This window comes from Maylandia zebra, linkage group LG9, assembly GCF_041146795.1.
Source record: "Maylandia zebra isolate NMK-2024a linkage group LG9, Mzebra_GT3a, whole genome shotgun sequence".
Taxonomy (NCBI): domain Eukaryota; kingdom Metazoa; phylum Chordata; class Actinopteri; order Cichliformes; family Cichlidae; genus Maylandia; species Maylandia zebra.
The window spans coordinates 32,819,795-32,926,517 of NC_135175.1; the positions used below are offsets into that span (position 1 = coordinate 32,819,795).

General features: G+C 41.7%; 3 protein-coding genes across 10 annotated transcripts; all 3 read left to right on the top strand.

Moving 5' to 3' along the window:
- Positions 1 to 723: 723 nt before the first annotated feature.
- Positions 724 to 18,074, top strand: LOC143420376 (uncharacterized). Of its 3 annotated transcripts, XM_076888424.1 has the most exons (5): positions 724 to 1,280; positions 2,731 to 2,836; positions 9,338 to 9,934; positions 15,869 to 16,465; positions 16,700 to 18,074. In XM_076888424.1, the coding sequence occupies exons 2-5, from the start codon at positions 2,819 to 2,821 to the stop codon at positions 17,276 to 17,278; spliced, it is 1,791 nt and encodes a 596-aa protein (XP_076744539.1). In that variant the 5' UTR covers positions 724 to 1,280; positions 2,731 to 2,818; the 3' UTR covers positions 17,279 to 18,074. The 3 variants fall into 3 exon arrangements, 2 of the variants coding, with proteins under 2 accessions (XP_076744539.1, XP_076744541.1); XM_076888426.1 differs by lacking the exon at positions 724 to 1,280 and having other exon boundaries at positions 2,664 to 2,836; positions 16,703 to 18,074; XR_013100180.1 differs by lacking the exons at positions 724 to 1,280; positions 9,338 to 9,934 and having other exon boundaries at positions 2,664 to 2,836.
- Positions 18,075 to 26,535: 8,461 nt separating this feature from the next.
- Positions 26,536 to 55,355, top strand: LOC143420377 (uncharacterized). Of its 4 annotated transcripts, XM_076888428.1 has the most exons (5): positions 26,536 to 26,791; positions 28,455 to 28,560; positions 34,049 to 34,645; positions 36,249 to 36,845; positions 37,513 to 44,885. In XM_076888428.1, the coding sequence occupies exons 2-5, from the start codon at positions 28,543 to 28,545 to the stop codon at positions 38,197 to 38,199; spliced, it is 1,899 nt and encodes a 632-aa protein (XP_076744543.1). In that variant the 5' UTR covers positions 26,536 to 26,791; positions 28,455 to 28,542; the 3' UTR covers positions 38,200 to 44,885. The 4 variants fall into 4 exon arrangements, with proteins under 4 accessions (XP_076744543.1, XP_076744545.1, XP_076744542.1 ...); XM_076888430.1 differs by lacking the exons at positions 26,536 to 26,791; positions 37,513 to 44,885 and adding an exon at positions 53,028 to 55,355 and having other exon boundaries at positions 27,972 to 28,560; XM_076888427.1 differs by lacking the exon at positions 26,536 to 26,791 and having other exon boundaries at positions 27,972 to 28,560.
- A 7,337-nt stretch (positions 55,356 to 62,692) lies between these two features.
- LOC143420378 (uncharacterized) lies at positions 62,693 to 99,863 on the top strand. Of its 3 annotated transcripts, XM_076888432.1 has the most exons (6): positions 62,693 to 62,950; positions 64,612 to 64,717; positions 66,089 to 66,685; positions 67,696 to 68,292; positions 96,792 to 97,388; positions 98,746 to 99,863. In XM_076888432.1, the coding sequence occupies exons 2-6, from the start codon at positions 64,700 to 64,702 to the stop codon at positions 99,322 to 99,324; spliced, it is 2,388 nt and encodes a 795-aa protein (XP_076744547.1). In that variant the 5' UTR covers positions 62,693 to 62,950; positions 64,612 to 64,699; the 3' UTR covers positions 99,325 to 99,863. The 3 variants fall into 3 exon arrangements, with proteins under 3 accessions (XP_076744547.1, XP_076744546.1, XP_076744548.1); XM_076888431.1 differs by lacking the exon at positions 62,693 to 62,950 and having other exon boundaries at positions 64,316 to 64,717; XM_076888433.1 differs by lacking the exons at positions 62,693 to 62,950; positions 96,792 to 97,388; positions 98,746 to 99,863 and adding exons at positions 71,111 to 71,680; positions 72,233 to 77,644 and having other exon boundaries at positions 64,316 to 64,717.
- The last annotated feature ends 6,860 nt before the right edge of the window (positions 99,864 to 106,723 follow it).

The window sequence follows — 106,723 nt, forward strand, 5'->3', positions numbered from 1 at the left end:
CTAGGACTGCGCTCAAATCTCCAATGTTGTTCCTGGGATAAGCTGGAGCCAAATATTCTGATGTCACAGTAGATTTCACATTACATGAGAAGAAGAACAGGAATAGGGAATTTAATTTAAACTTACATACAGTACAGACTTACATTGATCAGTATTATAATTATGTACAAATATATACAGGTGCATCAAAGAATACAGCCAGTCAAACCGGGGTAGCATTTGTGGTCCCTGAAAAGGATCAATGGTGGACCGTCAGTACACACTGGAGAAATGCTTCCAGTACTGTCAGCTGTTCAGTGGGTAGAAGACATGTGACCGTTACAATCAGGCATTTGTTCAGACTGAAGCTCTTCATTGGCCAGTTTACAGTGTAGCCACTCAGAAAGTAGAGCAGATGTACTAACAGAGGTTCAGCAAACATTTAACGAAATACACATGATGGGACTTATAGTTGGCTTTTTATGGATCCAGCTCACTATGGAGTCAGAGGAAATGAAACGACAGAGTTGTGAAGAAAGCCACAAAACATGGGTTAACTGAACTGGCTATTAACTTCTGTCAGACAGAGATAATGAGTATAATAAGACAAGAAATAAAGGAAACATGACAAAAACAGTGGGAGGAAGAAAGGAGGGGACGATGGTTGTATAAAAATTTAAGGAGGGTAGGAGAAATGAGAAGCACAGGAAGGAGTAGGAGAGAGGAGGTGGTCATATCTGGAATAAGATTTGGACATACTGGTTTGATCACTACTATTGGTGACTGTCAAACCTTTGAGTCGCCGAGAAGCTGAATAGGGGGATAATGTTGACGCGCCCGCTGTTCAAAACGTAAGTTTACTGCAAAAGGGTTCAAGAAGTGAAAGTTGTCAGGCCTTATTCCAGTTTTTAAAACAGAGTATACATTGAGGGAGGATTCTGATGTCGACGTTTCACTCCACACCAGTTGGTGGCGGTAATGCACCATTTTGGTGTTTGACAACCGCCAATAACCAATACAAAGAAGAAGAAGTCTGTTCCGGGATCACATGCTGGACACAGTTTATGCAGACGGAGTTACCGTTTCATCCTAAGCGAGTAAAATCCTGATTTTGGATGATAAAACAAACTAAACGACCGTTTGGATCGATATCTGCATCGATCTGCCCACCCTTGTCTCCTGGATCGTAGCTGAGATCAGCGTGAACCACGTGGGTCTCTGCTCCCTGATCTGTTTCCTGTGTTTGGAAAAACTTCCAGCTTCATCGCGGAGTTTCTCTCGGTTTGTGGGCTCATCTAAAGGTAAGCACCGAGCTAACTTTACTGTGAGTTCAGTTCATGTTGAGTTTAGCTCCTGAATGAGGTCTTCTGCTGCTCTCCTCGGTGTCTGTTCACAGTTTATTGTGAACACGTTGAGAGAAGAGTGAGAGAGTGTTTGGAGAAAAACACCAACTAATCATTAGCTCAGCATGCTGGGAGAAGTTGGAGCAGAAAAGTCTTTTCATTGTCCCTGCAGCTGTTTTTCTGCCTGCACCAAACCTCTACAGCCTCATTTCTATTTGAAGTGATAACAGGAAATGGATGAGAGCGATCTGCTGCAGTATCAGGGTCACAATAAACTTTATTGTCCAGCTGCTGTGGATGAACAGATGAAAGGAAGTGAACTCCTACAAAGTCTCATTTTAATGAGTGTGGCTGCTGTAAAGTGATGCACAGGAAGATGTTAACAAAAACTAATGAAACAGAGATGAAAGTAAACAGTGTTCATATTTGAAAGCACAGAGAATAAAATATATTGTGGTGGTTAATGTGCAGCTCTTCGTGATTTGGGAGAATCATGTTTTTAATCATGTTGTGGATTGAATGTTGGGTTTTATTTATTTTGTTTACAGACGTTTTTCCCACCTGTGATCGTTCAGATTGATTTGTTTCTGTTGACTTGAATCATGTGAAGGTTTAAAGCTGCACTTCCCCCAAAAAGAATAAAGTATAATCGTGAAGAATGTAATAATGTCTTCCTGTGTCAAACACAGCTGCAGTCAAAGCAGGAAGGAAAGCACTGAAACCACTGATCAAAGCTCATTAATCAATGAGCTTTAATCATTGGTTGTTGGGGAATTGTGGAGGTGGTGGAACTGGGGGGCTGAAGGAGTTGAAAGTGTGGGGTGGGGGAGTAACAGGTCTGTCCCTGTTTGTGGAAACCACAGGAGGAGCTGTTCAGGCTGTTGCTGGGTGTGAATTGTTGATGGAGTCTTTAAACTTGTAGTTGCTGTTTTCCAGACTGAAGCAGAGTCGTTAGCTGAAAACTGGTTTTAGAGGTTCATTCAGGACACCTTCTCAGGCTCTTACAGCCTTACCTGTATCATAACAAAGTGTATAAACCCCAATCCACCTTTAACATGGTCCTTCTCCCAAACCTTCAAATAGGACTTTCTGGCCCTGTCATAGTAAAGGGCTGCTGCTTCAACTAACATAACTTGAAGTAGGTAATGATGGTAGACAGCCATGCTATTTAACTTTGGCGTGCTGTAGATTATGTAAGTTTCACTAGAACCATGAGTACATTCACAAAGTTCCTCCTGAAGTATAAGTGAGTGAGAGAGTTTCCTCACTTTGCAGCACAACACATCTCACAAGATTTCTACAAGCAATCAGAGTGAAATTTGTACTTTGTGCTGTCAGATGAACATATGAGACACTTTGACTCTTCAGTGCAGTGTGGAGCCTAACAAAGATCTGTTTTGTGTCCCAGCTGATCAGCAGGAGGAGAAGAGTCTGACGGAGCAGCAGAGGAACATTTTCAGCCATCTGGACTCAGCTGAGTCACTACAGAGGAAACAATGAGCTCAACACAGGAGGTGAGGAAAATATCACAGTTTCACCAAATAACCAGTCACGTCTAAAACTCTCATCCTCCCAACCTGTTATATGACTGTGTTGTATATTATGTTGTTTTTTAAAGACCACAGCACATGTTAAAATAAGGAAGGTTTATTCATCAACATTATTAATAATCAAATAGACAAAACATTTTTTTCATCATCCCCAAAAATACACGTTCAAAGCACCACAACAGCAGCCCGATATCAGACAGAAGCTGTCAGCTGAGCTCTGTAGAGTGGGCAATTATAATGAAACTCTATATTAGGGATGGGTACCGGTGTCCGGTGCCATGATGGCACCGGTTCTGACATAAACGGTAGTAACCAGACCGAAAAGCAGCGCACATTTCGGTGCTTTATTTCGGTGCTTTTTTTTCCTGAGCTGTGATACACTTTAGATTCTAGCCAATCATTTTACGTTTCCGAGGATAGTAGGCGGGGCCAGGTACGTATGTTCTTTTATGCAGAGCTACAGATTAAAAATGGCCAAGGCGAAGCGGTCAAAAGTCTGGCTGTACTTCACAGCAAAATATGCAAACTCAGCAGCCTGCAACAAGTGCTTTAAGCTGATACTATGATACTGTCAAAGGAGGTAACACCTCGAATCCGATGAAACACCTGGCGACGCATAGAGTTTTTTTTAAAAGCCCAGAAATGCGCCGTATGATAGCTTGCTGCGAGACCTCACACCGAGCACATCTACTGTGCGTTGGTTGCCTGTTATCGGATCCGGAGTTAGCAATATCCCCCAAAAACCCCGAAGACGAGAGTCCTGGCCCCTAGCCCTGCCAGTGTAGCAGAAATGATGAGGATGATGATGCAGCAGCAGCTGTTCTTCTCTGCGTGAGTAGCTTAATGTTGTTCATGTGTAATTTACGTTGAGTAGGCTAACCACATTATTAAATTAATGCATGTAAGGTGAACTAGCAAACACCATCATAGCTACATGCGGCTGTCTTCTTGTTTGATGGCAGATACTCCCTTCACCCTGGCCAAAAAGGCTAAAATGACTAAAGAAAAAGAGGGAAACGGCTAAACATGAGAGGTTTTTGGACAAAGTTTGTGTTTTTTCCATTGATTAAGCACTGCTTCCAGCTAAGAGTGATACCATATATGCCCCATAGCTGCAGAAAAGGCTAACTTTGTTATATTTTTACAAAAAACCAGCTGAACATGAGAGGTTTTAAGACCAATTTTGTGTTCTCCATTCTTTAAGCACCGGTTTGAGCACCGGCACCGTTTCAAAAGTACCGATTTGGCACCGGTATCGGATAAAACCTAAACAATACCCATCCCTACTCTATATTATAATTTGTAGATTCAAGCTGCTCTTCATATTTTTGGCCAGCAGATGTCACCAAAGAGGACTGTGTTGAAAAGCTTTGAGTAATGAACCTTTTTCAATACAAGCTTCAGTGTTTCAGAAAGCTTCATTTGGCCATCACTGATATAAATAATATTATAGAAATGATCAGAGGAGGCAAAAGTACATTTACTCTATACTTAAGTGGAAGTACAGATATTAGTGTTATAAATACTTCAGTAAAAGTATTCATTCAACTTCTTTACTTAAGTAACAGTGAAAAAGTACAGGCTCTGAAATGTAATCAGAGTAAAAAAGTAAAAGTAGCTCCTTGAAGAACATTTTAACCACATGTTTTTATCCAAAGTTAACTGAACCTTGTGCTTTGTTAATGTAATAATAAGATAAGATTAGTAAATGAAGTAAAAACTATTTATGTCTAATAAAGGTTCTCTGTTTGAATCAGTTAAGTAGAAAATGAAGGAAAATAAAACATGTGTGTATTTTCTGTTGCCTACACTGTAGAGGGTGACTTTGCCTCTAAACAGGAACATGAGCAGGGAAGAGGTTAAAGTGGGATTGAGCAGGTGGGAACCCTAAAATCAGCTGTAGTGGCTCAGCGTGGGGAAAAGAATCACAGCTCACAATAATTTCTGTTGAGAGCTCCAGTAGATTTTCTTAAAGTACAGGCTGTGATCAGCTGACCTGCTGCTCTCTGTGGATGTACACAACTGAATTCAACCAGATGTCAGCAGATGTTTCATGAGCTGTCCTGGCTGATTTCCATCCTCTACACTGACAGTACACTGTCTTTATATTAGACACTATACTGTTGGTATGAAGGTGGAACTCAGTGAATGGATGTCAGCATCATGAGCTTCAGTTTAAATGAATCTCTGCTACACTTAATCTAACTGTGACATGAGCACCACAGTCACTGTGCACCAGTCACACACTGTCCTTTACTTTAAATCCATCACAGATCAGCAAACGAACCTGTTTATCCTGCACTAACCTGCAGAGGATCTTCATGCAGTCTTTAAATAACACAGTTAATCTGCTTCAGATTGTTTTGCAGCAGCTTTCATAATCTGAAAAAACATAATGTCACATGTACAGACTCAATATCTGATTTCAACACATGAGGACTTACATGTAAGCTTTAATCTCCAGTTGATCAAATCCCACTGAGCAGTCCTTCCCTTTAAATCTAACCTCTCTTCTACCTCTCCTGTCCTGTGTGTCTTATCTTTCTCCATCTCTGAGTGAAGTTAGCTCTCTTTCTTTTCTCTCCCTGTGATGTACAGCAGCTGGACCTTTAGCCAGCAACACACTGTGTTAAACCAAGATGGCGCCGCGTATGGATGCCCTGGTGCTTCAGTGCGTTACTTTTGTCTTGTTTTTGTGCATTTCTTCTGTGTCTGGGCACTCCTCTGGATATTCTTACACCAGAGAAGAGCTCCTTAACTGCAGGACTACAACGCCTGTGGATTTATTTCCAATATTTGTCGCATCTGCGGCAGATTTACTGCTGACTCTGATCAGGAAAGTGAGACGTCGAAAGAGAGGGAAGCGAGCCGGCGTACTCGTGCGTTTGAGGAAACGCGGACTGAGAACGGCCCTTCCTGGGATCTTCCTTTCTAATGTACGCTCACTCTGGAATAAGATAGACGAACTGGCCCTGATGAGAAGCATGAACAAAGACTTTGCCTCCTCCTGTGTCTTATGTTTTACGGAGTCGTGGCTCAGTGAGGACATCCCGGACTGCGCGCTCAAGCTGGAGGGCTTTCATCTGCTGCGCGCGGACCGGCAGGCCTCTCTCTCTGGTAAGACCAAAGGTGGAGGTGTCTGCTTCTACATTAATAGTGGCTGGTGCACAGATGTAACAGTGATTGCTCAGCACTGCTCTCCCTCTCTGGAATATCTTTTTATTCACTGCAAACCGTTTTATTCTCCGCGGGAGTTTGCTTCATTCATCCTGGCCGCTGTTTACATCCCGCCAGATGCGGATGCGCAGGCAGCTCAGTGCGCACTCGCGGAGCAGATTCTCCACACGGAGCGGACATTCCCGGACTCTCTCATCATTGCTCTTGGGGACTTTAACAAAGCCAATCTGAGCCATGAGCTTCCAAAATATAAGCAGCATATTAAATGCCCGACCAGAGAGGAGAGAACATTAGACCACTGTTACAGTACGATCAGCGGGGCCTATCGCGCGGTGCCCCGCGCTTCACTCGGACTTTCTGACCACGTCATGATCCACCTAATCCCCGCGTACAGACAGAGGCTGAAGCTCTCCAAACCTGTCGTGAGGACTAAAAAACTGTGGAGCAACGAGGCTGTGGAGGAGCTTCGCACGTGTTTGGAGTCTACAGACTGGGACACAATGAAGGCTGCTTCTAACAGCTTGGACGAGTTTACGGACACTGTCACCTCCTATATCCACTTCTGTGAGGACAGCATTGTGCCATCACGCACCAGGGTGAGTTATAACAATGACAAACCCTGGTTTACTCCTAAACTCATAAAGCAGTGGCTGGAAAAGAGTAAGGCGTTCAGAAGCGGAGACAGGGACTGCTACAGAGAGGCCAAGTACAGGTTCACTAAAGAAGTGGACATTGCCAAACATCAGCACTCTGAGAAGATGCAGCAGCAGATCTCAGAGAATGACTCGGCCTCTGTGTGGAAAGGTTTTAGGAATATTACAAACTACAAGCCTAAAACCCCCCACTCCACTGACGACTTGCTCTTAGCCAACACCCTTAACGACTTCTACTGCCGTTTTGATGAGCCATCAGGCAGCCTTCACACCTCCAACGACCCCAACAATAGAGGCACTTTGGACACTCATTCCCCCACCTCTCCCCCCTACATAGAGCCATCACCACCTTCAAACTGTTCACCTGCAACACCCGCCCCCTCACCCCACACAAAAGAGGATTTCACACCACCTCCTCCGACCACAACTCTTCATATTCATGAAGCAGATGTGAGGAAGCAGTTTAGGAGTCTGAATGCTCGGAAAGCTCCCGGCCCAGACGGTGTGTCTCCTGCCACCCTCAGACACTGTGCAAACGAGCTGGCCCCAGTGTTTTCTGGCATCTTCAACTCCTCACTGCAGGCATGTCATGTGCCTGCCTGCTTCAAGTCCTCTACCATAATCCCTGTCCCCAAGAAACCTAGGATCACTGGACTAAATGACTACAGACCCGTGGCTCTGACATCTGTAGTCATGAAGTCATTTGAGCGCCTAGTTCTCTCCCATCTCAAGACCCTCACGGCCCCCCTCCTGGACCCCCTGCAGTTTGCATATAGAGCCAACAGGTCTGTAGACGACGCCATCAACATGGCCCTACACTTCATCCTGCAGCATCTGGACTCCCCAGGAACCTACGCCAGGATCCTGTTTGTGGACTTCAGCTCTGCCTTCAACACCATCCTTCCAGACCATCTCCGAGGCAAGCTTTCCCAGATGAATGTGCCTGATCCCATCTGCCGGTGGATCACTGACTTCCTGACGGACAGGAAGCAGCACGTGAGGCTGGGAAAGAATGTCTCGGACTCCCGGACCATCAGCACCGGCTCCCCTCAGGGCTGTGTTCTTTCTCCTCTGCTCTTCTCCCTGTACACCAACTGCTGCACCTCCACCCACCAGTCTGTCAAGCTAATCAAGTTCGCAGATGACACCACCGTCATTGGGCTCATCTCGGACGGGGACGAGTCTGCCTACAGGAGGGAGGTTGAACGTCTGGTGTCTTGGTGCAGCCACAACAACCTGGTGCTGAATGCCCAGAAGACAGTGGAGATTATTGTGGACTTCAGGAAGCACACAGCTCCACTCCCCCCCATCATCCTGACTGACACCCCCATCACCTCTGTGGACTCATTCCGCTTCCTGGGTACCACCATCACCCAGGACCTGAAGTGGGAGCCCACCATCACCTCCGTCATCAAGAAAGCCCAGCAGAGGATGTACTTCCTGAGGCAGCTGAAGAAATTCAACCTGCCAACACGGACGATGATGCAATTCTACACTGCAATCATCGAGTCCATCCTCACCTCCTCCATCACCGTGTGGTACGCTGGAGCCACTATCAGGGACAAACAGAGACTGCAGCGTGTTGTGCGCTCTGCTGAGAAGGTGATTGGCTGCAGACTCCCATCTCTGCAGGACCTGTACACCTCCAGGACACTGCGGCGTGCAGCCCGGATCTCAGCTGACCCTTCTCACCCTGGACACAGTCTGTTTGACCTGCTCGCCTCAGGCAGGAGGCTCCGGTCCATTCGCACCAGAACCTCTCGCCATAAGAACAGTTTCTTCCCCTCTGCTGTTGGACACATGAACAATAACCACATGACTGTCCCCGCCACTAACACATGACCCTACGCTGTGTCACTGCATCATTTCATGTTTGGCACTGATCACCACCTGCACTCATGTATATATCTTTCTACGTAGCACTCATAATTCTTATTCTCATGTATATCTCATGCACATATCTTTCTTTCTACATAGCACTTTAATTCTTATTGTCTGCACTGAAGCACCGCAGCAATTTCCTAATGTTGTAAACCTCAACATCTGGCAATAAACCCATTCTGATTCTGATTCTGATTCTGAGACAAACTGCACACAAACAGTTTGTGTGTTTGCTGATGTTTGTTGATAGAAACGCTGCATTTGAAATTACCTGTTTTTTCAGGTGCTGTGCAAAAAAGAAAGAAGAACAACGTCTCACTTTAACTCCTGACTATGACTCACAGTTTTGCCTCTTTCATCTCTTTTTATGTTTCATACCCTGGTGATTAGTACACGATCAGGATTGTCTTTCATGTGTTACTTTTCAGGCTCAAATCAGTTTGATACCAAAAGTGAAAAGTCTGTTTTGATAATATAATGAGTAGAAAGTCTTTTTTTTTATGTGGGGAGTCAAACTAAGGAAAATAAGGAAAAAATATTTTAGTGTTTAAACAGTCATTAATTCTTTTTAACACCAGGTTGGATGTAATGTGTTAGAACTACCAGTAGGTGGTGATAAGAGACCTTTAAGGTGTTTGGTCCCACACTCCACCTTCAGGTTTAAAACTAGTGTTAATGGAGGGAGTTTGAAGGTTGAGTTTGTTCCACGACTGCATTTCACTCACTGCCTCTGTTTGTATCTCTGTCACTGCAGGACCAACATGGAACGAGAAGTCAGCGCTCTCAGGAGGCCGACAAACCTCACAGAAGAAAGAGAGAGAAAACATACACCTGTGACGATTGTGGGAAGGAGTTTACTCTGAAGGATAAACTGAAGCAGCATCAGGTCATCCACACTGGAGTCAAAGCGTACAGCTGTGATTTGTGTGGAAAGAGTTTTCCCAGGAAGGGTTCCCTAAAAAGACACAAAGTCATCCACAGTGGAGTTAAAGCGTACAGCTGTGATCAGTGTGGCACAGCTTTTACTCACAGAGACAGCTTACAGAGGCATCTAGTTACCCACTCTGGAATTAAGGCATACAGCTGTGACAAGTGTGGAAAAACTTTCAGCCTGAAACAGAGCCGAAATACACACCTACGCATTCACACCGGACATAATGTGTACTGCTGTGAACAGTGTGGCAAACAGTTTATAACAAACCAAAAGTTACAATACCACATGTTTACCCACACTGAGGAGAGACCTTATAAATGTGACCTGTGTGAGAAGACTTTTAAATCTCCACATGACCTGAGACGACACCAACAGATCCACACCAGAAAGAGACTCTACAAGCGCAGTTACTGTGAGGTATGTATTTATGTTTTTATCTTGTCATTTTAGCCTGACTGTTTGGAACAACTCTGCTCATTAAACTGTGTTAGCATGTTAGCAATTCTACTGCATGAAAAAGGCTGCATCTGAGGTGGCACAGTTAATCTGCCTCAGATTGTTTTGCAGCAAGTTTCATAATCTGAAAAAAAGACATAAAATTATATGTACAGACTAGAGATGAACCAATCCGATATTATGTATCGGTCTTATACTGACGTAAATTACTGGATCGGATATCGGAGAGAAATAAAAAATGTAATCCGATCCATTAAATATCAAAAAAGCACCTCACAAAACTTGCGACATGGCGTAACTCGGCTCATAACCGTAGCACGTGGCAACTGTATGCATCATGTTATAGAGCGGCTGTGGCGTGCGGGACCTGTCTGCGGTCTGTTTGAGCATTTGGAGCCTCGCTACCAATCCGGCATTTCATCTCGGAGGAAGTTATCCCCGAGAGAAGTAAAGCAAGTGTGTAAGTTCATCTCTGAATGTTTGTAAAGCATTCCCGCGTCAAGCTTAACAACCGATATATGGAGCGACTGCCTCTTCTCTCTCTCCCTCCCTCTCCTGCTGCTACTTCAATCATGAAACTGATTACAGTTTTTTACAGACGCTAGGACACATTTCTCAATACTTAGGTCACGTTTGCAAAACTCCTCACACAGTGAGCACAACAGAAGTCTATGTGGGCTAAACTGAGGACCAGTTATCATTGTTTTGGCACAAAATGCATTCAATGACTACATCTCTCAAATTTCATGAATTATCTTCTCACTCAGACACAAGAACTGCCAAAAATCTTTGTACGGACAGGACATTTTGCATGTGCTTACATACTGTTTTCAAAACTGTTAAACTTATGGCCAAAACAATAACACAATGCAAAACTTAAAAAGACAGCAAAATTCAACAGCAATATTTTATTGAAACATATTTTAAATCTAAAAATGCAGTTTAACCAGCCACAGCTGATTCTTATTGTAGATGAACATCTACACAGGTGTTACTCCTTCAATTTTTCAACTCCTTCAATTCTGGCATGCCAGAAGATTATTTCCTAGGTGTGTTGCCCTAGATGACATAAGATGTGATGTGGATGAGAACCTGTGGCCAAATGGAGAAGACCGAGTAGATTAGCATTACTATTGTATGTGTATCAGTGGATGGTGTGTATACAAATTCTTGTATTTTGGGATTACTTAGTGCAGAAAAATAAAAATACATAAACAAATATTAACGAATTCTGCATGATGTCTGATTCATTCCAGTAACATATATTGAAATTATAAACAGAGATGTGTCCTTGTTTTACACAAGAAAACACTGTGTAATGCTACATGTTGTTAGTGTTTTTTAGGTCATTGTTTTGTGGGTGACAAAGTGTGTTTGTCGGCTGTCAACCTTTGCTAGTGTTCTGGAAGAATGAGTTTATTTGAGACCTGAATGAAGTGTTTTGGTAGTTGTAGTGCATTTTGAATGTGAAATGAACTGCTTTGCCAAGCTGACGGTCAGTTAGGAGGATTGTGTGAAGTGTTTTGCAAAAGTGACCTAAGTATTGAGAAATGTGTCCTAGCGTCTGTAAAAAACTGTAATGATCAGCTGATCGGCTTTTCTGTCGCGAGTCCGTCTCTCTTCTAGAGCAGGGCGATATTGCCAAAAATATTTATCACGATATATATTTGAAAATTTGCGATAACGATATAACTGACGATATAATTGATGCGAGACAAAATACAACTCCACAACATTACTAGCACAAAAAGACAACCTTCCATTTATTTTCACTTAAACAAGAAGCTGGTTTTTATGTACATTAAAGCTTTATAAAAATTTAACAGTGCAAATGCAAATTCCTTGCTCAAAGTTTAACCAAAAGTCATTTCCAGTAGAAATGGGCTGACATATCCTGAGCATAACCATGTATAATATCCACTGAAGTTAAAAAGAGGTGCTTTGCAACATTAAACTGCAGTGTGCAGTACGTATTTTTCGGACCATAAGGTGCACGGGATTATAAGGCACATTAAGCGAAACAAAGCAGTCAGATAAATCAAACTTTATTAAACTCATTCTTCTTGCTTCCTCCACTTCTGTACCATTGATTCATTAATGTTGAATTCTCTGGCAGCTGCTTTATTCCCATGTTGTTGCAGTATATTAATGACTAACCTTGTATTGTGGATGGATTATCTCAGTTGTTCTCCTGACTGAAGTTTGGTCCGTTTACAGCATCCTGCCATGCGATTGCATTTGTCTCTAACCATGAGGAACCTTCACGTGAACTTTTATAAGTGGAAAAGTGTTAGTGTTCGTCCTCCAGCTTCACTGTTTATGTTATGCTAACATAGCTGTGTCGCTAGCGATCACGTAGCACATCATTATATACCAGCTAGCCCAACTTCAGTAACCCTACAAACGTCACTGCTGTTTAGTTTCCTGTCTTCATTTATGTTGGAAGTGATAGCAGAGCTGTATGTTTGAATTTTTTCAGAAATCTCTCAGTCAGAACATGCTATATCATGCTTAGGTAACTAGCGAAACTAGCGAGCTAACTTCCGCTAGCTTCTTGCTAACTGCTAACTCCGTTAAATGTAATAAATTTTGTTTTCATGGATGCCTGGAAGTTAAACTTCATAGTTACACCTGATAAAGCAGCAATGCTGATCGTTTTATTAAAGATGAAAGAATTTAGACAGTTTTTAACTGTCAGTGATGCTGCAGTGTTCGTTTGACTTGAAGCAGACGGAGTTTAGGACCAGTGTTGCCAACTCCTCAGTAAGGAAAATCGCTATTGGTTGTCCTAAAAGTCGCTAGAAGTCGCTAAATGACGTCATCGCCTAATTTGCATAATTGGTCATGCTAATCTAATTGTAACCTATGTTGTTGGAGAGAGAAATAACACCGTGGAAGAGACATAAAGTGAGTAAAAAACGTCCTAAATGCATTTAGAGTTTATTTAGAACTACAAATTAAATTTCTTTTAGCAATTATTGTTTTGTTTTTTTTATGTCACAATTCCAACCCTACTCCTTTACCCGGTCTTGGACCGGCAAAAGTGACCCGAAATAGGCACTCTGGTGGCGTTACAGTGTGTGTGTGTGTGTGTGTGTGTGTGTGTGTGTGTGTGTGTGTGTTTATAAGTAGTTTTAAACCTTGTGATCCACAAAACAGCATAAGAGTAAAAGAAGAACTGACTGCGTTACAGCACCCGCTGCTTGTTGAGAGTAAAAGCGATACGCGCTTTCACGTCTTTTTTTAGCCACTTTCTTTTAGAAAAAAAGTCGCTATGGGCTCTGAAAACTCGCTAAATATAGCGACAAAGTCGCTAAGTTGGCAACACTGTTTAGGACCCAGATTACTCCCAGATTTAAGAACATTTTAGTCCAACAAATACGACAATAACGACGGCCGCTTGCATGTTCTGCAAAAAAAATGTGCTTTGTCGTGTATCTGACGGACAAACACCAAACCAGTTCCACATCACGGAAGTTGCACCATTTTTACAAACCAATTCTGGTTCATCTGTTTCACTCAACAATCGGCCATGTGCGTATGAAAACAAAGGCACTGCGCATGCGCGTTTTACTCATATTCTATCGCGATATTTCATTTTCCTATCGTTGCCTAACATTATACCAGTATTACCGTGAACGGTATAATATGGCCCAGCCCTACTCTCTTCTTTGTTTATCGCCCTCTTCGCGCCAGAAAGAGGAAACCAGCGGCTGAACAACTGCAGCACATTTAAGCTTGATAAGCTGTTGTTGGAATTTATTTAACATTACTTTCTACACCAGGATCTTTTTCTACGTAGCTGACGGCTGTAACTGTGCAGGGGTGGATCTAGCAAAGTTTAGCCAGGGGGGCCGATAGGGCATGAACAGGGAAAAGGGGGCTCAAAGACATACTTTTCTTTCTTATTCTCATTTAAAATGTCTATCTTTTAATAAATAGTTATACGAAGCTTACACCCAAAGTTTTAATCTGATGTAGAATGTATAGAAGTTCATTACTGTATATAGTAACTATTAAGTCTAATATACCCTAGTAAGCTATAGTACTTTTTCCTTTGGGAAGGTACCATCTGTGCAGTCTGCAAATCTGTTGAAGATGTTGAATCTATTTAAATGTTCTTGAAAAATAATTGATTTCCTTGCAAGTATCATGCATTCATCTTTAGTAGGCTTGATTACTGTAACAGCATCTTTACAGGTCTACCTAAAAAATCAGTCAGACAACTACAGCTCATTCAGAACTCTGCTGCTCGAGTCCTCACTAAGACCAAAAAAGTGGACCACACCAGTCCAGCTCTGAGGTCTTTACACTGGCTGCCTGTCCGTCAGAGGATAGACTTTAAAGTCCTGATGCTGGTCTATAAAGCTCTGAATGGTTTAGGACCAAAATACATCAGTGACCTCCTGACCCAGTATGAACCTTCCAGATCCCTCAGGTCATCTGGATCTGGTCTTTTATCAGTTCCCAGAGTCAGAACCAGACACGGAGAAGCTGCATTCAGCTTTTATGCTCCTTATATCTGGAACAAACTCCCAGAAAGCCTCAGATCAGCTGAAACACTCAGTTTATTTAAATCCAGGTCGAAGACTCAGCTGCATTTGAATAAAGCACCAAATCCACACTTTTAAGCTTAAATTTCAAAACTTACATTAACTACTGATTTTATCTATTGTTCTAATTTTATCTGTTTTGATTTTATATACTGTTTTGTTTGTTTGTTAATTAGTTTGTTTGTTTGCTTGTTTTAATCAATTTTAAATCATGCTTTTTATTTGTTTTTGTTTCTAATGTCTCTGTAAAGCACTTTCAATCACCTTGTTGTTGAATTGTGCTATACAAATAAACTTGCCTTGCCTTGCCTTGCCTTGCAGTGTATTTTTACATACAGGTATAACAGAATAGGTTTAGTGTTTTGTTTTGTTTTGTTTGTTTTTTTTTTTTTGTTTTTACTTGAGCATGAACTTATACAAAAAGCAGCAAGATATTAAAAAACTGTTTTATTGATTAAAAACACACAGTATCAGATTCATATCGGTATTGGCAGATATCCAAATTTATGATATCGGTATCAGACATAACAAAGTGGTATCGTGCCATCTCTAGTACAGACCCAATATCTGATTTCAACACATGAGGACTTACATGTAAGCTTTAATCTGCAGTTGATCAAATCCCACTGAGCAGTCCTTCCCTTTAAATCTAACCTCTCTTCTTCCTCTCCTGTCCTGTGTGTCTTATCTTTCTCCATCTCTGAGTGAAGTTAGCTCTCTTTCTTTTCTCTCCCTGTGATGTACAGCAGCTGGACCTTTAGCCAGCAACACACTGTGAGACAAACTGCACACAAACAGTTTGTGTGTTTGCTGATGTTTGTTGATAGAAACGCTGCATTTGAAATTACCTGTTTGTTCAGGTGCTGTGCAAAAAAGAAGGAAGAACAACGTCTCACTTTAACTCCTGACTATGACTCACAGTTTTGCCTCTTTCATCTCTTTTTATGTTTCAAACCCTGGTGATTAGTACACGATCAGGATTGTCTTTCATGTGTTACTTTTCAGGCTCAGATCAGTTTGATGTTTGAAACCAAAAGTGAAAAGTCTGTTTTGAAAATATAATGAGTAGAAAGTCTTTTTTTTTTTAATGTGGGGAGTAAAAGTAAGGAAAATAAGGAAAAAATGATTTTAGTGTTTAAACAGTCATGAATTATTTTTAACACCAGGTTGGATGTAATGTGTTAGAACTACCAGCAGGTGGGGATAAGAGACCTTTAAGGTGTTTGGTGCCACACTCCACCTTCAGGTTTAAAACTAGTGTTAATGGAGGGAGTTTGAAGGTTGAGTTTGTTCCACGACTGCATTTCACTCACTGCCTCTGTTTGTATCTCTGTCACTGCAGGACCAACATGGAGCGAGAAGTCAGCGCTCTCAGGAGGCCGACAAACCTCAACCAAGAAAGAGAGAGAAAACATACACCTGTGACGAGTGTGGGATGGGATTTACTTTGAAGGCTAAACTAAAACATCATCAGGTCATCCACACTGGAGAGAAACCATTCAGCTGTGACTTGTGTGGAAAGTCTTTTTCCTGGAAGCGTTCCCTAAAAAGACATCAACTCATCCACAGTGGAGTTAAAGCGTACAGCTGTGATCAGTGTGGCATAGCTTTTACTGACAGTAGGTACTTACGGAGTCATCTAGTTACCCACTCTGGAATTAAGGCATACAGCTGTGACATTTGTGGAAAAACTTTCAGCCTGAAACAGAACCAAAATAGACACCTGCGCATTCACACCAGACATGATGTGTACTGCTGTGATCAGTGTGGCAAACAGTTTATAACCAACACGCATTTACAACAACACATGTTTACCCACACTGAGGAGAGACCTTATAAATGTGACCTGTGTGAGAAGACTTTTAAATCTCCATGTTACCTGAGACGACACCAACAGATCCACACCAGAAAGAGACTCTACAAGTGCAGTTACTGTGAGGTATGTATTTATATTGTTATCTTGTCATTTTAGCCTGACTGTTTGAAACAACTCTGCAGATTAAACTGTGTTAGCATGTTAGCAATTCTACTGCATGGAAAAGCAGCTCTGAGTGATTATTCAGATTTTCATTTCAGTTATGATTTTTGTTTTTTATTTGCTCTTTATTTCAGGCGACGTTCAGGATAAAAATGTTGAAGGACTGACTTACACTGTCGTTGTGTCTTTGTTTAGAAGCAGAGCGACACAGATGGATCCATTTCTCAACCCTGTCATCACTGTGGTGGTGGGAAAGACTTTTGTTGTGACCTTTGTGGAAAAACTTTCAGTTGGCAACAAACCCTGAAAACACATCAACGTAAACACACTGGAGACAAACTGAAATACTGCAAAGAATGTGGGAGAAGCTTCAGCACATCAAGTGGATTAAAACGACATGAACTCATTCACAGTGGGACAAAAAAGCACCTCTGTGATCAGTGTGGGTCATCTTTCATTACTGCAAGTGTGCTTAAAAGACACAAACGAGTCCACACAGGAGAGAAACCATACAAGTGCAGATACTGTGACAAAAGCTTCTCACAATCAGGTCATCAAAACAAGCATGAATGTACACACATGGAAGGAAACTACAGCTGTGACCAGTGTGACAAGAGCTTCAGGAATCTCAGTTCATACTCCAAACACAAACGATCCCACGTTACTAATAAACTGTTTCACTGTTACCAATGTGCCAAAACATTCACTAAATTATCTGCTCTGTGCAAACATCAGCGTGATCACTCAGGGCTGAAATCACTCCCATCACAGTGAATATGAAGAGACAGAAAGATCCTCTTGTGGTTTCAGGGTCAGACTCAAAACCCTTGAGATCAGGCTCCACAGAGTTCAGAGTGAATCTCCTATAAAGATCTGATGAGGCAACTATGAATGAAAATGGTTCCCTAGTCTCATTTTAAGCTTTCTAAACTGTTCTGCTTCAGTGTTCATGTCGAGTGGTTCGCTTTGTTCCAGCAGTTGGATGAAGAAGTTTGAGCTGTGATTTCATTTCCTGTATTTCAGAGTAAAGGCTGAAGTGACAAATGGAAACATGTTTACAGTCACAGTCAGATGAACTGTTTTCAGTGGCACAGATGGAGGTTTATCAGAGGAGGAGACTTGGCTGCTCTCCACTCACACTGAACAGGGTTCCTGCAGCTTATTAAAAATCTGACCTGAAAGTTATGAAAAATTTCCTTGTAACACTGAGTTACAGTAGGGGGGCTGCTCCGTAATCCAGTTCAATAACACATCTCCTGACATTAAACATAAGCTTATTTAATAATGTGGATCTCTTTTGTCCAGATTTTTATTCAGAGGCAGCAACTGTGGTAAGAATTGACCCGGATGTTTACAGATCTTATAATTTTGTGTCAAGTTCATTTCCTTGTTGATGCAGAGCCAGAATTTAGATATTTTTAGACAATCCCATCGAAGATGCATGTAAGTTCCATCTGCTGTTTTATATTTGAGAAAAATTTGAAAGATCTTTAAAATCTTTTATTTTTCCTTAAACTTGCTGTAGGTATTAAAACTTATGATTTTGTTTTTAAGATGTCGAAACAATTAATTTTGGGAGCTCATTTTTTTAAAGTTGTGGTTTCATTTGTTCAGAGTTCATCAATGTTTTCCTCATACAAGGTGTGATGGATCCATGCTTTTATACTGTTTAAGACAAATTCTGAAAGCTGAACGATGCAGAGATGAGACCCTTTAAGGTGTGTTCACACCGAACGCAATAGATGCGACCAGAGCGTCAGGTTTACGTGTAAAGTCAATGGAAAAGTTCGATGACGCGTGATTGTGGGTCCTGCGAAAATTCAGAAGCAGATTTGCATCGTAAAAACGCATGAAACGCGCGTCAAATTAGCGCGAATGTATGGCAAGCCATAAGTGCCAAATATCGCCAATTTTCCAACCCGTTTGGTTAAGAAATGGCGTAAAAAAATTCCGTTTAATTAGTCCAAACGCCGTAAAAAACTGCGTTCTGTCTGGACAAATTCCACTTTTTTACCTTGAACGCCCCATCTGAGTGGCAGAAAAAATGCCGTTTGTATCTGTCTTTGAACGCCGCTTTTTACGTCACTCGGCAGAAAATGCCGTTCAAAGAGACATAAAAATGGCGTTTTTTACGATGTTCTGTGTCAGCTGTAACGGCATTTAAAACAGCGTTTTATTATTAATTATGCAGGGCACTCCCCATGGTTCCCTCATCCAATTACTTTCAACTCATTTCACCCAATCAAAAAGAGGAAGTGCAGACCACACTAATGCATCACCGATTCACCTTGCTGCTAAGTGATTGCCTATTCAGTACCAGTGCTTGTCACAGTATTCACTTGTATTATAATCCCACTATGCATTTGAATGTGTTTAAAGTATGATCAAGCAAACAAACGACAGAATGCTTTTTCTGAAACCTTAACTGTTGTTGAAGTTCGTTCGATTTGGGTAAGAGAAGAAAGCAGGCTGAGTCCGGGTAGGTGTCAAAAATAGTGATCTTTATTTTACACACTTTGCGCAGGAGTGTGGGAAGAAAACTTGCAATACTGCGAATGGACCGTTCCCCATCATTATATTGCCGTGATGACGTCACAGTTAGATCTTTATTGGAAATGATAACAGTTCCCCACACTCAAAAAGTTCTCCTTATATGGACATCAACTGCTACTTTTAGAGAAAAACAAGTGTGTATTACATTGTGCATTTTGTGAATGTATATCTATCAGAAAAACTGTCCTAAGACGACCCTCCTGTTCTTACTAAGTGTGTGTGTGAACGTGCGTGTTTTACATAACTATGTGCATGTTGTTACAGGCCTGAGTACGTGCAGAACTGAATGTAGACAGCCCAGGGTCCAACAGGACCCACGAGTTCGAGCGGTTACAAGAATGTGCAACAGCTTAAGCAAATAGAAAGAATAATACAGAACAACAATAGACTGATTAAAGTGCTGATAATCTGTGTACATTAATATTTGCTCAGAGTAACATAGATGTGATTCAAAGATTATTCTGTCAACTGATTCAACAATGGTAAATGATTCATCAATGATAATTCTGATTATAACTGTGACCATAAGAATACAGAATAAAATATCTCTTGTCCACACTCCTCCTCTTTGGCCTTAAAAAAAAGGCCAACCTTTACCCAGAGTTTGTTTCACTCCTCCGTCCAGGCGGCCTCTCGCAACGGCATCATATACCCCGGACCAGCTGAACCAGAGTCTAGGGCCCTGCTTACCAGATTTACCAACACCCGCCTTAGCAGAGGAATGAGACAACACCCGATCATCAATAAACCTAGAAAAACTATAAGAGAAAACATGGCAGACATAAACACACCCTTCCATTGCCCAAAGACAGACGTGATCCAGTCTCCCAGCCCCGTGTTCACGCCTGATTGCTCATGCATGGTTCTAGACAACGTTTTCAGATTCTCGAGCGCCCTAGTGACCGTTCCGTCCAGAGCCGTATTGTTGGGAATAAAGTTGCAACACATGTTTCGTGTTATGGCAGCTCTGCTGATTTCTGAGCTTCTTTGTTATTTTCCTCTTTACTTCTCTTAACCTTTAACTTATGTCTTAGCAATCAGATTCTGCCATCATGCATTACCGCTTTGTGCTAGTTATGTTGACTTTTCTCTTCTTTTGTCTCCACTTTTTTCACCCCTATTTGGATACCCGGTGCATGGCTGCTTTGTTTATTTTAGGGATCAGCTGTTAGCGCTGCACCCTGCGGCTGCTCTACCGGCAGACAGACCCGACATCCCCAGTGAGCTGAGGGTGAAGAGACGGGGGTGATTAGGGTTGCCAACCGTCCCTTGAAAAACAGAATCATCCCGTATTTAGACACAAAAGTACACGTCCAGTATTGTGCTGAAAAGGGACGCACTTTGTCCCGTAATACAGTGAGAATCAAAAGTAGTCTATAACTTTTAATGGAATTAACGCTTTGTTTGAAAACATAATTCCCAGCCCCTCTCCTGCTTTGTGACCAATGAGCTGACAGCACACTTATGACAATTCAGATTACCGCTTATCTCATTGGTCGAGGAAAGGTCGCTTGCGGAGAAAATACCGGAAGACAACAGATGACCACAACAAGAAGCATGGCCAACAGGGAAACAAACGCCGACACTGCTGGTGCAAGTCTCGGATGACAGTACACCTAAAGCTGGGCATACACTGTGTGATTTTTTTTTAGTCGCATTATTCAGCTTCTGCTCGAACTGCACGATTGACTCGCAGGGGTTAGAAGTTCGTAGGTCACGATGCAGAGTCTCACACTATACGGCCCGATGCTCTGATGCGACCTGAATGCTCACACTGTGCGTCCATAAAATGAAGGTTATAACAGAAAATCTGTCGCTCGCTCTCCCTCTTTGTCTTTCACTCACACAGACACACCACCACCATCAACTTTGCTAAATTGCTAATGAAAAACACTGATCAGGCAGCTGTGATTGAGCAGCAGTGTAGATCCAACTATTTTCACTGTTGTTGTGGTCGTGATAATTTTGTGATGCCACATCGAAAAGGCTCGGATGAGCTTTCCCAAGTTCTACAAGTTGTGCCTCCATCGTTTGTGTCCAAATCACATGCTGCACAGCCGTGCTGCCCAGTCTTTTTCACCGACGTTTATGTGTTTGCGCGTGAGCAGTGTGAGCGGCTGCAGTGACACCCTCACGACGCTTGATGAATGGGAGCTGGTCGTGAGGTGTTAATTGCTTCTCATGACCCCACGTATACTACACGATGCACGACGCACAAGGAAGGCGAAAATCGGGCCAATAACCAAAACGGTCGCACGACTCAAAAATCGGCTCAAAATGGGCCAAAAATCGCACAGTGTAAGCCCAGCATTAGACCAGCAATGTTTGTTCCCCTCCGAGAAAAAAAAAAAGGCTGCAAAAGTACGGTGAGGAATGGGAAAAGGAAAACACCTGGCTGGAAAAAGTGCACGATAACACCAATAAAGTGCACTGCACTGTGTGCTGGCGCACTTTTCCATAGGCATGTTTCTAATGGTGGGCACATGAAGAAAATGAGGGTCGTGAAATTTCAGGGAACCCTTAACCAATTTTTTTGTCCACCAGGCCACGGCAGAAGCAGATATGGTATGTAAACATTGGTTTGTTTTTTAAACCCTCTGGTTAAGGTTAATATGGGCATGTGCAGTGAATATCAGCGCTATGTGGCCAGAAGTGTGATAATATAATTTATTTTGTGTAATAAACAACTGCAAGGATAGATGATTACAACAAATAGATGACTAATACATAAAAGTAATGCATAGATGAACAATGATGATGAGTTAAGATGCGTAATCATGGGAACAAGTGGGTTTACAAACAGGAGCAGCTGATTAGCATTAGAAAAGCTGACCTAAGTATTGAGACATGTGTCCTAGCGTCTGTAAAAAACTGTAAATCCACCACATACTGCTTAATTTGAGAAAGATTTTCATTGTGTTTGATAGGTTTGTAGCTTGAACCTATTCGCTGGAACGTTGAAGACAATATAATTACACAGCAAGCAAGACACGAAGTAGGCAAAGTTCTTCATGTTTCTCGTGCACGGGAGAGAACCGGACAAACGCCGTTCCTTCGCTTGACCCCAGTTGCTCTCGTTCGTTCTCCCGTAACACTGGTCTTTTATTGAGGTTACATGAATATGCATAGGTTCATTAACATATGACGTCTACATACACACAAAGAGTACCTTGCCTGTGTGTGTGTGTGTGTGTGTGTGTGGTGTGGTTTGTGTGAGGTCAAGATGTGACCCTGTGAAGACTCCCCAAAGCTGGTGCCAGGCGTCTAGCAGATCTATCTAAACAAAAGGCTCTTATACTTAAAGAGATATACGTGTGTTTGCTATACCATATATCAACAAAGAGAAGATAGGACCTCTCTGATGTTCCTAGACTGTGGGTGTGCATTCTAGTGTGGAATACACACCAAGCCTTTACAGCCTGCTAAAGATCACAGTCCTATCACTACACAATTGATTATATACCTCTAAGCATATATGGTTAAATATTTCTAAGCATAAATGACAATCAACAATACAAAACCTAACAGTGTTGCATGAGCTCTTTCATTTTTTGTATTAGTCCTTTCATTTTATTGACATATATATTTTGCATTCATTTTGTAATTTTTTGATTTTATTCAACAATGCCTTTCCAGTCATTTTTCTTGGTCTCTTTCCCCCCAAATCATTAGAGGAACAATCATCACCACCTGTTTGACTCATGATTTGTTCGATTTTTTTTTTAAATTTATTTAAAAATTCAGTGATCATCCATTAAAACATATATCCACTGGAAGCCACAATAGACTTTGACCATAAAATCCTTTTAACATAACGGCAATTTAATTGTCCATTTGAACGTCATCCAAGCAGCATAATTAATAAGACGCAGCGCAGTCATCAATCCAAGAGCGAAGCAAAAACGTTGCACGTTTAACCAACATTCATTCCATTCAGTGTCTCCTCTTGAAACATCTCAGCGCTAATGCAATGTGGCTTCCTTTTCCACAACCAGACATGCACAGGTATTCTTACCTGCGCTCTTCAGAATTGCATCAGGTGTGTCGGTGCTGCTGGTGTAACAACCCTTTTGGGTTATAGCACCACTGGGGAGGGTTGCCCTACTATTGTAGTAGGGCAACTTGGTTGGGGCAATCGTGGCTCAAGAGTTAGGAGTTCACCTTGTAATCGGAAGGTTGCCGGTTCGAGCCCCGGCTTGGACAGTCTCGGTCGTTGTGTCCTTGGGCAAGACACTTCACCCGTTGCCTACTGGTGGTGGTCAGAGGGCCCGGTGGCGCCAGTGTCCGGCAGCCTCGCCTCTGTCAGTGTGCCCCAGGGTGGCTGTGGCTACAATGTAGCTTGCCATCACCAGTGTGTGAATGGGTGGATGACTGGATATGTAAAGCGCTTTGGGGTCCTTAGGGACTAGTAAAGCGCTATATAAATACAGGCCATTTACCATTTTAGTTGTGGGAGTCTCCTAGTGGGTGTGGTGTTGTTAGTGGCAGCCATTCCATGCTGCTCATGTTCCATTCTCCGAGGAAACACCTTACTGTTGTAACGTCCTGGCGCCGGCGACTACCGAACCCCGCACATGTATGTATGGACAGAGTAGAGCCGTGGAGACCTGGCTTGTATGGTCTTATGTTGCTGATAATGAATAAAGGTCTGTTGTTTAATTTAACTGACTGGCTTCGAGTTATCCGGCTAACCTCTACACCACATGCCCGCTGGACCTGCTAGCCGCTCCTTCCTCGCCAGACTGCTGTTACAAAGTGGCGGCCGTACATTGTTCTCTGGATCTTCATAGTCATCCGGACCGACAGACGGTGGGCTTGGATATTTTTCCCGTGTTTTTCAACGATTGACACTTCGGCTGAGGTGGCGTGTTTTTTTTCTCTTCATCTGGCTGTATTTGCCGAGCCGATAGAACCCCGTGAAGGAGCCGACTCCCCACGATTTCAGCGATATTTGCAGGTACAGAAGAGCGCCGACCCATCGCTTGACACGCTCGCCTGCCGAGGGAGAGTACTCCGTGAGTAACTGTACGGTCCGTTGGACCGCCAACTCAGTGCTGTTGGACCGTTACGACATCTGCGGCGCTAAAGCTAATGCTGCAGTGACTTTGACTCATTGTTTATTCAGAGGTTTTGTGTGAAGCATTGAAGCATCAGAGTGTGCATGGACGCTCTCGGTCTGACTGATATATGCGCTTAGGTACTGTGTGTGAACGCTCTTTTCACTTCGCCATAACTATTGTGGGAGCGAGTTGTTTCCACACTTTTAAAATGGCGTCCCACGCAGACACGAGGAGTGAGGAAGATGGCTGCGACCCGGATGCTGAGACGCCTGGCCTGACAAAGTACATCATCCCTCACTCTACACCTCTTTACCTCAACCTTGTAGTGGTAAACTTGGAAGAGGAGGTCGAGAAGCCACGAGTTTGCTTATGGGCTTCGCTGGAGCTGCAGAAGAGCCTGCTGAAGTGTTTGGATCATGGAGCTACGGGAGAGCCGGGAGAGCGGCCATCTCCCCAACGAACCCCGCCGGTGCCCCGTAATGACCGCTGGTTGGACGGGTACTAGGTGGACTGAGGACAGCCTCCTAATTGCCGGGGGGGGGGTGATGTAACAACCCTTTTGGGTTATAGCACCACTAGGGGGGGTTGCCCTACTATTGTAGTAGTTGTGGGAGTCTCCTAGTGGGTGTGGTGTTGTTAGCGGCACCCATTCCATGCTGCTCATGTTCCATTCTCCGAGGAAACACCTTACTGTTGTAACGGCCTGGCGCCGGTGACTACCAAACCCCACACATGTATGTATGGGCAGAGTAGAGCCGTGGAGACCTGGCTTGTATGGACTTATGTTGCTGATAATGAATAAAGGTCTGTTGTTTAATTTAACTGACTGGCTTCGAGTTATCCGGCTAACCTCTACACCACATGCCCGCTGGACCTGCTAGCCGCTCCTTCCTCGCCAGACTGCTGTTACACTGGCTCACTCATTCAGATGCGCTGCACTTACTTGGCGTCTTTCAGGTTCTTTGATCTGATTTCTTTGATCCTGCTTGCGGCTTGCTTCTCCAGAATGCGGTTTTATGTTGACTAAAGATGTAGCGACTTCCACAGTCGCTAGAGGCCGGGGATGGAGCCTGCCTATTTGCCTGACGCGCTGTCAACTTTACGCAATAATGCGAGAGGTGGAATTGTTTGCTTGTTTATTAAAGTGCTTTGAGAGTTTACAGAGTAATGTCATCGGTAGTGATGTGACGTTCTGTATTGAGGCTTGTGTCGAGTAATTTAGGGGGCATTTCCGCGATGCACGTATCGAGGCTTGCTTCATTTATGGGAGGAGCTGAAAATGATGACGTCTGAAGCCTCGCTGCCCGGCTGTACCACGTGATTGATTTAAGTAGATGCATATTCTTTGTGGTATGAACACATGGGAAACAAATGATCATTTGGCCATTTATTTTTAGCTCAAAATGACAACATTAACACAATAAAACAGGTCACTTTCTTAAACAGAAGCCTGCCATGTTTAACTTTTGAGAATATAAGTAAATCTTTCTTTAAAAGAACTCTGTCCTGCTCAACTTAAAATTATATAAAATAATAGAAAACAATAGAGAGAAAAACATTCTTGTAACAGTGCACATATAGTGCATTTAGTACAATTGGCTTCAGTTGAGGCATTACACAGTGTTTTCTTGTGTAAAACAAGGACACATCTCTGTTTATAATTTCAATATATGTTACTGGAATGAATCAGACATCATGCAGAATTCGTTAATATTTGTTTATGTATTTTTATTATTTTTGCACTAAGTAATCCCAAAATACAAGAATTTGTATACACACCATCCACTGATACACATACAATAGTAATGCTATTCTACTCGGTCTTCTCTATTTGGCCACAGGTTCTCATCCACATCACATCTTATGTCATCTAGGGCAATACACCTAGGAAAGAATCTTCTGGCATGCCAGAATTGAAGGAGTTGAAAAATTGAACTGGCTATTAACTTCTGTCAGACAGAGATAATGAGTATAATAAGGCAAGAAATAAAGGAAACATGACAAAAACAGTGGGAGGGAGAAAGAAATTTAAGGAGGGTAGGAGAAATGAGAAGCACAGGAAGGAGTAGGAGAGAGGAGGTGGTCATATCTGGAATAAGATTTGGAAATATTGGTTTGATCACTACTATTGGTGACTGTCAAACCTTTGAGTCGCCGAGAAGCTGAATAGGGGGATAATGTTGACGCGCCCGCTGTTCAAAATGTAAGTTTACTGCAAAAGGGTTCAAGAAGTGAAAGTTGTCAGGCCTTATTCCAGTTTTTAAAACAGAGTATACATTTAGGGAGGATTTGTGTGTCGACGTTCCACTCCACACCAGATGGTGGCGGTAATGCACCATTTTGGTGTTTAACAACCGCCAAACAACAAAATGGTGCAAACAATATAAAGAAGAAGCCTGTTCCCCAATCATAGTTTGCACAGACGGAGCTACCGTTTCATCCAAAGCGAGTGAAGTAGTGACCTTAGAGGAGAGAAATAAACTAAAGTATCGATCATAAACCACTACCAGCGTTTGGATCGATATCTGCATCGATCTGCCCACCCTTGTCTCCTGGATCGTAGCTGAGATCAGCGTGAACCACGTGGGTCTCTGCTCCCTGATCTGTTTCCTGTGTTTGGAAAGAGTTGCAGCTTCATCGCGGAGTTTCTCTCGGTTTGTGGGCTCATCTAAAGGTAAGCACCGAGCTAACTTTACTGTGAGTTCAGTTCATGTTGAGTTTAGCTCCTGAATGAGGTCTTCTGCTGCTCTCCTCGGTGTCTGTTCACAGTTTATTGTGAACACGTTGAGAGAAGAGTGAGAGAGTGTTTGGAGAAAAACACCAACTAATCATTAGCTCAGCATGCTGGGAGAAGTTGAGTGTTTGCTGTGATGCACAGGAAGATGTTAACAAAAACTAATGAAACAGAGATGAAAGTAAACAGTGTTCATATTTGAAAGCACAGAGAATAAAATATATTGTGGTGGTTAATGTGCAGCTCTTGGTGATTTGGGAGAATCATGTTTTTAATCGTGTTGTGGATTAAATGTTGGGTTTTATTTCATTTTGTCTACAGAAGTTTTTCCCACCTGTGATCGTTCAGATTGATTTGTTGGTTTGACTTGAATCATGTGAAGGTTTAAAGCTGCACTTCCCCCAAAAAGAATAAAGTATAATCATGAAGAATGTAAAAATGTCTTCCTGTGTCAAACACAGCTGCAGTCAAAGCAGGAAGGAAAGCACTGAAACCACTGATCAATGACCATGAGTACTGTGGGAAATATAAATGTTGTAATTTTAAATAAGTGCCATATTAATCAAGAGGTTATAGAAGGTTTAAACTGGAAGACATTTAAAGTAGTGTTTTGCTTGTAACTGCATACGTGCCTGTGCAGATTAGAACAGGATGGACTCAGGATGTGTCATATACGATCATGGGGCCTCACAACGAGAAACAGGAAACAGATGGAGGTGAGAGAGTGCTGAAACCGTTAGTGAGGAACAAACATCAATACTATAAAAGGAGTTGCAGACAACTATCGTGCATGTTATGTTATCTGCTTAGGCATGAAGGGGCGTGAACCCTGACATGTAAAACTGTGTATCGAAGTGCTTCCTCTTTGAGATCTACTGGACTACGCTGAGGGTGGTGTCGTGTACATCTCCCACATATGTGCTTAATAAATAATTGTTGTTGACTGGACAAGATCTGAGTAATGTTTTTTTGTTCTCAGCCCAACATCAAAGAATCAGGACAGTACCGTTCACAGACAGTTGGGGAATGGCTGCACAGAATCAAACTTTTAGGAGTGGTGGAGGTGGTGGGACTGGGGGGCTGAAGGAGTTGAAAGTGTGGGGTGGGGGAGTGACAGGTCTGTCCCTGTTTGTGGAAACCACAGGAGGAGCTGTTCAGGCTGTTGCTGGGTGTGAATTGTTGATGGAGTCTTTAAACTTGTAGTTGCTGTTTTCCAGACTGAAGCAGAGTCGTTAGCTGAAAACTGGTTTTAGAGGTTCATTCAGGACACCTTCTCAGGCTCTTACAGCCTTACCTGTATCATAACAAAGTGTATAAACCCCAATCCACCTTTAACATGGTCCTTCTCCCAAACCTTCAAATAGGACTTTCTGGCCCTGTCATAGTAAAGGGCTGCTTAGAATATTAGAGCCAATGTCACAAAGTTCCTCCTGAAGTATAAGTGAGTGAGAGAGTTTCCTCACTTTGCAGCACAACACGTCTCACAAGATTTCTACAAGCAATCAGAGTGAAATTTGTACTTTGTGTTGTCAGATGAACATATGAGACACTTTGACTCTTCAGTGCAGTGTGGAGCCTAACAAAGATCTGTTTTGTGTCCCAGCTGATCAGCAGGAGGAGAAGAGTCTGACGGAGCAGCAGAGGAACATTTTCAGCCATCTGGACTCAGCTGAGTCACTACAGAGGAAACAATGAGCTCAACACAGGAGGTGAGGAAAATATCACAGTTTCACCAAATAATCAGTCACGTCTAAAACTCTCATCCTCCCAACCTGTTATATGACTGTGTTGTATATTATGTTGTTTTTTACAGACCACAGCACATGTTAAAATAAGGAAGGTTTATTCATCAACATTATTAATAATCAAATGGACATTTGTCAGAGTTTTACCCCTGATACTGCTGGATAAACAGAAACTCACTCAGGAACGAGGTCACACAGAGCTCAAGTTTTCACTCGCGAGGGGGAAGCAGTTGTCTCCAACCCACTTCAACTTGCTTTCCCCCTGCAGGTTGTTTTTATTGGTTACACACATGAAGCATAAAGCTTGTTGCTGTATTACCTATGAGAAACTACTATAACTGGTTACGAAGTGATTGTGCTGTGCAAGTGTGATTATACATTGTGTGTGGTTATATGATGAGAGTGCAGCTCTCCCAGATTGTTGTTGGTAGAATCTGTTCTTCTCAAGGCTGCTTGTTCCCCTTATCAATGTCATGCACGTAGTCATATGCGTAGGTTACCTAGATAGCAAACAGAAGCATTCTAGCTTTCTAAATGGCATTGTGTAGCTTTTTAAATGGCAACCTACAACACATACATTAAACCTAACAGTTTTTTCATGACCCCAAAAAATACACGTTCAAAGCACCACAACAGCAGCCCGATATCAGACAGAAGCTGTCAGCTGAGCTCTGTAGAGTGGGCAATTATAATGAAGCTTCATTATAATTTGTAGATTCAAGCTGCTCTTCACATTTTTGGCCAGCAGATGTCACCAAAGAGGACTGTGTTGAAAAGCTTTGAGTAATGAACCTTTTTCAATACAAGCTTCAGTGTTTCAGAAAGCTTCATTTGGCCATCACTGATATAAATAATATTATAGAAATGATCAGAGGAGGCAAAAGTACATTTACTCTATACTTAAGTAGAAGTACAGATATTAGTGTTATAAATACTTCAGTAAAAGTATTCATTCACCTTCTTTATTTAAGTACCAGTGAAAAAGTACAGGCTCTGAAATGTAATCAGAGTAAACAAGTAAAAGTAGCTCCTTGAAGAACATTTTAACCACATGTTTTTATCCAAAGTTAACTGAACCTTGTGCTTTGTTAATGTAATAATAAAATAAGATTAGTAAATGAAGTAAAAACTATTTATTTCTAATAAAGGTTCTCTGTTTGAATCAGGTGTGAATGTGCGAGTGAATGGTTGTCTGTCCCTGTGTGTTGGCCCTGCGACAGACTGGCGACCTGTCCAGGGTGTACCCCGCCTCTCGCCCTATGACAGCTGGGATAGGCTCCAGCGCCCCCCGCGACCCTGAAAAGGATAAGCGGAAGCGAATGGATGGATGGATGTTTGAATCAGTTAATTAGAAAATGAAGGAAAATAAAACATGTGTGTATTTTCTGTTGCCTACATTGTAGAGGGTGACTTTGCCTCTAAACAGGAACATGAGCAGGGAAGAGGTTAAAGTGGGATTGAGCAGGTGGGAACCCTAAAATCAGCTGTAGTGGCTCAGCGTGGGGAAAAGAATCACAGCTCACAATAATTTCTGTTGAGAGCTCCAGTAGATTTTCTTAAATTACAGGCTGTGATCAGCTGACCTGCTGCTCTCTGTGGATGTACACAACTGAATTCAACCAGATGTCAGCAGATGTTTCATGAGCTGTCCTGGCTGATTTCCATCCTCTACACTGACAGTACACTGTCTTTATATTAGACACTATACTGTTGGTATGAAGGTGGAACTCAGTGAATGAATGTCAGCATCATGAGCTTCAGTTTAAATGAATCTCTGCTACACTTGATGTAATCTAACTGTGACATGAGCACCACAGTCACTGTGCACCAGTCACACACTGTTCTTTACTTTAAATCCATCACAGTTCAGCAAACGAACCTGTTTATCCTGCACTAACCTGCAGAGGATCTTCATGCAGTCTTTAAATAACACAGTTAATCTGCCTCAGATTGTTTTGCAGCATCTTTCACAACCTGAAAAATCATAATGTCACATGTACAGACCCAATGTCTGATTTCAACACATGAGGACTTACAGTGGCTTGCATTTTTGGCTCCCTATAACTTTTTTTCACATTTTGTTACATTACAGCCACAAACATGAATCAATTTCATTGGAATACCACGTTTTCAAGAGATGTATTCGAAGACATTTCTTCAGCTGAGAATCAGAGAGGAGAAACACACAGTTTTACTTGCAGCAAGGGCAGTCACAGAGCACTCGCACGGGAGTGAGGGCTCTGAGACTGTCCTGGTCTTTATTTATATACATCAGTGGGTGCGTTTGTTCATTACACTGGAATGTGGATGTGTATACAGGGCTCTAGACTAACCTTTTGCCATGGGCGTATCGGTACGCCTAACTTTAAAAAGTTAGGCGTACCGGCACAAAAGTTAGGCGTACACAAATTTTATAATAATTGATATAATATAATGTGTTTTCTGGATACACTGTGCTTTTTCAGCATTCAAAGATTGATGATACCGTGTCAGAGCACTGGCTATGAATTTCAGAAGGATCAGGCCTTAACTTAACAGAAAAGTGAGCAATAGTTCTTTTCCTATTGCAGCTACATCCACTGCTGTCGGGCCTAGGCTGCTCACTAGGGCTGGGTATCATCACTGATTTCTATAATCCATTCAATTCCGGTTTTCAAAGTCCCGATTCGATTCAACTTAGCCTCAGACAGTCAGAAATATTATAATTCTGATCATTTATCAGTACTGACTTCTTCAGAATTGTGAACATCACAGCAGATGCCTTTGTGTGAAAGTAACTGAGAATAAAACACAGAAAAACATGAAGGAGATTTTCCCTGGTCTGGCTTTTTATAGCAGATAACCTTAAAAATATTCTACAATGTTCTGCATATAAAGTTTAAATTTCTTCAGTCTTGAATAACAGAAAAAATAGGCTTTCTTGTCCGAGGTCATTTAAGTGAAAAAAAGAAAAGAAAAAGACAGCGCTGTAAACAACGGTAGACTGGTGGGTAATAAGCGAATGAATAATACAGAAAACAGAGGTTGGAGACGGGAAACTGTTCTTGAAGTACAGAGAGAGAGAGAGAGAGAGACCACCAGCTAGTTACATCGTTTTTGTGGGGAGGGAAACACCCCAGGGTGAGGAAATCATTATTACAGAGACTGACATTTGATGGCGGTCTTGCCTTGCCTAACTTTTTATTTTACTATTGGTCCTCTCATGTTCACAAATTGACCCATTGGCTTGAATCTCAAGAACTGCTGTGGTGCAAACTGGAGCGCCTGTCGTGCACTTCCTCATCCTTAGAAGCTTTATTGTTCTCTCCACTACCACTTAAGCCTTCTCATTTCACCCAAAATCCCGTGGTACAGTCTAGTCTAAGGATCTGGTCACAATTCAGGAGTCATTTTAAGTACGTCTCTGCGTCAGTACACATGCCCATCACGCAGAACCATCTGTTTACTCCTGGCCTCATTGATGGTACCTATGTACAGTGGAAGCGTCATGGTATTAATACGTTTAAGGATCTCTATAAAGATGGCACTTTCTTAACTTTTTTAGACCTGTGTTCAGAAACAAATCTTCCGGCTACCAATCTATTCCGTTATTTTCAGGCATGGCATTGCACTTCTGCTCTCTTCCCCTCCTACCCTCTTCTTCCAAATGTCCAACCGTGGGAGGAATTCTTATCCCTTAAACCCAATAAGAAGTCAATTATATCTTTAATATATAAACAAATTATGGGTTTAAATGTCCATTCAGTTGCTAAGATTAGGGGGGCTTGGGAGCGGGAGTTAGGAGTAATTTTTTTCGGATCAGCAATGGGAGAAGGCAGTATCCAATGTCCGTTATAGTACGTCCTGTGCCAGGTTACAACTTATCCAGTTCAAGGTGTTGTACAGGGTTTACTATTCAAAGTCTCGTCTGTCTGACATTTACCCACAAGTGATGGATCAGTGCGAGAGATGTCATGCCACCCCATGGGACCTAGGCCATATGTTCTTTCTGTGCCCAAGACTCCATGGCTTCTGGAGTCAGTATTCAGTTATTCTTTCCAAGGCTCTTGGGACCCAAATCTGCATGGACCCTTTTCTAGCTGTTTTTGGGCTTCCAGTCAACACTGGTCTAACCCACCCTACACACTTCAAAATATTAGCCTTTACATCACTTTTGGCTAGACGTTGCATCTTACCCCTTTGGAAATCTTCAAAGCCACCTTCAGTTTCTTTTTGGTTTAGAGATGTGATGTCATTTCTTAAATTGCAAAAGATAGGCCTTGTGGCGAAGGGCAAATACAGAGAATTTTATCGTATCTGGGGCCCCTTCGTAGACTATTGCAAGTCTTTAAAAGCTCTACCAGCTGATTGATATCATATCTTCCCCCCCCCCCCCCTTTTTTTTTTTTTTTTTGTGTGTTTTGGGGTTTGTTGTTTGTGTTTGTTTTGGGTTTCTTATTAGGTTTTGTTTTGTTTGTTTATTTAAGCGTGTGTGTGGGTGTGCCTGTGTGTGTTATCGTATCTGTTCATGTAAGAAAAACTAAAAAATATGTGAGGGGAACAGATTGTATTGTCATTGTAAACTACTGTACACACAAAAAAAATTGGTCGCACTCTAGAGCCCTGGTGTGCGTGCGTGTGTGTGTGTGTGAGACAAAGGAACGACTCCTCTGCCTGGTACGAAGCGAAGATAAGAGTGTCCAGCTGTCACTATCGCTGTGGGAAGAAATTTATAACAAGTCTTGTAGTGAACAACAAGTCATCAAAAGGTCAACATGCAGTACTCTACCATATGCACACTTATATCATTAAAAGATTATACTGACTACTAAGTACAATTTTCTGTTGACACACGTGAAAGACCAATACAAAGTGGTGTAGACGTTAGAAGTGGAACACAATCATACATGATTCCAAACATTTTTTTTTTTTTTACAAATAAATCATCTGTTTTGTAAATTAAGCAGATAGAAATACAGATGTTTTTTTTTCTTTTTTTAGGTAGGTAGTATGTTTTATAAAAGAAATCCCTCGGGTTGCAATCAGACTCTGACATTTTCCTTCACTAAACCAAGCTAGTAACTGTTACATTGGATTTATTATTGTTAAAAAAATGAGAAAATTATATAAATATCTAATAGGAAACAACAAAAGGAAATATAAAAATAAGTATAGACCTGGTAAACATTCATTACTTTTCTGAGTGTGTTAGCATGCTAGTATTAATATTTGTGTACAGCAGGAGGGATGGGCATGATTTTACTGTTTGAACAGTCATGAATTATTTTTAACAGCAGGTTGGATGTAATGTGTTAGAACTACCAGCAGGTGGGGATAAGAGACCTTTAAGGTGTTTGGTGCCACACTCCACCTTCAGGTTTAAAACGAGTGTTAATGGAGGGAGTTTGAAGGTTGAGTTTGTTCCACGACTGCATTTCACTCACTGCCTCTGTTTGTATCTCTGTCACTGCAGGACCAACATGGAGCGAGAAGTCAGCGCTCTCAGGAGGCCGACAAACCTCACAGAAGAAAGGGAGAGAAAAAACACACCTGTGACGAGTGTGGGAAGGGTTTTACTTTGAAGGGTTCACTGAAACAGCATCAGGTCATCCACACTGGAGAGAGACCGTTCAGCTGTGACTTGTGTGGAAAGACTTTTTCCTGGAAGGGTTCCCTAAAAAAACACCAACTCATCCACAGTGGAGTTAAAGCGTACAGCTGTGATCAGTGTGGCAGAGCTTTTACTCACAGTAGCCACTTACAGAATCATCTAGTTACCCACTCTGGAATTAAGGCATACAGCTGTGAGATTTGTGGAAAAACTTTCAGCCACAGAGGGAACCGAAATACACACCTGCGCATTCACACTGGACATGATGTGTACTGCTGTGAACAGTGTGGCAAACCGTTTATAAGACATACAAAGTTACAACAACACATGTTTACCCACACTGAGGAGAGACCTTATAAATGTGACCTGTGTGAGAAGACTTTTAAATCTCCACATCACCTGAGAGAACACCAACAGATCCACACCAGAAAGAGACTCTACAAGCGCAGTTACTGTGAGGTATGTATTTTTATTTTTATCTTGTCATTTTAGCCTGACTGTTTGGAACAACTGTGCTCATTAAACTGTTAGCATGTTAGCAATTGCATGGAAAAGCAGCTGTGAGTGATTATTACGTCCCGTGTTAATTACTGTAATTCCCTCCTTTGGTCTCCCTAAAAGGTCCCTTCATAAATTCCAACTGCTTCAAATTTCTGCAGCTCGGGTCATAACTTGCACTCTGTCAAGAGCTCATATTACCCCAGTTCTTCAGCACCTTTACTGGTTGCCCATAGAAGCCAGGATACATTTTAAAATCTTACGTCTTACATACAGGTGTATCCATAAATCTGCTCCTTCATATTTGTGTGACCTGCTCCATATCACCACTGTTTCCTGCCTTCTCAGATCATCATCTGCTATTCATCTTACTGTTCCGTCCTCACACCTTAGTACTATGGGGAACAGAGCTTTCAGTCGCTCAGCATTCAGTTATGATTTTAGTATTACTGTAGTATTATGGTGGTAGTATTGTAGTTTTTACAGCCCAATTCAAACAAGCGCCCTGCCGACAGCCAAACCCATCTGTTCTCTGATTGGATTGTTACATTTGTGATTGACATGACATTGACCAATCAGATGAAAGGAAGAAAAATAGGGTCAAAATTCGTACTTGTAACGTTTTTTGGGTTTTTTTTTTTGCTAAGTCCACAAACAAATCTTTTTTACGCACACACAAATTCTTTTTACACATACAAAACTGATTTACAAGTACAGAATATTAATGACTACACTTTGAGCCCATAGATATTAATTAAATTTTCAGTTCAATTCAGTGTTATTTATACAGCACCAAGTCACAACAATAGTCGCCTCAAGGTGCTTTTTATTGTAATGTGGATCCTACAATAATACATACAGAGAAAAACCCAACAATAATATGACCCCCTTTGAGCAAGCATGTTGGCGACAGTGGGAAGGAAAAACTCCCTTTTAACAGGAAGAAACCTCCAGCAGAATAAGGCTGACAGAGGGGCGGGGCCATCTGCAGAGAGTGGTTGGGATAAAAGACATGCTGTGGAAGTACATTATTATTATTATTATTATTATTATTATTATTATTGTTTTATTATTCTGATTACTATTAATAATAATATTATTATTATTATTAATAGTAGTATTATTGTTGTTCGAACAGACTTAATATTGGTTTATCACTGCAAAAAAACACGTTCAAAGCACCACAACGGTAGCCCGGTATCAGGCAGTAAACACATTAAGTGTGTATATTTTCCCTTTTTTGTGTTTTTTTTTTTTTTGCTCATACAAATAAAATGCGATTAATATAGATTGAAAATGAATGGCACTTAATTGCCTTTAATCAAAAATTAATCCAATGTTTTCTACAGTGAAACGTTTGAACAGTCATTAATTATTTTTAACACCAGGTTGGATGTAATGTGTTCCTACTACCAGCAGGTGGGGATAAGAGACCTTTAAGGTGTTTGGTGCCACACTCCACCTTCAGGTTTAAAACGAGTGTTAATGGAGGGAGTTTGAAGGTTGAGTTTGTTCCACGACTGCATTTCACTCACTGCCTCTGTTTGTATCTCTGTCACTGCAGGACCAACATGGAGCGAGAAGTCAGCGCTCTCAGGAGGCCGACAAACCTCACAGAAGAAAGAGAGAGAAAAAACACACCTGTGACAAGTGTGGGAAGGATTTTACTTTGAAGGGTCATCTTAAACAGCATCAGGTCATCCACACTGGAAAGAGACCGTTCAGCTGTGACTTGTGTGGAAAGTCTTTTTCCTGGAAGAATGCTCTAAAACAACACCAACTCATCCACAGTGGAGTTAAACCGTACAGCTGTGATCAGTGTGGCAGAGCTTTTACTCAAAGTGGCCACTTACAGAGCCATCTAGTTACCCACTCTGGAATTAAGACATACAGCTGTGACATTTGCGGAAAAACCTTCAGTCGGATAGACAGCCGAAATACACACCTACGCATTCACACCAGACATGACGTGTACTGCTGTGATCAGTGTGGCAAAGAGTTTGCTAAACACACAAACTTACAACGCCACATGTTTACCCACACTGAGGAACGACCTTATAAATGTGACCTGTGTGAGAAGACTTTTAAATCTCCACATTACCTGAGAGAACACCAACAGATCCACACCAGAAAGAGACTCTCCAAGTGCAGTTACTGTGAGGTATGTATTTATATTGTTATCTTGTCATTTTAGCCTGACTGTTTGGAACAACTGTGCTCATTAAACTGTTAGCATGTTAGCAATTCTACTGCATGGAAAAGCAGCTGTGAGTGATTATTACGTCCCGTATTAATTACTGTAATTCCCTCCTATTTGGTCTCCCTAAAAGGTCCCTTCATAAACTCCAACTTCTTCAAAAATTCTGCAGCTCGGGTCATAACTTGCACTCTGTCAAGAGCTCATATTACCCCAGTTCTTCAGCACCTTTACTGGTTGCCCATAGAAGCCAGGATACATTTTAAAATGTTACTTCTTACATACAGGTGTATCCATAAATCTGCTCCTTCATATTTGTGTGACCTGCTCCATATCACCACTGTTTCCTGCCTTCTCAGATCATCATCTGCTATTCATCTTACTGTTCCGTCCTCACACCTTAGTACTATGGGGAACAGAGCTTTCAGTCGCTCTGCATTCAGTTATGATTTTAGTATTACTGTAGTATTATGGTGGTGGTATTGTAGTTATTGCAGCCCAATAAACTGAGTGTGTTAACTGAAACAGTAAAATGTAATTGGACGTCTGCAGAGATGCTCTTTATTTCAGGCGACGTTCAGGATAAAAATGTTGAAGGACTGACTTACACTGTCTTTGTGTCTTTGTTCAGAAGCAGAGTGACACAGATGGATCCAGTTCTCAACCCTGTCGTCACTGTGGTGGTGGGAAAGACTTTCATTGTGACGTGTGTGGAAAAACTTTCAGTTGGCAAGTCTCCCTAAAAAGACATCAACGTAGACACACTGGAGACAAACTGAAATACTGCAAAGAATGTGGGAGAAGCTTCACCACATCAAGTTACTTAAAACAACATGAACTGATTCACAGTGGGGTTAAAAAGCACCTCTGTGATCAGTGTGGGTCATCCTTCACCACTGCAGGTCACCTTAAAACACACAAACGAGTCCACACAGGAGAGAAACCATACAAGTGCAGACACTGTGAAAAAAGCTTCTCACGATCAGGTCATCGTAACCTTCATGAACGTACACACATGGAAGGAAACTACAGCTGTGACCAGTGTGGGTCATCCTTCACCACTGCAAGTCAACTTAAATCACACAAACGATCCCACGTTACTAATAAACTGTTTCACTGTTACCAATGTGCCAAAACATTCACTAAATTATCTGCTCTGTGCAAACATCAGCGTGATCACTCAGGGCTGAAATCACTCCCATCACTGGATCACAGTGAATCTGAAGAGACAGAAAGATCCTCTGGTTTCAGTGTCAGACTTAAAACCCTTGAGATCAGGCTCCACCGAGTTCAGATCGAATCTCCTGTAAAGATCTGATGAAAATGTTCCACTGGATGGATGGATGGATGTATAATTTCTTTTTCTGAAGGCTGCTCTCTTCCTGTTTCTGCAAGTGCTGACTGCACAGATGTAATATAGATCCATGTCACTGTTTGGAAGTATCAGAGAACTGCTGATGCTGTAAAGCTGCTGCTCAGTCTGGTGGGCTGTTGTGTTTTTGTTGGTGATGCTGGATGAAGGGCTGATGGACCAGGTGAGCTCAGGTTGAGGGTAGATCCCGTCTGAGCTGCAGGTGATCCTTTGTCCTATTTGTTGGAGACACAGACTGGAGCTAGAAAAAAATCTAAGAATAAAAAAAACAAAAGAAAAATATATTTCTAAACAAGTCAGAACACAGTTTTCCTTTTCTGTTTATTTCATGTTAACATGATTTAATTTAACAAAAATCATGTAAACATGGTGAATGGACTGCTGAGGACTGGGGCAAAGTCATTGTTGGGTTTAGATTTTATTATTGTCATTTGTATTAGGAAATATTTAACCATATATGCTTAGAGGTGTATAATCAATTGTGTAGTGATAGGATGCGTGATCTTTAGCAGGCTGCAAAGGCTTGGTGTGCATTCCAGGAATGCACACCTACATCCTGGGAGCATGGGAAGAGGTCGTACCTTGTTTTATTGTTTTACGGTAGGATTAATTCAATTCAATTTTATTTATATAGCGCCAAATCACAACAAAAGTCGCCTCAAGGCGCTTCATAGATACAGAGAAAAACCCAACAATCATATGACCCCCTATGAGCAAGCACTTTGGTGACAGTGGGAAGGAAAAACTCCCTTTTAACAGGAAGAAACCTCCGGCAGAACCAGGCTCAGGGAGGGGCGGCCATCTGCTGCGACCGGTTGGGGTGAGAGAAGGAAGACAGGATAAAGACATGCTGTGGAAGAGAGACAGAGGTTAATAACAGATATGATTCAATGCAGAGAGGTCTGTTAATACATAGTGAGTGAGAAAGGTGACTGGAAAGGAAAAACTCAATGCATCATGGGAATCCCCCGGCAGCCTACGTCTATTGCAGCATAACTAAGGGAGGATTCAGGGTCACCTGGTCCAGCCCTAACTATATGCTTTAGCAAAAAGGAACGTTTTAAGCCTAATCTTAAAAGTAGAGATAGTGTCTGTCTCCTGAATCCAAACTGGAAGCTGGTTCCACAGAAGAGGGGCCTGAAAACTGAAGGCTCTCCCTCCCATTCGACTTTTAAATACTCTAGGAACAACAAGTAGGCCTGCAGAGCGAGAGCGAAGTGCTCTAATAGGGTGATATGGTACTACAAGGTCATTAAGATAAGATGGGGCCTGATTATTTAAGACCTTGTATGTGAGGAGCAGGATTTTGAATTCAATTCTGGATTTAACAGGAAGCCAATGAAGGGAAGCCAAAACAGGAGAAATATGCTCTCTCTTTCTAGTCCCTGTCAGTACTCTTGCTGCAGCATTTTGGATTAGTTGAAGGCTTTTCAGCGAGTTTTTTGGACATCCTGATAATAATGAATTACAGTAGTCCAGCCTGGAAGTAATAAATGCATGAACTAGTTTTTCAGCGTCACTCTGAGACAGGATATTTCTAATTTTAGAGATGTTGCGCAAATGGAAGAAAGCAGTCTTACATATTTGTTTAATATGTGCGTTGAAGGACATGTCCTGGTCAAAAATGACTCCAAGGTTCCTCACCGCGTTACTGGAGGCCAAGGTAATGCCATCCAGAGTAAGAATCTGGTTAGATACCATATTTCTAAGATTTTCAGGGCCGAGTACAATAACCTCAGTTTTATCTGAATTAAGAAGCAGAAAGTTAGCGGCCATCCAGGTCTTTATGTCTTTAAGACATTCCTGCAGTTTAACTAATTGGTGTGTGTCATCTGGCTTCATGGACAGATAGAGCTGGGTGTCATCAGCATAGCAGTGAAAATGTATGCTATGTCTTCTAATGATACTGCCTAAGGGAAGCATGTATAATGTAAACAGAATTGGTCCTAGCACTGAACCCTGTGGAACTCCATAATTAACCTCAGTGTGTGAAGAGGACTCTCCATTTACATGCACAAATTGGAGTCTATTAGATAGATATGATACAAACCACTGCAGCGCAGTACCTGTAATACCTACAGCATGTTCTAATCGCTCTAATAGGATATTATGGTCAACAGTATCGAATGCTGCACTGAGGTCTAGCAGGACAAGCACAGAGATGAGTCCACTGTCAGAGGCCATAAGAAGATAATTTGTAACCTTCACTAAAGCTGTTTCTGTGCTGTGCTGAGCTCTGAAACCTGACTGAAACTCTTCAAATAAACCATTCCTCTGCAGATGATCTGTTAGCTGTTTGACAACTACTCTTTCAAGGTTTTTGATATGAAAGGAAGGTTGGAGATTGGCCTATAATTAGCTAAGACTGCTGGGTCTAGAGATGGCTTTTTGAGTAAAGGTTTAACTACAGCCAGCTTGAAGGCCTGTGGTACATAGCCGATTATTAGAGATAGGTTGATCATATTTAAGATCGAAGAATTTATTAATGGCAGGACTTCTTTGAGCAGTTTTGTAGGAATGGGGTCTAAAAGACAGGTTGATGGTTTGGAGGAAGTAATTATTGAAGTTAACTCAGAAAGATCAATTGGAGAAAAAGAGTCTAACTTAACATCAATGGTACTAAGAGTAGCTGTAGATAATAATACATCTGTGGGATGATTATTGGTAATTTTTTCTCTAATGATAAAAATTTTATTTGTGAAGAAGTTCATGAAGTCATTACTAGTTAACGTTAAAGGGATGGTTGGCTCAAAAGAGCTCTGACTGTTTGTCAGCCTGGCTACAGTGCTGAAGAGAAACCTGGGGTTGTTCTTATTTTCTTCAATCAGTGATGAATAGTAAGATGTTCTGGCTTTGCGGAGGGCTTTCTTATAAAGCAGCAAACTATTTCTCCAGGCTAAATGATGATCCTCTAGATTTGTGACACGCCATTTCCTCTCCAGATTACGAGTCATCTGCTTTAGGGTACGTGTTTGAGAATTATACCACGGAGTCAGGTACTTCTGATTTGAGGCCTTAGTTTTCACTGGAGCTACAGTATCCAGAGTCGTACGTAGTGAGGAGGTGAAATTATTAACAAGATAATCGACCTCTGTTGGGGTAGCGTTCAGATAGCTGCTCTGCTCTATGTTGGTACAGGGCATTGGAGATGATAACAGTGGGTGGATTATATTCTTAAACTTAGTTACAGCACTTTCAGAAAGACATCTACTTTGATAAAGTCTACTCTTCACCGCTGTGTAATCAATTATTGTAAAAGTAAATGTTATCAGGAAATGATCAGACAGGAGAGAGTTTTCAGGAAACACTGTTAAATGTTCAGTTTCTATGCCATATGTTAAAACAAGATCTAGAGTGTGATTAAAGTGGTGGGTGGGTTCTTTTACATTTTGAGAGAAACCAATTGAGTCTAATAACAGATTAAATGCCATGTTGAGGCTGTCATTTTTAGCATCTACATGGATGTTAAAATCACCCACAATAATTATTTTATCTGAGCTCAGAACTAAATTAGATATAAAGTCTGAGAAATCAGACAGAAACTCTGTGTAAGGCCCAGGTGGACGATAGATGATAACAAGTAAGACTGGTTTCTGAGTTTCACAGCTGGGGTGGACAATGTTAAGCATCAGGCTTTCAAATGAATTAAAAGTCTGTCTTGGTCTTTCATTAATTAATAGGCTAGTGTGAAAAATTGCTGCCACACCGCCCCCTCGGCCTGTGCTTCGAGATTTCTGGTAGTTAGAATGACTCGGGGGTGTTGATTCATTTAAACTAACATAATCATCCTGCTGCAACCAGGTTTCTGTAAGGCAGAGTAAATCAATTTGTTGATCAATTATTAAGTCATGTACTAACAGGGACTCTGAGGAGAGAGATCTAATATTTAATAATCCACATTTCACTGTTTTACTCTTTGGTTCAGATGTGGATACTGTATTGTTCTTCCTTTGTGATTGTTTATGTTTAAGTTGTTTGTTGCTGGTTTTTAGTTTGTTTTTGTCTTTTTTGGAAGCTGACACAGTCTCTATGGAGATGGGTTTTTGGGGGGGTAGCAGGAGGAGAGAAGCTGCAGAGAGGCGTGTAAGACTGCAACTCTGCTTCCTGGTCCCAACTCTGGATAGTCATATTTTGGGGGGTTTAATAAATTTGTCCATATTTCTAGAAATGAGAGCTGCTCCATCCAAAGTGGGATGGATGCCGTCTCTCCTAACAAGACCAGGTTTCCTCCAGAAGGTTTGCCAATTATCTATGAAGCCCACATCGTTTCTGGGACACCACTCAGACAGCCAGCAATTTAAGGAGAACATGCGGCTAAACATGTCACTCCTGGTCTGATTGGGGAGGGGACCAGAGAAAACTACAGAGTCCGACATTGTTTTGGCAAAGTTGCACACCGATTCAATATTGATTTTAGTGACCTCCGATTGGCGTAACCGGGTGTCATTACTGCCGACGTGAATTATGATTTTACTGAATTTACGTTTACCCTTAGCCAGCAGTTTTAAATTTCCTTCAATGTCGCCTGCTCTGGCCCCTGGAAGACAATTGACTATGGTTGCCGGTGTCTCTAGCTTCACATGTCTGAAAACAGAATTGCCAATTACCAGAGTTTGACCCCCGGCGGGTGTGTCGCCGAGTGGGGAAAAACGGTAAGACACATGAACGGGTTGGTGGTGTACCTGGGGCTTCTGTTTAGGACTATGCTTCCTCCTCACCGTGACCCAGCCTCCCTGTTTCCCCAGCTGCTTGGGGTCTGCCGGGGAACAGCTAGCGGGGCCTACGCTATCTTCGGCTGCACCAGCTACAGGGGCCTGGCTAGCTACGGGTGAATGAAGGGTGCGAAGCCGAGTCTCCAATTCAGTAATCCTGAATTAACGTAGCTATGTCAGTTTTAGTCTAAGTGCTTTTTTACATATAGATGAACTGTTGGATTTTCCAAACGAGCAGGTTAAGGGAAGTCGTTTATGGGGTCACACTCTGACCCCACACACACACACACACACACACACACACACACACACACACAGACAGTATTCTTTGTTCACATGTATACCTATGTAAGATGTTGTATGTTAATGACCCTATGCATATTCATGTGACCACAATAAAATGAGTGCTATGGGGACCCTGGCTGAGAGTCTGACGGAGGTCAAGTGGTGGAACGACACTTGGCTCCAGGCAGGTCTCCCTCATGCATGAGTAACACGAAGAACTTTGGTGCCTTGTGTCTTGCTTTTTGCTGTGTAGCAAGTTGTCCTTAACGTTCCAGCGAATAGGTTTATGCTGCAAACCTATCAGTCATATTCTCAGCTGAAGCCTCTTTCCGATTGTTTGAAGCATCTGGGAAAAAGGCTTGTGCAGAGAAGAAAAGGTGAGCGCTACCATCAGTCCTGTGTCATGCCAACAGTAAAGCATCCTGAGACCATTTCTGTGTGGGGTTGCTTCTCATCCAAGGGAGTCTGCTCACAATTTTGCCCCAAAACACAGCCATGAATAAAGAATGGTACCAAAACACCCTGCAACAGAGCTACAGATTAAAAATGCACTTGACTTATACTGACATGTATACACTATACATACACTGGAGTGGTTATATAATGGAATCACTGTGATAAGCATCTAACCTACATGTTTAAAATCACAAGACCCGCATATTTACGTCAAATATTATCTACAATTATATTAATGAAGTTTTTGCCACCTGGGATTGTTTTTTCTCGCCTCAGCTGCCAGAAGGCAAGAAGAACTGTATTTTCTTCCTGTTGATATAATTCTGTGTATTAAACTCTGTTCCAAGAATTTTAATCTTTTCCAGAGGATCTTTTTGAGTGCTTTGATTTTGCTGAATCTAAAACAGCTCGATCTCCACATCGTTGGCGGAATAAGTGCGACCTGTGGGAGGTACCTATTGAAATTGGTACCTACCTGGATTATTGAGCACGCATCAAGACATTATTTTATTAATATCTTTAAAATGATAGCAGCACAAACGTAGCACAAATGTTTGACATCATTTTTATAGATTTGGGTAATGTGGGGGGGCTGGTTGACCTTTTGACCTTTACATTTTTGTTAATATCCTGTAAAACAGAGACAGCACAAACGTAGCACAGTTGATTGACACCAGTTTTGTTTGTTTCCATTATTGTGGGGGGACTGGTTGACCTCTGATGACCTCTAGAAATTTTCCTGAATATCTTTAAAATGATAGCAGCACAAATGAAAATTTTTGCAGCATAAACCAGCACAAACGTTTGATACCACTTTTGTTGGATTTGAAGAAGGTGGGGGGGCCAACTTCACTCACATTTAAGGAACCTAGGATCTAATGCCAAAAGGACAAACTATAAACAAAAGAAAACACAGAGCGATGTGTGATCCAGGACTGTTTTTTATAAAATCAAGTTTTTAAATTGTTTTTAGGTGCTACTGTTACGTGTTTGATTCTATTTTGATATAACATTAAACCCTTGTGAACTGAATATGCCTACGGCTCCACCCTCGCTCTGGAGGGGGGAGAAGCAGAGAGTGCTTGCTGGTGCTGTCCTTACGTGACGAAACTATTGAGGAAAAAACGCCGTGTATATCTTGTTTATCATGACTCTGGTTTTACGTGGCCTATAAACACAATTTAAAAACTGGTATATACCACCTTGTTGCTTCGTCTTTAATTGGTCATGGGATTGGCTTACCACGACTACTTTATTCTTCCTCAGTCAAACAGCTCCAGGTGTTGTGCTAGACAGTGATCGTGATTACCGTTCGCGGGAGCGCCCAGCTGCTTAAAGCTGTAGCGTCCAGATTACTTACGTAGTCAGCTACTTCCGTGCAACTGATATAAGATGCAGTAAGCTGAACACAGCTTCAACCCTCTGTTTGTTGAAAAATAGTGACGGACCGCGTTTCCTTGCTAGTAACTGTAACGGCATTGTAACGATAGGAATAGTAAGTAGTTCGATTACTCGTTACTGAAAGAAGTAACGCCGTTATTCCCATCACTGATCCTCACCAGCTGCATCACTGTGTGGTATGACTCCTGCACTGGGTCCTGCAGGAAAAAAATGACAACGGGTAGTGAGAGCAGCAGAGAGGATTGTGGGGACCTCTCTTGCCTCCCTCTCTAGGAGATCTACTGCGCCTGCCTCATCCGGAAGGTCCTCTTCATTACAGGTGACTCTCTTCATCCCTTAAACAGCTTCTTCAGTTTGCTGCCATCAGGAAGGATACTGAAGAGCCTCCGGGCCAGAACCCGCAGACTGAGAGACAGCTTCGTCCATCAGGCTGTCAGGATGCTGACCATCTCTGAATCGAGAAGGGGGGCCCAAGGGTACATCTTTCGCCATCTTACAATGCTGTGATTGCAGCCATTCCCCAACTCTCGGTGAATGGTACTCATGGCCATTTGAGAATCTGTGTCTTTGATTAGTAGTCGTTGATGAATGGTCATAAGAATTTGCATACTAACAATCATGGAACTAACCCCCCAGCCCATTGTTCATTCAGTGGTGCTAGTTTCCTTCGCTGTGCAAATGTACTGTTTATAAGGTTGGGGAAACCTGCAGTCAGCTGAGACTGAAGTCACTTGGATGACTGACAAAACGTTTCTCCCACTGAAAATGTCCAGGTGAACAGAATCAACTTTTGGAATTTACTTACCTGGATGATTGAGCACACATAAAGACATTATTTTATTAATATTTTTGAAATGATAGCAGCACGAACGACAATTTTTGCAGCACAAACCAGCACAAACGTAGCACAATTGATTGACACCGGTTTTGTTTGATTCCATTAATGTGGGGGGGCTGGTTGACCTCTGATGACCTCTAGAATTTTTTATTAATATCTTTAAAACGATAGCAGCACAAACGAAAATCTTTGCAGCACAAACGTTTGATAACACTTGTTGGATTTGAAGAAGGTGGGGGGGCCAACTTCACTCACATGAATAGGGAGGATGGAGTAGGTTGAAGTTTATTAGATTGATCAGTTTTGCTGAACTCTGAAATATTTTGGGTGCAGTGTATTTTTTGCATACAGGTATAACAATAATAATTACTGTTTTTTTTAACTTCAGTATGAAGTTATACAAAAAGCAGCAAGATATTTAAAAAACTGTTTTATTGATTAAAAAGCAGATATCCAAATTTATGATATCGGTATCGCACATAAAAAAGTGGTCGACCCCTCAGGGTTAAAATGTAACTAGGTGGATATTTTCATTGACATCATGTGTTTACATCACATAAGGTTTCTCCTCAGTGTGGGTAAACGTGTTGCTGCAAGCTCGAGTCTGTTGTAAACTGTTTGCCACAGCAGTACACAAGATGTCTGGTGTGAATGCGTAGGTGTCTATTTCGGCTCTCTATGTGGCTGTATCACACTGATGTTTGCACAGAGCAGACAATGACGTGAATGTTTGGGCACATTGGTAACAGTGAAACAGTTTATTAGTAACGTGGGATCGTTTGTGTTTGGAGTATGAACTGAGATTCCTGAAGCTCTTGTCACACTAGTCACAGCTGTAGTTTCCTTCCATGTGTGTACGTTCATGATTGTTACAATTACCTGAATGTGAGAAGCTTTTGTCACAGTGTCTGCACTTGTATGGTTTCTCTCCTGTGTGGACTCGTTTGTGTGTTTTAAGCTCCAATGCAGAGATGAAAGATGACCCACACTGATCACAGAGGTGCTTTTTAACCCCACTGTGAATGAGTTCATGGCATTTTAATCTACTTGATGTGGTGAAGCTTCTCCCACATTCTTTACAGTTTTTCAGTTTGTCTCCAGTGTGTTTACGCTGATGTACTTTTAGATTGTCTTTTCGACTGAAAGTTTTTCCACAAAGATCACAACGAAAGTCTTTCCCACCACCACAGTGACGACAGGGTTGAGAACTGGATCCATCTGTGTCTCTCTGCTTCTAAACAAAGACACAAAGACATTGTAAGTCAGTCCTTCAACATAAATAAAGAGCATCTCTGCAGACGTCCAATTACATTTTACTGTTTCAGTTAACACATTTTACTGGGCTGCAATAACTACAATACTACCACCATAATACTACAGTAATACTAAAATCATAACTGAAATGAAAATCTGAATAATCACTCAGAGCTGCTTTTCCATGCAGTAGAATTGCTAACATGCTAACACAGTTTAATGAGCAGAGTTGTTCCAAACAGTCAGGCTAAAATGACAAGATAACAATATAAATACATACCTCACAGTAACTGCACTTGTAGAGTCTCTTTCTGGTGTGGATCTGTTGGTGCCTCAGGTAACGTGGAGCTTTAAAAGTCTTCTCACACAGGTCACATTTATAAGGTTTCTCCTCAGTGTGGGTAAACATGTGTTGTTGCAAGCTTGAGTCTGTTGTAAACTGTTTGCCACACTGATCACAGCAGTACACAACATGTCTGGTGTGAATGCGTAGGTGTGTATTTCGGCTCTCTATGTGGCTGAAAGTTTTTCCACAAATGTCACAGCTGTATGCCTTAATTCCAGAGTGGGTAATTAGATGCCTCTGTAAGCTGCTACTGTGAGTAAAAGCTCTGCCACACTGATCACAGCTGTACGCTTTAACTCCACTGTGGATGAGTTGGTGTTTTTCTAGGTAACCCTTCCAGGAAAAAGACTTTCCACACAAGTCACAGCTGAACGGTCTCTTTCCAGTGTGGATGACCTGATGCTGTTTTAGGAATGCCTTAAAAGTAAAATCCTTCCCACACTCGTCACAGGTGTGTTTTTTCTCTCCCTTTCTTCTGTGAGGTTTGTCGGCCTCCTGAGAGCGCTGACTTCTCGCTCCATGTTGGTCCTGCAGTGACAGAGATACAAACAGAGGCAGTGAGTGAAATGCAGTCGTGGAACAAACTCAACCTTCAAACTCCCTCCATTAACACTAGTTTTAAACCTGAAGGTGGAGTGTGGCACCAAACACCTTAAAGGTCTCTTATCCCCACCTGCTGGTAGTTCTGACACATTACATCCAACCCGGTGTTAAAAATAATTCATGACTGTTTAAACTCTAAGATCATGCCCATCCCTCCTGCTGTACACAGTTATTAATGCTAGCATGCTAACACACTCAGAAAAGTAATAAATGTTTACCAAGTCTATACTTTTTTATGTTTCCTGTTTCCTATTATATATTTCTATCATTTTGTCATTTTTCAATATTAATAATTACAATGTAACATTTAAAAGTTGATTCAGTGAAGGAAAATATTTTACTTTTGCTCCCTACATTAGAAAAAGAAAATCGTATTTTGTACTCCTTACATTTACAAAACAGATGTGTTACTTTTAAGGCATCTGAGGGCTTTATTTCATCACTGCAGGCATCAAACATCAAACCAACTTGAGAAACGGGAAAAGTAACACATGAAAGACAATCCTGATCGTGTACTAATCACCAGAGTATGAAACATACACTCAACAAAAATATAAACGCAACACCTTTGTTACTGCTCCCATTCCCCATGGGATGGACGTAGAGACCTAAAATTCATTCCAGATACACAATATAACCATCCCTCCCAAACAGTGGTCACAAATCAGTCCAAATGTGTGGTAGTGGGCACATCTGCCATATTGAGATAATCCATCCCACCTCACAGGTGTGCCACATCAGGATGCTGATCTGACAAAAGGCCACCCTGGAATGTGCAGTTTTTTGCGCTAATGGGGGTCTGGGGACCCAGAACCGGTCAGTATCTGGTGTGACCACCATTTGCCTCATGCAGTGCAACACATCGTCACATGGAGTCTATCAGATTGTCAATTGTGGCCTGTGGAATGTTGGTCCACTCCACTTCAATGGCTGTGCGAGGTTGTTGGATATTCGTGGGAACTGGTACACGCTGTCGTATACGCCGGTCAAGCACATCCCGAACATGCTCAATGGGTGACATGTCCGGTGAGTATGCTGGCCATGCAAGAACTGGGACATTCTCAGCTGCCATCTGCCCTGAACAATGTGAACCATGATTCATCCGTGAAGCGCACACCTCTCCAACGTGCCAGACGCCATCGGATGTGAGCATTTGCCCACACAAGTCTGTTACGGCGACGAGCTGGAGTCAGGTCAAGACCCCGATGAGGACGACGGGCATGCAGTTGAGCGTCCCTGAGACGGTTTCTGACAGTTTGTGCAGAAATTGTTTGGTTGTGCAAACCAATTGTTCCAGCAGCTGTCTGGGTGGCTGGTCTCAGACGATCTTGGAGGTGAACCTGCTGGATGTGGAGGTCCTGGGCTGGTGTGGTTACACGAGGTCTGCGGTTGTGAGGCCGGTTGGATGTGCTGCCATATTCTCTGAAACGCCTGTGGAGACGGCTTATGGTTGAGAAATGAACATTCAATGCACGAGCGACAGATCTGGTTGACTGACTGTTTGGAACAACTCTGCAAATTAAACTGTGTTAGCATGTTAGCAATTCTACTGCATGGAAAAGGCTGCATCTGAGGCGGCACAGTCAATCTCCCTCAGATTGTTTTGCAGCATGTTTCATAATCTGAAAGAAAAAACATAATGTCACATGTACAGACCCAATATCTGATTTCAACACATGAGGACTTACATGTAAGCTTTAATCTCCAGTTGATCAAATCCGACTGAGCAGTCCTTCCCTTTGAGGAATTATGGATTTGATCAACTGGTCTGTGAATGCAATTGACACCCCTTCTCAACAAGAAGTCTGGGCTCGGGTGAGCCTGAGTGCTTAAGATATCTACCTATTCGGAACCATGATAACAGGGTTCTTGCTGATCGGAGCTGGCTTGGCCCTGGCTTATCGCAGAATTAAGGAAGTGGAACTGACTGTTCAAACCCCCACAAGGCTGCCCGCTGGGATTGAAATGATGGGACGAGGCGTGAGTTTCTCAAAATGGGCTCATTGAGTGCAGCACGGAGAAGATCTTGGAGAACGCATGGCTGCCGTGAATACTCACAACAAGACCTCTGAGTGAAAAACTGGATTACATCTGGAGGGGCTAGCTCCAATAACACCTTTGAGCGCAAATTGGATCAAATCTTGGGAAGTGCACTGCGGTCGTGAGTTCTCAGAACCTGCTCTTTGACCACAAGAATGACAACATCACGGAGCGTAAGTTTGGATAACATCATGGAGAAGCTCACGGCTCTCCAACGGGAGATTGAGAGACCAGCGTTGGAACAGCTTTGAAATACATATGAGTTGTTCGCACTAAAGTAAAAACCATCATCACTTCATGCGGCTACCCCTTCGGCGCCAGCTGCGGCCTCAAGGCTGGAGCCCAACAAAACACCCTGATAACGACTGTGTTTAGTCTGTTCCTTCCCATTCCATGCAAGGCCACCTGGGTTGGCTGGAAGACTGTTTACTTAGCCTGATAGGGCGGAGGACACTGTCTCAGCTGAACTCTGGACACGCGCACACACATACACTTACACTGATAAGCACACACTCATCCCCCTCCCTTTCCAAACGCCTTCGATGCTTGTTTCCTGTTTCCTGCTTCCTGCGGGGGAACACGGCGGGTCTGTGTGCTGGAATGGTAGCGCTGTGCAGGGCGGCTGCTGTGTTCGCTTCGGATTACTCCTCACTCCTCACCCAATCCTGTGGCTTGTCATGTCTTTCACAAAGTTGTGCTGTGGACATTTATGTGCTTTTTGTACAGAGAAGTTTTTTGTTTCCTGTTCTCATGCTGTCCTACCATGGAAGCACAGCACGAGTAGAGGTCTCTTTTTTTCCTCTTGTACTTTCCCATTGTAGTGTACATTTAAGTGTTTTTCTGTAACGCTACCGATCTCCAACTTGTAACCCCATGTAATGTCTGTGTTGTGTGTGTAAGGTCGGGGGGGGTCCCATTTCACTGCAAGGCAACCTGCATGTGGTGAATAAAGCTTTGATTGATTGATTAAATCTAACCTCTCTTCTTCCTCTCCTGTCCTGTGTGTCTTATCTTTCTCCATCTCTGAGTGAAGTTAGCTCTCTTCCTTTTCTCTCCCTGTGATGTACAGCAGCTGGACCTTTAGCCAGCAACACACTGTGAGACAAACTGCACACAAACGGTTTGTGTGTTTGCTGATGTTTGTTGATAGAAACGCTGCATTTGAAATTACCTGTTTGTTCAGGTGCTGTGCAAAAAAGAAAGAAGAACAACGTCTCACTTTAACTCCTGACTATGACTCACAGTTTTGCCTCTTTCATCTCTTTTTATGTTTCAAACCCTGGTGATTAGTACACGATCAGGATTGTCTTTCATGTGTTACTTTTCAGGCTCAAATCAGTTTGATGCCCTTAGTGATGAAATAACTCCCCTCAAATTCCTCAAACCAAAAGTAAAAAGTCTGTTTTGAAAATGTAATGAGTAGAAAGTCCTTTTTTTAATGTGGGGAGTAAAAGTAAGGAGAATAAGGAAAAATGATTTTAGAGTGTTTGAACAGTCATGAATTATTTTTAACACCAGGTTGGATGTAATGTGTTAGAACTACCAGCAGGTGGTGATAAGAGACCTTTAAGGTGTTTGGTGCCACACTCCACCTTCAGGTTTAAAACTAGTGTTAATGGAGTTTGAAGGTTGAGTTTGTTCCACGACTGCATTTCACTCACTGCCTCTGTTTGTATCTCTGTCACTGCAGGACCAACATGGAGCGAGAAGTCAGCGCTCTCAGGAGGCCGACAAACCTCACAGAAGAAAGAGAGAGAAAACATACACCTGTGACGAGTGTGGGAAGGATTTTACTGGGAAGGGTTCACTAAAACATCATCAGGTCATCCACACTGGAGAGAAACCATTCAGCTGTGACTTGTGTGGAAAGTCTTTTTCCTGGAAGCGTTCCCTAAAAAGACATCAACTCATCCACAGTGGAGTTAAAGCGTACAGCTGTGATCAGTGTGGCAGAGCTTTTACTCACAGTAGCAGCTTACAGAGGCATCTAGTTACCCACTCTGGAATTAAGGCATACAGCTGTGACATTTGTGGGAAAACCTTCAGTCAGATAGGGTACCGAAATATACACCTACGCATTCACACCGGACATGATGTGTACTGCTGTGAAAAGTGTGGCAAACGGTTTACAACCAACACGCAGTTCCAACAACACATGTTTACCCACTCTGAGGAGAGACCTTATAAATGTGACCTGTGTGAGAAGACTTTTAAATCTCCACATGACCTGAGACTACACCAAAAGATCCACACCAGAAAGAGACTCTACAAGTGCAGTTACTGTGAGGTATGTATTTATATTTTTATCTTGTCATTTTAGCCTGACTGTTTGGAACAACTCTGCTCATTAAACTGTCTTAGCTAGGGTTGGGTTTTGATAATCGATTTACCGATTAAAATCGAGTCTGGCATGGATAACGTGATATCGATTCATTAAAATCCTGAATCGATTTTTTATTATAATTTTATTTTTTCCCGAAACGCCCGAATCTCTGGTAAAACCTCATACAATTTCGACAACCACCAAACAGTAAATGAGAGCAGGAACACGGATTCTGCACAAAGACGTAAACACAAAGCGCCGACTCGCAGATCAGAATCAGTGAGATGTCGCCTTTCTCCCCTGACGGCACGGACATGGTCGGGGCTGAAAGCTTGCAGCTCACTGATTCTGATGTTTCGGCAATTCTACTGCATGAAAAAGCAGCTCTGAGTGATTATTCAGATTTTCATTTCAGTTATGATTTTTGTTTGTTTTTTATTTGCTCTTTATTTCAGGCGACGTTCAGGATAAAAATGTTGAAGGACTGACTTACACTGTCGTTGTGTCTTTGTTTAGAAGCAGAGCGACACAGATGGATCCAGTTCTCAACCCTGTCATCACTGTGGTGGTGGGAAAGACTTTCATTGTGACCTTTGTCACAAAGCTTTCAGTCGGCAAGAAACCCTGAAAATACATCAACGTAAACACACTGGAGACAAACTGAAATACTGCAATGAATGTGGGAGAAGCTTCAGCACATCAAATGGATTAAAACGACATGAACTCATTCACAGCGGGACAAAAAAGCACATCTGTGATCAGTGTGGGTCATCTTTCATTGCTGCAGGTGGGCTTAAAACACACAAACGAGTCCACACAGGAGAGAAACCATACAAGTGCAGACACTGTGACCAAAGCTTCTCACAATCAGCTAATCGTAACTATCATGAACGTACACACATGGAAGGAAACTACAGCTGTGACCAGTGTGACAAGAGCTTCAGGAATCTCAGTTCATACTCCAGACACAAACGATCCCACGTTACTAATAAACTGTTTCACTGTTACCAATGTGCCCAAACATTCACTAAATTATCTGCTCTGTGCAAACATCAGTGTCATCACTCGGGGCTGAAATCACTCCCATCACAGTAAATCTGAAGAGACAGAAAGATCCTCTTCTGCTTTCAGGGTCAGACTCAAAACTCTTGAGATCAGGCTCCACAGAGTTCAGAGTGAATCTCCTGTAAAGATCTGATGAGGCAACTATGAATGAAAATGGTTCTCTAGTCTCATTTTAAGCTTTCTAAACTGTTCTGCTTCAGTGTTCATGTCGAGTGGTTCGCTTTGTTCCAGCAGTTGGATGAAGAATTTTGAGCTGTGATTTCATTTCCTGTATTTCAGAGTAAAGGCTGAAGTGACAAATGGAAACATGTTTACAGTCACAGTCAGATGAACTGTTTTCAGTGGCACAGATGGAGGTTTATCAGAGGAGGAGACTTGGCTGCTCTCCACTCACACTGAACAGGGTTCCTGCAGCTTATTAAAAATCTGACCTGAAAGTTATGAAAAATTTCCTTGTAACACTGAGTTACAGTAGGGGGCTGCTCCGTAATCCAGTTCAATAACACATCTCCTGACATTAAACATAAGCTTATTTAATAATGTGGATCTCTTTTTGTCCAGATTTTTATTCAGAGGCAGCAACTGTGGTAAGAATTGACCCGGATCTTTACAGATCTTACAGTTTAGTATCAAGTTCATTTCCTTGTTGATGCAGAGCCAGAATTTAGATATTTTTAGACAATTCCATAAAAGATGCATGTAAGTTCCATCTGCTGTTTTATATTTGAGAAGAAAAGGTTGAAAGATCTTTAAAATCTTTTATTTTTCCTTAAACTTGCTGTAGGTATTAAAACTTATGATTTTGTGTTTAAGATGTCGAAACAATTAATTTTGGGAATTGATTTTTTAAAGTTGTGGTTTCATTTGCTCAGAGTTCATCAATGTTTTCCTGATACAAGGTGGGATGGATCCATGCTTTTATGCTGTTTAAGACAAATTCTGAAAGCTGAACGTTGCAGAGATTGAGACCCATTAGACCAGGCAGCATTTTTCAATCTTCTATTGTCCTAAGCTGTGGCCTCAGTTTCACTGGAAGTTGAACCCAAGTACGGTGTTCAGCTGTGGACTGGTCCATGGACCCGCCTGTCCTCCAGGAACACAGGTACACATCCTGGACAGGGAGGAACGCCTGTTTGAGACCAGAGTCAAGGAGACCATTTACATGACAAGGGAAAGACTCTGAATCAAGGAGGGGGCTTAAAGGTGCATTTATTTCCTTTGCAACGTCCATTTAAATTTCCATTTAAACACAGACAACAAGTAACTAGGCTAAGCACAGTAGGAAATGGTTTGCCCCTTCTCATCAGCAACACCTGGACAGAATTACCCTTGACCTTAAATAACCCCGTACCTACCTCTGTTATAACCAGCAAGGTGTTCAAATAGCGCACCACTTCAGTTTTTTTATTATATGATGACTTCTGTATTATTAAGTGATAAGAACAAGTAGTCTGATGTCCTGTAATCATGATGACGCTAAAATTGGAGATACAATAGAAGATACAATAAATAAAATAATTTTTTGTACAAAGTATCAGTATCGGTTCAGTATCATCAATACCAGCCTGAATTTTACTTGGTATCGAATCAGAAATGAAATCAGTGGTATCCCACATTACTAGTCATGATACATCTTTACAATATGCATAAGAGGGCAAACCATGTTTCATTTATAGGCAAGGCAAGTTTATTTATATAGCACAATTCCACAACAAGGTGATTCAAAGTGCTTTACAGAGACATTCAAAAACAAAAACAAATAAAAAGCACGATTTAAAATTGATTAAAAAACAGTCGATAAAATCAGTAGTTAAAATGTAAGTTTTGAAATTTAAGCTTAAAAGTGTGGATTTGGTGCTTTATTCAAATGCAGCTGAGAACAGGTGAGTCTTCAACCTGGATTTAAATAAACTGAGTGTTTCAGCTGATCTGAGGCTTTCTGGGAGTTTGTTCCAGATATAAGGAGCATAAAAGCTGAATGCAGCTTCTCCGTGTCTGGTTCTGACTCTGGGAACTGATTTAAAGAAAAATGGATCCAGATGACCTGAGGGATCTGGAAGGTTCATACTGGGTCACTGATGTATTTTGGTACTAAACCATTCAGAGCGTTATAGACCAGCATCAGGACTTTAAAGTCTATCCTCTGACGGACAGGCAGCCAGTGTAAGGACCTCAGAGCTGGACTGATGTGGTCCACTTTTTTGGTCTTAGTGAGGACTCGAGCAGCAGAGTTCTGAATGAGCTGTAGTTGTCTGACTGATTTTTTAGGTAGACCTGTAAAGATGCTGTTACAGTAATCAAGCATACTAAAGATGAATGCATGGACTAGTTTTTCCAGGTCCTATTGAGACATCAGATCTTTTATCCTTGAAATATTCTTGAGGTGATAGTAAGCTGACTTTGTTATTGTCTTAATGTGTTTTTCTAAGTGTAGGGCTGCATCCATCACTACACCCAAATTTCTCGCCTGGTTGGTGGTTTTTAGGTGTATAGATTGAAGTTCTCTGGTGACCTGTAATCGTTTTTCTTTGGCACCAAAGACTATTACTTCAGTTTTGTTTCTGTTTAGCTGGAGAAAATTGTGGCACAACCAGTCATTAATTTCCTCAATGCATTTACCAAGAGCCTGTACAGGGCCTCGGTCTCCTGGTGACATTGTGATATATATTTGTGTGTCATCTGCATAGCTATGATAGTTTATTTTGTTGTGCTTTATAATCTGTGCCAGTGGGAGCATGTAAATGTTAAACAGAAGGGGTCCCAAGATGGAACCTTGGGGAACTCTACATGTGATACTTGTCTGCTCAGATGTGAAGTTACCTATTGATACAAAGTATTTCCTGTTTTCTACGTATGTTTTGAACCAGTTTAGTACAGTTCCTGAAAGACCTGTCCAGTTCTCCAGTCATTTGAGTAATATGTTGTGGTCAACTGTATCAAATGCTGAACTGAGATCCAGTAAAACTAAGACTGACATTTTTCCACTGTCTGTGTTCAGACATATGTCATTAAACACTTTGGTCAGAGCAGTTTCAGTGCTGTGGTTCTGTCTAAAACCTGACTGGAAGGCATCATAGCAGTTATTCTGTTTTAAGAAGTAATTGAGCTGTTGAGAAACTGCTTTTCAATGATCTTACTTAAAAATGGGAGATTTGAGATCGGCCTGTAGTTGTTCATTTGTGTCTTGTCAAGATTGTCCTTTTTTAGTATAGGTTTGATTACAGCAGTTTTTAGTGGTTCTGGAAACACACCTGATATTAAAAAAAAGTTGACGATCTGTAACAGGTCTGACTCTAAAGTCTTTGAGACCTTTTTGAAAAAACCTGTTGGCAGGACATCTAAACAGCAAGAGGAGGAGTTCAGTTGACCTAAGATGTCCTCCAGGTCTTTGCTGTTAATCGGGTGAAACTGTTTCATGGTGTTTAAACAGTTTTTCGGTGGACACAGTACATATCGTGAATCTGCTGTTGATGTACCAATTGCTTGTCTAATCTTTTGGATTTTTTCTGTGAAGAATTTGGCAAAGTCATTGCAGGTCATGGTTGAATGAAGTTCAGCTGCCACTGACACAGGAGGGTTTGTTAGCCTGTCAACTGTAGAAAAAAACATCATTCTATACATCATTCTACCAGTAATCTAGTTCATCAGTTTGTAGTTTCACAAAACAAAACTAAAAGGAATTTTTGCCACAGGTTTTTCAATGAATTTTGTTAATTTTGTTTCCAGATAAGAGAGGCCAGACCTTTCTTATCCTCTGTGTTTAATCTGGACCTTGGGACAGCTAAGAGCATCTGATCCACAGACTTCAGTGATCTTACAGGAGCGAACCAATTTAAAAGATCAGAAAGGTTTGAGGGTGCTAACCCATGCAACGCCTTAAAAACACATAATAAAACGTTAAAATTAATTCAAAACCTAACTGGCAGCCACTGTAAGGATGCCAGTACGGGAGATATGTAGTCTTGGTTGCATAAAAAAAGATAACCTTTATTAATCCTTCGTGTGGGAAATTTTTGTTACAGTAATAGACAGTGCAAAGTTGCATAGAAAATTTTGAGAAAAAACACTGGAATAATACAGTGGGGCAAAAAAGTATTTAGTCAGCCACCGATTGTGCAGGTACCCCCACTTAAAATGATGACAGAGGTCAGTAATTTGCACCAGAGGTACACTTCAACTGTGAGAGACAGAATGTGAAAAAAAAAACCATGAATCCACATGGTAGGATTTGTAAAGAATTTATTCGTAAATCAGGGTGGAAAATAAGTATTTGGTCAATAACAAAAATACAACTCAATACTTTGTAACATAACCTTTGTTGGCAATAACAGAGGTCAAACGTTTACTATAGGTCTTTACCAGGTTTGCACACACAGTAGCTGGTATTTTGGCCCATTCCTCCATGCAGATCTTCTCGAGAGCAGTGATGTTTTGGGGCTGTCGCCGAGCAACACGGACTTTCAACTCCCGCCACAGATTTTCTATGGGGTTGAGGTCTGGAGACTGGCTAGGCCACTCCAGGACTTTCAAATGCTTCTTACGGAGCCACTCCTTTGTTGCCCGGGCGGTGTGTTTTGGATCATTGTCATGTTGGAACACCCAGCCTCGTTTCATCTTCAAAGTTCTCACTGATGGAAGGAGGTTGTGGCTCAAAATCTCACGATACATGGCCCCATTCATTCTGTCCTTAACACGGATCAGAATAGAATGAAATAAAATACTACATACAATCGAATAAAATAGACTACAAATGCTATATAGAATTGAGTATAATACAACGATGCCAGAAAGAGTATTGCACATGTGTGGATGTGTGTGCTTAGTCAGTTGAAGTCTTTCTTGTGCTGTGGAGTCTGATGGCAGTGGGGAGGAAAGACCTGCGAAATCTCTCCGTCCCACATCATAGGTGCCGCAGCCACTGAAGGAGCTGCTCAGAGCTGTCAGAGTCTCCTGCATGGGGTGGGAGATGTTGTCCAACAGGGATGACAGCTTAGCCACCATTCTCCTGTCACTCACCACCTCTAGGTCCAGAGGGCATCCTAGAACAGAACTGAAAGTAGAGATAGTGTCTGTCTCCCAAATCCAACCTGGAAGCTGGTTCCACAGAAGAGGGACCTGAAAACTGAAGGCTCTCCCTCCCATTCTACTTTTAAATACTCTAGGAACAACAAGTAAGCCTGCAGTGCGAGAGCGAAGTGCTCTAATAAGGTGATATGGTACTACAAGGTCATTAAGATAAGATGGAGCCTGATTATTTAAGACCTTGTATGTGAGGAGCAGAATTTTGAATTCATGCCAGTATATGACATCCCCTCATCTCATCTATCACTCTCCACTTGGTGTCCATCTGAGAACAAGGCACAACTTGCTATTGCAATAAACTATTATGTAATTATCCACACCTAACAACTCCTGCACTTAATCTATAATAAAAATTGTGACAGCAGCAAAACATTCCAGTTGTGCTTATTATTATTCTTATACTGGAATACCTCTCCAACAACTGGTCCATGTGTTAATGTTACCTGTGCTCTTTGTAATCCAGCTGCTGAGGAATCCTCTGCCTTTAGTAGCCTCACACAGCTCTGTTTCCTCCCCATGTCCTTACCAGCCATGTCTGGACAATGTTATATCATGAATAATAATTTAAAAAATCTATATACATAAAACACACACAGTGACATTTTAGACCTTCTTCAGAATACTGGATATACTTTGGGCATCATGGTGCTGATCCAGAATCCTTCCCTTATTATTTATTACTAGAGCTACAATAATAAGGCAATGAGGGGGGGAAAGTAATAAATATGAAATATTGTATTCATGATGTATTCGTTTCACTATTCACTCTGTGCAGGCAGAAAGCTTATTACATGTTTAAACTGTAGAGATACAATCATTTTACTGCTGTAAAATCAGCATTTTGTCTTATTTAAAATATAAATCTAATATGATCTGCTTCTTAATGTATGTTCTTTAAAATACAGCGTGTGATTTTTAAATATTAATTATATATAATATTAATTATAATCATCCATAATTATGTGGACATGAATATTAGATAGCTTTTAGTGAAATACAAGCCCTCGCGGAAAGGCAGGAGAAGCCCTGTAACTTACTTTAAAACTAAATATGTTCCATAAAACGGTGACAGAGCTACAGACCCATGACAGCCTTACCCAGTTAGCCAGCAGCTATGACCAGCACTACTTGTACAGTTAATAAAAGGACAGGTAATGTGTGTCGCGCTGTTGCACACACAGCACGCTCAATTGTTTCAATTCGTCAGTTGCCACAAGACAACTTACCAACGTGTACGTAATAAGCTAATACTGTGTGCTGTAGACTACAGTGTGCACTGTACACCTACTTACTGGTTTTGTCGCATCAGTCTGTGGCTACGTCCACACGTATACGGGTATTTTTGAAAACGGAGATTTTCCATTTTCGTTTTAAAAAATAATCCCGTCCAGACGTAAAGGCAGAAATGAAGGAAAACGCTGCTATGAACATGCCAAAGCAACAGTGCAAAAATATTCCTAACCGTGCAGAAATGTTGGCCAATCAGAAGTCTGGAAGCCTCAGTGGGAAAAAGTAAACAAAGCTGGGGCATAGAAGCAGAACCGAGTCGTATGTGTGGAGGGACAGTAACTGTGTGTATATGTAAGCATTTAAACACTGCAGAGAGTACAATTAACAGTAACAGTATTGTAGAAATTCATTTCACCGAAAAAATAACGTGGCGCACAGTGTGACGTCAAAAAAGGCGCACACCTTTGACGCTGCGTTTTCTCCGTTTTTCTCGTCCACACGTAAATGCAAAAACTGAGTTTTCAAAAATATCCACTCTGGCCGGAGTTTTTAAAAATCTCCGTTTTCAGTGACCAAAAACGCCGTTTTCGTGTGGACGAAAGGTGCAAACACATAGAAAAATCTGCATTTTCAAAAATACCCATTGGTTAATGGCGATCATGTGACTGATGCAAGTCATTTCCTTTTATTTAGCAAAAACTAGGATTGATAGTTAAATATTATTTTTGAGGGGCACAGACAGGACTCCACAAGTACACACACATAAAAAAAATGCCTCAACAAACGGGCACTTTGGGCTCCCATCAGGAAAGGGACGGGTGCTCAAGCCCCTTCCGCCCCACACCCAACCAATCCTTGAAATCTGTGGAAAAGTAGGATACGTTCGTCACCACATTTGGAGGACTCTTCGACTTTGAAAAGCCTTCATCGCATCACTGTGACATAATTGCCTACAAATACGGCATTTGAAGTATCAATCCCCTGAATTTGGACACAGTCTTCCTCTCCTGGTGCATGCTCACTTTTTTTTCGTGGTTTGCAAATAAGGAGGTGGGGCATTGCCGCCACTAACTAGTGTGGACCAGAATTCACTCTTGCCTGTGTGTGCGCGTACCCGTGTGTATGTGTGTGCACGTGAGTGAGTGTGCATGTGGGTGCGTAACAGTTAAAGCACTGTGTGTGTGTGTCTCTGTCACTTCCTGCCGGTCAAAAGTAATCTCCTCACCAAGCTACATCAGATTACTTTAGACAACACACAAAACAGAGTTGACATATTACAAACACTGAGACCCCCACTCTGCATCCACTGGGCCAGTGGCCTCTTGTTGTCTTACATTTACAGATAAGCATGTGGAAAGTCTCCTTCAAACCTACTTCTAACTTATAACAATTATGAGTTTTTATTAAAGGTACAAGCATCAGCATCAGCAACCCCACACTGTAGCTTCCTGCCTCCATTTATGACAGCAGACCCCCAGTGTCCATAAATTCCTTTCTCTCTAAACAATTACACACTCTCAGGCTACAGCTAAGCCAAACTAAAACACAGACAAATCCTTCCTTATTCCTATAATCTAAACAAGTTTAACACATCATATTATAATAATTTTTTTCTTGTACTCACTCTTAACAAATAATAAAAAATAGATGTTAAAAAAAAACAACCAGACAGAAAGATGATAAATTCCCCTCTTGCCCATGCAGGTGGTTTATCATTCAAGCTCAGGTCCTCTAAAAGAGGCCTGGGGGCTTGAGGGTCCTGTGCATCCTAGCTGTTCCTAGGACTGCGCTCAAATCTCCAATGTTGTTCCTGGGATAAGCTGGAGCCAAATATTCTGATGTCACAGTAGATTTCACATTACACGAAAAGAAGAACAAGAATAGGGAATTTAATTTAAACTTACATACAGTACAGACTTACATTGATCAGTATTATAATTATGTACAAATATATACAGATGCATCAAAGAATACAGCCAGTCAAACCGGGGTAGCATTTGTGGTCCCTGAAAAGGATCAATGGTGGACCGTCAGTACACACTGGAGAAATGCTTCCAGTACTGTCAGCTGTTCAGTGGGTAGAAGACATGTGACCGTTACAATCAGGCATTTGTTCAGACTGAAGCTCTTCATTGGCCAGTTTACAGTGTAGCCACTCAGAAAGTAGAGCAGATGTACTAACAGAGGTTCAGCAAACATTTAACGAAATACACATGATGGGACTTATAGTTGGCTTTTTATGTATTCCAGCTCACTATGGAGTCAGAGGAAATGAAACGACAGAGTTGTGAAGAAAGCCACAAAACATGGGGTTAACTGAACTGGCTATTAACTTCTGTCAGACAGAGATAACGAGTATAATAAGACAAGAAATAAAGGAAACATGGTAAAAAAAAAGTGGGAGGAAGAAAGGAGGGGACGATGGTTGTATAAAAATTTAAGGAGGGTAGGAGAAATGAGAAGCACAGGAAGGAGTAGGAGAGAGGAGGTGGTCATATCTGGAATAAGATTTGGACATACTGGTTTGATCACTACTATTGGTGACTGTCAAACCTTTGAGTCGCCGAGAAGCTGAATAGGGGGATAATGTTGACGCGCCCACTGTTCAAAACGTAAGTTTACTGCAAAAGGGTTCAAGAAGTGAAAGTTGTCAGGCCTTATTCCAGTTTTTAAAACAGAGTATACATTGAGGGAGGATTCTGGTGTCGACGTTTCACTCCACATCAGTTGGTGGCGGTAATGCACCATTTTGGTGTTTGACAACCGCCAATAACCAATAAAAAGAAGAAGAAGTCTGTTCCGGGATCACATGCTGGAAACAGTTTACGCAGACGGAGTTACCGTTTCATCCTAAGCGAGTAAAATCCTGAATTTGGATGATAAAACAAACTAAACCAACGTTTGGATCGATATCTGCATCGATCTGCCCACCCTTGTCTCCTGGATCGTAGCTGAGATCAGCGTGAACCACGTGGGTCTCTGCTCCCTGATCTGTTTCCTGTGTTTGGAAAGAGTTGCAGCTTCATCGCGGAGTTTCTCTCGGTTTGTGGGCTCATCTAAAGGTAAGCACCGAGCTAACTTTACTGTGAGTTCAGTTCATGTTGAGTTTAGCTCCTGAATGAGGTCTTCTGCTGCTCTCCTCGGTGTCTGTTCACAGTTTATTGTGAACACGTTGAGAGAAGAGTGAGAGAGTGTTTGGAGAAAAACACCAACTAATCATTAGCTCAACATGCTGGGAGAAGTTGAGTGTTTGCTGTGATGCACAGGAAGATGTTAACAAAAACTAATGAAACAGAGATGAAAGTAAACAGTGTTCATATTTGAAAGCACAGAGAATAAAATATATTGTGGTGGTTAATGTGCAGCTCTTGGTGATTTGGGAGAATCATGTTTTTAATCGTGTTGTGGATTAAATGTTGGGTTTGATTTCATTTTGTCTACAGAAGTTTTTCCCACCTGTGATCGTTCAGATTGATTTGTTGGTTTGACTTGAATCATGTGAAGGTTTAAAGCTGCACTTCCCCCAAAAAGAATAAAGTATAATCATGAAGAATGTAATAATGTCTTCCTGTGTCAAACACAGCTGCAGTCAAAGCAGGAAGGAAAGCACTGAAACCACTGATCAATGACCATGAGTACTGTGGGAAATATAAATGTTGTAATTTTAAATAAGTGCCATATTAATCAAGAGGTTATAGAAGGTTTAAACTGGAAGACATTTAAAGTAGTGTTTTGCTTGTAACTGCATACGTGCCTGCGCAGATTAGAACAGGATGGACTCAGGATGTGTCATATACGATCATGGGGCCTCACAACGAGAAACAGGAAACAGATGGAGGTGAGAGAGTGCTGAAACCGTTAGTGAGGAACAAACATCAATACTATAAAAGGAGTTGCAGACAACTATCGTGCATGTTATGTTATCTGCTTACGCATGAAGGGGCGTGAACCCTGACATGTAAAACTGTGTATCGAAGTGCTTCCTCTTTGAGATCTACTGGACTACGCTGAGGGTGGTGTCGTGTACATCTCCCACATATGTGCTTAATAAATAATTGTTGTTGACTGGACAAGATCTGAGTAATGTTTTTTTGTTCTCAGCCCAACATCAAAGAATCAGGACAGTACCGTTCAGAAAGTTGGGGAATGGCTGCACAGAATCAAACTTTTAGGAATGGTGGAGGTGGTGGGACTGGAGGGCTGAAGGAGTTGAAAGTGTGGGGTGGGGGAGTAACAGGTCTGTCCCTGTTTGTGGAAACCACAGGAGGAGCTGTTCAGGCTGTTGCTGGGTGTGAATTGTTGATGGAGTCTTTAAACTTGTAGTTGCTGTTTTCCAGACTGAAGCAGAGTCGTTAGCTGAAAACTGGTTTTAGAGCTTCATTCAGGACACCATCTCAGGCTCTTACAGCCTTACCTGTATTATAACAAAGTGTATAAACCCCAATCCACCTTTAACATGGTCCTTCTCCCAAACCTTCAAATAGGACTTTCTGGCCCTGTCATAGTAAAGGGCTGCTTAGAATATTAGAGCCAATGTCACAAAGTTCCTCCTGAAGTATAAGTGAGTGAGAGAGTTTCCTCACTTTGCAGCACAACACGTCTCACAAGATTTCTACAAGCAATCAGAGTGAAATTTGTACTTTGTGTTGTCAGATGAACATATGAGACACTTTGACTCTTCAGTGCAGTGTGGAGCCTAACAAAGATCTGTTTTGTGTCCCAGCTGATCAGCAGGAGGAGAAGAGTCTGACGGAGCAGCAGAGGAACATTTTCAGCCATCTGGACTCAGCTGAGTCACTACAGAGGAAACAATGAGCTCAACACAGGAGGTGAGGAAAATATCACAGTTTCACCAAATAATCAGTCACGTCTAAAACTCTCATCCTCCCAACCTGTTATATGACTGTGTTGTATATTATGTTGTTTTTTACAGACCACAGCACATGTTAAAACAAGAAAGGTTTATTCATAAAAAATATTTATTAATCAAATGGACAAAACATTTTTTCATCATCCCCAAAAAGACACGTTCATAGCACCACAACAGCAGCCCGATATCAGACAGAAGCTGTCAGCTGAGCTCTGTAGAGTGGGAAATTATTATGAAACTCTTCAAACTCTCTTTACTCTATACTTAAGTACAGATATTAGTGTTAAAAAATACTTCAGTAAAAGTATTCATTCAACTTCTTTACTTAAGTAACAGTGAAAAAGTACAGGCTCTGAAATGTAATCAGAGTAAGAAAGTAAAAGTAGCTCCTTGAAGAACATTTTAACCACATGTTTTTATCCAAAGTTAACTGAACCTTGTGCTTTATTAATGTAATAATAAAATAAGATTAGTAAATGAAGTACAAACTATTTATTTCTAATAAAGGTTCTCTGTTTGAATCAGTTAATTAGAAAATGAAGGAAAATAAAACATGTGTGTATTTTCTGTTGCCTACATTGTAGAGGGTGACTTTGCCTCTAAACAGGAACATGAGCAGGGAAGAGGTTAAAGTGGGATTGAGCAGGTGGGAACCCTAAAATCAGCTGTAGTGGCTCAGCGTGGGGAAAAGAATCACAGCTCACAATAATTTCTGTTGAGAGCTCCAGTAGATTTTCTTCAAGTACAGGCTGTGATCAGCTGACCTGCTGCTCTCTGTGGATGTACACAACTGAATTTTGCTGATGTTTGTTGATAGAAACGCTGCATTTGAAATTACCTGTTTGTTCAGGTGCTGTGCAAAAAAGAAAGAAGAACAACATCTCACTTTAACTCCTGACTATGACTCACAGTTTTGCGTCTTTCATCTCTTTTTATGTTTCATACCCTGGTGATTAGTACACGATCAGGATTGTCTTTCATGTGTTACTTTTCAGGCTCAAATTGGTTTGATGTTTGAAACCAAAAGTAAAAAGTCTGTTTTGATAATATAATGAGTAGAAAGTGTTTTTTTTTTTCTGTGGGAAGTAAAACTAAGGAAAATAAGGAAAAAATATTTTAGTGTTTGAACAGTCATGAATTATTTTTAACAGCAGGTTGGATGTAATGTGTTTCCACTACCAGCAGGTGGGGATAAGAGACCTTTAAGGTGTTTGGTGCCACACTCCACCTTCAGGTTTAAAACTAGTGTTAATGGAGGGAGTTTGAAGGTTGAGTTTGTTCCACGACTGCATTTCACTCACTGCCTCTGTTTGTATCTCTGTCACTGCAGGACCAACATGGAGCGAGAAGTCAGCGCTCTCAGGAGGCCGACAAACCTCACAGAAGAAAGAGAGAGAAAACATACAGCTGTGACGAGTGTGGGATGGGATTTACTCTGAAGTCTAATCTAAAACATCATCAGATCATCCACACTGGAGAGAAACCGTTCAGCTGTGACTTGTGTGGAAAGACTTTTCCCAGGAAGGATTCCCTAAAAAACCACCAGCTCATCCACAGTGGAGTTAAAGCGTACAGCTGTGATCAGTGTGGCAGAGCTTTTACTCAAAGTGGCCACTTACAGAGGCATCTAGTTACCCACTCTGGAATTAAGGCATACAGCTGTGACATCTGTGGGAAAACCTTCAGTCAGATAGGGCACCGAAATACACATCTACGCATTCACACCGGACATGATGTGTACTGCTGTGATCAGTGTGGCAAACGGTTTATAACCAACATGCAGTTACAACGCCACATGTTTACCCACACTGAGGAGAGACCTTATAAATGTGACCTGTGTGAGAAGACTTTTAAATCTCCACATTACCTGAGACGACACCAACAGATCCACACCAGAAAGAGACTCTCCAAGCGCAGTTACTGTGAGGTATGTATTTATATTTTTATTTTGTCATTTTAGCCTGACTGTTTGGAACAACTCCGCAAATTAAACTGTGTTAGCATGTTAGCAATTCTACTGCCTGGAAAAGGCTGCATCAAGGCGGCACAGTTAATCTCCCTCAGATTGTTTTGCAGCATGTTTCATAATCTGAAAAAAAAAAAACGTGTCACATGTACAGACCCAATATCTGATTTCAACACATGAGGACTTACATGTAAGCTTTAATCTGCAGTTGATCAAATCCCACTGAGCAGTCCTTCCCTTTAAATCTAACCTCTCTTCTTCCTCTCCTGTCCTGTGTGTCTTATCTTTCTCCATCTCTGAGTGAAGTTAGCTCTCTTTCTTTTCTCTCCCTGTGATGTGCAGCAGCTGGACCTTTAGCCAGCAACACACTGTGAGACAAACTGCACACAAACAGTTTGTGTGTTTGCTGATGTTTGTTGATAGAAACGCTGCATTTGAAATTACCTGTTTGTTCAGGTGCTGTGCAAAAAAGAAAGAAGAACAACGTCTCACTTTAACTCCTGACTATGACTCACAGTTTTGCCTCTTTCATCTCTTTTTCTGTTTCATACCCTGGTGATTAGTACACGATCAGGATTGTCTTTCATGTGTTACTTTTCAGGCTCAAATCAGTTTGATGTTTGATGCCCTTAGTGATGAAATAACTCCCCTCAAATTTCTCAAACCAAAAGTAAAAAAGACTGTTTTGAAAATGTAATGAGTAGAAAGTCCTTTTTGTTTGAGGAGTAAAAGTAAAAAAAAAAAGTCAAAAATATTTTAGAGTGTTTGAACAGTCATGAATTATTTTAAAACCAGGTTGGATGTAATGTGTTAGAACTACCAGCAGGTGGGGATAAGAGACCTTTAAGGTGTTTGGTGCCACGCTCCACCTTCAGGTTTAAAACTAGTGTTAATGGAGGGAGTTTGAAGGTTGAGTTTGTTCCACGACTGCATTTCACTCACTGCCTCTGTTTGTATCTCTGTCACTGCAGGACCAACATGGAGCGAGAAGTCAGCGCTCTCAGGAGGCCGACAAACCTCACAGAAGAAAGGGAGAGAAAACATACAGCTGTGACGATTGTGGGAAGGATTTTACTGAGAAGGATAAACTGAAGCAGCATCAGGTCATCCACACTGGAGTTAAAGCGTACAGCTGTGACTTGTGTGGAAAGACTTTTCCCAGGAAGGATTCCCTAAAGAGACACCAAGTCATCCACAGTGGAGTTAAAGCGTACACCTGTGATCAGTGTGGCAGAGCTTTTACTGACAGTAGCAACTTAAAGGCTCATCTAGTTACCCACTCTGGAATTAAAGCATACAGCTGTGACATCTGTGGAAAAACTTTCAGCCTGATTGTGAGCAGAAATACACACCTACGCATTCACACCGGACATGATGTGTACTGCTGTGATCAGTGTGGTAAACACTTTACAAGAAACCAGCAGTTACAACAACACATGTTTACCCACACTGAGGAGAGACCTCATAAATGTGACCTGTGTGAGAAGACTTTTAAAGCTCCACGTTACCTGAGACAACACCAACAGATCCACACCAGAAAGAGACTCTCGAAGCGCAGTTACTGTGAGGTATGTTTTTATGTTTTTATCTTGTCATTTTAGCCTGACTGTTTGGAACAACTCTGCTCATTAAACTGTGTTAGCATGTTAACAATTCTACTGCATGAAAAGGCTGCATCTGAGGCGGCACAGTTAATCTGCCTCAGATTGTTTTGCAGCAAGTTTCATAATCTGAAAAAAAGACATAAAATCATATGTACAGACTAGAGATGGACCAATCCGATATTATGTATCTGTCTTATACTGACGTAAATTACTGGATCGGATATCGGAGAGAAATAAAAAATGTAATCTGATCCATTAAATATCAAAAAAGCACTTCACAAAACTTGCGACATGGCGTAACTCGGCTCATAACCGTAGCACGTGGCAGCAGTATGCATCACGTGATAAAGTGGTTGTGGCGTGCGGGACCTGTCTGCAGTCTGAGCATTTGGAGCCTTGCTACCAATCCGGCATTTCATCTCGGAGGAAGTTATCCCCGAGAGAAGTAAAGCAAGTGTGTAAGTTCATCTCTGAATGTTTGTAAAGCATTCCTGCGTTAAGCTTAACAACCGATATATGGAGCGACTGCCTCTTCTCTCTCTCTCCCTCTCCTGCTGCTACTTCAATCATGAAACTGCTTAATGATCAGCTGATCGGCTTTTCTGTCGCGAGTCCGTCTCTCTTGTTTGTTTTTGGCCCACTTCGCACCAGAAAGAGGAAACCAGCGGCTGAACAACTGCAGCACGTTTAAGCTTGATAAGCTGTTGTTAGAATTTATTTACGTTCTACACCAGGATCTTTTTCTACGTAGCTGACGCTGGTAACTGTGCAGGGGCTGATCTAGCAAAGTTTAGCCAGGGGGGCCGATAGGGCATTAACAGGGAAAAGGGGGCACAAAGACATATTTTTCTTTCATATTCTCATTTAAAATGTCTAGCTTTTAATAAATAATTATACGAAGCTTACACCCAAAGTTTTAATCTGATGTAAAATGTATAGAAGTTCATTACTGTATATAGTAACTATCAAGTCTAATATACCCTAGTAAGCTATACTACTTTTTCCTTTGGGAAGGTACCATCTGTGCAGTCTGCAAATCTGTTGAAGATGTTGAATCTATTTAAATGTTCTTGAAAAATAATTGATTTCCTTGCAAGTATCATGAGGTGGAGGGTGGGTGGTTGCCTTTTGTTTTTGTTTTTTTTTGCTGGGAGTTTTAGAGCCCTATTAGTTAGGTTGCTTACTCTTTAAAATACCAGAATAGGGAGGATGGAGTAGGTTTACATTCATTAGATTGGTCAGTATTGCTGAACTATGAAATATTTTGGGTGCAGTGTATTTTTTGCATACAGGTATAACAGAATAGCTTTAGTTTTTTCTTTTTGTTTTTTTGTTGTTGTTTTTACTTGAGCATGAACTTATACAAAAAGCAGCAAGATATTTTAAAAAAACAGCTTTATTGATTAAAAACACACTATATGTCAAGAGATGTTTGTTTTCATATAATTTGATCAGCTTCATGAAATGTGCTAAACGTCTATGTGACTTTTCACCCAATAACCTTGTGATGAATTTATCCAGCTACTGAACCATTTCCTGTTTTTTGAGTACAAATGTAGAAAAGGGAAAGAACCCGTTGCTTTTAGTACACTCTGTACAAAGTGTAGACAGGAAACTGCAGGTTTGCAGAGCATGTTTTTTACAGAAGTGAAACTATAATCTTAAGTGTGTATGTGCTGATTCTGTTGCTCTGAGTGACGTTGTTATTTTTGTACACACACACACACACACACACACACACACACACACACACACACACACAGACATGTATAAATGTACCACGCAGGCAGATCGCAGATTCGCAGATCTCAGAAGTGACTGCCCACGCGTGTAAATACGACTGCAGTCTTTGTGTTTTCTAACTCAGGTGTCTTAGCTGAAGAATTACAGGGTGATTTAAAGAAATCCCCTGTCACTATATCAGATTCATATCGACAGATATCCAAATTTATGATATCGGTATCGGACATAACAAAGTGGTATCGTGCCATCTCTAGTACAGACCCAATATCTGATTTCAACACATGAGGACTTACATGTAAGCTTTAATCTGCAGTTGATCGAATCCCACTGAGCAGTCCTTCCCTTTAAATCTAACCTCTCTTCTTCCTCTCCTGTCCTGTGTGTCTTATCTTTCTCCATCTCTGAGTGAAGTTAGCTCTCTTTCTTTTCTCTCCCTGTGATGTGCAGCAGCTGGACCTTTAGCCAGCAACACACTGTGAGACAAACTGCACACAAACAGTTTGTGTGTTTGCTGATGTTTGTTGATAGAAACGCTGCATTTGAAATTACCTGTTTGTTCAGGTGCTGTGCAAAAAAGAAAGAAGAACAACGTCTCACTTTAACTCCTGACTATGACTCACAGTTTTGCCTCTTTCATCTCTTTTTATGTTTCATACCCTGGTGATTAGTACACGATCAGGATTGTCTTTCATGTGTTAATTTTCAGGCTCAAATCAGTTTGAGTTTGAAACCAAAAGTAAAAAGTCTATTTTGAAAATATAATGAGTAGAAAGTCTTTTTTTCTGTGGGGAGTAAAAGTAAGGAAAATAAGGAAAAGATTATTTTAGAGTGTTTGAACAGTCATGAATTATTTTTAACACCAGGTTGGATGTAATGTGTTAGAACTACCAGCAGGTGGGGATAAGATGCCTTTAAGGTGTTTGGTGCCACACTCCACCTTCAGGTTTAAAACTAGTGTTAATGGAGGGAGTTTGAAGGTTGAGTTTGTTCCACGACTGCATTTCACTCACTGCCTCTGTTTGTATCTCTGTCACTGCAGGACCAACATGGAGCGAGAAGTCAGCGCTCTCAGGAGGCCGACAAACCTCAACCAAGAAAGAGAGAGAAAACATACACCTGTGATGAGTGTGGGAAGGGTTTTATTTCCAAGTGTCACCTGAAACATCATCAGGTCATCCACACTGGAGAGAGACCGTTCAGCTGTGACTTGTGTGGAAAGTCTTTTTCCAGGAAGGATTCCCTAAAAAACCACCAACTCATCCACAGTGGAGTTAAAGCGTACACCTGTGATCAGTGTGGAAGAGCTTTTGCTCAAAGTGGCCACTTACAGAGTCATCTAGTTACCCACTCTGGAATTAAGGCATACAGCTGTGACATCTGTGGGAAAACCTTCAGCCGGTTAGGGAACCGAAATACACACCTACGCATTCACACCAGACATGATGTGTACTGCTGTGATCAATGTGGCAAACAGTTTATAACCAACAAACAGTTCCAACGCCACATGTTTACCCACACTGAGGAGAGACCTTATAAAGCTCCACATTACCCGAGAGTACACCAACAGATCCACACCAGAAAGAGACTCTACAAGTGCAGTTACTGTGAGGTATGTATTTATATTTTTAACTTGTCATTTTAGCCTGACTGTTTGGAACAATTATGCTCATTAAACTGTCTCAGCTAGGGGTGGGTTTTGATAATCAATTTACTGATTAAAATCAATTCTGGCTTGGATAACGTGATATCAATTCATTAAAATTCTGAATCGATTTTTTTAATATAATTTTATTTTGCTCGACATGCCCGAATCTCAGGTGAAACCTCACAAAATTTTGACAACCACCAAACAGTAAATGAGAGCAGGTACACGGATTCTGCACAAAGACGTAAACACAAAGCGCCGACCCGCAGATCAGAATCAGTGAGATGTCGCCTTTCTCACCCGACAGCACGGACACGGTCGGGGCTGAAGGCTTGCAGCTCACTGATTCTGATGTTTCGTCAATTCTACTGCATGAAAAAGCAGCTCTGAGTGATTATTCAGATTTTCATTTCAGTTATGATTTTTGTTTGTTTTTTATTTGCTCTTTATTTCAGGCGATGTTCAGGATAAAAGTGTTGAAGGACTGACTTACACTGTCTTTGTGTCTTTGTTTAGAAGCAGAGCGACACAGATGGATCCAGTTCTCAACCCTGTCATCACTGTGGTGGTGGGAAAGACTTTCGTTGTGACCTTTGTGGAAAAAATTGCAGTCAAGTCAAGTCAAGTAGTCAAGTATTTATTTATTGTCATTGTCAAAGAACAATGAAATTGCGTTTGGGGCTTCCGTACACCCGTAAAAAAAAAACAAAAAAAAAAACAAAAAAAACCCCTTAACCCTTTAGAGCCGATCGGAGCGGGAACGCTCTGTTATGCGTAACTATTTTTAAATCCCAGTAGCTCTGCAACCACGTAAGCTAGCGCAATATTTTTTTTTGCATATGAAACCGGAGGAGTTGTACTTACATATTGTGCCATCAGCTTGTCCTAGGTCACGGTTTCCTTCCACATAAAGCTTAGCAAAAACTGCATAAAAAGCGCTTGCAGGAACAAAAACATAATATTCCAGAAACACGCTTTGCCGATCCAATCAGCTGTTCAAAACACTTCCTACGTTGGAATAGACGTCAGCGCGAACTTTTGCATTTCCGCCATTACCTGGCCGAAACCGGAAGTGACGTCATTTTCGCGGAAATGTAGTCTTTTTTGCGATCAGGGCCTCAGGGCCTATACTGCTCTTTTTAAAAGTTATCTTTGACTTTATGACTTTCTGTGTCGTTTCTGGGATGCTTAGGACTCATATTGCACTGCTGGAAATAGTTTATTTTGATGCATATGCTGCTTTTTTGCAAATTTGCACTATAATATTTATTTTCGTTTTTCCTGCAGTGTATAAAAATTGGTGTATTTCAAAAATAAAACTATGAAGACACTCAAAATAAATTTCCTGTGGTGGGAAACTATTTTGTGCAACTTTTTTGTATTTACAGTTTTGAGGGATAAGCCTCTTAAATTTCTCTAACTACAAATATATGTTAAAAAATCAAAAACGATTTTCAATTTTTTTGTAGTTTATTGCACTTTTTTTGCAATTTATGTAATTACTATGCACTTAATGAATACATATTATTAAAATCTGGGCTATAATGGTTGTATTGATATATAGCAACTTGAAATGCTCTCAAAAATGGCTCCACAGCATGTAAAAATATAATATAAGCTCTGGCGGACTTGGTTCTATGGTAGGTCTTAAAGGGTTAAAACCCAAGTGTAAATATTTAACCCAGTGTAACTTCAGTGCAATGAGACAATCCTTAGCAACAACATGAGAACAAGACAGGTAATGTTCATAGGACATTCAGACAAAGAACTGAGAAACATGACAAAATGCAACAATGCAACCCGTTCAATATTATTGTACTGTGAGATATGATGGTTGTCTATTTAAGAAAGAAGGGGAGGGGGGGGGGAAGAGAGAATAAAGATATAATGCACCAATGCAAACCAGTTCAGTGCTATTAAGAAGTTGGATATGGTTATTGTCCGTGAGAGGGGGGCAGAGAGGGGAGGGGGGCAGAATTCAGGAGCCTCACAGCCTGTGGATACAGGCTGTTGGCCAGTCTGGATGTTCTGGCCTGTATAGACCTGTACCTTCTCCCTGAGGGCAGCAGGTGGAAAAGGTGGCGCGCAGGGTGATGTTGGTCCCGCAGGATACTGTGCACCTTCAGACAGCGAGTGGGGAAGATATTACTAATCTCTGGCAGAATTGTTCCAATAATTCTGCCAGCTTCTTTCACCACCCGCTGGAGTGCTTGCTGGTTGGCCTTGGTGCAGCTGGGGAACCACACTAGAAATCCATGCGTCAGGACGCTGCTGATGGCACAGTTGTAGAAGTTCAACATCAGAGATCTGGGAATGTGTGCGCTCCGTAGTCTCCTCAGGTAGTAGAGGCGCTGTTGGGCCTTCCGTGCAACTAAGGTGATATGGTTGCCCCAGGACAGGTCCTCGGTCACAGTTACCCCCAAGAATTTAAAACTGCTCACCCTCTCCACCGCCTCACTGCCAATGAAGAGAGGCAGATGGTTGTTATGACCCTTCCTCCGGAAATCTACAATGATCTCCTTGGTCTTTTTGGTGTTTAAGACCAAGTTATTGTCGTGGCACCATGACTCTAGTTGTTGCACCTCTGTCCTGTAGTTTGTCTCATCATTGTTGGATATAAGTCCGAGCACTGTAGTGTCATCTGCAAACTTAACAATGAGATTGGACGCTGTAAAATTATGATATTATTTTATGCCATGTTATACCCCTAATTAAAGATTGTGAATTATTATGTAGTTTTAGTTTGCATTATTCTCCTGAATTAGAAGAAGCTGATAACTATTGCATTAGTTAAACTGATTTGCATTACATTAAACTGCTGACTTGTTGTGAATGAATGATATTGTTTTATGATGCATTATACTGCTGAGTTATAAGAAATCTAATTTGTCTGAGTAGAAGAGAACAGAGTGTGCTGGAGTTTTCTGCCCCATTTCAGCAGGAGCAGATAAACAGGGAGCCAAGGTCGTAGCTTAGGCGCTGTGTGAGAGAAAGCATGTGAATGTTTAGGCTTTGTATGATAAGGTGGAGGCACCAGAGGCTATAAAAGTTTGAGCAATGCTCCACCATTTTGAGATTTTGAGGCTGTCTGCATCAGTGTCCATCTCCCACGTGTGTGATCATTAAATCATCGTTTGACTCAACCCGACCGGACCAGTGTTGTTATTGTGGTTTTTCTCTTGTCTCCATCCCCAATATTTTGAACCTTAACAACGCGCAGGAGGAAATACAGTCATGGGTGAAGAGGGTGTATAGCAGAGGGCTCAGAACACACCCCTGAGGGGCACCAATACACCTTAAAAACACATCAACGTAGACACACTGGAGAAGAACTGAAATTTTGCAAAGAATGTGGGAGAAGCTTCACCACATCAAGTGGATTAAAACGACATGAACTCATTCACAGTGGGACAAAAAAGCACATCTGTGATCAGTGTGGGTCATCTTTCATTACTGCAAGTGGGCTTAAAACACACAAGTCCACACAGGAGAGAAACCATACAAGTGCAGATACTGTGACAAAAGCTTCTCACAATCAGCTAATCGTAACTATCATGAACGTACACACATGGAAGGAAACTACAGCTGTGACCAGTGTGACAAGAGCTTCAGGAATCTCAGTTCATACTCCGAACACAAACGATCCCACGTTACTAAAAAACTGTTTCACTGTTACCAATGTGCCCAAACATTCACCTCATTGTCTGCTCTGTGCAAACATCAGCGTGATCACTCAGGGCTGAAATCACTTCCATCACTGGATCACAGTGAATCTAAAGAGACAGAAAGATCCTCTGGTTTCAGTGTCAGACTCAAAACCCTTGAGATCAGACTCCACAGAGTTCAGAGTGAATCTCCTATAAAGATCTGATGAGGCAACTATGAATGAAAATGGTTCCCTAGTCTCATTTTAAGGTTTCTAAACTGTTCTGCTTCAGTGTTCATGTCGAGTGGTTCGCTATGTTCCAGCAGTTGGATGAAGAAGTTTGAGCTGTGATTTCATTTCCTGTATTTCAGAGTAAAGGCTGAAGTGACAAATGGAAACATGTTTACAGTCAGTCAGATGAACTGTTTTCAGTGGCACAGATGGAGGTTTATCAGAGGAGGAGACTTGGCTGCTCTCCACTCACACTGAAGAGGGTTCCTGCAGCTTATTTAAAATCTGACCTGAAAGTTATGAAAAATTTCCTTGTAACACTGAGTTACAGTAGGGGGGCTGCTCCGTAATCCAGTTCAATAACACATCTCCTGACATTAAACGTAAGCTTATTTAATAATGTGGATCTCTTTTGTCCAGATTTTTATTCAGAGGCAGCAACTGTGGTAAGAATTGACCCGGATCTTTACAGATCTTACAGTTTAGTATCAAGTTCATTTCCTTGATGATGCAGAGCCAGAATTTAGATATTTTTAGACAATTCCATAAAAGACGCATGTAAGTTCCATCTGCTGTTTTACATTTGAGAAAAAAGGTTGAAAGATCTTTAAAATCTTTTATTTTTTCTTAAACTTGCTGTAGGTATTAAAACTTATGATTTTGTGTTTAAGATGTCGAAACAATTAATTTTGTGAATTCATTTTTTTAAAGTTGTGGTTTCATTTGCTCAGAGTTCATCAACGTTTTTCTGATACAAGGTAGGATGGATCCATGCTTTTATGGTGTTTAAGACAAATTCTGAAAGCCGAACGTTGCAGAGATTGAGACCCATTAGACCAGGCAGCATTTTTCAATCTTCTATTGTCCTGAGCTGTGGCCTCAGTTTCACTGGAAGTTGAACCCAAGTACGGTGTTCAGCTGTGGACTGGTCCGTGGACCCGCCTGTCCTCCAGGAACACAAGTACACATCCTGGACAGGGAGGAACGCCTGTTTGAGACCAGAGTCAAGGAGACCATTTACATGACAAGGGAAAGACTCTGAATCAAGGAGGGGGCCTAAGGGGACTTTTATTTCCTTTGCAACATCCATTTAAATTTCCATTTAAACACAGACAACAAGTAACTGGACTAAGCACAGTAGGAAATGGTTTGCCCCTTCTCATCAGCAACACCTGGACAGAATTACCCTTGACCTTAAATAACCCCGTACCTACCTCTGCCATAACCAGTACATAAAATGAAATACAACCCTCTAGTGGTGATAAGGACAGGGAAATAAGAAAAATGGCTGAGGCAGAGGACATAGGCTGTGTCCCAATTAAGAGACTGCACGCTTGAAGTACGCATTTTAAGTGCGGTTATGTCACCGCCACGCGACGACGGCTGTCCCAATTTGAAGTGTACTTCAAATGCATACTCCAAATGCGCCGTCGATTTCCCCAAATATCAAGCGTGGTCCGGTGCACGCTTCGTGGTCCCATATATCCCACAATTCATAGCGCGGCGGTGGGTGTGGAGAAGTGTGCCGCAAAATACGGCAGAAGGGAGTGGCCGAAGAGGTTTCTTATTTATTTCCAAACTTTATTGAAATCATAAAGCAAACAGTCAGGCATTCCAGTTCAGTTTGTACAGTAGACATACAAGGCAAATAAGAGTAACAATATACAGTACAATGAAATAAGAAGGATAAATAAATAAAGGATAGAAAAGAAAAAAAGGGGGGGATATGTGACAGACTTCATAACAACTTTGTACTTGAAAGTTGTGACAGCTCATTCGTTAAACATTTCTGAATGAATTTCAATCAATGATAAACCTTTTTTATTGGAAGTTAATTTAAGAGAGTTTAAGTAATATTCAATTTCAGTCAAAAACAAATTAAATGATGGGGTTGAGTTTTGAAATTTACATTTATGTATGTGGAATTTCTCTAATAAGATGGAGCGGCCGAAGAGTGAACTGTCAAAAGTACTGAATATGACGTCACTTATTTATGTGCGAATGTTTAATAAGTAAAGTCAGTCATATATCCACAAACACAACAAGCTGAAAGTCAGTGATTATATATACACACATATATATACACTGAACAAAAATATAAACGCAACACTTTTGTTTTTGCTCCCATTCCCCATAGGATGGACGTAGAGACCTAAAATTCATCCCAGATACACAATATAACCATCCCTCCCAAACAGTGGTCACAAATCAGTCCAAATGTGTGGTAGTGGGCACATCTGCCATATTGAGATAATCCATCCCACCTCACAGGTGTGCCACATCAGGATGCTGATCTGACATCATGAGTAGTGCACAGGTGTACCTCAGACTGCCCACAACAAAAGGCCACCCTGGAATGTGCAGTTTTGTCTCACAGCAAAATGCCACAGATGCCACAAGCAATGAGGGAGCGTGCAATTGGCATGCTGACAGCAGGAATGTCAACCAGATCTGTCGCCCGTGCATTGAATGTTCATTTCTCAACCATAAGCCGTCTCCACAGGCGTTTCAGAGAATATGGCAGCACATCCAACCGGCCTCACAACCGCAGACCTCGTGTAACCACACCAGCCCAGGACCTCCACATCCAGCAGGTTCACCTCCAAGATCGTCTGAGACCAGCCACCCAGACAGCTGCTGGAACAATTGGTTTGCACAACCAAACAATTTCTGCACAAACTGTCAGAAACCGTCTCAGGGACGCTCAACTGCATGCCCGTCGTCCTCATCGGGGTCTTGACCTGACTCCAGCTCGTCGCCGTAACAGACTTGTGTGGGCAAATGCTCACATTCGATGGCGTCTGGCACGTTGGAGAGGTGTGCGCTTCACGGATGAATCATGGTTCACATTGTTCAGGGCAGATGGCAGCTGAGAATGTCCCAGTTCTTGCATGGCCAGCATACTCACCGGACATGTCACCCATTGAGCATGTTCGGGATGTGCTTGACCGGCGTATACGACAGCGTGTACCAGTTCCCACGAATATCCAACAACCTCACACAGCCATTGAAGTGGAGTGGACCAACATTCCACAGGCCACAATTGACAATCTGATAGACTCCATGCGACGATGTGTTGCACTGCATGAGGCAAATGGTAGTCACACCAGATACTGACCGGTTCTGGGTCCCCAGACCCCCAATAGCGCAAAAAACTGCACATTCCAGGGTGGCCTTTTGTTGTGGGCAGTCTGAGGTACACCTGTGCACTACTCATGATGTCAGATCAGCATCCTGATGTGGCACACCTGTGAGGTGGGATGGATTATCTCAATATAGCAGATGTGCCCACTACCACACATTTGGACTGATTTGTGACCACTGTTTGGGAGGGATGGTTATATTGTGTATCTAGAATGAATTTTAGGTCTCTACGTCCATCCCATGGGGAATGGGAGCAAAAACAAAAGTGTTGCGTTTATATTTTTGTTCAGTATATATATATATATATATATATATATATATATATATATATATATATATATATATATACCGTATTTTCACGACCATAAGACGCACTGTGCTAAAAGGCGCAGTCTCAGTTATGTGTGCCGTTACTGTATTTAACACACACATAAGGCGCACTGGATCATAGGGCGCATACAAGTACCGTATGCGTATTTAAAAATAAAGCGGGAGCAAACCTGAGTTCGGTACTCACATTTTTATTACCAGTAATCATCATCATCAACAACACACAAGCATACAAGTGTGCGTATTTAAAAATAAAGCAGGAGCAAAACAAAGTTTGGTACTCACATTTTTATCATCAATCAAACCCATCGAAGTCCTCATCCTCTGTGTCTGAATTGAACAGCTGCGCTAAATCTCCATCAAACATTCCAGGTTCACTTTCTTCACTGTCAGAGTCACTTTCCGTGCCGTGCGGCTCCTCGGAAATGATGCCGGCTTTTGCGAAAGCTCGAACAACAGTGCCAGCAGACATGTTAGCCCAAGCATCTACAATCCATTCGCAAATTGTGGCGTAACTCGCCCGGCGCTGCCTTCCACTCTTTGTGCCAAGCACAACAGTAAAAGAAGACTTTTCATACCCCGTTGTGCGTATCGCTACCGTGCTGGTCCCCTTCTCCACAGTGTGACTCACTGGGATGTCAAAAGTGAGCGGGACCTCGTCCATGTTAGTGACGTGGCTGGGCTGGATGTGTTTGCTGCAATAGGAGCGGAAGATGGCCAGCTTTTCCTTATAATCCGCTGGAAGTTGCTGCGCTACCGTAGTCCTGGTCCGGATGGAAAAATGGCACCATTTCATAAAAAGTGAAAGTGAAACTGCTTTTAGCTGAATGGTGACCGTCGAAACGCTTCTCCCGCTCGTTCTTTGCTCGATGATCCACCGCTCGAGTCTTTCCTCCAACTCGGCCACACTTCACCCTTTAGCGTTCTCATGGTGTTCTCTACTACGTCCTCATTACAACACACAGGGCGCACTGCGCTATAGGGCGCGCCGTACTTTTTGAAGAAAATCTAAGACTTTTAAGTGCGCCTTATGGTCGTGAAAATACGGTACATATATATACATACACATATATATACATACATACATACATACATACATACATACATACAGTGGGGCAAAAAAGTATTTAGTCAGCCACCGATTGTGCAAGTTCCCCCACCTAAAATGATGACAGAGGTCAGTAATTTGCACCAGAGGTACACTTCAACTGTGAGAGACAGAATGTGAAAAAAAAAATCCATGAATCCACATGGTAGGATTTGTAAAGAATTTATTCGTAAATCAGGGTGGAAAATAAGTATTTGGTCAATAACAAAAATACAACTCAACACTTTGTAACATAACCTTTGTTGGCAATAACAGAGGTCAAACGTTTACTATAGGTCTTTACCAGGTTTGCACACACAGTAGCTGGTATTTTGGCCCATTCCTCCATGCAGATCTTCTCGAGAGCAGTGATGTTTGCAACACGGACTTTCAACTCCCGCCACAGATTTTCTATGGGGTTGAGGTCTGGAGACTGGCTAGGCCACTCCAGGACTTTCAAATGCTTCTTACGGAGCCACTCCTTTGTTGCCCGGGCGGTGTGTTTTGGATCATTGTCATGTTGGAAGACCCAGCCTCGTTTCATCTTCAAAGTTCTCACTGATGGAAGGAGGTTTTGGCTCAAAATCTCACGATACATGGCCCCATTCATTCTGTCCTTAACACGGATCAGTCGTCCTGTCCCCTTGGCAGAAAAACAGCCCCATAGCATGATGTTTCCACCCCCATGCTTCACAGTAGGTATGGTGTTCTTGGGATACAACTCAGTATTCGTCTTCCTCCAAACACGACAAGTTGAGTTTATACCAAAAAGTTCTACTTTGGTTTCATCTGACCACATGACATTCTCCCAATCCTCTGCTGTATCATCCATGTGCTCTCTGGCAAACTTCAGACGGGCCTGGACATGCACTGGCTTCAGCAGCGGAACACGTCTGGCACTGCGGGATTTGATTCCCTGCCGTTGTAGTGTGTTACTGATGGTGACCTTTGTTACTTTGGTCCCAGCTCTCTGCAGGTCATTCACCAGGTCCCCCCGTGTGGTTCTGGGATCTTTGCTCACCGTTCTCATGATCATTTTGACCCCACGGGATGAGATCTTGCGTGGAGCCCCAGATCGTGGGAGATTATCAGTGGTCTTGTATGTCTTCCATTTTCTGATGATTGCTCCCACAGTTGATTTTTTCACACCAAGCTGCTTGCCTATTGTAGATTCACTCTTCCCAGTCTGGTGCAGGTCTACAATACTTTTCCTGGTGTCCTTCGAAAGCTCTTTGGTCTTGGCCATGGCGGAGTTTGGAGTCTGACTGTTTGAGGCTGTGGACAGGTGTCTTTTATACAGATGATGAGTTCAAACAGGTGCCATTCATACAGGTAACGAGTGGGGGACAGAAAAGCTTCTTACAGAAGATGTTACAGGTCTGTGAGAGCCAGAGATTTTCCTTGTTTGAGGTGACCAAATACTTATTTTCCACCCTAATTTACAAATAAATTCTTTACAAATCCTACAATGTGGATTCATGGAATTTTTTTTCACATTCTGTCTCTCACAGTTGAAGTGTACCTCTGGTGCAAATTACTGACCTCTGTCATCATTTTAAGTGGGGGAACTTGCACAATCGGTGGCTGACTAAATACTTTTTTGCCCCACTGTATTATGTGGTAAGCCTTGTATGACTGCAGACGAGTCAGAACACTTACAATCGTTGTAACACCAGCTAGATAAGGTGTAGTTGATTAAGGCTAAAGGAGCATATATAAGGTCTAAAGCCAAGTGGATTGAGCATGGGGGAAAAAATAAATTTTATTTCTATAGTCTAGAGATGAAAGATTTGTTATTTAATGGCTTTTTGGATTGTTTAAAAAATGAAGAACTATCCCCAACAATGAAAACAGGATTAATAACCTTATTGCCCAAACCAAACAAAAATTTACAAGTGCTAGACAATTGGAGACCCATAACACTTTTATGTAATGATTACAAATTATTAGCCTTAGTATATGCAAATAGGATTAAGAGCATCTTAAACAAATTAATTGATGAGTGCCAATCAGCGTTTATTAAAGGAAGGCAGATTCATAATAGCATAAGATTAATATTAGATATGATTGACTACCGATCCGTTATTAATTCAGAAAGTTTAATATTATTTATTGACTGTTTTTTTTAAAGCATTTGATTCAATAGACCATAATTTTTAATTTAGATCTTTAGAACTTTTTGGATTTGGAAACAAATTTTGCAAAGTGATCAAACTGTTCTACAAGCAGATTTATAGTTATGTTTCGCTCAATCCAGGCATAACACCTAGGATAGACGTATTCCGTGGAATTCGACGGGGTTGCCCAATTTCTCCAAAATTATTTATTCTTTGCACTCAATTAATGGCCTACCTCATTGTGAACCATTCAGACATCGAAGGAATAAATATTTTTGATATTGAACTTGTTAGAGGATTTTTAAGTTTTATTGTCATGAAATGCAACTGAGTTGTACTGATAAGTGTTTACTATTTCTGCTTATGCAAACGTCTTTCTATCATGAACTCTCTGAACAGTCACATCACAACACCACAATGAGTTGTGAAAACAAGCTGTTATTGTTAGATTAAGTTCCAGAAACTGAATGTAATTAAAATTTTTTCTAAAGCTTCAGGCTTGTGTCTGAATCTAAAGAAGTGTGAACTTTTGCCACTTTATGATTGTTTGGAAAATAGCATGAGGACGATTCCAGTGAAAAATAAAGTCAAATATCTAGGCATTTATTTAAACAAAGACATCAACACTAGAGAATCAAAAAACCTAAAAGACAAAATTGATGGTATGTCCAAAACGCTAAATCATTGGTTAACAAGAGATATTACAATTTTTTCTTTTTTTTTCTTTTTTTTGTCCCATTTGGATCTTTAGCCATCAGAATTGTTGTCTTAAGGCCAAGAAAGATGCCAAGCGGATTTATTTTACCAAGTGGATCATCATGGCCTTGCCATATTGGTCCATTTGATTGACCTTTATTATAATTATGTATTTATTTTATTTTCGGTTGCTACAAACAGGACAGGCATGACTGGGGGATAGGACAGGGAGAAAGAGTGAAAGAAAGAGAGGGAGAGAAAGAAAACCAAAGGGGAGAAGAGACGGTGAGAAAGGGGGAAGAAAGAAAGAAAAACAAGCCAGAGGCCCCAGAGTACGAGGACCCGAGGAGGACCACCAAAAGGGGGGGGGAACTGTGCCACCCTCCTGGGAAGAGCCGAGTAGAGTCCCAAACGAGAGGTCACCCAGCAGCTACGGAGCAGAGGCCAGAGGGGGTTGCAGTGGCGTGCCCGCGAGCTCTGCCGGCAGCCAGCTGTGCCAGAGAGGACCGAGCTTCAGGCCCAGAGGCCAGAGGACTGAGGGCACCCCACCCCCCGGTAGGAGCCCAGCCGGGCCACAGGCGCCAGGCCCCGCCAATCGGCCACCAGGAGTGAGCCGGTACATACATGAGCGCCCAGCCCCAGTCGACAAGAACCACCAACACACCAACATCTGAGGGCATCATCCACCGGCAAGGAGTGTGGTGAGGGGAGATAGGCCTCCGTCCTTTAGAGGGCCCGAGATGTACCCAGAGAGGTTGAGTCTAAGACCCAACCTGACATATAGACACAGACGAACAGGCGCACGCGGACACAAACATGCATTCCTACCCCCATATACACAACCAAATACTCGGCACTCACCCAACGTGTAGACAGACACAAGTAGACACTGCACAGACAGTCACACTCCCCAAACATACTCTATATCCCAGGTCCAGGTGCCCCCAGAGGGGCAAGCCGCACCTAGACCCAGGAGATGTTACCCTTGTCTCTGGGGTGGAGGCAAGCGGACCACCTCCTTATCTGCAGTAGCAGGGAGGGCCCGCATCCCAGACCCCAATCTGACGGCCAGCACCTCCTCCCAGCCCCCCAGCCCTGATGGCTAACAGAAGCGGGGTGAGTGAAGACCCCAAAACCTCCCTACGCCCGCTCATATGTAGTGTTGCTGTGTGCTGTTCTAAAGTGCCTTTAAAACACAGGAGAGCACATCCCGGACCCACCCAGGGGCAGCCAGGCTACCAGGCCAGTAACCAACGTCCGCCAGCACAGACCCTGCCCCATCTCCGCTGTACGCAGCCACAAGAAAAACACCATCTAAGAGCCACCAGAGCCCCTAACCAGGTCATGGCCACATCCCCCGGGTTAGGCCCTCCAGGGAAAACGTCCCTAGGGACTCCCCAGACGTCCTAAGGCCGTCCCTACCCCCATATCAACTACAATAGCGAAGGCAGGACCAAACCATGACACCCCACCCCCACTAGGTGATGGAGCCCAAAGGGATTGATCAAATGTGATGGCAGAGGCTGTATCAAGACGAATGTGATCTATTAGAGGGTTTTTATATTGGTTACAATTAAGATTATTTTTATTTTTCCAGTTAATGAGGACCATTTTCTTTGCAATGCATAGGGCCGTAAAAACAACGTGTTTATTTCTGCAGTGACCTCATCCAAGTTGCCCAGCAAGCATACTAAAGGGGAGGCTGGAATGTTACATTTCAGACACTTTGATAAGTCTTCACATATCTCACGCCAAAACTTCTGAACTGGTGGACAGAACCAAAGAGCGTGGATGTAATTGTCCGGTGTATTTGCTGTGCAGTGTGAGCAGTTGTTGGAAGGCGTATAGCCCATCTTGAACATCCTATGACCAGTATAGTGCACTCTGTGTAATATTTTGTATTGTATTAATTGCAAACTGGGATTTCTGATCCATTGAAAGGTTTTTAAGCATATCTGAGACCAAAGGTTTGGGTCTAAGCTGATTGATAAATCTGCTTCCCATTTTGCAATAGGAAGGGATATTGATTCATCTATTTTAGAAAGTGTTCTGTATATTTTAGACAATAATTTGGGGGGTTTTAGACTAAAAAAATTGTACCACACTTGGTGGTGTTTGTAATTCAGCTTCACTGGGATTAAATTTCTTTTTTACTATGGGTTTAATTTGTTGATAATCCAAAAATCGTTTCTTGTTGATCCCATATTTTGTCTGTCAAACGAAATAAAGTCTGTTCCTTCCAATATATGTTCCAAGTATTTAATTCCTTTGCAACTCCAATCTGGAAAGTTTATCATATTATTGTTTTGTAATATGTCCGGATTGTTCCAGATAGGTGTACGTTTGCATGGGATTAATGAAGACTGTCATTTTTAGAAACTCCCACCATGCTGTCAGAGAAGAGCTGATGCTGACGCTTTTGAAGCATTCATGTCGTTGGATGTTTGAGATTTCTAGGTTATTACAGTGTTCTACATCTATCCAAGGTTCATCTAAGAGGGTGTGTTTAAACCATCTAGAGATGAACTGAAGCCTGTTGGCTAAAAACTAGTGATTAAAGTTAGGCAGATCTAATCCTCCTTTATCCTTGGTCTTTTTCAGTGTTTTTAAGATGATACGTGGGGGTTTATCTTTCCAAAGGAATTTAGAAATATACGAGTCTAGAGATCTGAACCAATCTTGTGATGGCTTATTTGGGATCATTGAAAATAAATAGTTTATTTTTGGCAAGACCATCATTTTTATAGCAGCGACCCTTCCCATGAGTAATATGGGTAAAGATTTCCATCTAGCCAGATTGCCTTCTACTGTCTTTAAAAGTGGGATGTGGTTTAATTTAGTTAATTCTGAAAGCTTAGGAGAGACATTAATACCTAAATATTTTATATTTCCAGATTGCAGTGGGGAAGGAGAGGAATTATGGAAGGAGCAATTAATCGGAAGAACTGTAGATTTTGACCAGTTAATTGAATAATCTGAGACACTTGAGGAAGAATTTATTAATGCAATTACCCCAGAGAGATTGGTTTGTGAATTTTGGAGAAAAAGTAACACATCATCTGCATAAAGGCTGATTTTATGTTCTACATTCTTACATTTTCTGCCCTAAATTGTTGTAGCCTGTCTAATTGCTGCTGCTAGTGGCTCAATAAAAATAGCAAACAGTGAAGGGGAGAGTGGGCATCCCTGTCTGGTGCCCCTCAGGAGACAGAAGCTGGAGGATGTTTGGTCATTTGTTCTGACACAAGCTGTTGGGGAATTATATAATATTTTTAACCAGTTTATGAAAGAGGATCCAAACCCAAATTTGTGTAAAGTTGCAAATAGAAATTTCCAGTTAACTCTGTCAAATGCTTTTTCTGCATCTAAAGAAAATATTACGGTTTCAATGTTTTTACTGCATGAGTAGTCTATTAAATTAAGTAATCTACGTGTATTTGTTGATGAGTGCCTACCTTTTATAAAACCAGTTTGGTCAGGATAAATTAAAAGGGGGGTTATTTTCTCTAATCTTTTTGAGAGAGCTTTGCAGATTATTTTAAGGTCTACATTAATAAGGGATATTGGACGATAGCTTGAAGGAAATACAGGGTCTTTGCCTGGTTTTAGTAAGAGACTGATATTTGCAGAGTTCATATTTGGTGGTAGTCTACCATTTTCTTTGATTTCCTGCAACATCTTGTGAAAAACTGGTGCCAGAATCGTCCAGAATTCTTTGTAAAAATCTGTTGAAAAGCCGTCTGGACCTGGAGCCTTATTATTGGGCATACTTATCAGAGCTTCCTGGAGTTCACCTGGTGTCAGTGGCGAGTCCAGTGCCATTGCTTGGGTGTCTAATAATTTTGGAAGAGTTATGTTGTCGAGAACTTGATCAATTTCATTTTTAGATGGGTTTATTTGTGGTGTATATAAAGTTTCATAGAAATCCCTAAAAAATTTGTTTATTTTTTTAAGATCATATATTGTATTCCCAGATAAATCTTTAACAGCACATATAATGTTTTTTTCTTTATTGATTTTTAACTGGTTAGCAAGAAATTGTCCGGATTTGTTACCGTGTTCATAATTTTGCAGGCGAAGTCTTTGTACTAAGAATTTAGTCTTTTTATTAATAATTTCATTTAATTCTAGTTTTGTCTCGCGTATTTTGTTTAATATTTCTTGATCTTGGTGTGACACATAGGCTTTTTCTAAGAATTTGATGTTTTTTTCTAGTTCCTGAATATTTTTGTTTTCTTCTTTCTTCTTATGTGATGAGAAAGAGATTGTTTTACCTCTCATCACGGCTTTCCCTGCTTCCCAGAGGACAGATGCTGATGTTCCAGGTATGTCATTAAAGCCTAAATATAGAGTCCACTCCTTTTTAAAGTATTTGATAAACTCTTTGTCTTTGAGCAGTGATGTATTAAATCTCCAGTTTTTACTTGGCGTAGTATTATTCATCTGTATTAGTGTTAAAGATACAGGACCATGATCACTGACAGCTATAGGACGAATCTCAGTGTCTGAAATGACTAGAAAATAATCCAGACGAGAGTAGGAGTGATGGACATGTGAGAAGAAAGAATATTCCTTACTGTTGGGGTGAAGGGAGCGCCATGCATCACAAAGACCAAAGTCGCTCATATACTGTTTGATTATATTTGTGGACTGCCAATTACGCTGAGTTCCTGCTGTATTGAGCCTATCCATTTCTTCATTTAGTCCCAGGTTGAGGTCTCCCCCAAGAACAAGTGTGCAATCTAGGTGTTCGGAGAGTGTACTAAAAAAAAAAACGTGGCAGAATGAGGGGTTATCAACATTTGGACCATATATACTTACAATACCTAGCTTTTGGTTAAGTATAGATAGTTTGACGATTAGGAATCTGCCCTCTGGATCTATAACTGTATCGAGTACTGTGAAATTAATATTTTTATGCATTAGAATTGCTACTCCTCTTTGTCTAGAATTATAACAGGCTGAGAACAGATTAGGAAACTCAGGCGTTTTAAGTTTATTCAAACCTGGGACAGGCATGTGGGTCTCTTGTAATAAAAAAACGTCTGCCTGTAATTTTTTAAGTTGGTTAAGTATTTTTAACCTTTTTTCCCTAGAGCCAGCTCCATGCACATTACATGTGACAAATCTTAGCGTGCCCATAGTTGTGTGTTTGTGGCTAATGATGTACGCTGTGTGTCTCGCTTAGACGGGTGAGGAAAATGGAAAGACATAATTTTTTTGTAAATAAAGAGAAGAAAATGCGCGGCGAGAAGCTCCATAGGTCTGACTATGTGTGTGCATAATAACTAAAATGAGCAAATGTGTGCATGTGTCCTATATCTGTGTGCGCTGTGTGGCTGTTGTAAATGTGTTGCCTTTAAACGCATGTGTGTGCGTGATCGTGCAGAGTGAGCATGTAGAAATAGACAGTGTTGTTTGTGGATGGATAGGGAAACAGGTGATCGACATAGTGATAGAAAAGAGAAGCAAATAAACCAAAGAGCAAGAGAGAGAGAGGGAAAAAGAGATAGAAACGGAAACATTCCAATTAAGGCATTGGCGGAGAGTGACGTTATACTAAATTAGCAAGCTGATATTACATAGTTAAGCAAAAGTTAATACAAGAGAGTGTGAGTGAAGAGAATAGTGCAGCGGATTCTTATTTGGTGTGCAGTCAATACAGCCATGGAGTGGTGCCGGGGTCGCGGTAGAGTTGTCCGTCCACGTAGAGCCGGTCCACGGCGATGACAGCCCGGGAGCCTTTCTGGATAAAACTACGTCGGACTGGGAAGAGGACCCTGCGTCGTTCCAGGATCTCTCTGGGGAACTGATCGTTCATGCTGAAATCCGTTCCTCACAATTTTTGGACGCAATCTGTTATCCAAATCAGAGGGCGTCTCAAAGATGGTTTATCCAGCTTACTCATTATACATTACCCCGAAAAGCATTAAAAAGATTAACTCTATAATCTATCAATTCATTTGGCGCAATAAAACACATTACATTAAAAAATCACAACTCGTCAAAGATTACGCTAAAGGTGGTATAAAGACAATTGATTTTCAATTAATGGTTGGAGTATTTAAAATAAACTGGATAAAAGCCTTCCTCTTGAAACCTGACTCCATATGGTTCCATATCCCAAAAAATATTTTCAAAAAGGTGGGAGGGTTGGATTTTCTCCTGAAATGTGATTTTGATATATTGAAGTTGCCTGTGAAACTGTCAGAATATCATAAGCAGGTCTTGTCTTATTGGAAGAAGGTTTTTGCCCATAACTTTTCACCACATTGCTCCACCTTGTGGAATAACAGGACCATTACAATTAATAGGAAGTCATTGTTCATTAAAGAGTGGTATGAAAAAAACATAATCTTTATAACAGATTTACTTGATGAAAAGGGACAGTTTCTCTCAGTGGGTGTTTTTAATGCAAAGTTTAACATTCAGTGTTCCCTTAGAGAATATGACAAGGTTTGTAAGGCGATCCCCTTACCTCTGTTGAGTTTGATACAAGGCTATTTATATTACTCTAAGGGACAAATTAGTTTACCTTCTCTACAGCTAAATCAGATTCCTTTGACTGATAAAAACTGTAATAATAAAACCATAAACAAAATATTTAAAAATGAATTATTTCACGATTTTAACAGTAACACAAAATTAAAAGGGAGTAACGTTAAAATAACGAACAAATATACACATGTTTTAAGTTGGCCTATCCCCCCCAAAGTCAAAGAAATGCAATTTAAAATAATTAATGGATATTACCCAGCAGCTGAAATGCTTAGAAAAAGGTTTGGGTTTGAGGTAGAGCCATGTGGATTTTGTTCACAAAATGTGGAAAGTATTGATCATTTGTTTTTTTCCTGCTCAGTAACAACTGACTTTTGGCAAGATCTAGTAGACTGGTTGAGTATAAGAATAGATGGGATGACCCCACTGACTCTAACACAAGTTTTATATAATAATGGTGATCCATCTAAGGAACTGTCCATGCTACACAAGGTGGTGATAATTATGGGCAAATACCACATACACAAATGCAAATGGAAAAGTAAAAGACCTTCCCTAACTGTATTGAAAATTGAATTAAAATCTTTTTTGTCATCTTTAGAATTACTGAGGGATTCATGTAAAGAGGCTGCTTTGATATGCGACAATGGGACTCAATCTCTATCCTTTTAATGATTGTGTTTTTGGTGTACTAAGTAAGCCACATGTATGTTAAAGTGTTCGCAGAAAGGAAACTGTTATATGTCATAAAAATGGCCTTCATATATTTATGTATATGTATATATGTGGGTTTTTTTTTTCCTATTTCGTTTGGTTTCTTATTCAACCTTTTCAAGATGTTGTTGCACTAATTTTGTCTCCCAACGAGAGATTGTAATATGTGCATAAATTTAATTAAAGTATGAAAAAAAAAAACACGTGTAGTTTCATCAGCCAGATGAAGTGTTTACTGACAATTGACAGTGATAGCGCACATCATCATCACTATTCCAGCAATCCTCTCCTCACAGACAAGCATAAACACACTCGACTATCGCTAAATCAGATTTAACACACGTTTGTAATGACGATAATTCAGTTTATAATAGGGTTTATTCGCACGGTCAGCAGGTGGCGGTATCCTCGTACACTGGGGAGTAAACTGCCATTAAACGAACAAAAGAAGAAGAAAACATCTGCACATGCGCGGTACGGATCGGGTAGACCCGATTTGTACGGTCAGACTTTACACATGCGCAGTAAGGATCGGAGAGTCCTGATCCGTAACGTTCTTTTTATTTTTCGTTTTTGTCTACATTGTACTGAAATGCTTCATTATTGCAAACATTTTAAGATATACTTGTTATTCTTAACATCTTAACAGATACTCTGACCCATAACTATCGAAAAACGCTACGACCGGAAGTAGAAACCTTTTGCGCATGCGGGGTACCGATCGGGTTTCCGGTACGGATCGGGTTTTTTGTTTTTTGTTTTTTTTTTTTAAATTAAACTTTATTTACAAACAACAGTTTAACATACAAGGCACCATCATTAATCCGATTATGTTACATCCTCGGTTGAGCATTATAGCAAAACAAACAAACAAACAAAACGAACAAAAAAAAACCAAAAACAACAACAATAAGCACAAAGTTAAAAGAGTTAGCACAAAAATAAAGAACAGTCATTGAAGGATTCGAACCAAAGGCAAAAACTAACGTGCAAAAAAAGGGCAGTCGTGATTATAAAATAGGGAGTTTTTTGTTTTTTTTAACATAGGTTAAACTCTTTAAATAAAACAACAAGTTTATGGGCTTTCTTGTTATTCACAAGTTTCAGCGATTTAGCCCAGAGTCTAAAGTCATTCAGCCATCTGTTTATACATGGTTTAGCTTTAAAGTATCTGCATTTGTGAATAAAATTTTTTCCCATTAACAAAATCGTCCTAATCAACAGGTCAAAATCTGAATTCTCAGCAAGTATTCCAAATTTTATTACTGTCACCGTCAAATGTGGTAACTGAATTCTCCTGGACTGCAGCCAGCTCCACATGTCAGTCCAGAAGGAGTGCACTGATTCACAGTTGAAAAACAAGTGATCCAGACTTTCAATATCATTTTCACAAAATGTGCAGGCGTTCACATCTAAATTAAATTTCCGTCTTAAGAATTCATTGGTTGGATAAACCTCATTAATGATTTTAAAGTGAACGGTACGAATCGGGTAGTGACAGTGACAACTCAGACGGAGCTACCGTTTCTTCCTAAGCGAGTAAAAGAGTGAATTTGGATGATAAAACAAACTAAACCACCGTTTGGATCGATATCTGCATCGATCTGCCCACCCTTGTCTCCTGGATCGTAGCCGAGATCAGCGTGAACCACGTGGGTCTCTGCTCCCTGATCTGTTTCCTGTGTTTGGAAAGAGTTGCAGCTTCATCGCGGAGTTTCTCTCGGTTTGTGGGCTCATCTAAAGGTAAGCACCGAGCTAACTTTACTGTGAGTTCAGTTCATGTTGAGTTTAGCTCCTGAATGAGGTCTTCTGCTGCTCTCCTCGGTGTCTGTTCACAGTTTATTGTGAACACGTTGAGAGAAGAGTGAGAGAGTGTTTGGAGAAAAACACCAACTAATCATTAGCTCAGCATGCTGGGAGAAGTTGGAGCAGAAAAGTCTTTTCATTGTCCCTGCAGCTGTTTTTCTGCCTGCACCAAACCTCTACAGCCTCATTTCTATTTGAAGTGATAACAGGAAATGGATGAGAGCGATCTGCTGCAGTATCAGGGTCACAATAAACTTTATTGTCCAGCTGCTGTGGATGAACACATGAGAGGAAGTGAACTCCTACAAAGTCTCACTTTAATGAGTGTGGCTGCTGTAAAGTGATGCACAGGAAGATGTTAACAAAAACTAATGAAACAGAGATGAAAGTAAACAGTGTTCATATTTGAAAGCACAGAGAATAAAAATATATTGTGGTGGTGTTAATTTCTCCCAATTCTTTCGATCTTTGGGCTGAAGGAAGGACAATACTCGGTGTATAAATGCTCAATCAACAATTACTTTATTACATACAGTTCAACACCTTTGAGCACAAACCATCCGGATGGGGAGACATGCATGCAGAGGGTCACAGCAAATCTCCAACTGGTGGAGGGTTACTCAAGCTCTTATAGCCTCTAGTGGCCCCCACCAAGTCGTAAAAGCCTAAACATTCACATTCTTTCTCTCTCTCAGTGAGTTATGACCTGTTTATCTGCTTCCAACAAGGGGTGAAGCTCCTGTGGAATGTGCTTTGTGCTCTCTGCACAAGGTATTCTCTTCTTAACTCAGCAGTATGAAATGTCATGAGACAGTGTAGCTCATTCACAGTAAATCAACAGTATAGGATAATACAAACCTATCTGATAAATCTAGTGATTCTCACATTCTTTTTAATTCAGCAGTATAATGCAAACTAGAACTACAGCTACATACTAATTATACTCTCTATAATAAGAAGTATGATGCTGCTTACAGCAGTATAATGATTCACTCATTTCGATTACAGGCATAGGATAACATATGATAGAATAATAATCTCACAGTGGTTAATGTGCAGCTCTTGGTGATTTGGGAGAATCATGTTTTTAATCATGTTGTGGATTGAATGTTGGGTTTTGTTTTATTTTGTCTACAGAAGTTTTTCCCACTTGTGATCGTTCAGATTGATCTGTTGGGTTGACTTGAATCATGTGAAGGTTTAAAGCTGCACTTCCCCCAAAAAGAATAAAGTATAATCGTGAAGAATGTAAAAATGTCTTCCTGTGTCAAACACAGCTGCAGTCAAAGCAGGAAGGAAAGCACTGAAACCACTGATCAAAGCTCATTAATCAAAGACTGCTGATCAATGGCCATGATTACCATTCACAGAGAGTGAGTCGCTGCAATCACAGCATTTGATCAATGAGCTTTAATCATTGGTTGTTGGGGAATGGTGGAGGTGGTGGGACTGGGGGGCTGAAGGTGTGGAAAGTGTGGGGTGGGGGAGTAACAGGTCTGTCCCTGTTTGTGGAAACCACAGGAGGAGCTGTTCAGGCTGTTGCTGGGTGTGAATTGTTGATGGAGTCTTTAAACTTGTAGTTGCTGTTTTCCAGACTGAAGCAGAGTCGTTAGCTGAAAACTGGTTTTAGAGGTTCATTCAGGACACCTTCTCAGGCTCTTACAGCCTTACCTGTATCATAACAAAGTGTATAAACCCCAATCCACCTTTAACATGGTCCTTCTCCCAAACCTTCAAATAGGACTTTCTGGCCCTGTCATAGTAAAGGGCTGCTTCGAATATTAGAGCCAATGTCACAAAGTTCCTCCTGAAGTATAAGTGAGTGAGAGAGTTTCCTCACTTTGCAGCACAACACGTCTCACAAGATTTCTACAAGCAATCAGAGTGAAATTTGTACTTTGTGTTGTCAGATGAACATATGAGACACTTTGACTCTTCAGTGCAGTGTGGAGCCTAACAAAGATCTGTTTTGTGTCCCAGCTGATCAGCAGGAGGAGAAGAGTCTGACGGAGCAGCAGAGGAACATTTTCAGCCATCTGGACTCAGCTGAGTCACTACAGAGGAAACAATGAGCTCAACACAGGAGGTGAGGAAAATATCACAGTTTCACCAAATACTCAGTCACGTCTAAAACTCTCATCCTCCCAACCTGTTATATGACTGTGTTGTATATTATGTTGTTTTTTAGAGACCACAGCACATGTTAAAATCAGGAAGGTTTATTCATCAACATTATTAATAATCAAATGGACATTTGTCAGAGTTTTACCCCTGATACTGCTGGATAAACAGAAACTCACTCAGGAACGAGGTCACACAGAGCTCAAGTTTTCACTCGTGAGGGGGAAGCAGTTGTCTCCAACCCACTTCAACTTGCTTTTCCCCCTGCAGGTTGTTTTTATTGGTTACACACATGAATATTCATAAAGCTTGTTGCTGTATTACCTATGAGAAACTACTATAACTGGTTACGAAGTGATTGTGCTGTGCAAGCGTGATTATACATTGTGTGTGGTTATATGATGAGAGTGCAGCTCTCCCAGATTGTTGTTGGTAGAATCTGTTCTTCTCAAGGCTGCTTGTTCCCCTTATCAATGTCATGCATGTAGTCATATGCGTAGGTTACCTAGATAGCAAACAGAAGCATTCTAGCTTTCTAAATGGCATTGTGTAGCTTTTTAAAGGGCAACCTACAACACATACATTAAACCTAACAGTTTTTTCATCACCCCAAAAAATACACGTTCAAAGCACCACAACAGCAGCCCGATATCAGACAGAAGCTCTCAGCTGAGCTCTGTAGAGTGGGCAATTATAATGAAGCTCTATATTATAATTTGTAGATTCAAGCTGCTCTTCATATTTTTGGCCAGCAGATGTCACCAAAGAGGACTGTGTTGAAAAGCTTTGAGTAATGAACCTTTTTCAATACAAGCTTCAGTGTTTCAGAAAGCTTCATTTGGCCATCACTGATATAAATAATATTATAGAAATGATCAGAGGAGGCAAAAGTACATTTACTCTATACTTAAGTGGAAGTACAGATGCTCTATTGACGACTCTGCAATAGTCGGTCTCATCACTGATGGGGATGACAAGGAGTACAGAGAACTGACCAAAGGTTTTGTTGACTGGTGCCAGCAGAACTACCTCCAGATCAACACTAGTAAAACCAAGGAGCTGGTGGTAGACTTCCGCAGGCACAAACATCCCCCACTGCAACCACTCAACATTCAAGGTATGGACATTGAGACTGTGGACAGCTACGGGTACCTTGGTGTTCATCTGAACAATAAACTGGACAGGTCTCATAATTCAGACGCCCTCTACAGGAAAGGGCAGAGCTCTGTTCTAGGATGCCCTCTGGACCCAGTAGTGGTGGTGAGTGACAGGAGAATGGTGGCTAAGCTGTCATCCCTGTTGGACAACATCTCCCACCCCATGCAGGAGACTCTGACGGCACTGAGCAGCTCCTTCAGTGGCTGCGGCACCTACGATGTGGGACGGAGAGATTTCGCAGGTCTTTCCTCCCCACTGCTGTCAGACTCCACAAGAAAGACTTTTGCAGCTGATTTGCAGCAGTTGTACTTTTGTATTTTCTTATTCAGTTGTATATAGCATTTGTATTCTATTTTATTCTATTCTATTATTCTATTGTATTTTATTTCATTTTATTGCATTCCAGTGTTTTCTAATTTCTGCTACATAACTTTGCACTTTTGCTGTAACGAAACAAATTTCCCACCTGTGGGACTAATAAAGGTCATCTTATCTTATCTAACTGTGACATGAGCACCACAGTCACTGTGCACCTGTCACACACTGTTCTTTACTTTAAATCCATCACAGTTCAGCAAACTAACCTGTTTATCCTGCACTAACCTGCAGAGGATCTTCATGCAGTCTTTAAATAACACAGTTAATCTGCCTCAGATTGTTTTGCAGCATCTTTCACAACCTGAAAAAACATAATGTCACATGTACAGACCCAATATCTGATTTCAACACATGAGGACTTACATGTAAGCTTTAATCTGCAGTTGATCAAATCCCACTGAGCAGTCCTTCCCTTTAAATCTAACCTCTCTTTTTCCTCTCCTGTCCTGTGTGTCTTATCTTTCTCCATCTCTGAGTGAAGTTAGCTCTCTTTCTTTTCTCTCCCTGTGATGTACAGCAGCTGGACCTTTAGCCAGCAACACACTGTGAGACAAACTGCACACAAACAGTTTGTGTGTTTGCTGATGTTTGTTGATAGAAACGCTGCATTTGAAATTACCTGTTTGTTCAGGTGCTGTGCAAAAAAGAAGGAAGAACAACGTCTCACTTTAACTCCTGACTATGACTCACAGTTTTGCCTCTTTCATCTCTTTTTATGTTTCATACCCTGGTGATTAGTACACGATCAGGATTGTCTTTCATGTGTTACTTTTCAGGCTCAAATCAGTTTGATATTTGATGCCCTTAGTGATGAAATAACTCCCCTCAAATTCCTAAAAACAAAAGTAAAAAATCTGTTTTGTAAATGCAACAAAATACAGATTTGTTTTGTAATGTGGGGAGTAAAAGTAAGGAAAATAAGGAAAAAATATTTTAAAGTGTTTAAACATTCATAAATTATTTTTAACACCAGGTTGGATGTAATGTGTTAGAACTACCAGCAGGTGGGGATAAGAGACCTTTAAGGTGTTTGGTGCCACGCTCCACCTTCAGGTTTAAAACTAGTGTTAATGGAGGGAGTTTGAAGGTTGAGTTTGTTCCACGACTGCATTTCACTCACTGCCTCTGTTTGTATCTCTGTCACTGCAGGACCAACATGGAGCGAGAAGTCAGCGCTCTCAGGAGGCCGACAAACCTCACAGAAGAAAGGGAGAGAAAACATACACCTGTGATGAGTGTGGGAAGGATTTTACTGAGAAGTCTACACTAAAACGTCATCAGGTCATCCACACTGGAGAGAAACCGTTCAGCTGTGAGTTGTGTGGAAAGTCTTTTTCCTGGAAGCGTTCCCTGAAAAATCACCAACTCATCCACAGTGGAGTTAAAGCGTACAGCTGTGATCAGTGTGGCAGAGCTTTTACTCACAGTAGCAGCTTACAGAATCATCTAGTTACCCACTCTGGAATTAAGGCATACAGCTGTGACTTTTGTGGAAAAACCTTCAGCCAGATAGAGAGCCGAAATATACACCTACGCATTCACACTGGACATGTTGTGTACTGCTGTGATCAGTGTGGCAAACAGTTTATAACCAACACGCATTTACAACAACACATGTTGACCCACTCGGAGGAGAGACCTTATAAATGTGACCTGTGTGAGAAGACTTTTAAAGCTCCACATCACCTGAGACGACACCAACAGATCCACACCAGAAAGAGACTCTCCAAGTGCAGTTACTGTGAGGTATGTATTTATATTTTTATCTTGTCATTTTAGCCTGACTGTTTGGAACAACTCTGCTCATTAAACTGTGTTAGCATGTTAGCAATTCTACTGCATGGAAAAGCAGCTCTGAGTGATTATTCAAATTTACATTTCAGTTATGATTTTTGTTTACACGATCATGAAAAACTAAAAGTGCTGAAAATTGATAATTCATGTGTTATTTAACGTTTCCTGGTATATCATAACATGGTTTTTATTTCCGCATAGATGGCATTTTGTTTACAGCGGCTCGTTCCTCTGTCAGGTGTACATGGAATAAAATAAAACACAAATGAAAATAAGTACAAAACCAAACATTCAGTAATCTTCTATTATGGTTAACAAAGTTGTATCGGTTTTGTAATATTGTAGCAGTAGTATCATTGCTTGTTTTTAACTTTAGTACTTTTAGACACTAGTGTTAAAATACTAATTTAATGTTATAATTGCAGTGTCATGGGGGTAGTAGTGTTTTTGTTGTCCCAGTCAGCTGAGTGCTTTAAATGCACAGTTACAGTGTCATTAATGCAGTATTGTCAGAATCAGAATTTATTGATCCTACGGGAAATTATGTTGGTTACAGTGCTCCAGTACAAGCAGTAGCAAAAACAGACAACACAAGAAGAAAGAAATAGCACAATATACACACACACACACACTATTGCCACAAGCAGGAATGACTTTCTGTGCCATTCAGGGGTGCTCTTTGGTAATGTCAGTCTCTCATTGAACGTGCTCCTGTGGCTAGCAAGCATGTCATGGAGTAGGTGGGAGGAATTATCAATTCAATTTCAATTAGATTAATCAGATATTAATAACACATATGATTCAGTGCAGAGAGATCTATTAATATATAGTGAGTGAGAAAGGGGACTGGAAGGGGAAAACGCAATGCATTATGGGAATCCAACATTGTCTTTATCCTGGATAACATTCACCTCTCCGACACTACCCTAAGGGAGTCCAGCTCCATCCCAACAACATTGCTGGCCTTGCAGCAACTGTAACATGCGCTGGTTGGCGCATGCACACAATTTTTTTTTTTTTAATTTTAAATTAGTATTATTGCAGTGTTACATTAGTAGTTGGTAGCCTTTAAATTACCCTGAAAATATTAGTGTGGTAGTACTTCAGTGTAACTCAGATGTTACTGTAACATGAAATAAGTATTACTGTAGTATTATGGTGGTAGTATTGTAGTTATTGCAGCCCAGTAAACTGAGCATGTTAACTGAAACAGTAATTGAACGTCTGCAGAGATGTTCTTTAGTTCAGGCAACGTTCAGGATAAAAATGTTGAAGGACTGACTTACACTGTCTTTGTGTCTTTGTTTAGAAGCAGAGCGACACAGATGGATCCAGTTCTCAACCCTGTCATCACTGTGGTGGTGGGAAAGACTTTTTTTGCGACCTTTGTGGAAAAACTTACATTCGAAAAGACGGGCTTCAAGAACATCAGCGTAAACACACTGGAGATAAAATGATAAAATGCAAAGAATGTGGGAGAAGCTTCACCAGATTAAGGGACTTAAAACATCATGAACTGATTCACAGTGGGGTTAAAAAGCACCTCTGTGATCAGTGTGGGTCATCCTTCATCACTGCAGGCAACCTTAAAACACACAAACGAGTCCACACAGGAGAGAAACCGTACAAGTGCAGATACTGTGACAAAAGCTTCTCACAATCAGCTAATCGTAACTATCCTGAACGTGCACACATGGAAGGAAACTACAGCTGTGACCAGTGTGACAAGAGCTTCAGGAATCTCAGTTCATACTCCAGACACAAACGATCCCACGTTACTAATAAACTGTTTCACTGTTACCAATGTGCCACCACATTCACTAAATTATCTGCTCTGTGCAAACATCAGCGTGATCACTCAGGGCTGAAATCACTCCCATCACTGTGAATCTGCAGAGACAGAAAGATCCTCTTCTAGTTTCAGTGTCAGAGTTAAAACCCTTGAGATCAGGCTCCAAAGAGTTCATCAAAGCTATCCAAGTTACATGGTTTATTAAAATAATCACATTACAGCATTTACATTCATGTTAGACTACTTTTAATTAACTGCTTTAGCCCACAATGAAAAAAAAAACCCATTTTGTTCATGACCTGTGTAGGATCATGAACAAAACTAACTCGGGATCTCGCAAAAGTTTCATACATCTCCGAAAACATCGGAGCACTTTTGCAAGTATGTGATGTCTTGTAAACCGAGCAGATATCTGACGTTTGCACAACTACATTCACGCCTCAAAATATCTTAAAAGTGTATTTTCTGACCCAGAAAGAGTAATATTACAACTAAGTAGTTGCTGCCATTGTTGGAATTCAACTTTTGTTGAAACGTTTCTGAAAGGTTGCAGATCTGGAACCACTCTTTCCTCTGGCAGGTCTGCCATCTGTTGTTGGCTGGGTTTTCCTCCATTCAGTTTACAGAATAAACATTTTGCACAGTTGAAACTCCATTTGTTATCCGAAACTTTCTTTCTAAAACAATATCTGGGAAACATGCTCTTTGGCCATTCTTCTCGAGAATCTCATTTGCCTTTGTTCTCTATTTTTCTCTCAGTTTAAATGAAAAAGTTTGAATCAGAAATTTAATGTTAGCTGGCATGCTTAACTCCTGCAAATACTGCAGTTCCTCCATAGCATTTCAACACTCCTGACTATATAGTCAAGTCCAGTCAAGTCAAATGTATTTATATAGCACATTGAAAACAGCAACTGTTGACCAAGGGGCTGTACATTTAAGATCATCAAAAGAGATAAAAACATAGGACGACATGATAAAAGTTAAAAGGAATCATAAAATTAGAAGATTTGAGTAAGAAGTAAGATAAAAGTAGTACAAACTCATCCTGATTTAAAAGCCAAGGAATAAAAGTGGGTTTTTTAGATGGGTTTAAAAAGTGTCCAGTGTTGGAGAGGTCCTGATGTGAAGTTTGTTCCACAATTTAAAAGCAGTCACAGCAACGGCCCGGTCTCCTCTGTGTTTAATCTGGACCTCGGGACAGCTGAGAGCATCCACAGACCTCAGTGATCTTACAGGAGTGTACCAATTTAAAAGATCAGAAAGGTTGTTTTTTTCCTGCCTTGTTTGGTATCATTGTTTTTAGTTCAAACTCACGTGTCTAAATATAGTTATTGTTGTACTAACACAAGATTCCTGAAATCACATAAAAAAAACATAAAACCTAGCAGTATTTTTTTTTTACTGTAAAAACCACAGACATGTTCAGTAAATTATTTTAGAACTTGAAATGCAAATATAAATTGTACACTTTTAAAACTTATGCACACATTGTGTAAATATATACAGTTATTTATCTAAAAATGCAGCCAATGCACACCTGGCATTTTTTTTATTTTATTTTGTACAACCATTTAAAAATATTAGTATAACTAAAATGAGAGAACAAACAGGGGCCCGTTCTTCGTACCTCGCTAAGTAGGTTAGCTGGATTAGATTGTTGACGATTTCGCGTGATCTTGGATCGTTCGGTTCCCCGAAGCTCATCCGGGACTTGCTGCCATAGCAACAGAGCCGTAAGCGTAAACCTGCTCGGGAGCAGGTTTACTTTATGTAAACAGGATTAGATCGCGGCCACGCAGGTATGTCCGCTTCATTTATACGAAAGCAACAGCGATATCCCACCACTGTTTCACCATAAATAAATAACATCAATGTAACTAAAGATAGTGCAGCACCTGATCCATTTATTGATTTCACACAGATACATACAGGTCATTTCCTAAAAAAGGGAAATGTACTATTAACATTCTATTACATGTATTTGATTATTACAGATGTAATTCATATTTCAGAGTAGCAATTGCAAATTACTTTGTGTAATCAAGATGAGAGACCACGGCTATAAAAGCGAAGGTGGATTTGGGAAGCCTGTCGCAGTCATGTCCTGTCCGTATATGCGAGCCACCCATTGCGGAAGGTGCAAGATTGATAAGGAGAGTCCTCAGAATTCAGCGTATATTGCGGGATAGACAGGATCCTTTAGCTCAGCGCGACAGTGTGCTCATTGAGAGATATCGATATTCCCGTGAGGGTATTATTTACTTAACCAACTTGTTGACGAGGGGGTGCAGGACCACCACCTGTCTTTTTTTTGCTCTGCCCTTTTCTTGGTTGCTGTTATGAACAAACAAACAGATTATTTCAGGGTCTCTTTTCAAGAGACTACAAGCAATATAAGTGATAAATATTACCATTCTGTAGAATATTCTTATATTTCACTTTTACTTGTTCCCATGTTCTAGTGGTTCCTGTTGTGGCTCTAATGTGAAAGGGGATATAATATAACATAATATAATATAATGTAATATAATATTGGATAATATAGTGTAATATAATAAATCTACCCTACCGCCTACTGGTGTTGGCCAGAGGGGCCAATGGCGCGATATGGCAGCCTGGCTTCTGTCAGTCTGCCCCAGGGCAGCTGTGGCTACAACTGTAGCTGCTTCCACCAGTGTGTGAATGTGAGAGTGACTGAATAGTGGCATTGTAAAGCGCTTTGGGTGCCTTGAAAAGCACTATATCAATCCACTCCATTATTATTGTTATTATTAAATCACTTACGAGTTTAATTTGTCAGCAACTTTCTGCCAGCCCTCTCTCCTTGCTTTTGCAGCCTTTGCAGTGTTCCCTTGCGTTCTGATTAAACTCTGAAACTCCTGAAATCCCTCACTCAAGAGTTCTTGCTCTGCTGCCGAAAAATACCGAGCGCTCTCCTTCGACATTTTCGCCGACCAATCAGAGGGTTGCCGATCAATGTTTCTACTATCGATGCGTAGCCCCTTTTACGACACCCAGTGATCTCACATTACTTCATCCAGCTGTACTAATCATCAACAGCAGGTGTGTTCGGAGAACCGGATTAGCGAGCTCACGGTTAGCGCGATGATTCGGTCTTGGATGTGTCATTTGATCTTGGATGTAGTAAGCGACGTACGAAGAACGGGCCACTGGTGTCACAATAAGATGCCCCACAAATTATCTGTGTCTGTTCGCCACAACAAAGAAGAGAACACCACAGGGATAAACTTGCAGGTCTGACAACAGGAGCTTCATCACTTCTCTTTTCCACCTGCAGACTGTGTTTACATTGCCATCTGCCAAAACTACACAACACAACACACCAACTACACACTCCACACTAAACGTCACAAATCTCCCACATCTCAAACCACGTAGTACAAACTCAATTTCTCTGTCTCTCTGGTGTCACTCCCAAAATGTTCCCCTCTTCCTAAACAACCAAATCCCAAATCTATAAAAAATTGGTCGACATAGTACATTTTTCAACCAATAGGAAAGAGGTGGCCTTTTTCTTTCTTTACTGTTTTTCTGCTGTCCTTAGAAAATACTTTTTTAAAAAACATGTGACGAAAGTATTTAGAAAAAGCTTGGCTAATATTTTTTTTTAATCATAACTCTGGTTTTAGTGGCCTGTCATTAACATTTTAAAACCGGTGTATACAATTCACCGGACAATTATATCCACGCTCTTTGGTTCTGTCCACCAGTTCAGAAGTTTTGGCGCGAGATATGTGAAGACTTATCAAAGTGTCTGAAATGTAACATTCCAACTTCCCCCTTAGTGTGTTTGTTGGGCAGCTTAGATAATGTCACTTCAGAAAAGAATATCGCCCATATGGTTTTCACTGCCCTATGCATAGCCAAGAAAACAGTCCTCATGAACTGGAAAAATAAAAATAATCTTAATTCTAACCAATATAGAAATTATCTATTAGATTACATTAGTCTTGATACAGCCTCTGCCACCACATCAGATCAATTGCTCTGGGCTCCTTTGATCAGCTCCATCACCTAGTGGGGGTGGGGGGGTCATAGTTTGGTCCCGCCTTCACTGTTGTGATTGATGTGGGGGTAGGGACAGGCCTAGGGCGTCGGGGGGTTCCCCGGAGGCATCTTCCTTGGGGGGCTCAACGCGGGGTAGCGGTCATGTCCGGTTAAGGGCTCTGTTGGCTCTCAGGTGACTGTTTCCTCGTGGCTGTATGCAGCGGGGCTAGGGGAGGGTCTGTGCTGACGGACGTGGGTTACTGACCTGGTAGCCTGGCTGCCCCTGGGTGGGTCCGGGATGGGCGTGAGGTTCTGGGGGCGCTCCGTCTCTGGGCTGGGGCCCTGGCCGGGCCTCGGGGGCTTGGGTCCTGGTTGGTGTGTTGCCGGGGTTGTGGGCGGGCGGGTGCATGGGGGCCCAGCCCTGGCACAGGGTGCCGCCGGTGCGTCGAGCCACCTGGGGGGCTCTTCAACTGGTGGGGGAGGTTGTCACATCTTGCAGGAGCTTTCCTCTCTTCAGGAACTCTCTCTGCAGGAGGGGGAGATACAGGAGAGGTGGAGGAAGATCTCAGCCTGGGCGTCTATTGTCTTATGTAGTCTGGAAGATGAGTGGATGGTGGGGTGGGTGCAGTTTTCTCGGTGGTGGGGTTGGGTGGACTGTCCCGGGCTCTGTGGGGCCGGGAGGCGCTGCTGCACTGGGCCCCGGTCTGGATGGGCCTGGGCCCCATTTCCCTGGCGGGTCGCGGAGTATGGGGGTGCCTACTGGGGTCAGCGGGGGAGCGGCTTCCTTCCCTCCCCATCTCCAGCTGCCTCCCTCTTCCCGCTCCACCACAACCACCCACACATGCAGGGCCTTGGAGTAGGGGTATGTCACCAGGGTGCAGAGGAGGCTAACCCCCCCCCCTCTGTCCCCTCTGTCCCCTTCTGGCTGCCTCTGCCTCAATTTTATCCCACAACTTAGACATTCACATCACTCACACTCTCATTACACATACATATAGGATCTTGGGGGTGGGCACGATACACGGAATCCAAGTTACCATCAGGGTGTACACCTCACCCCTGGCGTCATTGCCCACCTCTCAATTTTAAATACACGTAGACATTGAGGGCTAGCAGGAGGGACTATGCGCTTACCTGCTGCTCTCTGGCAGGTAGCTCCATGCCCTCCTGGGTTTTAAATGCACCTTAGAACACACATGCATCAACACTACAATGAGCGGGTGGAGGGAGGTTTGGAGTCTTCTCTCACCCCCGTTCTCTGCGACCTGCTGGAGCGGGGGGGCTAGGAGGAGGAGTTGGCCGTCCGACTGCGGTCTAGAGTGTGGGGCCTCCCTGCTGCTGCGGAGTCGGGGCGGTCTGCCTCTCCCCACCGCAGGGAAAAGGGTAACACCACCTGGGTCTGGGTGCAGTTCCCCCCTCCAGGGGCAAGGGTACCTAGACCCGGTTCGTAGAGTACGCTTGGGGAGTGTGATCGTGTGTACAGCGTCTCTTTATGTCTGTCTGCACGTTGGTTGAGTGTGGAGTAAGTGCATATGAGAGCATGAGGGCGGGAATGGATGTTTGTATCTGTGTGTGCCTGTATGTCTGTGTCTATATGTCAGGTTGGGTATCAGACGCCACCTCTCTGGGGACATCTCAGGCCCTCCAAGGTTTGGAGGCCTATCTCCCCCCACCACCACTTCCCCTGCCAGTGGCGACTCCCTCAGACATCGGTGCGTTGGTGGTTCTTTGTGTCTGGGGATGGGCGTCCAGGTACACACCGGCTCACTCCTTGGCGGCCGCTTATCGGGGCCTGGATCCTGGGGCTCGCTCGGGCCACTTCGGAGGTGGGGTGCCCCCAGCCTCTCGGCCTGGGGCTCGGTCACTCAGGCACAGCTGGCTGCCGGCGGAGCTCACGGGCGCGTCACTGCAACTCCCCCTGGCTTCTGCTCCGCGGCTGCTGAGTGAGCCCTCATCTGGGACTCTCCTCAGCTCTTTCTGGGACAGTGGCGCAGCTGCCCCTCTGTTGGTCTTCCTTGGTCTCTTGTGTTCTGGGGGCCTCTGGATGTCTGGAGTTTTGATCTCCTCCATACCTGCTTCATACCCTGGAGGACGGGGCTGTGGCCCCCCCACACCCTCTAGCAGATCATTACATGAAGGAACCTTTTAAAAAAACAAGCGCGTCCATGCTCACAGGTGTACACACGGGTGATCACACCCACAAACTACACCCCTTTTGGCTCCTACCTCAAAGCACACTGTGTTCTGTTGATCTTATGTGCTGCACAATAATGTTTAACATTTAGTATTTACTGTCATATTCCCATATATCATTGTGATGTTGTTTATTCTATTACTCTTGTTCTCTTCTGCTTGTTTTCTTTTTTCTTTCTCAACAGGTGATCCAGGTGATCGATATATGCATTTTCTTTTTCTTTTTTTTTTCCTGCCCATTCTGTTGGTTTTTGTTTTTTGCCCTTCTCCCCCGTCCCTCTTCTCAGCTGTTTCTCTTTCCCTCTTTCTTTCTCCCCTTCTTTCCTCCAGTCAAGTCTGTCCCATATTCAGCAAGTGAAAATAAAATAAACAATAAAAGGTGAATCAAATGGACCATTACGGCAAGGCTGGGATGGTCAATTTGGTAAAGTAAATCCGTTGGGCATCTTTCTTTGCCTTTAGACAACAATTCTGATGGCAAAAGAGCCAAACGGGACAGGAAAAAAAATAAAATAAACAGATGTGTGGAAGTGAATTATAACAACATTGAGGCTTGCCACCCTCTACCCCGAAAAAATGACGGTGACAAACCAGCCATCATTGTGAGATTTGCTAACAGAAAACACAAAACAGCACTGTTAAAACAAGGAAAGAAACTGAAAGGAGCCGATGTCTTCATGAATGAACATCTGATAAAAAGAAATGCGGACATTGCCAGGAAAGCACGTTACTTGAAGAAATAGGGAAAAATTCATAATACATGGACCACCAACTGTAAAGTATTCATTAAACTCAATGGAACACCGGAACAAGCCAAAGTGTTGGTCAACAGAAATATGGAGGAGCTGGACAAATACTGAGGTTCAACCTACACTGGAGGCATGAACAGTAGCGGTTTTTTATACGGACGACACGGGCGGTTGCCCGGGGCGGCATCGTGGTGGGGGCGGATTCAAAAAAAATAATAATAAATTGCTCGTGCTCATGTTGCCCCGACATCAGACAGCGCATATGGGGAATGTCACAGGCACCGATCGGTTTTCTATCGCCCATTTGCTGGGAGTAAGGGCGCCCTCCGTTTGCGAGGTGTGCCTGCTGCTTGCGGCACAGGGAGGAGAGGGCGGGGCGGCGGGGGAGTCTCTGGCTGGCTAGAGCGGCATTTAATAACCAACTGACAAAATAAAACAATAAAAAAAACCAACAAACACGAAAACACGAGACATTATGATACAGACTTATAATTTGCACCGATGTTTTTTCGAAATTCTATAGGCGAAAAGTGAGCGCGAGA

Excerpts from the sequence above, each read along its gene's own strand:
- LOC143420377 (XM_076888428.1), top strand. Across the intron at positions 34,646-36,248 it reads ACAAGCGCAGTTACTGTGAG|GACCAACATGGAGCGAGAAG; the intron begins GTATGTATTTTT and ends CTGTCACTGCAG. Across the intron at positions 36,846-37,512 it reads CCAAGTGCAGTTACTGTGAG|AAGCAGAGTGACACAGATGG; the intron begins GTATGTATTTAT and ends GTCTTTGTTCAG.
- LOC143420378 (XM_076888432.1), top strand. Across the intron at positions 68,293-96,791 it reads CGAAGCGCAGTTACTGTGAG|GACCAACATGGAGCGAGAAG; the intron begins GTATGTTTTTAT and ends CTGTCACTGCAG. Across the intron at positions 97,389-98,745 it reads CCAAGTGCAGTTACTGTGAG|AAGCAGAGCGACACAGATGG; the intron begins GTATGTATTTAT and ends GTCTTTGTTTAG.
- LOC143420376 (XM_076888424.1), top strand. Across the intron at positions 9,935-15,868 it reads ACAAGCGCAGTTACTGTGAG|GACCAACATGGAGCGAGAAG; the intron begins GTATGTATTTAT and ends CTGTCACTGCAG. Across the intron at positions 16,466-16,699 it reads ACAAGTGCAGTTACTGTGAG|AAGCAGAGCGACACAGATGG; the intron begins GTATGTATTTAT and ends GTCTTTGTTTAG.